General features: G+C 31.9%; 1 protein-coding gene across 4 annotated transcripts; it reads right to left on the reverse strand.

Moving 5' to 3' along the window:
* Positions 1–3,459: 3,459 nt before the first annotated feature.
* LOC126735847 (malonate--CoA ligase ACSF3, mitochondrial-like) lies at positions 3,460–110,156 on the reverse strand. 4 transcript variants are annotated; one of them, XM_050439933.1, is made up of 13 exons: positions 110,032–110,156; positions 109,595–109,963; positions 109,306–109,464; positions 69,271–69,452; positions 68,013–68,115; positions 67,761–67,956; positions 67,547–67,706; positions 67,405–67,493; positions 67,215–67,349; positions 67,051–67,148; positions 66,854–66,992; positions 3,967–4,230; positions 3,460–3,771 (listed from the first exon to the last, which is right to left on the reverse strand). In XM_050439933.1, exons 2-13 carry the CDS (start codon positions 109,785–109,787, stop codon positions 3,687–3,689), a joined length of 1,803 nt encoding a protein of 600 aa, XP_050295890.1. In that variant the 5' UTR covers positions 109,788–109,963; positions 110,032–110,156; the 3' UTR covers positions 3,460–3,686. The 4 variants fall into 4 exon arrangements, with proteins under 4 accessions (XP_050295890.1, XP_050295891.1, XP_050295889.1 ...); XM_050439934.1 differs by having other exon boundaries at positions 109,595–109,945; positions 110,032–110,114; XM_050439932.1 differs by lacking the exon at positions 110,032–110,156 and having other exon boundaries at positions 109,595–110,025.
* Between the last annotated feature and the right edge of the window lie 11,688 nt (positions 110,157–121,844).

Genomic DNA, 121,844 nt, shown 5'->3' on the forward strand with positions numbered 1-121,844 from the left:
TTACATGAGGGATATGACGAACCATTCTAGCATCATTTCAAATTTTCTCACAAATCACCTTCACAAAACTTGCACTAAGTTCCACAAACTTGCACAACTTTCACAACTTTTTTTCTACCAAGTCAGCCTACTGGTTGCAGGAAAATTACTTGAAATCTTAGGGTTCAACGACCTACTTCTTAGATTGAATGACTGCCAGAGTTTCACCCCAGGGAGTTTCTTTCTTTTTCCTGTGCTTCTTACTCAGTTGATCTCAATGCTGAACAATAGAGAGACCAAACGGCAGGGAGCTTGAGTTTGAGTTCTTGAAGTTTACTAAAACTTCAATTGTGCTTAAGGTATTAAAATACACCAAATCTCAACGTTACACGATAGAGAGACTTGTAGCGCAATCCTGTTCGCAGCGCCAATTATAAACTCAAACCAGCAGTATGCTTTTTAAAAAAAGTTTTATTTAACTAAACTTAATAATTATAACATTATCGTTCAAATTCTATGCTAGAACTAATCTTATAAAATCTAAAAAACCACCTAGAAACGATGTAAAATAATAAATGCCTATTCTGCTTATTCTACGAATAAATGCTTATATGCACACTTATTGGAATCGGTTCATGGACATAACTCGGGATCCTTTATCCTTACGCTAAATCTATGATTAGATTTGGTGGTGGTAAAATTCTGCAGTAAGCTATGTTCAAATTCACGATGAAGTGTCTTGATCCTGTATCCACTACCATTTTGCGGTCACGGCCGCATGTTTTTCCTGGTACTATCAAGCTCTCTCCATAATGTAGCAGCCAGTTTATTCTTATACGTGGGGCTTAGTAACACCCAGTCAGCTTACCCCCATAAAGCTGACTAGTGGAAGTTTTCCTGATACCTGGAGTTTGTTAAAGGCTTGAAGCATTGGCGTTTAAGGTGCCCTTTCTCATTAAAATTCCAATAGCGGTCCTTTAGGTTTTATAGCCAAAAATGACTGAAGCTTGTTCAGGCGGTATTCAAGGTCACTCTTCGAAATTCTGATTAACCCTATGGTTCCTTGAAAAGCTGTCTTATGTTTCAGTCCACGGTCCTTCAAAGCTTTCCAAATACTTTTATGGGAGCCATCCTTAAAGCAGGGTTAGTATATAAATCTCAAACCCCATCAATAAAACAAATTTGTTCTTGAAATTCCGTTTGGGCGGAATGCTGAGCAAGAATTACTATTCGAGCAACAGCAGTCTTAAACTTTCCTCGGGTGGTTTCCTCCAAGATTTCAATTGAGACTGGTGCGCTTGTTGTAGATGGGCTTCACCGATTTTCATTTCCAAGATACGCAGCAGTAGGTCCAAGTTAATTTGATCGTCAGGTGGCAGCTTTCTTAGTATTTTTGTAGCTTGTCCTCTTAGAGATAGCTTAAGATTGATTGCCTCTTCTCTGTTATCTCAGTGGTATCCCCTGTTAGCGTTTTCAAACTTATTCAGGTAGGTACTCCATGGGCAAGCTTTACTTTTATTTACTATTTCTTGTATTTTTTATGTACGTCTCCTAATTCTTCTTCAACTGTTGACCCAATCTATATAAGAGTAAAGCCGTACAAAAACCAAAAAATTAATTATTTTACTTATTTACATCTTCATAATAACGTAAGTTGTTAATATTTCTATAATACTAATAATTGTCGAAATTATGATACAAATTGACTCGGACGGGCCCGATCTGCTAGCACCACTTCCGTTGCAATTAAGCCATGCTCAACCCGAAATAAAACACGTAAGTAACTGGTAAAAATCACGGTATAGTCTGGTAGCTTAGACTCGGGATAGAAAGAACTAATCTTTTTCGGACCAAAATTGTTGGTAAAATTATTAAACAAAAGATATATCTAGTCTTCTATTGAATTATATTTTTACATTTTGAATAATTTACGGATAATTTTATCGTAGGCTTGGTCCATAATACTTGTAAAAAGTAAATATAAATATTTAAAAATAGGCCTAGGTTCATGAATTGACAAATAACATGTTATTATTAGATACAATATCATTTCGTATTGAAATATATAAAAAGAAACCAGATATCCCACTTAAAATTAAAAAATTAAATTAATTTCCCGTTAAATCGGCAGCGATAAGAAACAATTAAATAGTCCCTTCGAAAAAATAACATACTAACTAAAATATTCCATTAACACAGCATTTTGTTCATGGAATATTTTAGCTAGTGGGTAGTCAAACATGCTTTGTCAAATCAAAAAGCCTGCACTGGTAAATTAATAAATTTGATGTACCTTGCATGCATGCATTTATACCAAGGAAGAAACTAGATGAAAGACGTGTTTTATGTAAATGCTAAAAATCAAAAGTATAGCGAGGGTAAAGCTAAAATCAAAGTTTTGGTTTAGTTTCAGTTCAGTTTTATTAAAACTTGGTTTTCTTGGAATAGCCCGTGTAATATGCAATTTACCAGTACACGGAGTCCACCATGGTTATTTAAATCTTTTATTTAAATTTAGAAATAAATCTTGCAAAAGATTTGCAGAATTCAGTAGTGTTTTAGTAGTTCAGTGTAAAAATAAGGGTTGTTTAGCTTTTACTGTACTAAATTTGTAGGCTCTCGCTTTAATTAATACCTAAACAAATCAGAAACACGCTACAATACCTAAAAGTTTTTGCTATTTGCACTGTTTCATTAAAATTGGTATTCGAAGTTTAATATACAATTAATTAAATTTAACGAGATTTTGATATATTTTATACAATGCCTTAAGGACATCTGACTAATAAATCAAATTTAATATTTAAGTACTTATATACCACGATAATAAATCTTTCTAAAAATATTTACACTCGGGAGAAGGTTGTATAATAGATCATCTACATTTTAGTAACAATGTAATAGTTATAATAATAGTAATAATGTAAAAGAAGCTATATTTTTAATTAAAGAAAAATAATTCATCGCTTTTTTAATAAAGATTAAATATTAAAGGTAATAAAGATAAAAAAAAGTTTTTCACCTCTGCGTTTTATACCATACGACCGGAGAATAAACCAAATTACTTTCAATTCAATACTCCTTCAAATCATCGTATAATGCAGAGGTTAAGCAGACCACTACCTATGGAAAAAAATTAAATGCAGATTTAAAGTATAAGCCTGCGGAAAACAATGTTGTTGTTATTGTTTGCATTAAAAATAATTAAATTTTGGCTTTTTTGCTTATATTTCTACTTAAATTAGGAGTTTAATTCTCATTTAACAATCTTTTTTAAGTTTTTTTTTAGTTTGATTTTTAGACATCTTTTTACTGTTTCTGTGACTGAAACACAATGGCCACCCATAGTAACATATAAGAGTTTTATAGTCCGAATAATAGCGTGCTTTACTGGTTTTAAGTGTTTATAAAAAAAGCATCATGCATCTGTTCATGTCGGTCATAAAAAAATACAATACTACCAACTAAAATAAACTTAAAGATATATGAATCGCATCCTATATTAAACATAATTAAAAATAACAATATTAAAAGACACATCTGCCAAAGAAAATTTATCCACACTTCCTTTTTCGTTTATGAAAATATTTAATCTCGTTTTCTAAAATATCGGTATTAGGTAAGAATTTTCATCATCGATAATGAAACGTGTTGATGTCGCATACAATCTCTTCAATAGGGAATCTTTTCTCCAGGTTGCTTAGTTTTCAGTATTGAGGGCCAAATGCTTTCTGAAACAACTCTTTCTTATTTACCTTCCCCATGGAGTTTTTGGGTATCGAATCCACAAATCTAAAAAAATAGTAAATTACATACTAAGAGGGCAAAGGCAAGAATTTCTTTGCAAATTCAAGTCAGACTATTTAGCCATTTATAACTCAATTTATAAAAATCACATCGGAAATTAGTGTATATTATAGTGTTATAATATATATTATATATATATAATATAAGAAAAGTATACAAAACTTTTACAAAAAATCTCACCTAATTTCCCTAGGAACGGCATATTTCGGTACCCGATCTTCCATCCATCTAAGCATGCTGGTCACACTGACTTCTAGTGGAACCTTTTTTCCTTTAAACTCAGTTTCCTTAAGGGTGACTATTGCAAATATTTTTTGACCCAATTTGGGGTCTTCTAGGCCAAATACGACGCAATCTCTAATAGATGGGTGACCTAGTAGAGCAGATTCTATTTCGAGAGCACTGACCTTAAAGCCTCCAGATTTTATGATATCTATATTTTTCCTATAAAAACAATAATATATAAAAACCACTATAAATTCCTAATAAAATAATAAATAAATTCAAAAAAATAAAGATTTTCTCGAAAAAAGGCTTAGACACGTCGATAGGTATTCTTACTTATTTTTTCAACAAAAAAAAATTTACACAGGGTGTGTCATGTAGCAATATATCAACGTCGGCAGGTCAATATATTAACTTTCTTATTTTAAATGCGACATCCTATATATTACTTATAAACTTGCGCAAATTTAAGGTGATGTAAAACTTTTGACTCTAGGCGGTACCAACGATAAATTAGAACTTTGTGCTGCAAATGAGATGAAGTTTGGTTTAGAGTTCAAGACGTGACCAATTATGAACGCATGTGAATGCATACAAATGGTAAAATTAGCTGTTGGCACGTCTCTTCCGACGAATTTGACTATGGCCACACCAATGACGAGAATTACAGTGAAGTGTTATTACTGGAAAAAAAACCAAAGGGATTTTCCAGTAAACATTATTCATCTTAATAACAAGTAGAACTACGAGAAGTTCAACGAAGAAGCTCCTCAATTGCATTGTCACACTGATCATTTACTATCAACACTAGAAGCTTTCAAGGAATCCTTACGTTGATCAAATTTAACACGGCGGAGAAATAAAAATACCTTCCTAGATAATAACTTTTTTGGGAACCAAAATGATTGCTACTGGAAGAAGATCTAGAAAAATAAAAGTTTAGCCAACGGCGATTTCTCCTTGTAAACAGCGAGGGTGGTCATCCTCACTGTTCATCTGGTTGATTTCACGCTTGACGACCCTCTAATGAAAAAAGTGTCAAACGAAGGCACGACCTTTAATTAAATATTATGGTGTAGGTAAAAATATTTCTTTTATAATAACGATCCAAATAAGGTTTTATGGTTTGTAATATTGTTGGGTATAGGGATCATAAAATAAAAGTGCAAACGTTTAAATTGGCCGAAGCTTTACAAAATATATTTGCATCCTCAGGTCTCTAAGATACAGTAATAATTAAGAAAATAGAAAAAACAAAAAGAAGTGTTTTGTACAATTATAATTACATTAAATTTGAAATTAAAATAGATAAAATTGATTTTATATATGTTTCGTTCTCTCTCCTTTTGTTATTTTTTGCTAATTTTACTTATTTTTAGTCAGCATAAGTTTTCTTTAAAGTTTAAGATATTTAATAATTAGTTCGGTAATACTTTGTTTATTTTGGTTTATTTACATTGATTTTGCATATAAAAGTTTACCCGGAATAACACACGCGTTTCTTGGTAAATTGTTAATATTTAAACTCAACCTATCTTACATTTCCTTACACTCTTACTCCAACGTCCCTTCCATAAATCCTTGCTCTTTTATCCTACTTTACCTTATGGATCCCCCGGGGCGAGAGGAGTAAGCTATTTGACCGAGATCATCCGCCAAAAACTTAAAATTCGGAACATGTGTGCGATACCGGAAAGCAGTAGTACTACAGCAATGATTGGATCGGTACCTAAATCTCATGCGAGATAATACCGAAGTGCATCACGTCTTTGTCGATTTAATGAAAGCTGATTGGGGTGTTCCTTATAACAACATCCTTTACTTTATTTATTACTAGGGTAACTCGAGTCATATTTTCCTTTCACGTTAAATTGTCTTCTCATTTTGTTTCTATTTTATTTCGCTTATTACATATATTACATTATATGTCAAAAAGGGTATGCGTCGAAAACAGAAGGATTACCTTATTTCAGTGTGACTGGAGCAGCGTCCCTATTTTTTTAAAGTCTGGCCTTGATAACTAATTAAAATTGAAATAACCTTGATTTAATTAATTAAACATATATTATAAACAGGCCCGAAACAATATATGTACTAAAACCAATGTTAGAGACACTTATAATACAAGAGAGAAAAAAAAACAGGTGTTACAAGAATAAAAGAAACAAATACTTACAATTTAAAACTTTGGATCTAAGTCGAAAAACAATTTTAAAATAAACAGACAACGGGACCTTAGACAATACGACAATATACATGATTGGAACTTATTTTGGTCATTTTTATGTTCTCTAATTGAGTTTTAAGTATCGTGAGGTTTGTCCTAACAAATTAAAAACAAACCCGACTGCTTCAGTACAAACACAGAAAGAAACAGGACATTTTTAGAATGGACGGAAACCAGAAAAGAAAACAGGAAAGAATTATTTCAGAAATGATTTTTTTCAAAAAGCCATTCTGTCAATAAAAGAACTGATATAATTACATTAATAAGGTTAAGGGGTTATGGAGATCGTGTTAGACCATACAAAGAGGTCGCTAATTTATTTAATAATTTATTTCCAAACCGAAATCCAATTACAGAAAATAGTAAAGAAGTTCGACGAAACCAGCAGAATTAAAGAAAGGACTACATCTGGTCGGCCAAAATCCTCAACAAATAATGAAAGAGAAGTAATTTTAAAACCTTAGAACATTGAAAGGCTAGAAGTAGCATGCCGTGGAACTATGGGCAGGTTTGTTTGCTTGCAACATCTCTGATACAATGATGCCAAATGCTTATAGAGAAATGGCAAAAATCACTTTATAATATCATAAAAATGTTCAGTTTTTTCCGAAAACTTAAAACAATAATACTGCTCCCCTTTAATAAAATATCAAATTTATTCATCATTTTTTAAAAATAAATTTGATAAGATACTCTATATTGAAGTCAATATACGTGAAATATGAAAATAAAGTACGAAGAAACGAGAAAACGTTAATGGCATCGCAACGCCGCTCGAACGCATTGTTGACGCCACCGATACAAGCACTCTCTACCAGTGACGTCGTCAACAAATATTTACCTGATAAATTTTTATTAATTATTATAGAGTTTAAGTATAAGTAATATTACCATTTATGAGCTATTTATGTGTTTTTTTAAAGGACTTCGTTAAAGGAAGATCCTAATAAAAGGCAGCATTTTTGTCAAAGCATTTTTATGGAAATAAAATATTTTATTAATATAATATTATAGATTTCTTAATAAACCATGTTTTAAGACACAAATTTTTAACATTTTGCAAAATTTTATTATTGTTATATTGAACAAAACTCAGTTTTACATCACTTACTTTAAATCACATAATATATACTTCTATGGTGCTGACTTTTTCAAAGGGACAGTATTGCTTCAGCGGAAAGAGTTAAAACTACAAGGATGTTCAAATTGTGAAGGAGTTTCAGGTTTCTTATAGGTTATAAGATTTTTATTATAAGTATTATTTAGCCTGTACAATGGTTTTGAGACATTTAACGGTGACCTATATAATACCTAATACCAATTATTATATCATATTAATTTATACTAAAAAACAAAGCTTACCTAAGAATAAAGACTATGTACAATAGATTAGATTAGATAGTTTATTAGTAGTAATATACAAACAAGTACTTTTACAAGTCAAATAAAATATGTAATATGTTGGGCTTTTTCGAAAATCATGTTATTATTTCTTAAGTATTTTAATAATAACTTGAGACATCTAATTCAATTTCTTTGGCGCAAATTTGTTTGTTGCAATCTTCGAATTTTAATTGTTTGTTCTTTTTTTTCCATAATTTGGTGACAAGTGATTTAGCTTTTAAAAAGTCCTCAGGATATCATTTTCATTTTACCCTAGAGTAATATACATAAAAATATAGTATTACCAATATTAAAAAGAAAAAATTAAAAAAATATATTATGATAATCCAATTGACAATAAAATGTATGTTATTATAAAGAATCTTTGAAATATCATACATTTGATTAATTGCATTTAATTACAAATATAACACAATAAAATACTATATCACTTTTAAATAAGATATATAGAATAAGATCATACATGGCATAAAAGTCTTATTTGCACTTAGAGAAAGAATTGAACAATAATTTTTAAATGTGCTATAATGATGTCTATTTTGAGTGTATTTTTACCTTTTCCTTGGCAGAGTCAGGGAATGTGTAGCAGTTAAACAAAAACGGATTGGATGGGAAATAGTAATTGTTGACCTAGACCCCACAGTAACTATTAATCTCAGATGCAGTTATTGTTGATGATGAATGATCAGATCTGTAATTATACAAAATTTGGTGTATCAAGAATATTAATTTATTTTAATTATCCATACTTGTTTATATTAGCTTCACTGTTTGTACTATATACCATTTTGGAGGCTAAAGAAGTTTTTGCACTCTTTAGGAAAACTACCCTTGCAGCTTTGAAGGGTAAGTCACTTGGTAAATTAACTGAATTATCGGCTGCTGTGTTTTTAACCAGTGCATCAGAAATCCTAGTAAAAACATAGTTTTACACACATACCTAATTTAATAAGTATTAGGCATAAATAAAGCTTATATGAGTAACACTAATACTTTTTGTGACGATTTTTTTATACTAGATAAATATATTTAAAAAAAATTACCTTTAAGGTAGAGCTGATTTTTTTAATAAAGTCTGGCTACTGATAATATTATCTTCCTTATATAATAAATCACTTCTAAGGATGTGATCTGAACAAATATATTCTTTTTATTTGTGTTGATTTCGATTAATGAAATCCATTGTTCCCTTTGGGCATATATTAGGCAATTTATAATAAGTATTTGATATTTAATCAAAAAGCAAAAAAAAATACAGTAATAAATTAATATATGGTGCCAATTACTATATATATTATTGTAAGTTGCAATATGGTAAAACAAAAAAAAATTATCGACCAAATTTTAGGGAAAGACAAAATTAACTATACATAGATATCAATATCTAAATAAATTTCAAAATTCTTTAAAGGCAATAAAAACATAGTAATTTCATCTATCTACCTAATGTCTATATTAAAAAACATAACTATATATAGATAGGTATATGGGTATTATGCCATCTTTCTGCCAAAACAAAAAAAAACATAAAATCCTGCAATAAAATCAGGGACAAAATTCTAGTTTTATATTTTTTATAGCCTATTGATAGATGGATATGTTCAAAAATATATTTAGATTTAAAAATATAAATATTTTGGTATTTTACACACACTTTCACATTCAAGTTTTTATTAGGTTTATATCTATAAGATCCCCTATTCTACGTTTATGATGATGGTTACCCCATGATGTGATGTTATGAAAGTATCGGTACTGACTTGTGAAAAGATCGGCTTGAATCACCTTTTTATCATGATGCGGCACAAACGACACAAGTTTATGCCATCCTAGCAATTTAAAAAAACACTAAAATGTGGCCTTTTTCCTTTTGAAACCAAAAAATTAAAGAAAATACACGAATCCCGAACATAAACAAAAAGTCGTTTGACAGATGACACTATGCGTATGGCTCAGGTGCTTAAGTTCCGATGTTGTCGCTTCAAATTTTTTGAAACGGTTTTAGGGATAAGAATGTTAATTATTTTGTTTTTTTTTGCTTAAGGATATTATATTTATTCTTAAAATAGGTTAATTGTAGTATTTATATTTTTTAATTTAAATTTTCCTATAAAATACAACACAAGTAAGTTAAATTAACGTTATAATGGTTGTTAAAATATAGCAAAAAATTTCCTCCGTTGGAAATTCGCGTCGATTTGACAACAGAGAATCGGCAAATATGTTTGTAAACAACACACCCCTCTTGCCCCTGTGCACATGTTGGACTCAAACAAAGTTGTTGTTTACTAATTCTAGCCTTTCAATGTTCTAAGTTTAAAACAAAATAAATTCCGTCTTTATAAAATTCACTTGGTGCAAGAACTTTTGGAAGATGATTTTGACAGGAGCGTCGAATTTTGTGAAACAATGATGAAAAAACTACAGCAAAATCGAACATAAATAACATTGTGTTTTCGGATGAAGCTACGTTTATACTTCATGGCATTTTTAACCCTCAAAATTGCAGGAACTGGACCGATGGATGGAAAATCCACATTGGATGCGGGAAGTGCGTACCCAGTATCCCCAAAAAGTTAATGTGTGGGCTGCGATATTCAACTTCAATTTTAGTTTTATTAATGATAATAATTTGAATGTCAAATTTTAAAATTCTAAGTGATGGCTCAAAATGCTAATTGACATACTAACAAATTTCATTAACATTTCTTTTCCAAAAAAATCTAAATTATTTAATAAAAATATTCCTAAAGCAAGTAAGCTGATTTAATGATGACTTAAAAGATATGCGTCATAGACTTCATTTTTTGATAAATCTAAATAAAAGTGATTCTAGTGCTATACCAAAGAGTACCGTAACAAAATATAGAAACTCTATTACGAGTAGATTTGCAAAAATCAAAGCAAATGACGAATTAAAAAAAAAATCTAGTAACCCTCAACAAGCTACATGGAAGCTTATCAATAAAAAAACAAAAAATGATACCTTTAACCTAAATTCAAAACTTGATGCAAATAGTTTTAATAACCACTTTGGTTGCACCTCTAAAAATGTAATAAATAAGCTTTAAAATTCTTAACAGACATTTACAGACTACCTAAATTCTATTTCAATGAAAAACATACCATCGTTTAAGTTTCATTCTGTTAGGTTTAGTATAGATATAGCTATTTTAGATATAGCTAGTATAGATATAGCTATTTTAGAGCTAAAAAATAGCAGCAGCAAAGATCCAGATATTATTAACATAAAGATCATTAAAGCAAATAAAAAATATAATAGTTCAATCTCGTATATTATACTGTATTAATAAACCAATCTATAGCTTGCAATACATTTTCTAAAGTTTTCAAAACTGCAAAGGTGGTACCTCTGTTCAAGAATAAAGGTTCAATTAATTACTGCAACAATTATCGTCCCATATCTCTGTTGCCAATATTGTCCAAAGTTTATGAACGTATTATAACGAAATTTAGGAACACATTTTTATTATCAGCGTCAAAAACTTTAAACTAACTCTCGTTGACTGTCCTTTAATTGTTTCCAAGGTAAAAACTGACTAAATTAAAACTGAATAATATTTCACGAAGCGCGTGCTTTTCCGAGAGCTCGATGGAACAATTTAGAAATATTTAGAATTTTCTTCATTGTTTTTGCTGAGATCAATAATTTTAGACATAGACTAACAATCAGCCTACGGTTAGATAAGTATCTTTTCAGCTATATATTATGAAAATGTAAATACGTTAATTATTCTCCTAGTTTTTGTACTACTTTTATTAGTATTCTGTAGTTAAAGTTGATTCGTAGGGTTTCTTTAGGCTTCTACTTACGTTTGGTTTATTATTTTTATCTATAGTGTTTAGTTTTTAAGTAGTTCATCTTGTTCGAGAGCTCCATTTTGATCCCAATTTAGGTTATTTAGGTTGTATTATTGTAAATCCCTGTAGTTCTAATTTTCTAGAATTTGCATACTTGCTTGCTTTGACTGTCAGTATTCTCCTAAAATTATTGGTCTCTTTCGGCAAAAACAATGAAGATAATTCTAAATATTTCGAAACTATTCCATCGGGTTTTAAATAGGACGCGCTTTATGACAATTCATTCAGTTTTTAATTGTTTAGTCAGTTTTTACCTTGGAAACAATTAAACGACAGTCAAGGCGAGTTAGGTTAGTGTTTGTGAAAAACACTAACCTAATGACTATAAAAGTGTGTTCCCGAATTTCGTTACAATTGGTGTTAGAAGTAAAGGATATTTGGAAGCTCATTTTAGTGGATGCCTTTAACAAGAAGTCAGGCCAAGATGGAGACCGAGAAATTGATGGAGCTGCTATTAAGACAGTTTGACGAGCAAAAAGTACAACAAGAAGAACGAGAGCGTAAACAGAGGAAAGAACAAGAAGAACGAGACCGTAAACAAGAAGAAAGTGACCGTAAACAGAAGGAAGAACAAGAAGAGCGAGACAAGAAACAGGAAGATTTACTAAAGACAATTAAATCTGACCTGAAGAAGGAAAATGAAGACCTGATAAGGACCATGAAAGATGACCGAAAGAAAGAAAATGAAGACCTGATTCGAACCATGAAAGATGGCTCATCATAAACGTCAATGTGAGATGGTAGTGGATACAGGATCAAGTCATACTATCGTGAAGCCGAACATCGTAGCACACTGTAGGCTTTCAGCACCACCCAATTTAATTCTGGAGTCTGCAAATGGAAAAAAGATCCCGATTCTTGGATTGCATGAAGCTACAGTCACCATTGGCTTAACAACATTCCAACAGCCAGTACTAGTGGCAGAAGTCATGGATGCTTAGGATTAGATGTTATGAATGCTCAGCAGTTTAAAATGGATGTATACAGTCAGTCAAAATGAAACTCGTACCCCCCTTACATTTTATTTATTTGTTTACAAAAATATATTTTTTACTTACATAAAAAAAATAATATATAGACTTTTAGAAATAATATACTATATAGACTCTTTGAAAGACAAAATAAAAGTAAAAATATATTTTTCACAAAAAAAAGTTTTAAGAAAAATGAGAAAATTAAATTTACATTCGATTTTACAACTCAAAATGAAACTCATACACCATTAAAAATATACAGGAAAAAAAACATAAAAAAGAGATTAATATTTTGTTGCTAGTCCTTTATTTTTTATAACATCTGCCAAACGATTAGGCATTGATCGCACCAATTTTTCACAATATTCGGGTGATATTTTAGACCATTCTTCTTGAATCACTACTTTTAATTGCTCTTTGTTTGGAATTTCATAGTTTCTTACAGCAACTTTCAAATGTGACCATAAGTTTTCAATGACATTAATATCTGGACTTGCGGTGGAGTTTCAAGTCAAGGACAGTTATGGAGCAACCAATTCTTTACTTTCTGTGCCTTATGCTTTGGATCATTGTCCTGGTAGAATTTAATTTTTTTTTCAATTCGGAATTTTCGGGCGCTTGCCTTTAAATTCTGCTTAAGTAGATCCAAATACATGTTCTGATCCATTATACCCTCTACAAAATCTAAATTTCCAGGACCTGCAACTGACATACACCCCCAGACCATGACTGAACCACCTCCGTGCTTTACTGTGGCTTGTAGATTACTGATCAATATCGATATACTGATCCAAAGTGTTCTTCGAGCCACTCTACTATGAATATTTTTTTTTAGAAAATTTCTGACTGTTTGAGGATTAACTGTTTTTCGTAAATATTTGTCAATTTCTTTTGCCAACTTCGGTGCAGATATTTTCGGGTTTTCCGCAACTTTCCCGAGGATCCAACGTTCGTCGTACGAATTAAACATTTTTTGAGTGCTTTTCCTTACTTTATTTGATCTTCTATTTTCACTTCTATAACGATCCACAACTCCTTGCACGGTAGAGTGCAGCCTACAAACCATTTTGGAAATTTGTCGCAATGATTTTCCATCTTTCCAATGTTGTATAATTAATTTGCGTTCTACAACGCTTGCTTGTCCGCGCTGACGCCCCATATGGTAAAAGAAGGACAAAAAATTAATTAAACTCAATTAAAAATTACACAGGAGTGTTAAAAGTAACAGATGCTCTTAATACCAAGTGCTAACTATAAATAATATTAATGTTATTGTAAAGTAAATATGATGTACGGGTTTCATTTTGACCATAACATTTTCTTATCTCTTATACTTTTTTATGCTCAGCATGTATTCTTTGCATATTTTTGCTCAACAACTCTAACATTTTATGCTGATTGCAGATATATATAGTTGGAAATATTTTGCACGTTATTTGTACAGAATGTAAAAGAAACCTTAGGTATACGAGTTTCATTTTCACTGACTGTATAACCGAATATTGACGACGAGAAATGAAGAGATTTTTATGCACCACCTATATGAAGATAAAGTAAATACCAGAGTCGTTAAGTTATTCAAGGATATTAGCATACCAGCAAATTCAGAGGTGGTGGTTAATGCTACAACTGGAGGAAAAGAGGGAGAAACTGTTTTGATTGAGCCCATGGAAAACTGCAAATTATATGGTTAAGGAATTTTTCCAGCCAAGACGTTATCTACCCAGAAGAAATCTACTATTTTGGTTCGAATGGTCAATTTAAAAGGATATGATCAACACCTTGTAGCGTTTTATTTTTCTATTTTTTATGTTCACTAACGCACTATTGACATTTCATTCATTTCAATAATTACATTAATAATTTCGGTCAACTTCTTTTATTCATATTTCTTTAAATTCACACTGTCGATGACACATTACTACTGTAACGGATCACTCTCCTGGTTTAATTATTCATGCTTTCTGTTGACGGTCCGTCACTTCTCTGATTAGTCGTAATTAATATTTTATCTGATTGGCTGATATTGACAGCTCAGGCGAGAGGTGGGGTCGTTACTGATTTAGTCGGTACTGCATCCATTTTTCGAGGACTTGTTCCCGTGTCCCAGGTAGAAGCACACGTAAAAGGCCAGTTTTTTATTTCCGAAGTTTGTGAAGCAGGAAGTGGCCAATATGGTTTATAATTTATAGTCCTTAATCTTGTTCCTTTAGGGAACCGTTTATTTCATAATTCTGGTGCAGGATGCCCAAGATTTTGATTGATAGATAATGAAACTTAGCAAGGTGAGTGTGTCACATTTTGAACGCCATTCATATTTTAATCATATCAACATTATTCATATTTTAATTCATAGCAAATTATTAACATTTATCAGATTAGAACATGAGGTGTATACATATCTTTGATGTAAATATAATTTGGTTGTATTGTTAAGATATTTTTTTTGCCTCTTTAAATCTACTTTATCCAGGGTCATTTAATTTTTAATTAAAACCTATATACCAAGTCTTTTTCTTAGTTTTCTTTTGTTTATAAAAAAAAACTAAGTGGCGCCCTCTTATTTAATAGTTATAATCAAGTTTATATTCTTTAATAGCCAGTCATAAGTGAACCTTCGAACAATCCCAAGCTTCCAATAATTCTGAGCTACCGCCACAACCTGAAACAAGGAGAGAACATTGGCGTATGCTCTGAAGTAGTGGCAGTCATGAAAAATGCTGATAGAAGTCGTTATTCAAACAGACCTTTTCCTGTATGTTTACAAAACCTATTTGAAGAATCTTCTGCCAATTTAACCATGGACCAGTGTAGTAAATTGCGACGTCTTCTTGAAGAAAATCAAGATTTGTTTTATTTGCACGATAATGACCTGGGAAGAACTGATTTGGTTCAACATCGAATTAACACTGGAGACAATGCTCTGATTAAACAAGCACCTCGAAGAATTCCGATAGCTAAACAAGGAGAAGTTTCCTTAATGCTTCAAGAAATGAGGACACAAGGAGTGATAGAACCTTCTCAGAGTCCTTGGACATCTCCAGTTGTGCTAGTGAAGAAAAAGGATGGATCCACTAGATCTTGTGAAGACTATCGGCGACTGAATGACATTACCAAGAAAGACAGTTATCCCCTACCAAGAATTGACGACACCCTGGACACGCTATCAGGTTCACAATGGTTCTCAACACTCGATCTAAAGAATGGATACTGGCAGGTAAAGATGCACCCAGAAGATAAGGAAAAGACCGCATTCTCGACTGGAACAGGACTTTGACAGTTTACAGTCATGCCCTTTAGACTCTGCAATGCTCCAGCTTCCTTTGAGAGACTTATGGAAACAGTTTGACGTGGAATGATTTGGGAATCATGTTTAGTTTATCTGAATGACGTCATCATACTGGGAAAAACATTTGAAGATCATTTGAAGAATATTCAAAAGGTATTTGTTAAACTAAAGTCCTAAAAAATGTTGCTTATTTCAAAAAGGAAGCTCGATACCTTGGCCATGTAATATCAAAAGGTGTCAAGACTGATCCAGATAAAATAGAAGCAATCGAAAATTGGCCACGACCCACTGACAAACACCAGTTAAGAAGCTTTCTGGGCCTTTGTACCTATTACAGAAGATTTGTAAGAAACTTCGATAATCTTGCAAAGCCTATACATAAGCTCACGGTTAAAAAGAGCACTATGCACATCTCCAATTTTAACATATCCGATTCCTGGACAAACTTTTATTTTGGATACCGATGCAAGTAATGTTGGAATTGGGACCGTTCTATCACAAAAATATGAAGATGGCGAGCAAGTGATAGCTTATTTTAGTAAAACGTTATTAAAACCAGAAAGAAACTATTGTGTCACCAGACGAGAGCTATTGGCAGCAGTAAAAGCTATTGAACATTTCCATAAATATTTGTATGGTCAACGAGTTATCCTTAGAACTGACCATGCTTCGTTGAAATGGCTGTTTCAGTTTAAAAATCCCGAAGGACAAATAGCAAGATGGCTTCAACGATTACAAGAGTATGACTTTACAATAGAATATAGGAAAGGCGAATATCACCAAAATGCCGATGCTTTATCGAGAAGACCCTGTATTGAAACATGTCAACATTGTTTTAAAAAGGAATCAAAACAGCATTCAGAGATATTTACTTGCAATCGTATTGGCCTTCACAGTTCTAAAGAGTGGGGTGTAGCTAGTTTAATCCAAGATCAGTGTGATGACCCAGTATTTGGTCTTATTTACGATCTGAAATCTCGAGAAATTTCAAAACCAGAATGGAAAGATATTTCTGACAAATCTCCAGAACTAAAATATATAAGATGGATTGTTAAAAAGAGTCTAGGAGAGCGTAGATGGAGAAGAAAAGACATATCTGACAGTCCTTCCTCGAAAACTGATTCCAAAAGTTCTTAAAGCTGTTCATGGCGGTGTCGGCGGAGGACATTTTGGAGTTAGTAAGACCTTGGCAAAAGTTAGAGAACGGTTTTACTGGCTGAACAGTCATCGAGATGTTGAACGCTGGTGCCGACAGTGTGAGAAGTGTTCGTCAAGCAAGGACCCAAGAACCCGGACAAGAGGAAAGATAATGCAGTATCTTGTTGGTGCACCCTTTGAACGAATTGCCATAGACGTAGCAGGACCCTTTCCTACTAGTAGCTCCAGAAACGGATACAAATATTCCAACAAGTATGCCAGTTGCTGGGAATCAATAAGACCCGTACAACCCCACTACACCCTCAGCCTGATGGAATGATTGAAAGATTTAACCGCACATTTGACACCTATTTGAGGATGGTGGTAAACTCTAAGCAAACCGACTGGGATACCTATATACAACCATTCCTATTGCCATATCGTTCTTCTATCCACAAGTCGACTGGAAAAAGCCCGGCAAAAGTTGTCTACGTTGATGAACTTCGTTTACCTTTGGACATTATTACTGGAAGAGACCCCATAAGTCTGAAACCCTTGAGGAGTACGTCGACCATTTACAAGAGCGTTTACAAATTGTTCACGAACAAGCACGGGATAAACTTCATCTAGAAAGGAACAGAATGAAATCACGTTATGACATAAAGGCAAATTCTACCGGTTTTAATCCTGGGGATAAAGTCTGGTTATACAATCCACGGAGAACGAAGGGCAAGTCATCAAAGCTCCAGAAAGATTGGGAAGGTCCATTCAATGTGGTCACCAGAATCAACGACGTGGTGTACCGGATCCAGCGACATCCGACAACGAAGATGAAAATTGTAAACAGCGTCCGGCTAGCGCCCTATCATGACTCAGGTGGCCCAATGTTTGATCAGGACGATCAAACTTGAGAGGGGAGCAGTATTAAGAAAATGTAAATACGTTAATTATTATTCTCCTAGTTTTTGTACTACTTTTATTAGTATTCTGTAGTTAAAGTTGATTCGTAGGGTTTCTTTAGGGTTCTACTTACGTCTGGTTTATTATTTTTATTTATAGCGTTTAGTTTTTAAGTAGTTCATCTTGTTCGAGAGCCCCATTTTGGCCCCAATTTAAGTTATTTAGGTTATAATATTGTAAATCCCTGTAGTTCTAATTTTCTAGAATTTGTATACTTGCTTGCTTTGACTGTCAGTATTCTCCGGTTCTAGTCGACTTTAGGTATCTCCGAATTTTAACATTTTTGAATATGAAATAGTAAGCTAATCTTCTTTGGACTATTTTAAGCAAAAAAATTGGAGCATGAATAACATTTTCTTTAATAAAATAATAAAAACAAAACAATCATGACAATGTGTACCTACCTATGTACGATATAAACTCGTTTTCGAACAATCGCCACAAGCGTTTTATGAGAGTAAACTATGAGCCGTTCGGCCTGGGTTCAGATTTCAACTGTGCCAGTTTTACTTTTTTTATTTTTTGCGACTAAGAATTATGTAGTTTTGGAAAAACGATTTAATTTAAATGAAATTATACGTAAAACATGACCAAAAAGACGAAATTGTTTATATAACATAAAAAAAATTATTTTACCTTTTCTTGTAATTAAGTCCCTTTATTTTCGTGTAAAAAAACATACCGAAGACACCCATAATGTATTATTTATTGTTTTGGTACTTTTTAGATTTTGATCCTAATTAAAAATAATATGAAATATAGGCATATTCTATTTAAAATTAAGTCTAAAGAATATTTATTTTTCATATAAATAAAAAAAACAAAATTCCCTTCCACCTTCCTTCATTATTCTTTTTTATTGACATTTGACATAACGCCGCGAGGTGACAGCGTTGCCATACATGTTCTTTGATTAAAGAATTGTTTATTTCTTCTATATGAATGTTTTTAGGGTTTGGGGCTCGGTTGAATTGGGTTGAACCTCTGTGTTGGGTTGGGATGGGATAAATTGTTTTAAGTTAGGATGACGACATCTACGAGCCCTCTCTATATTTTTTCATATGAATAGAATCTCAAAATGTTAGAAAATATGGAGGCTACGAACCTTTGCATAAGGGAATGAATTTTTTGCTTGTGTACAAATGTGTGTAAAAGTAAAACCCATTCACTATTATGGTGTAAAAACACTGCTATCATTTTGGCAGATAGATTTAGATGTCTTTCATGTTTTCTCTTATATAAGATATGCTTTTTAGATGTGCTTGTTGCTTATTACATATATACACAATTTGGCAACTGCGAGATCATATGTCAAAAGTTTGACAATGTAATTATCAATACAAACGAGTTTCGATCATCAAATAGAGTAGAGTAGACATCTTTTTTGACATAATTTAATATAATTTTTTAGCGTCCTATGTGAATGATCCGCAAATTTTTTTCTCTTAATCTATTCTTTTCAAAGTACTCTTTATGCTCAAATTTTATAATATTGCAAAATCGGAGATACTTAGTCGACAAGACCCGTATTCTCCTAAAATTATTGGTCTCTTTCGGCAAAAACAATGAAGATAATTCTAAATATTTCGAAACTGTTCCATCGGGTTTTAAATAGGACGCGCTTCGTGACAATTCATTCAATTTTTAATTGTTTAGTCAGTTTTTACCTTGGAAACAATTAAACGACAGTCAAGGCGAGTTAGGTTAGTGGTTTTGACGTTGACAATAAAAGTGTGTTCCCGAATTTCGTTACAATATATATATACAGTACCGAGCAAAAGTAAAGAAACTTTTTTTCTTTATTTATTTTATTAAAGTTAACTAAATTTTTTTAATCCTATAATACTACACCAAACTAGATAATAAAAATAAAACATAAACAATATAATTCTACTTATTATAAAGCCATATGTAAATTAATTTAAAAAAACAGGGACCAAAATAGAGAAACACATATTTCAAGAAAATATATAATAGCAACAAATTAATATTTAGTTGCATATCCCTTATTTTTAATAACTGCAAGGTATCTCCTTTTCATAGATCCAATCAGATTCCCTAAGGTCTCCTTGGGTACAGAATGCCATGCAGCTTCAACTGCTTCAAACAACTCGTCTCCATTTGTAAATTTTTCGGGATGTTCCTTATGAATTTTTTTGTCTACTAAATTCCATAGATTCTCTATGGGATTAAGGCAAAATTTACTGAATAAAATACAAGTTGCTTCACTCGGCGAAAAACCTTTTATATTTCGATCTCAAAGGCAGGCGGCCGAGCTCCTCGCCGACTGGGAACTAGCAAAAAATGTAAAGGGGAATTCTGGTAAAAAATAGCTATTATTTTACGAGTTTTATCTAATTCGAACTGTAGGGGAAGACGGAGCACGATTTTATAATAACTTTATTATCTGGCATAATAACATAATCTGGCAAAACTACTTGGGAAAAATATGTAGATTGATAATACTATAAATTGTTTGTTTTTATAGCCACCAAACTAAATAAATTTTACACTATCAAAGTTTACGTAATTCAAGAACTAAATGGTTACATTTTTTTTGTTAATAACTAGGTACTTAGGTGTCTTATTAAAGGTTGTTTTGGTACGACTGGTTTCATTAGGATTTATTTTTAAATCAAAGTCAAAAGTTTGTGTGAAAAAAATGCATATATTACTGTTACTAAACTTAACAACTAAAGAGAAAACTTCTAAGTAATGACATGTTTGAATTTTAAATGATTGATTACTACAATTTTTGACGTTTTTGTTAATTTGCCAGACTAATAATAGCATTACCAAAGACATTATAAGTAATAAACGTAATATTTCATTCAAAACCAGCCCAAAAATGTGGAATTTTACTGTTTTAAAATTAGTAGTGAGGAAAAAGGATGGAGAAAGTGTTGTTAGTACCCCTTGACAACAATGCATATTTTCAATTAATTTTTGTTTGGTTTGCTGCCAGTGGAGCTTATGCACTAATGCAAATAATATTATAATAATCGACAAATTTGTAATTTTCATTTTCCCTCCCTTACAAATCGGGTTAGGATTGTGTACTGTACAGGGTGGCCAAATAAGAATGCGAGGTACTGTATCTGGGAAACTATTCATCGTAGAAGCTTGCGATAAAAAAATTTATTACTAAAATGGCCGCTAGGGGGCGCAACTGCAATCTTGAATCTAAAAAACTGATGTTCCTCCAAATTTTGCTGAATTAACCTAACAAAAAAATAGCTGATTATTAAAGTAGAGACTAATCCGAACCTTTTTTATTTGAATAGTTTTGCTGTATCTCTAAAAATAAAGTGGTGGGGGGTGTTCAAAAGTTGGCTTAAAACACACCCTGTATACTAAAAACGCCTTAGCCGATTTTATCAAACTTGGGCTAGTTGAAAAGAGCTATTATTAAGCTACGAATATTATTATATTTCATGTTTTTTTAGTTTTACATCTCGCCGCTAGAGGGCTTTTTTCGGCTTTCTGACACAAATGACTAATTTTCTCAAAAAACTTAAACGCAATGGTATAAATTTTTTTATACAAAAAAATAGCTTAATGACGCCTAAATATGCTTGCGAAAACCGCATCTTAATATCTTCATCCTAACCTAAAATTTAGGCCAAAGAAAATCCCTTAATATTTATAAAAACTACAAAATAATTTATTTCGAATTTCTTTTATAATGTAAGTTGTGGCCCTATAAAGGACCGATTTAAAAAAAAAAGGGTTTTAATGCCCCCGTAAATGCTCGAAATGCTGACCATCACGCTCTATGCATTGCTGAAGCCTCTCATGGGTAGATAGAACTGCAGCTTCAATTTCGGCTCTCGGTATGGTATGTATTGCATTACGAATGCGGTTTTTCATATCTTCTCTAGTCGTAGGCTGAGTCTGAAATACAATGTCCTTTAACCGCCCCCATAAATAGAAATCAAGACAGGTTAAGTCTGGGGATCGCGGAGGCCATGGAAACAGGCTTCCTCTTCCAATCCACCGCTGTTGAAAAATGTTATTAATATGCTCTCGCACATTCCTAGCAAAATGTGCTGGACAACCATCCAACTGCAAAAATAAATTTTGCCGGGCTTCCAGTTGCACATCTTCCAGCAACAACGGTAATTGATTTACCAAAAAGTCGAAAAAAACATTGCCATTTAGAGATTGCTCAAAAAAATATGGTCCAATAATGTTGCCTCCAAGTATACCACACCACACATTTAAACTCCAGCGCCCTTGGTACTGAACTTCACGCAACCAATGCGGATTTTCTGCAGACCAATAATGCATGTTATGCAGGTTGACTCTACCGTCACTATTAAATGTGGCTTTATCGGTCCAAAGAATTTTAAATAAAAAATCTCTGTCCTCGCGTATCATGCCTAATATCCAATGGCAATAGTCCAACCTACGGTCAAAGTCTGCTTCTTCCAATGCCTGATGTAAATTAACATGACATGGGTGCATTCTATAAATATATTTAAAAAAAAGCTGAACTTGAAATAAATCCATAGATGGCGATGGCTATTAGAATTTACCTATTGTCCTTCAAAATATTTTGAATCGTTGTTCTTGATATGCCTAATTCAAGGGATAATGCTCTTGTGCTAACATGAGGATTTCCTTCAATATATCCCAGTACGCTGTTAATATTGTCCACATTTCTTCTAATTCTTGGCCGTTGAAACCTAGGCCGAAAACTACCATTTGCTCGTAAGTTCGCCACTAATCGGGGAAAAAATCTTACATCGCAAGGACTTCGATTTGGATATCGAGCAGCATAAACTCTTTTTGCTACTGCAGCATTTTGAAGACATTCAAAATAAACCGCAAGCATATCAACAGCTTCATCGTTCGTAAAACGCATTTTGCAAAAACAAAAAATGCTCAAGTAACGTAAAACTTTTGACAACTTACTATTGACAATTTGAGGAATGTTTATAATTTGAGTAGACATTTGTTTTGTTGCATTCCATGGCCTGCTTTCTAATATATTTTTTTTCGTATTATATCCATAGTGAATATATAACATAAAATAGGTCTGATTTTTGATATAAGCATTATTAATACTTACCTTTTAGTGATATTAGGTAATATTTTCAAAAATGGTAAATTTTGTTTTCAAAAGTAGTGAATTTTAAAAAATTCCAAAATAATTAGTATAAAAAAAATAAAATTTAAGGGTATAAAATATTCTTTGGCCTATATTTTAGGTTAGGAACAAGATATCGAGTTGCGGTTTTCGCAAGATTATTTAGACATCATTTAGCTATTTTTCTATGAAAAAAAAATCATATCAACGCATTTAAGTTTTTTGAGAAAATTAGTCATTTGTGTCAGAAAGCCGAAAAAAGCCCTCTAGCGGCGAGATGTAAAAATAAAAAAACATGAAATATAATAATATTCGTAGCTTAATAATAGCTCTTTTCAACTAGCCCAAGTTTGATAAAATCGGCTAAGGCGTTTTTAGTATACAGAGTGTGTTTTAAGCCAACTTTTGAACACCCCCCACCACTTTATTTTTACAGATACAGCAAAACTATTCAAATAAAAAAGGTTCGGATTAGTCTCTACTTTAATAATCAGCTATTTTTTTGTTAGGTTAATTCAGCAAAATTTACAGAAGCATGAGTTTTCTAGATTCAAGATTGCAGTTGCGCCCCCTAGCGGCCATTTTAGAAACTTAAAAATATTTTCCAGGTCATTCTCTTGGCCATTTTAGTAATACATTTTTTTATCGCAAGCTTCTACGATGAATAGTTTCCCAGATACAGTACCTCGCATTCTTATTTGGCCACCCTGTACAAATAATTTTCGATATCTATACGTGTTGTTTTCGTCGCTCTTGTGGAATTTTAAATAGAGGCGAAAAATGTCATTACATAATTAATTAACCTTAATATTTTTTATGTAACGACGCTGGTGGTAAAAATACAAAAGTCTTTTGCTGTTTAAACGTAAACAAATAAACTTACCGATAAAACGTTAAATTTGGATTTTAATGCTCTACTCTCTTTACTACACAAGAATGCACCATGATCATTTATTTTGGCATTAATTTTCTCCAACAAAGTACGAAAACAACAAAAAACTGATAAAACACAATCTAAACACAAAATACGCCCTTAGACTCAATAATTTAAATCGTTTATTTTGTTTTAATTCCTTGGCAACATCGCTCGGGATTCATTCATTCATAATTTTTGACAGAACTCGAAAAATAGTAAAACGTGCGCAAGACTGTAGCGCAACGTTGCCGAAGTGACTAAATTTTTTAATGCTCCAAGATATTTTTGTTTTGACTGCTGCTTTTATTAATATTTTTGCTTTTAAATCAAGTCGATTTTTCTATGAATTTTATTAATTTTCGATTAGTTTTTTTCCATTATAAGCTCAGTTATGTTTCCGACTCAAATAACCTTTAAAAGGTATTACATTTTTTAATACTTAAAAAGCGGATAAATAGCTCTGGCAAAAGTGCAATATTGTAAAAGAAGGACAAAAGATTGAGAGGAAAATATATTTTGCCATTTTAAAATGTAAAGAATGTAGTCTCTTAAGCTGGATTTATACAGACAAATAAAGTAAAATAAGAAATAAAATAAAAATAAAATAAGAGTTAAATGTACAAAAGTTCCATAACGCATTTATATAAGTTATATATTATATCCTTATTTAACTTATAAGAAACTGTACAATACCAACCAGCTTGCCAAATCATCATTTTGCCTTTTCCTATTTTCAGCATTTTATAAACTTCAGCTTTTATTGTACGTAAATTTATTATTTAGTCTAGAATTAACTCTGTACTGTATAAGACATATCTAATTTGAATAAAGTTTTTTTAAAAACAGAGTTCCGTAGTATCGTTACATAATTGGCGCAGTCGGGCTTTTAGGACTCTCTCACGTTCTTAGCATAAAGTACGGTTCGTTTTAACGATTTATTGGGAGGTGAACCTTTTGTTTTCGGGAGTGCGGTTTTGGACTTTTACGTCGTTTTCGCGCTTCTAACCAGTCGGGTGAATTGAGTAGCTCAACGAGAAGATCCGGAACAGTACTACGTCGTTGACGGAATATCAACGTCGGAAGCAGCCAGATCCAGAGACGAGACTTCAAAGGGACATTGAAGGGCTACGTATGGACAAGATACTGGTTTTGCTGTAAGTACATTTAATGTCATTTAGAGTGTCTAATACTGATAGTGATAGCTCATACGAAAGTTCATCATCTTCAGATACAGAGAATATTAATTCTGGCTCACCAAGTTCTTTTAATTTTAAGTATCGTTCAAGATCTCCTTTAAAAGTAAAAGCGAAGGCACATCGCAAAAACTTTAATAAGGAAAAAAGAATTCAAGAGAGTAACTTTAACAATTTTAATATGCCTAACGAAGGTGCAGGAGCTTCGACTCCAACCTTTCCTTCTTTAAAAAAGGAATACTTAGACATGGTTCCCGAGTTTCATGGCGAAACGGAACTACTTCCTAGATTTTTAAATATTTCGGAAAAACTTGTAAATAAATTTTACAATACTTTAGATTTAACTGATTTTCAAAATGAATATTTAATGTCAAGTTTAATTTCTAAAATAAAAGGTGAAGCCGCAATAAATATTTCATCTAGTTTAATAACAAATTGGCAAGAATTAAAAGATGCATTACTAAATGCTTATGCTGATAAACGTGATATTTATACGTTAAATATCGAAATGGCAGAAATAAAACAAAAAAATGAGACACCATTCGAGTTTTATAATAAAATACAAAATTTATTAAATTTGCAAATATCATTTATTTCAACACATTCAAGTGTGATAGAATTTCCAGTGCTGTCTCAGTACTGCCGAAATTTAGCTTTAAGGGTTTTATTAAGAGGGTTAAAAGATCCAATTGGTTCATTAATGAGAACCAAAAATCCACAGGATTTAAATACAGCTTTAAATATGTTAGTTAACGATTTTCAAATTCAGTCAGCGGAACAAAATTTTAAAAACGTTTAATAAATCTAATAATAATAGGCCTAAATATCCAAATATGCTAAGGAATTTTAATTTACCGATAACAAACTATAGCCATAATAATTATACACATTTACAAAATCAAAATCAAGCCAGTAATTTTAGGCAACATTTTCAAACTCAGAATTTACAAAGTCCAAGCAATATTGGTCAGAATTTTAAAAACACTCAAAACCCAACACAAACAAATTTAAATACACAAAACACCACAAACGTTTTTAGACTTAACCAAAATAGATCTTTCCCAGCACCCACACCAATGTCAATTTCAACGAGGAATACTTTTAAGCCACCCCTTAGCAATAATAATTTTAAAAATCAGCGAAATAACCCAAATATTATTGTTGAGGTATTACATAACATTGACGAACAAAGTAATGATAATATATTTTACGAGATTGATGACGAAAACGATCAATCTGATTGTATTATTGAACAGCCCTGTGAAAGTGACGAGTTTTTTCGGTCACAAGCCTCGGTAGCACTGACACCATTACAAGATTGCCAAAATTCCAACTGATGAATTTTACTTATAACGAAAGCAAATTACCATATATCATATTTCCTGAATTTAATTTAAAAGTCCTTATTGATACAGGTAGCACAAGATCTTTCGTCAAACCTGATATCGCTATGAAATATTTTAAAAATTGTAGAAAACATGATCCGTTTCAAATTTCCACTGCCCATGGTACATCAGTTGAAAATTTTAGCACTTTAATTCCCTGCTCTAAAATATTTAAAACAAAAAAGTCTCTTGATTTAAAATATTATATTTTTGATTTTCATAATTACTTTGATTGTTTACTTGGAATTGATAATTTAAAAAAATTAAAGGCTATGATCGATTTAAATAAAAATATTCTTTGTACTCCAGAAACTGAAATAAAACTCTCATATTATAATGTGATGACCCATAATACAAATTTCATAGTACTGCAACCAAGGTCAGAGCAAGTTATTAAACTCAAAGTAAAAAATATAAAAGACGGTAACGCGATAATACCCCACTTGAAATCGGATAATCTTGAAATTCCCGAGTGCATTGTGAAGGTTGAAAATAATCACGCCATTTGCTCTATATTAAATTCGTCAGAACAGCAGAAAACCGTTGATTTTTCCAACCCAATAGAGGTCATAGACTTTTGTAATTATGAAATATCAAGTAACTTCAATAAAAATGAAAATTTAAATAACGTTAATTTAAAAAAAATTAAATTCGATTTTTCGAGAATTCGGCATGAACATATGAATTCTGAAGAACGTGACGCAATTTTTAAACTTTTAAGGGAATATTCAGATATTTTTTATCAAGAAGGCGATAAACTAACATTTACCAATAAAATTAAGCACCATATCAGGACAAAAGATAATATTCCCGTACACACCAGAACATACAGGTACCCAGAAATACACAAAAAGGAGGTACAACGTCAAATTAAGGACATGCTGGACCAAAATATAATTAGGCCATCCCATTCGGCTTGGTCTTCACCAATTTGGATTGTCCCCAAGAAAGCTGACTCATCTGGACGCCAAAAATGGAGAATTGTCGTCGATTTTAGAAACATTAATTCAAAAAGCATAGGCGACTCCTATCCACTACCAAATATAACCGACCTGCTGGATAAATTAGGGCGCTGTCAATATTTTACTACATTAGATTTAGATTCTGGATTTCACCAGATCGAAATCGCAGAAGAAGATATCCAGAAAACGGCATTTAATACAGAAAACGGACACTACGAATTTCTTCGAATGCCGTTTGGGCTAAAAAATGCTCCGGCGACATTCCAGAGGGTCATGGACAATGTACTCCGAGGATATCAAAATGAAATATGCGCCGTATATTTAGATGACATTATCATTTTTAGCACCAGCATCCAGGAGCATATAACCACACTAAAGAAAGTATTCGATCGACTTAGAGAAGCCAATTTAAAAGTCCAACTAGACAAATCGGAATTTTTGCAAAAAAAAATGTCATATTTGGGCCATATAGTCACACCCGATGGTCTAAAGCCCAATCCTGATAAGATCCGAGCGATAAAAGAATTCCCAATACCAAAAAATCAAAAAGAGATCAAAGGATTTCTTGGGTTACTAGGGTACTACCGTAAATTTATTAGAGATTTTGCGAAACTAACTAAACCTCTAACAAAAAGACTAAAAAAAGACGCCATTGTAAACATTTCGGATCCAGACTATATCAACTGCTTTGAATTTTGTAAAAACCTTCTAACAAACGAACCCCTTTTACAGTATCCAAATTTTGCCGAACCGTTTATTTTAACCTGTGATGCATCGAACTTTGCTCTAGGAGCGGTACTTTCACAAGGAAAAATTGGATCTGACTTGCCAATAGCATACGCTAGCCGTACCTTAAGTGAATCAGAAATCAACTACTCAACAATAGAAAAAGAACTCTTGGCAATAATCTGGGCAACCAAATATTTTAGGCCATATTTGTTTGGGCGTAAATTTAAAATCGTCACCGATCATAAGCCCCTCGAATGGCTATTTTCATTAAAGGAACCAAACTCAAAGTTAATAAGATGGCGCCTCAAATTAGAGGAACTTGACTATGAAATCGTTTACAAAAAGGGCATTTTAAATAAAAATGCCGACGCCCTTTCTCGTATGGAACTAAACGCTAATGAAACATCAGAACAACAGCAAAATTTTTCTTTACATGACTACATAGATCAATTTAACCAAGAACTTGAACAAAACAATAGAGAAAATGAATCTGTAATAGTTGAAACGGGAGATCTGGATAACACAGAAAACGTAGCTGAAGACGATAGTAACGAAACCGTACACTCAAATCACGAGAATCCAGTGATAGGAATACCAATCGTAGATTGCCCCGTAAATTATGGAAAAAATCAAATAATTATCTCAGAAGTCAATTTCTCTCCTGCAGATACTAATAGGGTCAATCTTTTGTATCGAACAAAGAAAAGAATCCATGTACAATTTTCAAAAAATAACTATGAACAAGAAATGGTTAAATTCATTAAAGAAAATATTGCCCCAAAAATTAAATATTATTTATATTTTGAGGATCCCTTATATGAAAAATTTAGCAGTGTTTTACAAAAATATTTTAATAAAAACTCCCAAATATCCATGATAAAATGCACTAAAAAATTAATAGATGTTACCACCGAAGACGAAATTAAGAATATAATCCAAAATCACCATGAAGGAAAGACAAACCACAGAGGCATAGAAGAAACGGAAAAACGTATAAAAAATATTTATTATTGGCCAAATCAACAAAAATCAATTCAAACATATATAAATGAATGTGAACTCTGCCAAATTACTAAATATGACAGACGACCTCTTAAATTAAATTTTAACATTACCCCAACAGCCACAAAACCATTCCAAATTTTACATATAGACAGCATCACTTTGGAAAAATGTAAATTCCTTACTATCATAGACTCTTTTTCTAAGTATGCACAAGCATACAAATTAAGGTCATCACAAGGAATTGAAGTAGCAAATAATTTAATAAAATATTTCAGTCACCATTGTATACCAGATCAAATCATTTCTGATAATGGCTCAGAATTTAAAAACTCTATTATTTCTGAACTTTTGACAACGCATAAAATTAAAGTCCATTTTGTTAGCTCGCAACACCCTGAGTCAAACGGGCTTATAGAACGTTTTCACTCTACCCTTATTGAACACATTAGACTATTAAATAATCAAAATGAATATAAAAATGAACCTATAGAAATAAAAATTAATTACGCTATTCTTGCCTATAATAATACAATTCATTCTGTAACCAACTTAAAACCCTATGAAATTATTACTGGACATTTAGACACAAATTCTCCACTTGATATAAATGTTGATAGTCAACTGTTAAATAATTATATTTCTAACCACCGAGATAAAATTAAAATTTTATACAAAAAAATTAATAATGATATTTAGAAGAAAAAACAAGTGGATATAAATAAAGCTAATGAACACCGTGAAGAATTGCCGATAATACCCGATACCGTGTACGTCAAAAATAAACAAAAACAAAGCAAAACTCTAAATAAATATAAAAACGAACAACTTAAAACAATCGACCCCACTTTAAAAACTGCAAAATTAAAAACAACACACGGTAATACGGCTGAAAAAATACATCTTTCCAATGTAAAAAGGCCTAAAAAGAAACCCTACAAGTTTCAAAATATTTCAGGTTCCTTTCGCTTGGACAAGGAACAGAAATAAGGGACATCACCAGCAACCTAGGCATCCTGCCTATAAATCTAGGACCTGCAAAACTACAACGTACAGATCACACTTTTGTACACTATTTTAGTCTAGAGCCCCTTTATAATGAATTTATTAATTTAAATGATCAATACAGTAGACTTAAGTCGTCCCTCTCGAACGGCACGTATAATTTCGATTTAGACAATTATTACAAAATTGTAAATTTTTCCCAATATTGCATTTTTGAAAAAATTGAAAATATACAATTTTATAAACATAACCGCACAAGAAGAGGTATAATTAATGGCTTGGGTTCTATTGTTAAAAGCATAACTGGAAATTTAGATGCTCGAGACGGTGAAAAAATTTACACAATTTTACAACATCTTCAAAAAAATGACCAAAATCTAGAAAATCAAATTAAAATGCAATACTCCGTTAATAAACAAATTATCGAAAATTTTAATAATACTGTCCAGAGTATTATGCACAATGAAAATCTTTTAAAATCAAGAATATTGCAGCTTAACCAATTAATTAAAGAAAATGCTAGTTTCAAAGATATGCTTTTTGCCAAGGACTTGTTTAATCAACTAATAGCATTATATAACTCCATACTTAATACTTTGCAAGATATCGAAAATTCAATTACCTTTTGCAAACTGGGCGTAATGCACCCTAGCATAATTAAATCTAAAGATTTGTTTTATGAATTGCAAAAAATTGCCACACACTATAAGAACCAACTTCCTTTCGATGTGAAACTCGAGAACATAATAAATTTCGAAAACATTATAAAAATCTCTTGCAAAATCGATTCTAACAAAATATCGTATTTTTTATCACTTCCCATAGAATATAAAGACAATTTTAATTTATATTATTTACTTCCAACCCCAACAAAAATTAATTCAGAATATTTTGCAATTATTCCAAAAATAAAATATTGTCTGAAATCAGAAAACGATGAACTTATTAGGCCTCTTAGTGACAAATGTACCGGAGGTAAACCGTATCACTGCCCAAGCACGTTGCAGTCAAAAATAATTAACGCAACTTGCGAAAGTAAAATTTTGTTTGAGCAAAAAACTAGTACTTGCCGCTTCCTCAAACTTCATGTTTTGGAAAACCACATAGAAATTATTTCTGAATTAAACCAATATTTGGCAGTATTTCCCAAAGCCGAAAAACTAGAAATTCACTGCCAGTCGCAAATAGATGTAAAAGAACTTAAAGGCATTTACCTAATTAAAGAAGGAGCTTGCAAAATCTTTTACAGGAAACAAATACTAATTTTTCAAGAGACGAGCTATGGAAGCCCTTTGGTCATTGATGCCCCTAAGCTTGAGTTCACACCTAAAAGTTTCCCGAAGTTTCACATACAGTTGGAAAATCTGCGCCTAGATACTCCAACGCTAAACCCAATTATCCCATTAGAAAACAGCACATCAGCCGACCAATATTATATACCAAGCCTGTGGACAACCACTCTGTATATTGGTCTAATAGCCGCAGTGCTCTTTTACCTTGTTTACAAGAGAAATATCTGTTGGAAACGGACCAGAATTAATGTCGAAGATCCTACCCTGCAAGATATTCCCCTACAGCCAAGATGCCCAAGAGTAAATCTTCCAGGGGATGCTTCGTTCTAAGAGGGGAGGAGTTATATATTATATCCTTATTTAACTTATAAGAAACTGTACAATACCAACCAGCTTGCCGAATCATCATTTTGCCTTTTCCTATTTTCAGCATTTTATAAACTTCAGCTTTTATTGTACGTAAATTTATTATTTAGTCTAGAATTAACTCTGTACTGTATAAGACATATCTAATTTGAATAAAGTTTTTTTAAAAACAGAGTTCCGTAGTATCGTTACATAATTTATAGCAAAATAATATAAGAATAAAATAAGAAGTTAACCAAAATCCAACTTTTATATTTTATTTTATGTGAAAACGAAACTGCGCACGTTATTTTGGTCACAACACACCCTCTCAAGACAGAGAAGTACTATAACCTGGCATGTAATTGGTTACCCTTATTTCTTATTTGTTATTTTATTATATATATAAATATATATTTTATTATATATTTTATATATATATATATATATATATATATATATATATATATATATATATATATATATATATATATATATATATATATATATATATATATATATATATATATATATATATATATATATATATATATATATTCATTTTTCGGATATCTAAAAAACATCAAACCACTTCCACGCTTTGTAAAACAACTGTCTACCGAACAATCGGCATTTTAATATAATAGATTATAATAATTTGCCAGTCCACTGAGTCCACCCGGTACAACTAGTAATAAAACGCTCGCACATCAAAACGATTTAAACTCTACTCACTGTGTTGTAACCCAACAGATTCGATTGTTGGAGCGTCGCCCGGCAAATGAAGTGAGGGGCGGTGAATAGGTAATTCGGCGCGTGGAGCTCAGTGAAGCAACTTGTATTTTATTCAGTAAACTTTGATTAAGGTCAGGACTCTGAGCTGGCCACTTAACAACACTTTTTTTTATAATTTTAGCTGTATCATTGTCGTCTTGAAACCTCCATTGCAATGGCATGTTTTCCTCTGCATATGGCAACATATTATAAGTTAATATTTCTAAATATTTAAACCGATCCATAATCCCATCAATTTTGACAATGGAGCCCATTTCCATACCAGAGAAACAACCTTGTACATTTCCCCCTCCATGCTTAATAGTGCCCAAAGCATACTTTGGATCAACTCTTTTATGTTTAGGACGCCTGACCCATAAAATACCATCAGAATAAAATAAATTAAACTTACTTTCATCCGAAAATAATACTGTATTCCATCTTGCTTCTGACCAGTTTAAATGGTCATGTGCAAATTGAAGTCGGGCGGTTCGATTCTTCTTCGAAATGAAGGGTTTCTTGGACAGTTTTCTTCCCGGAAAGCCACTGTCCCTTAAACGTCTTCGAACTGTATGGACCAGTTGAGATTTTATATCCACTGCTGTGTTAAATGGATTTTTAAGAGCTAAGGATTTAATCTTCTCGTCAACTCTAGGCGTCGTTTTTCTAGGCCTACTAGTTTTAGATGGACTTATTAATGAGTTCCTAATGCTGTGTAACTTTATGGTTTTGGAAACGACTGAGCGGTTTAATCTTAACTGCTTAGTAATGATTGCTTGCTTAACACCCGATTGATATTTTGATATTATCAACTGTTTTATACATAACGCCAAAGTAATACCTCGAGGCATATTTACAGGTTATTCTTTATTAATTAACAAAATATTATTGTGTATTGCTTTCCATAAGCAATCATAAACTAAGAACTTTAAAAATGTTTCTCTACTTTTGCTCCTTATAAAATAAAGATAAGCAAATAGATTTAGCAATAGTTTTTGTTGCAAGAATGTTTTTGCATTTCTTTGAACCTAAAGAAATAATGTGAGTATTTGTTTATTGGCAATAGTCGATTACTCTGGCTTTATATTTATTAAATAAAATTTTTCTCCACTTTTGCTCGGTACTGTATATATAGAGACCGGAGATTATACTGATGCATTTTCTTTGTTGCCCAAATGCCTTCTCAATATGACATGAATGACCCAAGGTAAGAATAGCATAGTTAAAATAGAATGATATATGTATATATATATACAGGGTGTCCCAGCGAAAACGAAACAGAGGTATTTTTGGTATGAAAAAAATTTTTTTTTACAAAAATCTCGAACACGTCGATTTTATTTTCGAGGGGGACAACTTTTCCTTACCAAGGCACCCTCATACCAGTAACCCTCTTCGAGGGGGTGGGATCACCCCTAAAATCTTAAATAGAAAGAGGGGTCGTGTGATACCTTATTTTAAAGGTCTTTTAATTCTGAATATAACTGCCAAATTTGAAGTGGCTAAAATTTTTTATCCGGATATGACAGCTTGTCAAAATTGTAGAAACAGCGAAAATGAAAAAGGTATTTTGAACTCTGTTTTGGATAATATTTTTAAAAGAATAAGGAAGTCCTAATTTCAAAGGGGTCACTTATTAATTAAGAGGCCACCCTAATACCTGGAACCCTTTACGAAGGGTTGAAAGCACCCCTTAAATCTGAAATAGAAAAAGGGGTCGTGTCATTCCTTATTTTGAAGGCCTTTTTACTCTGAATTTAAATGGTGACTTCTGAGTGACTGATGGATATCTTGTGGATATAAAAATAGCAAGAAATATCAGTCAAATTGTGCCCCGCCTACTTCCATGCAGGAATACAGGTTTTGCTCAAAACAATGCCTGACGTTTTGTAGAACTTCAGGTGTTATCATCTGACACTCATTTATAATTCTCTGGCGTAAGTCTTCTAGGGTGTCTGGTTGAGTAGCGTAAACTTTTGTTTTTAAATGCCCCCATAAAAAAAAATCTAATGGGGTTAAATCGGGTGACCTAGCTGGCCATTCCATAAAAGGTCCAAGGTCCAGGTTTCCTTCCAATCCAACGATCAGGAAATATCTCATCAAGATATTGCCTCACACCAGCAGCATAATGTGGAGGCGCTCCGTCTTGTTGGAAAACGACTTGATCATCATCAGAATGATTTTCGCCTTCCATTATTTCTACTATTCTTGGATATACGGCATTTTCCAAGAGATCTCGGTACATTTCTCTATTCAAATTTCCGGGCAGAAAAAAGGGACGAACAATGGAGTCGCCCAAGATTCCCGCCCAAACATTTAACTTCTCAGGGAACTGGGTATGAACTTCACGAAACTGGCCCGGATTTGCATTTGACCAGTAGCGGCAGTTATGACGATTTACGTTGCCATTAAGAAAAAAAGTACATTCATCTGAAAAGCAAATGTTGTAAATAAGACGCGGATTAACAGTTATCATATCACTAAGCAATTCACAAAATTGCATTCGTCTGTCAAAATCGTCCTCATTCAGTTCTTGCACCAGATGAATTTTGTAAGCATGGAATTTATTATGCTTAAGTATCCTATGAACACTACTTTTGCTTACTCCTGTACTCGTCGCCAATTTTCTGACACTTATTCCTGGCTCGGCATAAAGTTGACCTAGGACAGTTATTTGCATTGCTTCATTGACAACAACAGCATTTTGAACCTCACGCTTTTTATTTAAGACACTGCCAGATTCCCTAAATTTAGCAACTATTTCTAGAACGTATTTTCTGTTGACTCGTTTTTCTGGATGAAGGTCATTAAATTCTTGTACCGTTCTATTGGCACAATTGTTATGCCGAAAGAAAAACTCTCATCATCATCTCAACCCTCTCTGCAGTAGAATAAACCATTGCTAACAGTGTTTCAACACGTTAAAGACTGGTAATTAAAATATAATATAATAAATATATAAAATATAAAATATAATAATAATTTAAAACTATTTAAATAAATGCTGCTTTATGAAAAAAGTACCAATGATATTTAGCAAGCTAAATAAATTCTTCAGATACTTGTGTTTGCATTTTATTTGGTATTTTGTTTTTATTTATGATATGCTGATAAGGTGTAATAACAATAATATTAACAATACTAATAAATTTTTAATCATGTTTTAATGATCCAATAAAAAAAATTGTAAGAAAGGGTTTCAGGCATAAAGGTTTATTTAAAGCATTTTTTACAGAATTTTATTTGGCTTTCATATCCAGAAGAAATCCATCAGTCACTCAGAAGTCACCATTTAAATTTAAAGTGAAAACGCTTTCAACATGAGGTATAACACGATCCCTCTTTCTGTTTAAGATTTAAGGGGTGCTTTCAACCCCTCGTAAAGGATTCCAGGTATTAGGTGGCCTCTTAATTAATAAGTGACCCCTTCGAAAATAGGATTTCCTTGTTCTTTTAAAAATATTATCCAAAAAAGAGTCCATAATACCTTTTTAATTTTCGCTGTTTCCGCAATTTTGACAAGCTGTTTTATCCAGAGAAATAATTTTAGCCACTTCAAATTTGGCAGTTATATTCAGAATTAAAAGACCTTTAAAATAAGGTATCATACGACCCCTCTTTCCATTTAGGATTTTAGGGGTGATTCCAGGTTTTTAGGGTGAGTCGATTTGCTGGTATGAGGGTGCCTTGGGTAAGGAAAAGTTGTCCCCCTCAAAAATAAAATCGACGTGTCCGAGATTTTTGAAAAAAAAATTTTTTTTCATACCGAAAATAGCTCTGTTTCGTTTTCGCTGGGACACCCTGTAGATAATATTCATTATTTCTAGACATTTTCGCTAACTATTTGCTTACACATTTACCGATTTCATTTTTTTTTGTACCGTTGAATAGAGAATTCTACGCTCCTTACTATGATGTATCACACGATGGGGGTTCTCATTTGACATATTAAAGTGAGGTTAGCTGGAGGTGAGGAGGTGATTGACAGAACTTCGGTAAATGCATAATTAAACGTCCCCCTGTATATATAATTTGACGTGTTTTTTTTTTAGGAAAGTTATTAAGGGTGGATCGTTTTCAAATGAAAACACTGTATATATGAATGACCCAAGGCAAGAATAGCATAGTTAAAATAGACTGATATATGTGTATACAGTGAGAGCCAAAAGTCCGGAATAAATTCATTTAAAATTCAGGGGTATGTTCAAGAAAAAAACGCTCGGACACGTCGATATTTATTTTTAACTGCGGGTTTCCTAGCTATAATTTTATATATACATGGTGGTCCAAAAATAAGTTACGACCATCAACTTCAATTTTTGAAATGGAAATACCTATTTTTTATTCTGTATTCTTAAAGAACAGAAAATTCTAGACATATTTCATGTATAATGTCCTATACCTATCTTCATTTGTTTTTGAGTTATTGACAGTTGAAGATCGGCATATTTGCACTTTTGACATGTTATAAAATCCAAACGGTTAGACATAGACAAATGCGGTTTGTACTTATTATCGAAGCTTTTTTAAAACCATCTGTTGACACTAGCTAGTTAGTGTCAACAGGTACTGAGAAATTTACGGTTGAATTTCTGAACATACAATAATTGATGCAACTATGTAACACCCTTACTAAGGTAACCTTGTTTTTTGTGTTTTTTCATCCATTTTTGCAATGATGTTGTCATCATTTTTTGAAGTGACAGGTATCAATCCTTGTTTATTGTAAAATTTAATATTGCCTGAAAAGGTGAATAAGTTAAGTGAAACTGAGAGAATAGAAATACCAATTATGATAGGATGTGGTGATCGCATTAGGACCCAACACCAGGTTTATGAAATGTTTAATACCAAGTATCTTGATAAGACAATATCTCAGTCTACCGTTAGCAAACTAGAAAGAAAATTTAGGGAATTAGGTCACGTCAGAGATCGACCCAGATCGGGTCATCCCTCAATTTCCGAGGAAAAGAAGTTAAATGTTGTTTTGTCCATTGAAGAAAATCCTCGAAAAACGAACTTAACGAAGATGATACAGATCGTCGATTAGAGTTTTGCGAAACTATAATGAATGCCATACCGATGCCATAACGACCGTCTTTTTACTCGTAGAATAATTTTTTCTGACGAGTCGACCTTCTGCCTCAATGGTACAGTGAACAGACAGAACTGCCGTTACTGGTCTTCCTCCAATCCAAATTGGGTGATTGAAGCTCATACCTAATATCCTCAATCTGTGAATGTTTGGGCCGGCAATATCAATGATAGAGTCATAGGTCCATTTTTCTTCGAAGGTACCTTAACAGGTCAACGTTATTTGGAATTCTTAAGGAACGAACTGATTCCCGCTTTATGTTTCATGTTTCCAAATTCAAATAATCCCAATATTCCAGAAGCTTCAATTTGGTTCCAGCAAGATGCGCCAATATTTAAGGTATTTCCGGGTCGATGGATTGGGCGAAGGGGTCAATTGGAGTGGCCTGCTAGGTCCCTCGACTTGACTCCTTTGGACTTCTTTTTGTGGGGTTATTTAAAGCATAGAGTGTATGTAAATAAACTCAACAATTTAGAAGAATTGAGAAATAATATAAGAAATGAGATTCAACGAATACCTCAAGAAATGTTACGCAACGTTCTGAGAGAATTCGAATCAAGTCGCTTACTGTCGAATCAATCTCGCTTACTGTCAAGAAGTTAATGGGACTCAATTTGAACATTTAATTCGGTCTAGATTAGAATAGTTTCTTTTTGTTCAACGTTTATACAATACTTTTGATTAAATACATTAATATTTTGTATTTTTTTTTAGAAATTCAACCGTAAATTTCTCAGTACCTGTTGACACTTACTAGCTAGTGTCAACATATGGTTTTAAAAAAGCTTCGATTAAAAGTGCAAACCGCATTTGTCTAACCGTTTGGATTTTATAACATGTCAAAAGTGCAATTATGCCGATCTTCAACTGTCAATAACTCAAAAACAAATGAAGATAGGTATAGGACAATGTACATGAAATATGTCTAAAATTTTCTGTTCTTTAAGAATACAGAATAAAAAATAGGTATTTCCATTTCAAAAATTGAAGTTGATGGTCGTAACTTATTTTTGGACCACCCTGTATACATAAAATTATAGTAAGAAAACCCGCAGTTAAAAATAAAAATCGACGGGTCCAAGCGTTTTTTTTGAACATATCCCTGAACTTTAAATGAATTTATTCCGGACTTTTGCATATATATATATATATATATTTTCTCAAAAATCTGAAATGGCAATAGGGGTTGAGTGATACCTCATTTGAAAGAACTTTTTATTCTCTACATTTTGGCACCTTATTTTTTAAATTTGAGTGCTGCGTTGCCAAGTTAGGGTTATTTAAACATTGTTAAATTACTTATTAATAAACATTATTCCTGTAAGTGTTTTAAATACGTTGAAGCTATGATTTCTATTGGAACGTGTTTGACCATAAAGCGAACCGGTGCATTTCTCACTGAAAGTGTTTATCAATCCGACAAATTCTTTTGGTCATGAAAGATAAACATTTAATTTTTTTTCTTTTTTGTTTATTTTCGTTTGCAATGGAATTCGTCTCAATACAGTTCGATGATATGATTCGAAATTTAAAATAGTATTTAGTGAACTTTCCTACCAGTCAATGTCACTAGGTATTTAAATCAGTTAAAATTTATTTCGATAATTTGTGTGTTATTGTTAGTTACTATGGTATACACGCTTAGGCAAAGAATTGAAATGATTTTTATTTATGGCGAGCAAGGAAGATACGCAAGAAGAACGGCAGAAGTTTTTATTAATAGAAATCCTAATTGTAATGTAAGTCACAGATACATTTTGACGTAGTAGCTAAATTTAATGAAACGGGTTCAGTTGGAAACAAAAAAAGGGCAAGTCGGCGTGTTTTAAACGATATATGAATGATATACATACATGTATATATAAGTATATCATTCATGTCATATTAAGAAGGGATTTGGGCAAAAAAGAAAATGCATCAATATAATCTCCGGTCTTGGCTATAGAGAGGACTGTCGTAATTTCTCTATAAGTCTTAAAATTTTAACCTTACCCTCTGAGTATATTATGCAGTGCTTGTTGCACGTTAAACAAAATCTTAATCTATATAACTCTTATAAAGATTTTCACACCTAGAAACAATAGTAATCTACTGACTACTGTACCTGACTTTGGTCGTCTGAAAAGATTCAGAAATAGTTCGATATTTAGAATGAAAATTCTTTAATTGCGTATCAGCTATAATTAAAGCTCTTAACTTTAATTAGTTCAAAGAGCAAATCAATAGGTATTTTTTGCCTGATGCCTTCTTTTCAGTTGAGGAGTACCTCGAATCCAGTTTAAATTCCGAGTGCCATTTCATTACCTGCTTTTTTTGTAGTTTTCAAATTTTATTTTAAATATTCATCAATATTGCAGAATTTTATTTGTGTCATTTAATATGTTTAATTGAATTTGACTTGTATAAGTACTAAATTTGTATATATTATACCAATAAATTATCTATCTATCTTCCGCAATTTCCGTTCCTGAAATTAGACCTTTGGCCGGTCCAAACTGCAGACAAGTATGGTTGCAACAAGATGGAGCTTCTCTGCACTAAGGTCGAGAGGTGCCTTATTATTGACATTTGTTTTTTTTTGTGTTTGAAAAATAAAGAAAAATTTAAATAACCAGACAAAGGCTCACTGTTGAGAAAAGTGGACTGTAATTTTTTGTTTAAAAATAATTATTAAAAAAAAGGAAATGGTTGTGAGACCTTACCTGGTTTTCTTTCGAAAATTGTTCACCTCGGATTACCTTTTCACTCACGTTAGCTGACCAGCTTTTAATTGATTATAAAAGTTTAATTTAGGTTTTTAATCCCATAAACGCGGGATTGTGGCGGGCGGTGCTTGACACTTTAGCGACTCGGTTAGCGATCTACCTGTTTTGCGACTTGAAGGCGAGCTGTGTCTGCTGCTTGGTTACAACGAGCAGATTCTGGTAGATTCTTGCTGGACGCGTACTTTTTATAAGGCCTCAAAACATTCTTTTGGATACATTTTAATATGAATATTTTACAAAACTGTTTCCACACAGTGAGCCAAGTGCAAATGAGTTAAAAGAGTATAAAAGTTAAAGTTTAATGACAATTTGGAACTGAATGAAAAAGTGAGTTATTTATTAAAAAATTATTATGTAATTTAAGAAAACTGAACAATTGAAATGTTACTTTTCCAAATAGATGCAGGGGGGGTAACCATAGAACGGCTAGCTAGGTCCCCAGATTACAGATGTATATAGCTCCGCACCAAATAAATACTCCTTTATTTGATCCGGACCTTAAAAGGATGCTGGCCTGAGTGAGCTCTATCACAAGCCAAATTGAGAATCCCGGTTCGTTGCGTGCCTCTGCGGCGGGTAATAAAAGATTTTGGATCTTTGGTATTAAGTTAAATTTATAAATTTAGTGTGTCCTGTTTGAGGTATTGACCAAGAGATTTTTTTTTACATTTAACGAAGTTTACATTGATACTTGATGAAAAAAAACGCAAAATAGATGATTGATGGAAGGAACTATAGATACATACTTAATGTATATGTATGTCAATTAAATTAGTATTTTAATTAAAAGCAGTACTATAATAAGTCCTTTAGTTATAATAACAGAATAAATTTAAAGCATCCTTAATTATATTTTTGTTCCATAAAATGTATATCATTGTAGAAATTGTAAATGTGAATTTTACAATAGTAATTATACAGTAAGCATGATCAGGGAAATACTCAAAACCCGAAATGAGATATTGGGTTTTTCCCACAATCACATGACCTGCTCTCGACGAATGAGAGCATTCCAAATATCCAAAAACCCAATTGGTCTACGCAACCCGAATGGTCTATTTTTTTCCTAGTGTGTTATAAAAAATATTTTCGCAGTTGTGTCTTGTTCGGCTACACTTTAAAGTCTTAAATTAAAAATGGATAAAATAAGTGCTAAAAAAACGTCCATATGGAAATATATGTGAATATTTTCATTGTGGCAATTCCCGCAGAAATTCTACCCTTAGGATGTTTAGGTTTCCAGTGAAACTTAAGGACATTTGCAATCAATTCGGGTATTATATTATGGATATTAAATTTGGGTAAGTAAAATTATATATATATAATTAAATATATAATAAAATTATATTATTTCTTTTCTAAAATAAATATCAAAAAATATCCTTAAATAAAAGTTTTATAAAATATCTATTATTGTGCACTTTTTAAAAAATTATAAACTTTAAAGGAAAAATGTACCTATTTGTTGCTATATTTATGACCAATACTAAAATCAATTTGCAGTTTACCTTATATAATTTGTAAAAAAGCAGACGCCCGAATTAAGGCTGAAAACTTTTAGAATTATTTAGATTGTTTCTAAATTTCTGTTACAAATAAACTCATTATAAAAACGTATTTGAATAGTTTTCGCTTTATTAATTATTAAGATTTTTTTAAAAATATATTAGGAACCGCTAAGTTGGCTGGAGTTCCAGTTAAAAGCTTATGTGGTATTTACCACGAGAACTTTGTACAAATGTATTTACATTTGTAGAAACCATTTCAACAACGAGGACTTCTGGACAGGAAAACAAAAATATCTGAAGAGTAATACAGTTCCTCAAAACTATTCTGCTTTCTTTTTCAGTCCTTTTGCTTCAGATAGCGAGAAAACTTTAAAGGTGCAGACTCCAAAAAGAAAATATACTGCAGGTGAAAACAATTCAGCTTTTAAGACTAGCCCACTTATCTCTTCTAAGAAACGCCTCAAATTTGAACGTGAAAATATACCCGGAATAACCGGATACTGTTACTGTTACTGACACCAAGAAAATTAAAACTAAAATAAAATAAAATTGTTAACAAATAATATTAAACTTTAAAAAAAATTACTAAATTGCACAGAAAAATTCAAAAATCTAAACTAGCTATAGTCAAAATCGCTCTTATCGTGCGGGTGTATCGGATTATCAACGACAAACTTTTGTAGTTACGTTTCATTTCAATTTGCTCAACAACGTTTTTTAACTACAACGCGTCAGATAAACGAAACAGATATATGCAGCGTTAATGTGTTAAAAGAAGATAAAATGATAAATGTCAGTGGTTCTAAAACAATTACTTTTATAACAAACATGACTGTCTCGTTTCGATTGACGGATGACACTATTTGTCACAAGATAATTTAAATTTCAAATTATGGAAAAGAAAAAGCCTTTTTGTGGATTTCTAAATCCTCAAGCCACAAAAATGGTACTTAATGTTATTAATTACTTCGAGAACGAAAAAGAAAATAAAGGGTTGCCTAAGAATGTACAAGAAGAAGAAGTGCTTGGAATTAGTTTAAGAATGGTGAAAAAGGTTGTATATGAAAACAAGAACAATCCTATTCTCAAGAAGGAAAAAAAAGTGTAAAAGGAAGATGCCGAAGACTGAAGATTTAAGTGAATCTGTAAAAATGGAAGTAAGGGATAGGATTTATGAACTATATAGGCTAAAAACAAATATAACGCTGCCATTTCTGAGGGATGTTTTAAAGCAACGCGGCACTTTGGAAATTGGACTTTCTGCTTTATCAAAATTAATTAAAAGCATAGGTTTTCGCTATAAAAAAGACTGCAATAGAAGATATTTGTGTGAACTACCAAATATTGTGAGCCAACGAATAGGATTTTTAAGACAGTATACACAAAATGAAAAATCAAAGTTAAGGAAAGTGATATTCTTAGATGAAACTTGGATATTTTCAAACGGGAGTGGAATAAAATCTTGGCAAGATGAATCTGTGAAAAGCGTGAAAAGGAAAAAAGGATGTGGTCAGGGAAAACGATTTATTATTTTACATGCCGAATCTTCAACGGGATTCGTTCCAGGTGCAAGTTTAATTTTTTCTTCTAAGTCTAAAAGTATGGATTATCATGACAATATGAATTGCGAAATGTTTGAAAAATGGTTAAAGGAACAGTTAATACCGAACTTGCAAGAACCTTCCTTAATAGTATTAGACAATGCGTCAAGAGTTTTGAATAAATAACCAAATGGAAGTTGGAGAAAAAGCGAAATTGATGAATGGTTAGTGAAAGAAAATCAGAATCCCTTGCCATATATGCTAAAATCCGAACTTCTTTCAATTGCAAAATCGCTGAAAAGTCCAAAAATATATGCTGTTGACGAAATATTACGTGAATATGGCCATGAAGTTTTAAGATTGCCACCATACCATTGTCAGTTTAATGCCATTGAGCTTATATGGGCAGGGTCAAAATCTTATTATGAGAAGCATGTGGGTGCTGGGCTTAGATCTGACCCGGTTGAAGCTGTTTGGAATGAGGCATTGAATCACATCACAAAGTAGTATTGGCGGAAATCAGTGGATCACACAGAAAACATTATTAGAACCTGGTGGAAGAGAGAAAAAGTACTCGATATCCAAGTTAAACCATTGATTATTGCTCCATTTGAAGAAGATTCGGAAAATGACGAAGAGTTTTCCGACTCTGTTAGTGATAATGATAGTTATAATTAGTTTCTTTTTTTAGTCAAATTTGTTACTTCATTTCTACACATTCACTTAAATCTTCAGTCTTCGGCATTTTCCTTTTACACTTTGTTTTCTGCTTGGAAATAAGATTGTTCTTGTTTTCATATACAACCTTTTGCACAATTCTTAAACTAATTCCAAGCGCTTTAGCTACTTCTTCTTGTACATTCTAAGCAATCCCTTATTTTCTTTTTCGTTATTAAAATAATTAGTTTTCTTTTTGCATTTCGTTTACTATTTAGGTATGATTAAAAAGTACAATTTTTTTTTTAAACAAAGCTAAGTAAATAAATTGGTGAATGCGCTGGGAGATAGATATGCCCGGCGCATTCTCCATTTTTTAATAGTTAGTTTCAATATTTTTTTGCCTTGTAATGTGTAAATAAATAAATATTCATCAGAAAACGACATTTTAAAGAACTGTCGTAGCTCCCCTTGTATTTATCTTTTTAAAAAAGCTAAATAAATAAATTGGTGAATGCCCTGGGAGATAGAAATGCCCGCCGCATTCACCAGTTTTTTTTTAGTTATTTTTTATATTTTTTTGACTTTTAACTGATATAAAAGAAAAGATAACACAACTTTTTTAATTTTCTGTGCATCAACGTATAGATTGGGTCGAACGACAAATAATAAATCATAAAATTAATATTTCATTTTAAAAGTGAGATTGTAACATGAACTTGCCTTTAAACAAAGAAAGTAGTTTTCTGGTCTCTGACTGCACTGCATCACACACAATACAAATTAATTATTTGTCATTATACCAAAATGTATAGTTTCCCAATAATTATTACAAAAAAACACAATCACACATAAACAAAGAAGAAGACAAGATCAAATAATCGTTAAAAATTAGACGCTGTGCCCTAAAATCGACAAATTAGTATGTTATGCACATACATAGGGTCATGCTAAATCGTATACTAATTTCTCAGAAATTTAGGTAACAACCATTTTTAAATGAAATATGTACAATTTTAATGAAAGGCTAGGGAGGCATTTTTGCTCTCATAAAAAAATATAAAATGCTTAGATTTAGATATTATTGCGTAAAGAAAAATTGTTATTGAGAATTCCGTCTATTTCGGACAATTTTTCAAAAAAGAAAAGTAAATATTATGTCTGGCAACTTAGCAGAATATCGGGGATTCTAGGCATATACCGATGAGGCGTATACCCAACGGGCTTTATACTTATGGGCTTTTTCACGTCATGAAGGGAAATAACCAACGTATGTTTTACATGTCGAATCTTGGATACGTAGTATTCCGCAGACATTTTTACGGTGTTAAAGGCATCACGTCAGTTAATAATTATGATCTAAGGTGTATACGCGGCTTTAATATGTCACATGACGGCGTTCAATGTATTGTCAAACTCTTAAGGAAATAACATTTTGGCAGCCACTGATTTTTCAATTTGATTCATATTACGTGGTGACCTTTGAACCCGCACGATAAGAGCGAAGATTATACCTTTACACCTTTGCGTTTTTGTCTTTTACCTAGCAAAAATATTAGTTAATATGCTGCAATTAAAGGGTAAAAGACCTGTAGTTGGAGTCAAAAGGAAAAAGAATTCTCCATTTCTTTTTACTATAAGTCTCCATCAGCTTATTATGTTTTAAGGAAAAAAGGCGTTGTTTCCGGCTGTATCTACAATTCGTAAATGGATTACACAAAATAACTTTAAAACTGAAATTGACGATAAAAATTTAATTTTTTTAAAGCATAAATCTGCTACAATGACAAAAAATTTTAAAAAAATGTTTAGTCGCGTTCGATGAAATATGCCTTAAAGAAAACTTGGAATTTAATAATAATTGGAAAACTCGACCGGAAAAACTGACCTCTCGGTCGAACTGGGAAAAAAGCCAATACTTCTGCCTTCTCCATTAAGGGTATAATATATTCTTCTTGGAAATTCCCATTGGCCTACTTTTTTTACATAATTACGTTTCAAAAGAAGATTTAAAAATTATAATACATTTTAAACACCCTTTATTCAGTTGAGTTTTCACCTCTTGCAATTGTTTGCAATCAGGGCATCAATAATAGGGGCGCTATGAAATTATTAGGCGTTACGAAAGATACACCCTACTTTTATTGTGAAGGCAGAAAAATATTTTCAATTTGCGATGTACCTCATCTTTTTAAAAGTATTAGAAATAATATGCTATCAGGAACATTTGAATTATTTAATAAAAAAATTAGTTTTCATATAATTAAGAAAACTGTGACAACCATATTAATCCAAATATATTTGAAAAGATGTCCTGCAAACACAATGGCTGCAGCTGTTAAAACGTGTGTGGAAAAAGGTTTCGTTGATCGGCAAGTAGGCACTAATACTGCAGAATTACTAGAAAATATGAATAATTTGTTTGATGCATTAAATAGCAAACAATTATATTCTAAAAATCCTTTTAACTGCGGAATTAGTTCTGAAAACGGATCAGTGATAAATGCCTTAGAGAAAGGGAAAAATATTTTTCGGTTTTTAATAAAAGTAAGTTTTTAATGAGAAAAAAGTATCAGCAAAGTAGTTAGAAAAAGGCTACCTTGTTTTAATGGAATGTTTCAATCTATTAGTGCAATTAAATCTTTATATGAGAATCAAAAGAAAGAAAATAATCAATTTTTACTGACTAATAGAATAAATAAAGATTTTTTAGAAAACTTTTTTTCTATGGCGCGACAGCGTGGTTGTTGGATTGATATTGATTGTTAGATCTTTTCAGCTGTTTTTTAGAATAAAAAGTACAACAGACTTACTCATGCCGTCGAACATTTCAAATTCCACGATAAATACAGATAAGCAGTTTATATTGCCCGATCCGGCTAAACAAACCATAATTACAATATCGACTAATAGTCTAGATGACAACAATGAAAATTCCGAAAAGGACGTCGAAATTAGAATATCGCCATAATCCAAAAGACTCTTTGGAAGATTGTGCAAAGATGCCGAATATTTAGTTAAAAAAGTTTTACCAAATTTTATTTGTCCCGATTGTACCACTTTACTGAAGTCAAACGAATGTCTAACCGAATCCTCTCAGATATTTTTATTAAATAAGAATTACGGTGGACTCGAAATAACATATTTAGTTTGCCCAAGCAAAGATGTCACTCTTGTTGTCGAAAAATCTATGCGGATTTTTCGAAATGAATTTAATAACACCACGAGTTTGTAGGTACTAAAATAAAGAACAAAATTATATCGAAAAATTTAAGATGGTTAGGACCTAATCAGCATAAATGCTACGCGCACAAAATTTTTTTGTTAACAAAACTGTTCACACCAACTTGTATAAATTTTGTAAGTGCTCTCGGAAAAACGTAAATTATTTTTATAGTTTTTATATCGTTTTGATTGTTATTTTCTAGTTAAGATTCACCATGTTTATGGTTTTGTTTATTATTTAGAATCAAAAATTATACCTAATAAGTCTTTGATTAATGTTGTAGTGAAAGTTATAAACTCGCATTTTTTTATAGATATTGAGACATTATCTATATAAAGATATTGTTTTGCTTTTAAGTTATTTAAGATCATAATATAGACTGTACCTACAATAAAAGCATGTTTGTATTTTTGTCTGTTTTAACGACCAGAAAATTGAAAAATATATTATACTTATCTATATACCCCTGTGTATTATTTAAATAAAAGAATCTAGACAGTTTTTACTTTTTTATATTCATTATACTATGGTGAGTAAATCTACATAAGCCCGATAATTATATTAAGGTGATGTACCTAACTAAATCACTTTTTTCTGTGGAAAAGCCGCGATAAGACTACTTTTTTTCCTAGAAATAGTAATTCTATTGGAAATTAAAAGGTGCACATGTTAAAAGTTTAGCATATTATAAAAATATTTTATTGTTTCTTCTACTTACACAATATAACTTGCATGCCCATTAAACTTATTCCCTTTAATTAGGAAATTGTGTTAATTTTTTGAGCATTTGAAACTACTTCAAAAAAACTTACTATATATCATTAGAATGTAGATTTTTAAAACGTTAATTTCTATACTTCGATTTTAAATTAATTCACTATAAAGACACCAGCCACCAGCAAGCAATTTGTTATAATGCTTTGTCAAATCTGACGTACAGCCGAATACAAGAAATGTTTTTTTTTTGGCTTGTTGGGAAATAAACCGAAAACATTTCAGATACTGCTCTAAAACTGTTTCCCGCATAATGCCACTTAATTATGGCTATTTTTACGTCGATTGAATAATTCATACTTGTTTTTAAATATCGACTGTCACTGATTTATTGACACTTTTCCTCACGTCAGTGACAATATTCATTTTACTGGTGCCCGTTTGGTTTTACCTGAACCGAAAATTTTCTAATTTTCCAATTACATTTAATTGAATAATTCAAGATTCGCTTATTAAAATTTTTTGAAACTTTGCACAAGGGTTTGTCAGATTGGTCTCTTCAAAAAGTTATCTTAGATTTTTTCTATAAAATGTGCAGGGAAGTCAATAATTGACCTCCTTAAAATTTACATGGGTTTTCCTATGTTCCGCTCGGCGACGCACCACCCGGTATATATTAAAGATTTAGTTTTAAGTTTGGTAACACAGCGACGTCTATACAGTAAATAGTAAGCGTTTCGACTGCTTCGCCCCCTGTCGCAGGAATTGATGAAGTGCCGAATTCGGCTATGAGAGTATTTATTTGGTGCGGAGCTATATACATCTGTGCCCCAGACCTATTTCTTTTTACTTTTACTTATTTTGGGGCTATTTGAAAAATAGAGTATCATTGTATATTATATTTGTCATTAAACCTGAAACTATAGAGAACTTGAAACAAATGAAGCTGGCCAAATTACACAAGAAATGATTCGAAATATTATCCACCAATTTTAGTTTGACCTCGCGTATTGTCAGGAAGTGCAAAGAAACATTTTAAACATTTAATTACGTTTTGCTTTGTACCAAAATTTCTATACCTTTATTAAAAAAGGGCGTTATTTGCTTGACATTTTGAATCTGGAATTTTATTTTTTTTTTAATTTAAGCTTCAGTTAAATCTAAGTTATTGTTAAACGATGGCTTATGAAAAACTAAGATAAGAAAGTGCAACCCGTATTTCTACAAGTTAAATCATTTAGATTTTACAGCCTGGTAGAGTTTTTAAAAATTTAGATTTTCAATTGTTGATATTTCGAAAACAGCTCAAGATTGATATAGGGTGTTATACATGAAATGAGTTTGGAATTTATCATAGAATCCAAAAATGCATTAATGGGGTGTACTATTTAAAATAATAATGTTGACAGCTACCCAGTCTTCTTGACACACCCTGAAAATTATTCAGAAATCTGAAAAGATGCAAAAAAATAAAAGAGAATTGACGTGCCCGAACATTTTTTAAGCAGGTAATTCGTGACACAAGAGGGCACACCGCATGACATCTCTGGAGACGCGTGGAAGGTTAGCGAATCTTCCGGAACCATGGTCTGCCGGGTATATAAAGACCCTGCGACGCGACGCCGCGATACCAGTTCAATTTAAAATATTGGTTTTTGAAGGTGGTAGACAATGGTACAGTGAAAACATCTTGTCGAACTTGCATTGTCTTTTTTATTTAATGTAACACGACGTTTCGGTTGGTAAGTATCTCCAACCGTTATCAAGTGTAAACTGACAGCAAACTACTATTCTATAGGCTTATACAGTGCTTTTCTTTGAAGCCCCCCCCCCATTTATTTTTTGAACGGGTCAAAAAAAAATTTTGAAACTTGGCATAAGTAAATTGGCCTATAGATACTATTTTTCACTGTAAACTAGGTAGTTGTAAATTCCAAGATGGCGGCTGGGCGACATCTTGAGAAAAAATTTTATATTTACATAAATACTTTAATATTTATTACAGTCCATGTAATAAATATTAAAAGTACTCAATAAAACCTTTTAAATGAGGTAACACAAGATTTTTATTTAATGCATTTATTCAAGATGGCGCTTATGTGTTATTTTGACATTTAGAACTGTCGTTTTTATGTCAAAATAAAATAGTGACGCATTTATTTTCGTACACTGATTTTTACCTATTCAAAAATCATAAAAATGTAAAACGTTAAAATAAAAAAAAATACTTTTTTATTAGGCCGCCATTTTGAAACGAGTTAAAATATGGGTCTAATATTTCAGGGTTATAAAGTACTCATTGAGACCTTTAAAATGAGGTACCACACGACCCCCCTTTCTATTTAAAATTTTTTCTCAAGATGTCGCCCAGCCGCCATCTTGGAATTTACAACTACCTAGTTTACAGTAAAAAATAGTATCTATAGACCAATTTACTTATGCCAAGTTTCAAAAATTTTTTTTGACCCGTTCAAAAAATAAATGGGGGGGGGACTTTAAAGAAAAGCACTGTATACTAGACGTGTGCAGCGATGTGGAAAGGAAAGTCATCCGTGAAAAGAGTTGGGGGGGGGGGGGCGCCTCTCTCTAGATCCTACACTGTCCTGAGAGTAGAGGCTTCCAGATGTTGGGTACATCGACGCTTGGCTGGCTGAAGATCCCCTGATTCTGTGAAATGAAAACTGCCTCTACGAACTTCCTCTTCCGCCAGTGCTGTTCCTTGTGCAGAATCTTGGCTTCTGACCAATGGATATTTTACAGTGTCCATTATGCCACGCGTGCTCTGCTATTCCGGATTTGGAAACCTCTCCTCTTTGGGTCCAGCTGCGATGTTCCTTCGCTCTGACTTCTAGGGGGCGCTTCGTTTTCACCTATGTATGAGTCACCGCACTCACATGGGAACTGGTAGACGCAATTTTTGGTATCCAACAGGTCATCTGGTTTGGTCTTTGATACCACGCTTCTGATAGTGGTGCTAGATCTAAAGGCAGTTCTAATATTGTACTTGCTGGCAATGCGTCGGATTTGTTCCGTTGTTAAATAAATTAGTTGACTATTTCTGTGCTTCGAGTATTTTAATTCACACCTTAACAGTAAAAACGCTACAAACGCCTACTTAAGTTGGCACTATTGGTATCTTTGTTATTGGTTAAGATACAGGGTCAGGATCAGGTTATGAATGCTCCCTTTTAACGGATTTCGTTATTAAGTTAGGTTTAGATGTTTTAAACCTAAAAAATCAGTAATATTAACAGTATTCGGAGGGTCAGAAATTGAAATTGACTCAAAAGTTTTATGTGAACTTTCCATTGACTCTGTATACTTATCAATTGAGTTGCTTGTGGTTAATAAGTGCATTCCGGGTGTAGATATTATTATTGGTCAAAATTTCACAGAAGAATATAATGTTAAATATCCACGGGTAGGTCCGCAATTACTATTTGCATCTGCGTCTCTTGATATTATTGTTATACAACAGTCTCAAGAATATAGTACGGTAAGGATTGGTAGTAATGACCCTGAAGTTCAGAAATTTTCGGCATGTTTCGGCATGCTCAGAAATATTTCACTAGCTTATATTGCCGTTCAGGGTACCATCAGATTTGTCTTTCTGAAGATTCGATTCCGATAATTGCCTATATATCTCCAGAAGGAAAATTTGAATATCTTAAAGTATGTACCCTTTGGTTTGAATAACGCATCGTATGTTTATCGGAAAGTCATTAATCAAATATTAGGCGACCTCAGGTTTAATAAAATCCTTATATATATAGATGATATTTTGATCCCCTCCTTGACTATAGAAGGATTCAAAAGTCCTTAGCTTGTGCTGACTAGTTTACAGGATCATGCAGTCAGTCAGAACATGGAGAAGCGTCAATTTCTTTCTACAGAAATGTAATGGGATATACAGTGAGGAAGGGACAAGTAAGATCTAGCCTTACAAAAATAGCAGTGATTAGTAACTTTCCGTCCCCAAAATATTCACCAAATTCGATAATTTTTAGGTCTCGTTGGACATTTTCGAAAATTTATACCTTGCTTTACACAAAAATGTAACCCTCTTACCATTTTGTTGAGAAAGGGGCAACCATGGTTATGGACAGAAAAGCAGCAAAACTTCTTTGAGTATTTAAGGCACCACATGATTTCCACCCCTATATTAACTTTGTTTAATAACTCCAAACCAATTATTCTTTACACTGATGCCAGTCGAGTTGGTTTAGTCGGGATGCTTGTACAACTGGAATATGGAATTGAGAAAGTTATTGGCTACTACAGCAGGATGACCTCACCCACCGAGCAACGATACGATGAAGTTGATATCAACTATGATATGAAATGTACAATGGTTGATGGCCAAGTATGTAACACCTTGACAGAAAATTCGGCGTCACCAAAATGCTATATTTGTGGTGCATCTCCAAAAGAGATAAATCAAGAAAACGTGCCAAGAAAACCGGAAAATCAAGATAACTTTCGTTTTGGACTTTCCACTCTCCATCTCTTGATTAAAAGTTTTGAATGTCTGCTCCACTTATCCTACAAATTACCATTTAAGACAATACACCAGACAGGACAATAAACCCATTTTGGAACAATGAAAAAAACAAATTGAATCCGAATTTGAAACTTAAATGGGCTTGATTGTGGACAAGCCCAAACAAGAATATGGATAATTAAATGACTGCAATACAGCTAGAAGATTTTTTCAAAATCCTAAACTAAGCGCTGAAATTACTGGCATAGATATTAGTCTTATTGAATTGTTTTCAGTTATTTTCAGTCATATTATCTTCTGGCAGAAAAATTAATGTGAAAAATTTTGATGTTTGGGAGATACAAAAAAAAATATCTGAACTTATATGGTTAGTATTACATGCCTCCCACTATCCACGATTCATGGTGTTGGCCTTATTTCTTAGCGATAAATTATTTCGTAGCAATTAAGCGAAGAAGCCTTGGAGGCAAGGCATAAAGAAGCCCGTAAATATCGACTAGGTCACTCTCGAAAAAATTCAAGAGTTAACAGTAATCAGAATCTAATTACTGCTTTGCTTTTAACCTCAGATCTTCACATATCCAGCAATAGAAAAATCACTAGTAAAAAACATGAACATATTTTCAAACATTCAAACATGAACATCCTTTAATTCTGCGTCTATGCAGAATTAAAGGACTTTTTTATACCCGAGGAAATTAATCCAGAAGAATTATTTATGGAGGATGATCATTCTTATTCAACCAATGACAAATAAGATTTTACGTATTGATTTAAATACAATTGTTTCATTTATTTTTAATGCATAAATGAGGATTTACATATAGTTGCGCCCTTCCACATGACTAAGGAGTAATGGACTAATGAGTCGTTCGTGTCCCACGACTCTTATTGGTGTGACAAAAACAAGTTACGCTGGCAAGGCAAGGCGGCTTGATTTTGTCTTGGTCGTTTACTTTCGACACGGTTAATGTATGGACTCAAGATTTTACGAAAACCAAATTATAGGGCCCTTTTTTTATTGATGGCAATCTAAATGCAGAAAAATACCTTAACCTACCATAGACCATAAGGGACGAAATTATTCCTACACTTTGGAAGTTCGAACGAATATTAATCTCAATAGAATTTGGTATCAAGAGGATGGTTGCCCAGCCCATAATGTAAGAGCGGTTTGCGACTTTTTGCAAGAAACTTTTCCAGATAAAGTCATTAGCAGGTGAGGGTTTATTCAATGGCCTCCTAAATTATCCCTTAATGACTTTTTCCTTTGGGGATATCTCAAAGAGACCATCTATCGGCATAAACATGAACGTGCTAATACTATGGAAGAGTATCCCAGTCGAAATGTTGGAAAACTCTAGAACAGAGTTTTATAATAGACTAGGATATTGTTTGCCTCAATTAGAGGGCCTTTTTGACTACCTGTTAATATAGAAAACTTTTGCCGACATTTTTATTTTATTTTTTCATTAATAAATTCCAAAATAAAAAATACTTTTGCAGATTATTTTATGTAACAGAATGCCAGTTTTATGTCGCTTTGGGACAAAAAAAATTGGCAAATAAATCGACTATTTGACATAGGCTAGCATATCGTAATTTTTCTCCGGTTAAGAATGTAACCTTTTAAAACCTCACGGTCGTTTTAAAGCATCTTACCTTAGTCCAAAATTGCTCCGATTCCGACCTACAGGATGGTGAAGTTACATAATGAAAATATATTTTTTTAAATTTGTGAACATTTTTTTACGTATTACTTTAAAAATTTGTATCCAGGGGTTTTTGTAGGATGCAAAACCCGACTATACACAACCTTTCACCCGAATATGAAGCCTTTCACACACAGTCGCATCAGAAAGCGCTTCACACTGATTTAAAATGTCCATAACTTTTTCTTAGTGTAGTTTCTTACTCTTTGTTAAAAAAAAAACAATTTCCTCGTCCATTTTAAACAAAAAAGGGTTTTTTTGTTAAGACTCGCTAAAGTTGGCCGTTTTCCAGTTTTTATATTTTATAAAAATTGTTCAAAATGTTTCCCATTTTCATGAATACAAAGACATACACTCCGAAGAAAATTAAAATGAACTCTCTGCATAACTTCTGCATTTATTCGAAGAATCAAAAAATGCCCTAATACCTATATAGGCTCAATTTAAAATAAAGAAGTTGACGCCTACTTCCGGTATAACCGGATCTTAAAAATATTTTAACAGAGTTATTTTGCATATTGGGCAAAAAAGGTCGCTGGTACTTCCTAGGAATCATACCCATTAATTAGGAGTGCTCCTATTTCATACATGTATTTTATTTAAATTTGGGATGGCGCCCACCCAATAGGACCTTTGGGTGAGGGTGTGACCTTCCTCCTTCTTGGAATTCATATATCACGTATATTCATCGCTATCGTGAGGTTTATCGGAGGTCCGATTATTGCTGGTAAAGGCTAAGTATTAATTTTTATAACATTGGCATTTATTGTGGTTATAGGTGTGTTCCTCCGTCCTCGTAGGCTACTAGCTAACAATGAACAGTAGGCCCTTACAACATAGAAAGGCTAGAATTAGTATACAACAACATTGTTTGAGTCTAACATGTGCACAGGGGCAAGAGGGGTGTTTTGTTTACATACTTATTTGCCGATTCTCTGTTGTCAAGTCGACACAAATTTCCAACGGAGGAAATTTTTAGCCATATTTTAACAACCATTATAACGCTAATTTAACTTATTTGTGTTGTATTTTATAGGAAAATTTAAATTAAAAAGTATAAATACTACAATTAACCTATTTTAAGAATAAATATAAAATCATTAAGCAAAAAAAAAACAAAATTATTAATATTCTTATCCCTAAAACTGCTTCTAAAAAATTTGAAGCGACAACACCGGAGCTTTAAGTGCCTGAGCCATACGCGTAGTGTCATCTATAAAACGGCTTTTTGTTTATATTCGGGATTCGTGTATTTTCTTTCATTTTTGGTTTAAAAAGGAAAAAGGCTGGTAAAGGTTTAGTGTTTTTTTACATCGCTAGGATGGCAAAAACTTGTGTCGTTCGAGCCGCATCATGATGAAAAGGTGATTCAAGCCGATCTTTGCACAAGTAAGTACATAACATCACATCATGCGGTAACCATCATCATAATCGTATAATAGGGGATCTTATAGATATAAACCTAATAAAAACTTAAATGTGAAAGTGTGCGTAAAATACCAAAATATTTAAATTTTTAAATCTAAATATTTTTTTAAACATATTCATCTATTAATAGGCTATAAAAAATATAAAACTAGAATTTTGTCCGTGGTTTTATTACAGGATTTTATATTTTCCTTGTTGTTTTGGCAGAAAAAAGGCATAATACCTATGTAACTATTTATATATAGTTGTCTTTTTAGATATAGTCATTAGGTAGATAGATGAAATTACTAATTTTTTATTGCCTTTAAAGAATTTAAAAATTTTTTTAGATATTGATATCTATAATGTAAAAAGTTAATTTTGTCTTTCCCTAAAATTTGGTCGATTATTTTTGTTTGTTTTACTTTATTGCAACTTACAATAATATAATATAGTAATTGGCACCACATATTAATTTATTACTGTAATTTTGTTTTGCTTTTTGATTAAATATCAAATACTAATTATAGATTGCCTAATGACCATGCCCAAAGGGGATAATGGATAATGGAGGAATAATGGATTTCATTAATGGAAATCAACACAATTAAAAAAATAGATCACATCCTTAAAAGTGATTTCTTATATAAGGCCAGCCTTTATTAAAAAAATCAGCTCTACCTCAAAGGTAATTTCTATTAAATATATTTTTCTAGTACATTTATAGAGTATGACTATATTTTACCTTAGAATTATTGATAAAGGTTTGAATGTTTTTATTTACTACACTATGTAAGCTAAAAAAACAACCTTATAAGACTTGTGTTTGGGCTGTGTTGTAAAACATACAGCTTCGTCACAAAAAGTATTAGTGTTAATCATATAAGCTTTATTTATACCTAATACTTATGAAATTAGGTATGTGTGTAAAAGTATTTTTTACTAGGATTTCTGATGCACTGGTTAAAAACACAGCAGCCCATAATTCAGTTATTTTCCAAGTAATTTACCCTTCAAAGCTACAGGGGTAGCTTTCCTGAAGAGTGCAAAAACTTCTTTAGCTTCCAAAACGGTATATAGTACAAACAGTGAAGGTAATATAGACAAGTATGGATAAGTAATTTAGATTAATATTCTTGATACACCAAATTTTGTATAATAGACATCATTATAGGACATTTAAAAATTATTGTTCAATTCTTTCTCTAAGTACAAATAAGAGTTTTATGCCATGTATCATCTTATTCTATATATCTTATTTAAAAGTGATATAGTATTTTATTGTGTTATATTTGTTTAATTAAATGCAATTAATCAAATGTATGATATTACATTGTTATACATTTTGCAAAATGTTAAAAATTTGTGTCTTAAAACATGATTTATTAATAAATCTATAATATTATATTAATAAAATATTTAATTTCCATAAAAATGCTTTGAAAAAAATGCTGCCTTTTATTAGGACCTTCCTCTAATGAAGTCCGTTAAAAAAAACACATAAATAGCTCATAAATGGTAATATTACTTATACTCAAACTCTATAATAATTAATAAATATTTATCATGTAAATATTTGTTGACGACGTCACTGGTAGAGAGTGCTTGTATCGGTGGCAACAACAATGCGATTGAGCGGCGTTGCAAGGCCATTACCATTTTCTCTAATATACTTTATTTACATTTATTTAACGTTGTATATTGACTTCGATATAGAGTATCTTATATATTTTATTTAAAAAATGCTTGATATTTTATTAAAGGGGAGCAGTAGTTTGCAGTAGTATTGTTTTATGCCTTCGGAAACAACTGAAAATGTTTATGATATTATAAAGTGATTTGTGCCATTTCTATATAAGCATTTGGCATCATTGCATCAGAGATGTTGCAAGCAAACAAACTTGCCCATAGTTCCACGGCATGCTACGTCTAGCCTTTCAATATTCTAAGAGTAAGCCATAAGTAGGCGATTGCCGTGATCACCCAAGATCACCCGTGATCACCCCTAAGATCCTACTTACGGCTAAGAGGAACTAGGAGAGCCCTCTTGTGGGTGTGGGTAGCATTGCGGCACCGACCAGGTTCTTAAAGGAGAGTATCTTGGATGTTGCTGTTAATTATAAAAGTTTTTCTTATCATTATTGCGGGATATAAATACATTTAAGAGTATAATATTATTAATATTAGCGGTGAACTGCTGATGATACTCAGTCGTTCGCCTTTTTTTCCACTTGCTTTTGAGTGCTGTTAGCGAACAAAATCGTAGAATCGGAATCCATGGAGATTCAAGTTGGTACGTCGGGCAGAAAAAGCATGAAGAATTTGTTCGCCCAGAAATATTGAATTATTATACAACAATATTCTAGAAATATTGTTGCCTATAATTATCACCTTTAAACCGGTTAGTCTTAAAAGTTAGTCTATAAAGATGTTTAAAGCTTATAGAAATACAATTTAAATAGATATTTTATATTAAATTATTATTTATTTATTTATTTTTAGCAATATAGCCCAACAGTATAAACCATTTAGAGAGCCAAAGGTTACAATAATGTTTTAATAATTTTTAAGATATAATAAAAACATACATAAACCAAAATATTCTCCATAATATAAACTATATTTTAATAATTTATAGCAACAATCCTAAGCTTCCTATATAAAAATAAGCAACCACGAATTATTAACCCTAAAAAAAATATGTACCTGTAAATTAATTAGTTAATAATTAGTTAATTGGATAATCCCAAAAACGCTCTTACAACTTCAGCACCAGAGAATACAAATAAATCACAAGATTGTGAGATTATTATATTAGCGTTATTACACATTACATTAGGGGCGAATATAAGAATATATTCGTGTTTGCCTTGGTATAGTAAAAGTTTTAATATTCCTAGAATTTAATCGTCAAACACTTAATTTATACAACATAACAATTCAGAACAGTCAATATCCCCACGCAGAATTCTATGCAACAACATAACTGAAGCTTTGTTTCTCCTGAATTCAAGAGACTCCACGGAGAATCCAGTTAAAAGCGGATTATATGAAATGTCCTGTGGAGGGTAAAAACCATCAACTTGAAAAGAGAGATACTTAAGCAAATTTCGTTGAATTTTTTCCATCGAATACTTATGAATTTCATAGTAAGGGCTCCATATAACAGAAGCGTATTCAAATTTAGAACGCACAAAGCTAAAAAATAATATTTTTATTGCTTCTGTGTTATTAAAACCCCAACAGTTCCGCACTATAAAGCCCAGTGCCCTACTAGCGCGATCAGAGACAGACTCCACCTGATCCACAAAGGTTTATTTAGGGTCAAAAAGTACAGCCAAATCCGAAATGGATTCACACCGATTTAGATTTGTTGATAAACCATATTTAAATTCAATCATCCTTGGATTCAAAAATACAAGTAAATTATATCTACTTGGCTTTGTTTGTCCAATGCTTCCGCTATATACTGAGTTACAAGGGTCAAATTTGTAACCGTCGATCTCCCTTCTAAAAAACCATGTTGATATTCTGATAAATCTTTTGAGATAAATGGTTGAATTCGCAAGTAAAGAATTTTTTCTAGTACCTTAGCAAAGTTACAAAGAATGGAAATTGGTCTGTAGTTTTCAATAGACTCACGGCACCCACCCTTGAAAACAGGACATACGCGTGCCTCTTTCCATAGATCAGAAAAGTTTTTACCAGTCACCCTCAAGTCAAGATGGAATAGCGTCCGAGGCAGCGGTAGGTTTATTTTTAAGTGACCGTATTGCGATCAAGATTTCATGGTCTGTTACCGGCGAAATTTGAACTCGTACGAAAGAGCATCTGACTCGGATGGGATAACCACTGAATGAAAGAATTCGGCACAACTATCAATGATTATCTGCAGATCAGTAAGGGATCCGTCCCTATAACGCATATTTCCTGGGATATTTGATGTTTTGTTTTTAGTGTTTTAAGTTTTTACGAAATTCCAAAACCGGCTGGAATCTGTTAAAATATTGGCTTCTATATTTTGAATATATGCATTATAAGCTTCTTTCAATTGCTTTTTTACTACAGACCTAATATTGCAGAATTCAACTCGATATTGATGATTATTCGTATTTTTAATTTTTTTATGCAACCTAGCTTTGTGTTTTACATTTTTAATTATATTGGTTTTGTATACCAGTATTTGTATTTGGTATACCAGCATGGATATTGGTGTTTATGTATTACGCATGTGTGGTACATGTTTAGCAAATATTTTATGCAATTTATCGTTACAACTTTCTACAGCTAAGTTTATATCACCGATATCACAGAGAAATTGCCAATCACTTCTTAGTATCTCATCGTAGAGACGAGATATTTGGAATGATATAAGGAATTGGACAACACAAGATCCAATGGATAAGTCAGTAATCTTTATTACGCGAAGGCGAAACTTTTTTCGAAATATACGTGAACCTATCCGAGGAAATGTAACTTCGCATTATATGCCGAAATTTGCTCCTCTCATTGCAAAATTAACTTTCACTTCACAATTTCACCAAAATCGCAGAGCTGGAATTTGCAACGCAAGAGATTAACAACATCAAATTGCGAACTCAACGCATGCAATCTCCTCCAGTAAACTCAAATCATGCCGCCGAACCTAAGCTGATGTATCAGCGGCCAAGAAACCCTAGCGTACACACAATGAATTCTTTACCGCATTTTCAGAATTCTGGTGGTCCAGTGCTTCAGTGCTTGCCAATTGTCGTTGTTCTGGCCATCTGAGTAGTACGATATATCTACGTAAGGTTTACAGTGTTAAATAGATAACCAATAGAAAACAGGCACAAATTAATAAATGATAAACTATTGATGAAATGAAGACTGAACTAATAAATGCGTTAATACTTATTGCGCTGAAGTTAGTCTTTAACACATTTGTTAAAAATTTTAATAAAATCCGTTTTAAAGTTGCATAAACGTGCTGAAAAGTTTATAAATGCTGGGGGCATGCATTTTGAAAATTTACTATGAAATTTTTTTTTTTTTTTTTACTAATATTATATCCGTATTCCTTATTTTACTATCATCATTGTCCTGAAGTTTTTCAAAGCAATTGATAATGAATTGTCTCAAATTTATTTCTCAAGTAGCTTTCTTATTTATCATAACATAATAAATGATTATATATGTTAAATGAATATATATATATTCATAAATTCTGATTATATGGCTCCTTCTTAGAAAAAAATGCATAATGGCGGGGATCATCATAAATCGCCGAAGAATATTCTAAAATATAATACACGGATATTACAAAGTTAAATAGCTTTTTTTAAGATGAACCTTCATTGAAACACCCTGTAAGTTAAAACAAACCTATTCATCTTGCATCGGGATTTTATTTAAAAAAACCTATTAAATAAATCGCCGTTATTTTTATTTAGAAAATACGTTCGAGTGAACATATTATTTAATATTGTCTAATCGACATTTTTAATTTTAAATTTATTAATTTAAAAATTCTATTTTTTACTTAAGTATATAAAACTGTTCATGTTAGTCCGTCAAGGTGCGTAGTATAGTTTATAAAAACATAGGTCTGTCACCCGAATCACGAACTGTTTAGTTTTTTTAAAACAATTTGCAAGGTTTCATCATTGGGAATATAGAAAGTATTGTAAAGAGAAAACATCTTAGTTTTGAAAATTACCACGAATTGTTAGTTTAAGACTGATATAAATAGTTGTAGTTTTGGGTGAATAAATCAGTATTGAATTCTACAATTCAGTGGTTCTTTACTCAACCTATTACGGCCAAGCCACCCTTGCCTGTAAACCTATAGTGAGGCTGCTATAGGGTAATAAGGAATAAAAAAGGTTTAAGGGAACCCTTCCTAAATCTTTTCAATATACCTTAAGTGTTATAGCTTCTATAATTGCTATCGTTTATATGAATGTATAACGTTTTAAGAAAAAAATCACTTCCCTACCCAAGATGTTAACCTAACCAAAAAATCAAAATTGTGAATCCAATGATAATCGATGCCGTGCGAAAGCTTTTTATCTTTGCAATATCTTTTAACATTTTTTTTACAATTATATTTGGAGTTACTGATTCTGCTCTTGATCTATTGTGTATGTTTTCCAGTATCAAATTTACAACAGACAATCTGTAAATTACATTAGAAAGTAGCTCTTTAGGAATAAGATTCCTTAAGAACCTGCTATTTTTGTGTTATAAAATGCAAATAATAATAATAATAATAATAATAATAATAATGATAATAATAATAATAATAATAATAATAATAATAATAATAATAATAATAATAATAATAATAATAATAATAATAATAATAATAATAATAATAATAATAATAATAATAATAATAATAATAATAATAATAATAATAATATTAATAATAAAACATTATTAAGGGTAAACTACAACCAGGTGACTTTCAAACAAAAAACGGTCGGATAATTAATGCTATGGACGAAGAAGAATCCTACAAATATCTAGGAATAAAGCATTCTTGTACATAGAAATTTCTCTGTTCTTTAAATAACTAGCGTACTTACCTCATTTAAAAAAAAAAAAAAAAACATTGGCTCGTTTATTATTTTTTTTCTCCAAAACGGTTCATTTTATCGATAATGAACAAGAGTACCTTTTTTTAGCCTAGGGTTCAAGGTATCCAAATTTATTTTTTTTAGACTTTAACATACAGGGTGTTAAAAATTATACGCATTAAAGTGTACAACCTAGTCCGCCCCTGGTAAAGTAAACAAAGTAAATGTATTTTAAGGATGTCATTTTAAGAGGTCTCTAATAGTGTTCATCATCTAAAATTTTTAATAAATTCTAGCGGGTAGTTTAAAAGTAATTTATGAAAAACCAATTTCCAGCAGCGTCCTAAAGGAGGCTGTATCTTCGTAAAGAAGGCCTGTAGGAATTTTTTTTATAGGAACGTTCGGTATTATTTTTCGATGTTCTATCTGAATCCGAGAGAGTTCCCACATGAACCGGGACACCCTGTATATGAAGTCAGTTTTTGAAAGCCAATAAGCATCATCCGTGGAGTGCTGTAGAACGAAATACGATACCTCGACATGTGGTAGGAAGAGGAATGACCGACATAGAGAAGCAGGTAACTCAACATATTAGTGACTTGCGTTCCTTTTTCTTAAGAAAGGCTATTCATCACATATTCATCGTGCCGTATATGAAGCAGACGACTCAACATCTCAACACCACTTAAACTACAGGAGCTTGAGCTGCCCATACACGATCGCACCGAGCAAGAAAAAATGTAAGCTTAAAAATGTAAAATTCAACAAGAGTATGTCGACATAGCGGCGTCGAACTACTGGTTGACTTCGAAACAGCATTTCCGCGAAACTGAAGGGTTTTTTATGGCTATCCAAGATCAAGTAATACCAACAAGAAATTATTTAAAGTTTGTCGTAGGTGACCCAAACGGTACAAAGTGACAGATGTAGGTATGGATGTGAGATAACGGAGTCTATTCAGCATCTCACTGGTGGATGTCAAAGTTTTGCACCAACGGAATATAAAGAACGACATGATCTAGTTGCAAAGATACTGCATCAAGAACTCGCAGAAAAATTAAACCTCTTATCAGCAGCCAAGGTACCATATTATATACATAATATAAGTTAGAACCAGTTCTTGAAAATAACTAACACAAATTGTATTGGGATCGCACCCACAAACCAACGAGTAAGTAATAATCGATAAAATTTCTAAGACAACCCTTATGGAAGTCGCTATTCCCAATAATAACAACCTAAGAGCAAAACATAATGAAAAGATTGTTAAGTATAGGGATCTAGAACACCAGATACGAAGACAATGGGAAATAAGAGAAGTGCGGACAGTTCCAATTATTTTGTCAACAACAGAAGTAATACCAAAGAGCTTGATCGAAAACATGAAACTGCTCAACCTTAAGGAAAGCATCTATAGACTGATGCAGAAGTCGACGCTATTATCCACATCTCGAATCGTCAGAAAGTTCATTGGAAACGCAGATAACATCAACTAGATTAAAAAACACATCATGTACTTTAAGTCTTAAGTTTATTTTTGTAAATACAGTCCGATAACATGAAAAGGACTCCACGAGAGCTTCATCCTTCTGATATCTGGGATAAGTGAACGATCCCCCCGTACGTTCGTACGTTCGTAGGGGGAAGTACGATTGCCGTTTGGCATGAAATCTATAATTAATAATAATAATAATAATAATAATAATAATAATAATAATAATAATAATAATAATAATAATAATAATAATAATAATTCAAAAAATTTTAATAGGGGAATCTTGAATTGTTCAATTAAATGTAATTGCAAAATTAGCAAATTTTCGGTTCAGGTAAAACCAAACGGGCACCAGTAAAGTGAATATTGTCACTGATGTGAGGAAAAGTGTCAATAAATCAGTGACAGTCGATATTTGAAAACAAGTATGAATTATTCAATCGACGAAAAAAATAGCCATAATTAAGTGGCATTATGCGGGAAACAGTTTTAGAGCAGTATCTTAAATGTTTTCAGTTCATTTCCCCACCAAGTCCATTCCGTCCATTTCAACTATTAAACGTATTGTCAATAAGTTCAAGTCCAAAGGTACCGTAATAAATAATTGTAAATGTTCAACTGAATATATCGAAAATAGAGCCGAAGAAAGAGAGAACAGAGATCTTAATATTCCACTGAGTGTGGATGAAAACAAGATGGTTATTACGAGGGTTCTTGGGTAAGAGGTAAATAAACATCATACAACGGTATTGCGCACAAAAAAAACACAAATATTATTCGTATAAATTCGAAAAGAGCTGCAGGAAGGAGATGAAGAGCGAAGAATGGCATTTTGTTTTGAAATGATGGAAAGAGCAAATAATAATAGACATTTTTTAGACATGTTATTATTTGTTTTACCGATGAATGTACTATCGTGCCGAAAAAAAACTGGGACAGCAAAATCTCCTAAATCTCTTGGTCTATTAGAATGATATATTTTGATGTTGTCAAAGTTAATTTAATTTTGTGACAGCCGCGTCAACAAAATCGTTCTTTCAAAATGCCCGCATTATCTCCTTAACAAAAAACGATAATATACACTCGTCATAGAGAGTTAGTTGGCTTTCTAAGAACAATCCGTTTGAAACAGCAATAAAGGCGAAAAAAGACACGCATTTTCCTGGTTATGCTAATACAGCTCGCAGTAGGATAAGAAATTCAAATGCTATGCAACCAATAAAATATTCTGCCTGAAGCAAACAAACAGAGAAGATCAGAATTTGCACACCAAAACAACATATGGGAAACGGTAATATTTTCGAATGAAAAAATCTTTCAATCGTACAATAGTGGCAAAATCCGCGTTTACAGGCCTTCTAATAAAAGATATGATGAGAGAGATATACACATAAGACTAATCAAAGTGGACGTTTAGGCCGGGTTTTCGAGGACCACCCGTTTGTCAAATAGTGCAGGGAAGGCTTAATGCCTTAGGATATTGCAATATCTTTGGTGTTGCAATATCGTTGGTGTAATGTATGGGCAAGATTTTATCTTCCAACATGATAATGCTCCTATACATACAAGCCCGTATAGTTCAAAACTATCTAGACGAAAGAGGAATTCAAGTTTTACCGTGGCCTCCGAAAAGCCTTAATATCAACCCAATTGGAAACGTTTGGGGTAAAATGGCAAAATATATGTATACTTAAAGATAACTTTAGGCCTAGAAATTAGAATGAATTACGCCTAAAGATAGATGACGCATGGGACCAAATAACCAAAGAATATGCCAGAAACTTAATTTTAAGCATCCCACGACGTTTGCAAACTTTAATTGAAACGATAGTGCGCTTACTAAGTATTACTAATTTTTTATTCCATATTATCAAAAAAGATATTAGTTAGTTTTGGTTTATTTATAAAATGTATTCCAAATAAAAATAAATATCGAAAAATAAAAATATTTTGTACCAATATTATTATATAAATATGTAATTATTAAGAGTCCAAAAATTCATAATGCGTAAATATGCATACCATACCCAAGGAATGCAATTTACTATAATAGACTTGGAGACAATTTCCTACCTAAATTTAATGTCCCAGTTTTTTTTCGGCACGATGGTACATTTACCCTCAACAATATGTTGAGGGTAATCAACCAAATGTTCAGAATTGCCGGTATTGGAGCCAAGAAAATGAACATCGCTTTATTCATACTCGGACACAATATCCCCAAAAAACAAAAGTATTCGTGGGAATTATCGAACACCATATCATTGGACTCTTTTTTATGGACTATAACCTAACAGCTGAAACCTATTTGGACTTATTTCAAAATCAAATTGGACCCGCCTTGGAAGAAGTTGTTCAGGAAGATCAAATGATCTGGTACCAAATGGATGGTTGCCCGGAAAATGCTTTTAACCGCAATATTAATGGTCCACGGTACCGTATACTACTGGCCAGCCAGGTCACCTGATCTTTCACCGAATGACTTCTTTTTGTGGGGTCATTTAAAAAGTGTCATTTATAAAATTGTAAAATTTGAGAATCTAAACCAGTTCCAAAACGCTATTTCGTTAGAATGTAATAAAATTTCCCAATATCAACTTAGTAACGTTAGAAATGAATTTTATGATCAGTTAAGATATTGTTTAGCTGTTAATGGGGGGTTGTTTGAACATTTGATTAATTGATGTTTTTATGTAATTCTCTATTATTTAAAAAAAAAGTTATTGTATTTTATTTTATTTTTCCACACTTATTACGTAAAATATTAAGAGGTACAGTATTGGGGTACAGTATTTTAATCATTTTCGAATCAAAAAATTTCATGCAGTCAACAAATAATTTTAGATGGGAAATTTCTTTATTTTACTTTTTCTATTTTTCTTGTCCCCTCTCCTCCTGCCACGCAGAGTACCGCGCGATGAGCGAAGCTCCCCTCGTTTCTTAGTAATTATAGCAGCACTACCAAATTAATAAAATGTTGGCCAGATTGATTATGGCAAATATACATCCATCAGAAATGTAATAACGAAAATGTTTAATTAACCTATTTCCTATAATATATTATAGGAAATGAAATATGCTTAAAACACTCACCTTCCTAATATTTTAAACACTTTTTTTTCAACCGAAAACTGACTAATATCCCCAGTTTTGAACCATCCGTCTTGTGTAAAAACTTCTTTGGTAGTGTCAGGTCTTTGATGATATCTCATAAAGACTCCTTCACCTTTAACTAATAATGGAATAAGCTAATAAATGGAAGAGTCACAATTCACTTAAATAAAATGTACCAAAAAGTTCACCAGTCGGGTTCTGCCCATCAGCCATTTTTTGTCCATTTTTTTGGTAAACAACTGTTCCGTCCACGTTAGTACATTCCACGAGGGTTCTGAAAAATATATAAAGGGCATCTAAAAAATATCCTATATAAATACCAATAAAATTGCTGCCATACTTTCCAAAATTAGGTCCGTCTTTAACTTCTATAATTTTCGTAGAAACCCCTGGCAAAGGAACTCCTACAAATCCTGGTGCTCTGTCTGAGTCATATACATTTGACAGTGTCATACCAGTTTCAGTCATGCCATATCTAAAATGAACAATAAATCCATAAAAAAGTAAAAAGAAGTATGTGTTTTTCTAACCTTTCTAACAATCTATGGCCTGTGATTTCTTCCCATTCTTTAAACAAAGGCTCTGACAAAGGAGCAGATCCAGTAACAGTTAATCTAACCTGTAATATAATTTCCGTAAATTTTACCAAAACCTATTTGACCAGGCATAAACCTTAGTTTTTAATGTATTTTTAATATATTCTGCCATTTTTGGATCTTTTTTAAATACTCTTTCATATTCCTGTATTAATTTTGAGTACATTGTGGGCACGCCCATAAAAACAGTTATTCTCCTGTCATCTGGACGTGCATTTACACCTAACAAATAAGACCTACAACTCAGATTGCAACAAAAGCCATAAATAATATTGAAGTGAAAGATTTACCAAACTGTATTTGCATGAAACCTATTTAGCATCATTATTTTAGCCCCTGCATAAAGAGGACACAACAGAGCATTAACAATGCCATGTATATGGTGTAAAGGTAATGTATGCAATATTACGTCATCCGAAGACCATTTCCAGGCATCGAGTAGCGCCGACGCTTGTGTCGAGAGATTTTTGTATGAAAGTACTACTCCTAAAAGTATTCTGAAATTAAAGGCTTTTATTGGTAAGAAATTTTTATCTTCATACCTTTGGGATTGGCAGTTGTTCCACTAGTATACAAAATCATAGCATCCGATTTGTTGTAAAAAATATCATCTCGACCACCTTCCAAGTCACTTGGTTGACTAGCCTATAATAAATCTACATCACAAATTCTTCGATAAACATTTTCTCCTTATACGGGGTGTTCGATTTCGAATTACTTATAGTGCAACGCAAATGGCAACAGCGCGCTGAACACCGACCGATAATAGCACATGCCTGCTATGCAGCACTACCGAAACTAAAAGCGTTATTTTAATTCGCCATGATTGTTTTTTTCTCCTCCCGAAAAGGTTCAAATAATTAAATAGTAACAATTTAGCCACAGAGGGCTTATTTGGATAGCAATTTATTTGGAGTCACCTTTGACGATAGGACTCTTGTACAAAAAACACTATAATGTTAATACAAATTTTGAGAAATGTTTCTATATCAATGTCTGCAATAAATACCACAATAAACAAGAAAGGTTAGTCAAAAGGGTTCAGAAGTGGGATGAAATGGTTTGAAGTGCCCTAGAATTGTACCAAACCCTATACAGCACTGTGAACAAAAGTTGAGTATTTCAAATTCAACCATTTCTAAAATTTAGGAAACATTTTAATACTCCAAAACTCAGAAAAGAGTTTCTGATGATCAATGGCGACGAATACATGTTATATTATTAAACTAATATTTTTTATTAATATACTAATATTAATAGACTAATACCGATAAACTTTTTAAAAAACATTCTCTTTACAGATGAATCGACACTTTACATCTGTCCCATTTTTGCCCTACCAGTATCCTCAAAAACGAAGAGTTGCGGCAGGTATTCTAGAAAGCCATATTATGGAACTATTTTTTATCGCTGGTTCTTTGAATGCCTAAAAATACCTAGACCTACTACGAAACAAGAGTTTTCCTGTCGTTCAAATTCTTTTCAATTGCGAGTTCGTTTTCAAGTTCAAATTGCGACGCTTTAATTACGCTTTAACTTACATTTTTATAATGCATTACACAGCATAAAAGATTTTAAGAAACTCGGCCATGCGGGTTTTACGATCATGCATGTAAAACCTGCATGGAAAATGTTTTAAAAATATTATTTCTATTTTGCGTAATATTTTTTTTTTAATTTGGTGACAAACCATACATAAGTTCGCGAATGCCAGAGGTCTACTAAATAAAAATAAAAATTGATGGTTGCCAAGCATATAAATAATTCGGAAACGAACTATCTGTATATAAGGTAACTTACTTGCATCAAGGTACAGTTCAATTTAAGTTTATCATCTAACACATGAAGCCGGGTGCCGCAATTTTTGGAGATTATTCGCATAAGATCAGAGAATTCTGGCACTGTGATGATTAGTTTTGCAGAGCAGTCATTTGTGTAGTACAGAAGTAGGCCTTTTGGGTGTAGAGGACTAACAGGCACCGCTAACAAATTATTTAAACAAATATTGTATGTCAATGAATAGATGCAGTTAGTATTGCAAAAAACTTAATATTATTATGAAAATGTAAATACGGTAATCTCTAGTTTTTCTATTATTTTATTGGTATTCTGTAGTTAAAGTTAATTCGTAGGATTTGTTTGGGGTTCTACTCACGTTAAGTTTAATATATTCATCTAGTATGTCTTTTTTAAGTATTTCATGTTGTTTGAGGGCCCCATTTTGGCCCCAATTTAGGTTATTCAGGTTATATTAATATAAATCCCTAAATTTTCTAGAATTTGTATACTTGCTTGCTTTGACTATCAGCATTCTCTTGAAATTATTAGTTTCTTTCGGCTAAAACAATGAAGAAAATTCTAATAATTTCTAAGTTGTTTCTAAGACATTTTATTCAGTTTTAATACAATATTAACCGCTTAACGTGTTAACCCGAGGTATCTCGGGTAAGCTCGCCTGTCACATTTTCGCTAACCCGAGTTAACTCGGGCAAAAATAAATTATTGTGTATCTTGTGTGCTGACCCGAGATAATACGTTTTACTCGTTTATATGCAGTTTTTGGCTGCCGCAGACAAACTTGAAGTGCGAACCGGGGTGGTTCTTCACTGGATGCGCGTTTATAGGGCGCATCAGCGCGTTATTAGGCAATCGATCGGCGCTGCTACTGCATGAGTTATTGTGATTTGATTTCGCAATACTTAGTCAGTACGTATTTGGTTGTAATAGGGGATTGATTATCATATTTTGTGTTTTGTTTTGCAATTTTACGTTGAACAATGGAGAGCGACAGTGATGAAAGTTTCGATGGTGTCGATATCGAAGGTGACGTCGATGAGAGCGGGTCGGGCACAAGTTTGGATGTTTCAACGTCGAGTTCTGATTCTAGTAACTCGGAAAATTTATTGCTGGCACGTAGTTGGTACGAATTACAGCCTAATTCCCCGGAACCACCAGCTTTTCCATTTTCTGCAAGACCGGTTGTTCATTTCCGCTCGAATGGTGAGAACAATTTACTTCAATTTTTTGATGCTGAGATAACTGACCACATTGTTACTGAAACCAATCGTGCGATTCAAAAGAAATTTAAAAAATGGTCCCCAGTAACTGCTAATGAAATGAGAGTATTTTTGGGGCTTATATTTCTTCAAAGTATTATAAAAAAGCCTGAAATGAGGCAATATTGGTCTAAAAATCCTTTATTACTAACACCTTTTTTTGAAAAATGCCTTAGCAATAAAAGATTTGAAGCAATCATGTCAAATCTACATTTTGCTAATAACGAAACCTTTGATGCTGAGAACCATCCAAACCCAAAGCCAAATAAAATATGGCCAATCTACGACAAGCTAGTAAATAAATTTCGAGATACAGTTACTCCAGAAAAACATGTAGCAATTGGTGAAAGCCTTTTATTATACAAAGGTAGACTTGGTTGGATCCAATATATTCCTCTGAAGAGAGCACGTTTTGGCATCAAAACATATATGTTATGTGAGTCAAAAAGTGGTTATGTATGGAATTTTATTATTTATACAAGGAAACATACAAATCTGGATCAAGAGTATGCTGATATGCCAGTTTCATCGCAGGTAGTTATGATGCTGTCCAGGGATCTGCTAAATCAAGGCTATTGCATTACAATGGATAATTTTTATAATTCTCCACAATTAGCGGATCTATTGTTGGCCAAGCAAACGGATGTTTATGGAACAGTAAAATTAACGCGAAAGGAGATTCCTAGGGAGCTGAGAAGAAATTGAAGAAGGGCGAAATATTCGGATTCCAAAGGGGTAAAGTGTCTCTGATCAAGTGGAAAGATACAAAGGACATTTCTCTAATTTCCACTGTTCATTCAAACAAATGTATAGAAGTTGAAACACGAAGGGGAAAAAAATAAAACCAAAAGTAGTTGTGGACTATAATGATACTATGGGTGGAGTAGACCGAGTGGACCAGCACTTGGCCGATTATACCTTACTAAGGAAAAGAGGTAAGAAATACTATAAGAAAATATTTTTCCACTTTTCCTTTTGGATTTAGCCCTATGGAACTCTTTTCTAATATATGTAAAAACGGGCGGAACAACATCAGCACTTGTATACCGATTGGAGCTTATAAAGCAAATAATGGAAAAATATCATCAAACTGAGTTTACTCCAAGAACAGGACGACCTTCAATACAGCGCACTCCTCTTCGTCTTACTGGACGACATTTTCCAGATCTTATCCCAGCTGCTGAGAAAAAGACAAATCCAACCAGACAATGTGGAGTTTGCAGCAGGGCTTGAGATAAACGCGGAAAAAAAAATTCGAAAACAGACCAGATATTACTGTGCAGATTGTGACACCCCCTTGTGTATAGCTCCCTGCTTTAGGGTTTACCACACAGTTCTAAATATTTAAAAAAGTGTTTTTTCTACCCACTTACATATTATTTTTAAGATTCAGATATGTCAAATTAGGTTTATGTTATGTACTTCAAATATAGAATAATGTTTTTTGTTGTTTTGTTGTTGCACGAGTTAACTCCGGGTATGCACATGTATGAAAATAAATGTGTGTTTTTTCAAAAAAAAAAATAGGGTTTTTTAAATTTTTAACTCTAAAAAGTAAAACATTTTTCGATTTAGTTTAATATAACAGAATAAAAAAATGCGATTTTTTTAAATCAATTTTTAAAAATAAACTAGATCGTTAAGCGGTTAAGCTCAATATCGTTCTGGTAACATAAAGAAAATAAACACAAAATAATGACGAGGGTTGTCCCTTGATATGATGTTATGACAGTATCGATATTTACTTGTAAAAAGATCGGCTTAATTTGCTTTTTTTCCATGGTGCGACACAAACTACACAAGTTTACTATCGTAACAATTTTACAAAAAGACTGAAATGACTTTGGCTTCTGCCACCGCATTGCCATTTCAAATTTTTAAGAAGCGGCTTTAGGAATAAGAACTTCAATGTTTTTTTTTTGCTTTGATGATATTTTTACGCTTAGAATAACATATATTTATTTCTACTTTTTATTTTTAACATTATATGTGTTGATATATAGCTGAAAATTTCCTCTTTTGAAAATGCGTGTAAACTTGACAACAGAGAATCGATGAATATGTTCGTAAACAAAACACCCCTCTTACCCCTGTGCACATGTTGAACTCGCACAAAGTTGAGAGAATTTGTTGATTTTCAAATCTGCTGCAAAAACTTCCCATTCCTACAAGAAAGATATATATTTTTTAATGAACTAAAAAGAGACAAAAGCAATAGTAAGACGAAATAATCTCTTTCTATATTTCTAATCCGAAGGCTGCCGACGCTGACCGCAATCCGAACTCTACCCGATCGGAACCAGTTGAGATCGAGAGTAGGGTTTAGACAATTTTTCTATAACAGAAAGAATTTTTTTTCCTATCGAGTTGGAGAGTTCGCTCGCAGATCTCACTGGAAATGAAAAAAGAAACCCCACAATATAATTTATGTTATTATTAATTTCAGTAAACTTTCGTGGAATAATTAAGTCTTGTTTCCAGTTACGGCTGAAAAAAATTGCCTTGCATCTCTGTTGGTAGAAATGCAAAAATTTTTAAAAAAAGCAACTAAGTGGATTATAATCGTATGCAGATAGTATTCTTAAAAAATATATACTTATGAATAAAATAAAATTGTAGGAAACTATCATTCAATTCTATAAATAAATCTAGGAAATAGTTTTATAATCTTCAAAATTCTCAGTTATATGTACCACGATCATTTTTTTTTAAAGATATGAGGAAACTTTATTTACAAGGTATATCAGAGGAGATGTCGATTGTAAAATAACTTTAACTTCAGTTTTAATTTACCAGAGCTTGTTTTGTTGTTTAATTCAACTATTATTTCTTTAATTTATCTGTTAACAGGAGTTAAAAATATTGAACTTGTAACTTTATTTTGATAAGAATTTTTTTTACAATATGTTTAACATACAGGGTGTTCATTTGAAAACTTCCCACTACGGATTTATCGAAAACCACTGTTTAAAAAAAAAAACGCCGAAATATGTCAAAAGGTTTGTCAAGGGGAACAACTTTCTAACCTAAAATTACTTCACCCTCTGCCCCCCAGGATCATCCCCTTAAAAATTATAAATGGCAAGAGGTATCGAGTAATAGCTTGTTTAAAAGATCTTTCAAAGTCTTTTATTTTGACGTTTGATTTTTTTAAATAGGTCGATTCGTTTTCGCGAAAATTAGAAAAATCTTTGTTTATATTAATTTGTTCAGATAGAAAACAAAAACATAAAAATATCAGTTTTTATTTCAATAAGTGTTCAAAATGTTGCCCGTTTTTGGCCAAACAATGATATAGGCGATGTTCAAATTCCTGACGGACATTTTCAAAAACATGTTGTGGGATATCATGGCAGCTGTCGATGCTGCGTTGACGAAGTTTATCCAAACTTTCAGGTTGGGGAGTAAACACAATAGATTTCAAATGACCCCATAGAAAAAAGTCTAACGGCTTTATATCAGGAGATCTAGCGGGCCATTCTATAGGCCCCCTTCGGCCTATCCATTTATCTGGAAACTCGTCGTCTAGCCATTGCCGAACGGGAAGAACATAGTAAGGAGGAGCGCCGTCTTGCTGGAAATATATATTTCAGCCTCATCAAGTGGGTTTCCATCACCGTTATGCCATTTTTTAACTGAGCGCTCGGTATTCAATATACAGGGCGTCAAAATGAGAAATATAAAATCATTTTTTTGAAGTCGGGTGTTTCATTTAATATTAAATTAAAATTTGGTGTGAGGGGGTTTTTTGAAATGAGAAATTTAAATACGTTCACGGATTCGCTATACCTTACAGAGGGCGCCACCTGCAGTATGTTGCTAAAAATGCTAAAGCCTTTTTGTACCCCTGTATAATAAAGTTCTAGTAAAAAATTCTAATTATCCAATGTTTTTTCTTGTATAAAGAGTATTCTTAGTATAATTCTTATATTCTTATACTTATTATAATTCTTAGTATTCTTAGTAAGATACTTCTTTCTGAACAATTTGGCTGACCTCGGGCACCAGTAACTTTTTACGTACTGTCAAAGTAACAAAATTTAAATGCTTCTGACGCTCTTAACAAGTTTCTCAATTACTACTAAAATAAATCTACATTTTTTAATTACGTGTATTTGGTGTGTTTTCTTACAACTTATAAAACCATAATGGCTTATAGACCAAGAAATATATCCTTTTCCGAAATGGCGGATATGGTTTTGATGTTTAGTAAGTTTTAAATATTATAGTAAACAGTAAATACCTGTCAATTCTCAACCAGGAAAATGTGACTCCAATGCTAGTTTAGCCGCTAGATGCTATGCCCAGAAATTCCCAAAATGATTTCATCCCAAAAGAAAATATTTTCTAAATTTGATTAAGCGCCTAAGGGAGACTGGAAGTTTCAGCGAAAGACGGAAGGGTAATTGCGGTCGACCTCGTGCGGTTCAACCAGGGCAAAAGGAAGAAATTTTAAGAATTGTCGAAGAATCACTAAACATTAGTATATTATCCTAAAGTTTTGGCAGAGCGGGTGAGAAATGTTGGGAAAACCGAGACACATAATATTTTACGGAGTCAACAACTTTACCCATTTTATCTTCAAAAAGTACAGGGTCTTTTAGTTGACGATCCCGAGGCAAGACTAGCTTTTTATGGATGGTTATATAAAAAGAATAATAGAAATGTGGATTGTATAAAGGCGATTCTGTTTACTGACGAAGCCACGTTCACGAGAAACGGCATGACAAATATCCATAATGCACGCATATGGGCTGAAGAGAATCCTAGGGCCATAGTTGAGACACATCATCAAGTAAATGTTAAAGTCAATGTGTGGGCAGGTATTGTGGATAACTTTCTTTTAGGACTTCTCATTTTACCACGTAATTTGACTGGCAATTCATTTCTGTTGTTTCTACAAGAAATACTGCCCGATTTGCTTCATGATTTGCCTCTAAATTTATAATCTTTGGTTTCAACTCGACGGTGGTCCGGCTCATTTTGCTATAAATGTTAGGAACTATTTACATCAAGTATTTCCTAATCGGTAAATTGGTCAGGGTCGAGATGCTCCTGTTCCGTGGCCACCCCATTCGCCCGACCTTACAACCTTTGGATTTTTCAGTCTGGGGATGTATGCAAGACGTGTTCCGATTTTAAACGAGGGTCATTTAAGGGAAAGAATAAGTAATTTAGCATTAATTTAGAAAAAATAATTTACGTTTAGTTTGTTAACATGTTAAAATGAATCTAGATTTTAAAATTCAAATATCTAATAAACCGATTCTCAGGCCGACATTTACTAAGAATACTTTTTTTACAAAAAAAAAATTGGATAATTATAATTTTTTACTAGAACTTAATTATACAGGGGTACAAAAAAGTTTTGATATTTTAAACACATGCAATATACCACAGGTCGCGCCCTCTGTAAGGTATAGGGCATCCGTGAACGGATTTCAATTTCTCGTTTACTTTACTTAAATTACTCGTTTGTTCGACTTACTTTAAAAAAATATTATATAAAATAAATAAATAAATATTATATTTCTCATTTTGACGCACTGTATATTGAATACCAAGCGCCTTAATTGCATAACGAAAGTCGCATTATTTTGGTCCACACTATACGTGGCCGGTGGATTGGCCTCCTTTTTCCGGACTCCCTGCATATAATCGTATTTTTTTCTTAATTCAATCGTTTGTTCTTCCTCTTTCATTTCTAAGGCAAAATCTAAATTAATAATATTATCATATATTAAAACTATATTTTAATACTAATATTAAAATATAAATGTAATAGTAAATATATTTAAATTAAAAAAAAGGAAAGATATTAAGCTCTAATATACAAATAAATGCACACTAGGAAAATTAGAAGGATCTGTCATAAAATTCGCCGTCTTATTGATACCCCTTGTAAGAAAATCTACTTCACAAACCAATAATAAAACTATCTTTTACCTTCGTAAAACGTGGACATCGCACGAAAACAGAAACAATAACAAAGCATACTTAATTATGTCGAATGACATTTCCGTAATTGACATTGTTGGCTGTAAAAATTTCCATTAGCCATAAAAATAGACTAATGTTTGTAAATTGGATAGTATAAGACTGTCTAAAGCCGAACAATGGGAATGACATAGAGAAAAGGTTAGCGAGTGCTAATCGCGCTCAGATAGAAATTTTCACCGGTGTGAAGTTAGCAGCCAATTTTTGGCAGCCAAAAGTTTCAGCAGCCAACTTGATTTTGCCTGAAGTTAGCAGCTATTTTTTGGCAGCCAAAATTTTATGTACAAACCTACTGCCTGAGGTAAAATACAATATCTTTTTATCTTTTAAGGATTTGCGGTATTTTAACCCTAACCACTTCGCACCCGTTTGGCGGGTATCTTATGCATAAATGCATTTTAATTAATAACGCATCTACTAAATTATCAGGAATAGATCGAGTTGTACAATAATATTAAGCACACATACTCCCTAATTAATACCAATATTTCATATACCATCCATTACCCCTTACCACCCGTCAAAGAGGTGGTTCACCCTTATGAATTTATAAATAATATTTTTTTTTTATCAGAAGGAAATCGAGTTGCAAAATAAGATTTAGCACACATACTCCCTAATAAATAACAATATTTTATATACAATCCATTACCCCTTACCGCCCGTCAAAGGGGTGGTTCACCCTTATGAATTTATAAATATTTTTTTTCTATCAGAAGGAAATTGAGTTGCAAAATAAGATTCCGCACACATACTCCCTAATAAATAACAATATTTCATATACAATCCATTACCCCTTACCTCCCGTCAAAGGGGTGGTTCACCCTTATGAATTTATAAATAATATTTTTTTTCTATCAGAAGGAAATCGAGTTGCAAAATAAGATCCCGCACACATACTCCCTAATTAATACCAATATTTCATATACCATCCATTACCCCTTACCGCCCGTCAGAGGGGTGGTTCAACTTTATGACTTTGTAAATGATAATTTTTTTCCTATAAATTTTTTTTTCTGTGATGTTTTTAATTTACAGGATTTAGAAAGTAAGATAAACGTAGATAGGTTTTTTGAAATTTTTATATTGGTTACACTTCAACGTTTTCTAATTTACGAAATTATTAGACAAACAATTGTTATGTACGTGTATAATATATTTTCAATCTATTACATATTTAGCATATAATTTAAGAGCTACTGCAATCAATAACAGGTATAAAAATAGTGTTTACATTATTACTAAAATATTTGGCAAAAGGTGACAAGATCACAGCAAAAAAGAAATAAACTATATACATTAACTCTATAAAAAATTAATTAGGAAATAACATATATTTAATATAAATATCTTTGCACTAATGAAAAAAAACGGTTTATTATAAGATGTAAGTGGAAATATCAAATATCCATTTTTTTAACAAATATAATATACACGAACCAACAAAATCACAAAAGTAGACTGGTATATTAAATGTTGTAACATAAAGAAAATCGGCTATCACAGTGTACAGTGTCATCGGGACTATATAGAAATATACACATATTATCTTTGTCATGAAATACACTCAAAAATATTAACATTAGCCAAAATTTCTTAGTAGTTAATATTTTGGACTAAACCATTGTCAAAGAATGTTAAATGTTTTTCAGTACGCCATTTTCTTTGATAGGTTAAATTGATTCTAGGATTGACTAAAACCGGAAGTAAATGAAAATAATAAAAAGATTCTAATCTACTTAGCATTGTTTTCCAAAATTCCTCAGACCGATAGATTTTAAAAATGAGCATGTCCTTGTCGTTATATGAAACCAAATCACACCAATTACGGTTGGTCACCTCTATTATTCCTTGAATTTTAAAAAAATAGTCATGTTTATTACTTCGACATTTTTTAAAAAAAAATCTAAATTCTTGTTTTCAAGATATTTGTCTCTTATTTTGTATCAATTTTGAGTGGATTAATAGTTTCTAGGATGTTAAAATACCTCTTGTAAAATGGACTCGCCTTGTATATACCTTGATCTTCCGCTGTTTCTGAGTTTTCCGAAAACCCAAGTGACTCGGAAATAGATTCTTCCAAACAGTTATTGTTGTTGCTAGAAGGCCAAAATTTATGATACAAAAATATCTAAAATCGTGTAGTAATTTAAATATCGCATTTGAATCATGTGCTGAGGACACCATAGAAAATATGTGAAAAATTCTTTTAGAAGAGGTTATGTGTGTATCGTCCGATTTTATTTTTTGAAGATTTTTCCCATGCTCTAGAACAGTTTTGTTTGCCTTTAAGAGTATCTTTTTCTTAAACTCAAAGGCTTTTTGCCTTCATAAATCTTTCTTAAAAATAACCCTATCTACCCCTCGTACTTGCGCAGTTAGAAAATCATTGTGGCTATAATTTCAATTGGAGCTATATATATCAACATTTTGACTGAATAAATTTATTACTATTTTGAATTTTTTGCATTGAGATTTATTTTATTTGCAAAGTCCAAAAATATTAATTTTGACTGATTAGATGTTAATTAGATTTTTTTAAATATTTTGTATTTAAAAACTATTGTGCAAACATTGTTAACATGTTTAATTAAACGATTTTTCAAATAGTAGGGATAGAATTTAGAAACAAGTTTTCCTCCTTTATAAATAATTTTAAAAATATTTTTTTCTATGGAAAATGTGCCTTCTAAAAAAATGCAGTCATTGATTGTGTGTTTAAATGTGGATGGAAAAATGTTTTTTGAATTCGGTGGTAATAAAGGGTTAGAGACATGGGGGCTTGAATGATTTAATATTTCCTTCGGTATGTCAAAATTACTGGGTGTTATGTCAAATTTATTGGTCTTTTCTTTCATAGATAAATCAGGTGCTATGTCATGGTAATGGGTAGTACTTACATATTCTTGTGTGTTACAATTATTTTCACTGCTAGAGCATGGTGTACTATTGGGTAGATTTTGCAAAAAATAATTATCATCCTCTCTAATTGTCTTAGCCCCAACCTCTAATAATGAGTTAATATTTAAACGAGTATTTGAAACTTCTAAATCAAAAGATGTTTAGATAGTTTCACCTATATTTGTTAATTTTCCAGTCTTTTTTAGTCTCTTCCACATAGAACAAATTTTATTATGGTTTTTATTGTTTTGTTTCATTTGAAATTGATCACATGTGTGTTTCAATTCTTCTAAACTTGCTTTCATGACTAATAAATTTTTCTCTTTTAAATAATGTTTAAATAAGTTTCTCGACAAAATTTTTTAATGCATACATTATGTTCTATGCCCGTTAATAATGACAAATTTTCAAAATAAAATTTTTTGAACATTTTATTTTTAAAGATTATTTTAAGTATAATTGACTTATAACCATATTTAGTGCTCATGGATGTGCAGAATATGGTGATTAAAAATTCGTTATGTTAAAGAAAGTCTATGATTTAATATAATTATACAACTCGACTTCTGCCTATTAGAAAAAAATATTATTTATAAATTTATAAGGGTGAACCACCCCTTTGACGGGCGTTAAGGGATAATGGATGGGATATGAAAATTTGTTATTAATTAGGGAGTATGTGTGCGGAATATTATTTTGCAACTCGATTTCTTTCTGATAGAAAAAATATTTATAAATGCATAAGGGTGAACCACCCCTCTGACGGGCGGTAAGGGGTAATGGATGGTATATGAAATATTGTTATTAATTAGGGAGTATGTGTGCTTAATATTATTATACAACTCGATCTATTCCTGATAATTTAGTAGATGCATTATTAATTAAAATGCGTTTATGCATAAGATACCCGCCAAACGGGTGCGAAGTGGTTGGGGTTAAAATACCGCAAATCCTTAAAAGATAAAAAGACGAAAACCTCAGGCAGTAGGTTTGTACATAAAATTTTGGCTGCCAAAAAATAGCTGCTAACTTTACGCAAAATCAAATTGGCTGCTGAAACTTTTGGCTGCCAAAAATTGGCTGCTAACTTCACACCGGTGAAATTTTCTTCCTATCTTTTTTCTTGTCTATGAAATTATAGTTCCGCTTCTGAATTAATATAATAATTATTCAATGAATAATATAAATCATAACAAACTTGTAATATTTGCTTCTCTAAAAAAGTAAGAAATGGTATATGAAAGAAGAGAATGGTAAGAAAAGATAAGATAAGAATAAGAAGAAAGAGAAAAGATAAGAATGGTATAAAAAACTAAGTTATTAGTTTATAACACTATTTTTTTTAATAATAAATTTCAATTTACACAATTTTATGAGACCAATTATTTATTACAGAAATGTCAGCCACAATATGACAAACGCTTCTCCTTCCGTGACTCTATACATGAAGGATCTGTAAAATTCTGCAAAAAAAATTATCAATTCTTTAATAAAACCTTTTGTGACCTGTGAAACGCATGTTTTTTTTTAACATACTTGTTGAAGCGCGATTGCAGATATGGCATTGCTGTATTGCAGATTTTCGATTCTCGAAGTTTTAGGTGAATCATTCTAATTTCCTCATATTAAAGCCTCTATAACTCGAAAATCCCTATAATTCCAAAGTCTAGTCGAGTCTTAAGTAAGTGACCGCATGAAAAGTTTATTGGCGATAATTCACCAGTATTATAACGCCTAATTATTGGCACCAGTATTTGTGTCCACATTTAGCCGCAAAAACTTTTACTGGCGTAGTTTTAAAAATGACACCAACTTAAGATATCTTGCTAGCTTGCTGGTGACCTTTGCATCTTTACAATATATTTATCGCCTTCCTAAGTGCAGTATTTCAAATTTTTTTAGGGAAGTCTTGAAAGCTAAGAATCTATGAATTCTTAAAGGACTACAAGTCTTAAGTCTTGTTATATTCTTTGTCTTAGTCTATGATACATTCTATAAAACATTTATTTAAGATAGTTTATTACAAAAATAAAAAATATTATAGTTACTATGTCCTATTGACATATTCCCAAGCTCTGGGTAATAGATTTGCCAGTTGTCGATTTATACGTACTGTTACTATACTATTTTGGAGACTTATCGGTGTCTAAAAAGTCATGTCCATACGAAAAGGTGGAGCATACATTTATTTATACATTTTATTTGGAGGGAAACGCGGATTTTTCTTTTGAATAGTAATGTGATCGTGAAAAAAGTAGAAAATGAGGGTGTGTGGTTTGAAAAAAACTTGTTTTTAGCATGTCAAGTTTAGAACCCGAAGTGGAAATTAAAAATACCGGACATCCTACAAAAAATACTTAGGTAGTAGTAGTAGTACCTAAAAATGTACATCCTAAAAATGTACATAAAAAAAATTTGTGCTTTATAAAATTATATTCAAATTGGCTAAATTCCTAGCCTAAAATCGTTAAAAATAAAATAGAAAAAAACATGGATATAATATGTACATTTTAAATTTCAAGATTTATGGCGTATATCAAATATTATATTTGTTATATATTTATTGCGCCCCCTCCCTCCCCTCTAAAAGCAAACTTACGAGCCGCCACTGCTATATTTTTTTTTTTTCGCTCAAGTAAAACTATCCGCTTTTCTCTGATATGTCTTTCAAAGTATTACCAGCTGCACTAACTCATACAACATATACTGCTATATTTGTTTTTTTTTCCTTTAGGCTCTTTCGCCTTAGCAGTGGATTTAAACATTCTTCCTAACTTAAGGTGTTTTGATTGCTTGAGTTTCAGATTGTGATCGGAGTGAGTGCTCAAAGCCATTATCAACCACAGTTTCCTCAACTACAAGTTCTTGAAAATACTCCGCAATATCAGCTTCATTTTCCTGCTCAGCCAGTATTCATTTGTTGATCGTCTGCGTTCCACATTTATAATTTTATAATTATCCTCCACATTTATAATTATCAACGAACTCTTAGCATATTCCTACTAGGGTTAGTAGACAGTAATTACTGTTTCACTTATGTAGAAGTAGGTCCCACTGGAAGAGAATCCGATTGCGGTTTATTTTATCGTTCTAGTTTAAAGAAAGCAATAGAAGACATTATTATTTATATGCCTATAAAGATGCAGTCATTGTACGAGACGACGCTTTTGCCTTGATAACGTATCTTTTAAAACCTTATTCACTAAGTTTTGGACTTAACAATCAGCAAAAAACTTTTAATTACCATCTCAATGCATTCGAGATTTTGGCTGCAAAATTTCGAATATTGGAAAAACCTATTTCTCTGTGGACTTGTTCTACTTGAAAAAGTGGATAAAGTTATTCTAGCATGTTGCACTTACATGACTGGTTACGCAAAACCTCTTTTACAAAGTACTTTATAAAGTAGATAATAAAAAGTTGGAAACTGGAGAAATATTGCCGGGTACCTGGCGTCAAATTGCAACACATGGATTACGCAATATAGGCAGTAATAATCATGCGAGAGGGGCCAGATTAATTGGAGATAAATATACTCAATATTTTATAAGTTCCGGAAAAGTACCATGGTAGAATGAAATGATTAAGTGTATCATAGTCTTTATAATAAACTTACATGTTTAAATGCTTACCAAATTGTTCTTTGTTCCCTTGTCTCCACATTTCTTTCAAAAACGGTATGCAATGTAATACCAACTCACTGTTGGTATATATAATTCGTCTGTAGACATTCCACTCTTATATAATCTCAATACTTTATGATGTTCCAACAGGGAAGCATTACGAATGCTACGTATTTTGACTTTTGCAATAATTACATCAAACCACCAACAACTTCGGTCAATTTTTCTTAATGTTTATCTCGTTTATTCCTGTCGCTGTACGACAGAAATTTGTGATTCCAAAGACATGGATATTGTTCAGAAGACTCCAAAAACATTTTTATGGGATGTACGAGTATTGTATTGTACCATATAATCAATAATAACTTGTTTAAGTTTAACTGGCACGTCTACGGGCGCCAATGAATTTAAGCAGTTTCTACACAGTCGACAGTGGACTGACATCAATAAACTATGCATGTGGATACCTAGCTTTAGAAGCATACTAATCTCCAGAAGTTGAAATTTCAAGGGCAAATCAACAAAACGAAACAACATTAATATTAAGACGATGGAGCGAACATGTTTTTCTAGATCGACTTTTTGCAAATCCCCAAACTACAGCGCTGATTTTATATATTCGTTTTACACGTATAAGAAATTTTGTGTGTGATGTTTTGTAAAGTTCTGTGTGTAAATTCCCTTTAAAATGTCTCCTCCGCAAAAACTTTAAAAACTTATATGGGGGCAATTCTGAAGAAAATAATTGCTTATGGATATGACATACCTCGGAGTATTTTATCTACCATTACGGAGAAAATGAGTGATAGTAACTTCAAAACCAGTTCAGTGTAGCTCGAAAAATTTTAAGAGTGGGCTAAAAAAATTGTATAAAATCGTTCTTGTGTTTAGCATGGGTCAATTTTTTCCAGATAGGCTATTGTTAAAAGAAAGTTTGTGGTGAAAGTGAAGCCAGTTTTTTCGTAGAAGATGAAACGAAGATAATTTTAAGGTGAAACCGGCCTATTTCTTAAATGTCTTCCTAAAGAAACAAGTTATAAGGGTGAAAAATGCCATGGAGGTAAATTAAGCAAAGAAAGAGTAACATATTTACTTGCAGCTAATACGGCGGGATCAAAGAAGCGAAAAGTACTCTTGATTGGGTAGAGAGCCAAGCCGCAATGTTTTAAGGGAGTTAAATAGTTGCCGGTTACTTATAAAAATAATAAAAGAACTTGGATGATCGGTGATCATGATATAATTTAGGTTAAAAAAGAAGTTTTATTTTTAATCGATAATTGCCTGCGCATATGACTTCCAAAAATATTATTTTAAACAATATTGAATCACATTCTTCCATCCTCAAAATCAATCTTATAAGACAATCCAGATTTGTTTTAGAAGGGCCGGTTTTGGACTAAATAACTTTTATGATAAAGAGGATGAAATTCCACCAGCTAAGTTAAGGAATAAAATCATTAATGAACGACAAAGATTCATTTAAAATATGTGTGCAACTTTAAGATTTTATACATCTCGATGAAAACCTGGTTAATAGACAAATTCCAACAGATGATAAAATTATTAGCAGTGCTGTCAACCAAGAACAACGAGAAGAAGCTATGGAAATTTTAGACGAAAGTGAAGAAAATCCAAGGGAAACACAATCACAAAAAGAAGATTTTCATAGCTTCAAGCTTTTCAATACTTTTCAAACAGCTTTTATTATGAATGAGAATACAAATTACCATATTTTAAACTCTCTTGCTCAAATTAAAAAGTTTTTTCAATACAATTGACATTCTTTAACTCGATTAAAAGTTCCTTGAAATTCGAGTTATAGAGAGTGGTTTAACTGTATTAGTATTAGAAATCTTTATGCCATTTTGTTCCTAAACACTAATGTCTTGTTCAAAAAAATATTTGGATTTAAAAACAAGATTCTTATACACATACAATAATAACGTAATCATTTTTTTGGTTTAGAGATGTAATATTTATTCTTAGAATAAGTTATATAGGTTATAACTATTTGTACTTTAATTTTTTCCTGAAAAATCCAGCACAAATAAGTTCAATTAACATTATTATAGGTGTTAATATACAGGGTGTCTCACGACGAATAGACGCGATCGATATCTCGGAAACAAATTTTTAAAAACATTTGAAAATTTGGCAACATGGCACAGTCGATGGGGGCCACACAATAAAATATTTTAACAGTTGTGATGTTTCCGGTTATACCGGAAGTAGGTGTTAAATTCGTCATTTTAAATGGTACACCCTGCATATTTTTACATTTGTGGCTTTCACGTGAATTTCTAGGTATATTTTGTGTATAATGTCCTATACCTAAGTGTAACCGTTTTTGACATATTTTTAATTTCATTTGAAAAATTATGTTTATAAGCCCTAACAAAATTACCGATTACTCCCTTTTAGTAGCCTTTATTTATTGGTTAGTTTTGGTTTTATTTTTAAGGAAGGACCACTTTAAAAGATTATTTTAATATTTGGTTAAAAAAAAAAGATACAGAGGGGTCAAATACTAGCATTAAAAAATTAAGTGAAAAAATCATTAAAAGTATCTAGTCCAAAAATTGTTAGTTTCCGAAATATTGACAGTTTAAATTTGGCCTAATATTAAAAGCCGCATAGTAACATGGCTCAAGGATTGTTGATTAGTTGGCCATGACGGTTGTCATAGTAACCGCTAGAAGCGGCAAACAATGGATTATAACAGATATGTCAGTATTGCTTGTAATTTCGTAATTTTTTAAAAACTAAAATGCCAGGGCGATTAAATTATACACACGAAGATTATTTAAATTTGTTTATTATCTATGGAGAATTTCTTATCGAGAACATGCCAAATATTTGCCAATAGATTCTCAGAAAAACAGAAACCATTATGTTGCGCTGTTATGCGAATAATAGAAAGTTTTACAAATTTTGACAGAGTAGCAAGTTGTTTTAACAAAATTTAAAAATTTCCTCCTTAAACTTCTAAACATTTTTCACATCTGCGAATTAGCTCGTCATGGGTTGCCGCTCTAATTGACTCTGGAGATAAACTTTCAAATGCTTGTCTAACCAATCCTGTTTTTATACAATCCTGCTGCGTTGTTAATGGATTGAAATAAACAATATTCTCTATTGTTCCCCAAATAAAATAATCTAGAGCAGTTATCCGGAGAACGAAGAGGCCACAAAATAGGTCCGTTATTGGCAATTAAATGAAGCGCCTAAGAATCTCATTACAGGAAGGGTTCTGTGTGGTGGTGCACCATCATGTTGGTAATAAATGTTTCAGTGTTCTGCCAATGGTAAATTCATTAAATATTCTGTATCCAAGCCCTCTAGAATATTTAAATATCCTCGTATAAAAATTGAAACAGAATTAAGAATTTAAAAGTAATATCCATTAAATTTATAAGTGACTTGTTTTTAAGTTTTCTTCGTAAAAGTAATTTAATTAATTAATTTAATGATTCGATCATTTCTGATAGCACAAAAAACATTAAACTGCCAGACTTCTTGATAATTTTATGATCTCACAGCATGAGGATTTGAATCACTCCAAACATGGGAATTACGTATGTTAAAAATAAAATTTTTTGAAAATTTTGTTTCATCAGTCCAAATTACGTCATCCAAAAACTGAGGATTTTCCTGTACCATTATTAAGATAAATTCACAAAACTGAATTCTTTTGGGTAAATCTGTTTCTCTAAGATGCTGAATCAAAGATACTAAATAAGGGTGGAAGTTATGTTTCAATAAAATCTTATGTACAGTCAACAAAATTGAAAATGTCCCTCGCTCCGTGGCTCTTTACCCATTTACACGTAATTTAAGCACAATTTGGCTACACTGTATAAATGAAGAAAGTATAGCGGCATTTTTCGAAAATAAGTAACGGGGGCTGATGCGAAGGCAGCTTATGCGATCGATCCCATTATAACATTGTGTGTAAGGTACCATTGTAAATTTTAAGATCTATTTTTAAGGAGGGTTTTTCCATATGAATTGGCGGCACGGGGATGCAGGTAAAATGTATAAGGTGGTAATTATAAATAAATTTGATGGTAAGTAGTATTGTACTGTCTTTTGTGTTTATAAGTGCCTCGAGTCTATTTACGTGTTTAATTTTTTTATTTTTTAAAGTGTTTTATGTAATATTTTTTCATAATGCCAAGATTGCCTGGACAGAGGGCGAGTATCATGGAAATTCGTACTAGAATTATTGTTATGCATGAGATGGGTGCCACCTTACGAGAAATAGCAATGGCTACGGATCTTTCAGTAAGTTTTTTTTTGTATGCATTTCGTTTAAATTTTTTGTTAGGTAAAATCTATTTAAACTAAACTATGAAATTTGTCAAAAATCTTCAAAAATTCTCTTTAACTTTCATTTAAAAAAAAAGGTTTGTTTTTATACGGAACCAACTTTTTGTGATATCCCGAAATAAGCTAATAAATTTAATAGATCAAAAACGAAAATTATTATCTCATCGTCCCGGGAATCTATTCAAATAGGAGTGATTTCGAGGGTAATTTATAATTTTTTCATTAAATTTTTTATTTAGAAAAATAGCTTAAAATTACATATCGTAAGTTTAATTTATCGATAGATATCTAAAAAAGTTATAAAACTTACCTATATTTTTTAACAAAGAAAAATATACATGTTATTGGGTCTATCGAAATAAAAAATGTTTTTGTTTTATTTTTAAAGTAAAATCATTTTACATATGATTGATTGTTTTTTTTTGAGGTAGTATTTTTTAAATTCAAGCAACCCTTATACAGGGTGAGTTTTTTAAAGTGTTGCAACGCGATATCTTGAAAACATTCAAGTTTTTTCTAAATATTTAAAAAACGAAGATATAGTTTTTTTTAGATAATAAATAAATTTAATGCAGTACCATACCCTAAAAAAAGTATTAATGGGTTTAAAGGTTTCTCAAAAACGGTAGTCGAATGTAGTATAGATTGGCGATATTTTGAATTTTAAATTTAATATCTGACTCACTACTGCACCAGTTGAGGGTTAAGAGGAGTGGCCCTATTAAAAAATGTTTATTAAAATAATATTTAGTCCAAAACGCACCGTGAGCCAATGCACTACCTATTTACCGCATTATTTGTATCCATCTAGTATATTTTTATATCTGTATTATTATTGTATTTATTATTATACCTGTGAATGGGTTTTTTTATGCCAAATTTAAGCTTTACCTCGTTAATTATATTTATTCGATTTAGTAATATGATACATATGTATATGCATTTTACGATATTGGACTGAGCATTGACATAAGTGAGCTTTGACATAGGTAATTTACGAAAAAGAAGAGAAGAATTCTATCGCCTGCTTTTATTATAATTTAAAATAATTTTGTCTCTTCGCGCCGGTTGTTATTTTTAAATATGAAGGTTTTATAAAACTCATAGCAAACATTTTAATCTGAAATATTTTCACTTTGAAAACTGTGTTATATATATATTATTATATATTATCTATTATATATTATATATATATATTATTTTCGCTTTATTTGCTTTTCACCATATATTAAAAAAAGTTGTCATAGAAATATATTTTGACGTAACGCTCTGAATGTTTTAAAAAAACACCAACAAATAATATAAAATTTTATTATTGTTAAGAGACGCTGTTATTGCTTTTTTAGTACCTACTTTATTAACTTATTCTTAATAATAAAATATTTACTGCTATTTTTTATCTATACCTATACATATAGGCCACCCCTTTGCTAAACTGTTGTCACTAACCTAATAGTATAATAGATATCTATTTAATTAATTAATACTAATTACTGCATTTGCTTTTAAACAGGTCAAACAAGTTAGACGCTGGATCCAACGTCAAGAAGCAGAAGGGCATGTAGAAACCAGACAACATCCTGGAAGGAAACCTGTATTGACCGAAAATATGAGAGAAGCTATTGTTACCCAAGTAAGAAATAACCCTTTCACAAATAGCCGGGTGGTCAAAGAAACCATGAACTTGGATGTTAGTATGCAAACAATTAGGAATACTCTTGGTTCAGCTCGAATAAATTGTAGACGACCAGCCAAAAAGGCCAAATTAACGGTCGACAACGCAGAGCGAAGGCTTAGGTTTGCTCAAGAAAATATTGACCGAGACTGGTCAAATGTGGTATTTACCGAAAAAATGTTTTCTTCGGACATAAGGTCCCATCAATTAGTGTGGAGACCTACAAGTACCAGATATGATTCCCATTATGTCCAAGAAACTGAAAAGCGGGAGAATAACATTGTCATTATCGGGTTGGATGACCCAAAATGGACCCGGAATGCTGGTAACCACGCCACCCCAAATGAATTCCGCGGACTACGTGGACATTTTGGAAAATTCTTTTCTGCCTTCATACAGAATATTATATCCGGCTGGACCAATATCCTTTATGCACGATAATTGTCCAATTCATACCTCCCGTATGGCGAGAACATGGTTTGAGGAACATCCGGAATTTAATTTAATTCCATGGCCACCCAGAAGCCCCGACTTAAACCCCATCGAAAATTTGTGGGCTGAAATGGTGAATTCTTGGGATACTTTTAATCAAGGCCAAATTAGATCGAAGGAAACGTTACTAGCCCACGCTCAAAGAGTTTGGGAATCTTTCAGAGGGAGAGCCGATTTTAGTAATTACGCGGGATTAATGCGGAAAAGGCTGCAACAATGCATTGACGCAAATGGTTTTTATACCAAATATTAATTAAGAAGCCATACCAATACCAAATGCACCCTGTGATATTAAATAATTATTATTTAAAAAAAAGGTGTAAGTTTCAAAAAAAACGCAATACGTAGGCTATTTAAAAGTTTAAATAAAAAAGTATTTTTATTGTAGATTTAAATTGTAATTATACTTACTAAAGCTTGTTAGGAGTAGTGTTGAATGTTATTAAGATGTTATACTTAAAGAACTGTAATTTGTCATTAAATAAGAAATAAAATTTTCGCTTTGAAACTGACCTTTGATCCATTACTTATACGTTTTATAAGGTTTAAAAAAAAGTAAATAAAAAAAGATACGGGACTACTACAAATAAAGTTTAGTAATTAAAGTTAACTTCGCTTCAATAAAAAAATATAAAAAATAGTTTTTTATTCAAGAAGAAATCACGAGAGTGCCTTATTTACAAACGGAAATATTACTTTATTCATCACTTTAGTAAAAAAGTGTGCTTCACTCATGAGAACCACATAAATTTTTTTCTACCTCTTATCAAAATATAGACATAAACAATTTAAAATATGGATTTGCCGAACAACATTTTGGGTTAATCGAACAAGTGGGGACCAGTTTGAACAGTTTTTGTAAAAACAATGTCCACTTAACTTGATAAAGAGTAAAAAAAAAATTCAATAACGCACTAACTTTCTTAATATGCAACTTTTACTATACGAGTATAGGCAATTTTTGGTATATCAACCAACTTCTTTTGACGAGTTCTACACCCTGTATTTTTATATAGGTATTTTTATATAGGTAATTTTTTTTCCATATTATGGTAGTACTTAGTACAAGTACTTAGTTTTACAGCGCTGGACAGGGTATTCCAAAATAAGTAGTTTTGGTAGTATCTCAGCTCGTATTACGTTATTAATGCTAGGAGGCGGTGCTAACCATAGCGCGCTATTTTTTATGAAACCTTTAAGGCCTTAAACAGGTTTGAGTTCGCGTTTTTCATTTCCTAGACACAGGATGAAAGAGAAAAATCTCAACATATACAACATATACCTATCGTTTCTGCTGTAGCACTTAAAGTTTCTATTATTATAATGTTTCCTTTTTTTATGATTACCTATATTTTGGTTTACACTTACTGGTTGCTGCCAGAATTAAAAACACTATTATTTTATCATAGAATTACATCTGTTTGATTACTTATTTTTAAATACACACCATATATTTAAAAATAAAAAAAACAAATAGGTATTTTTTTAAATTATATTATTTTATACAATAACGCACACTTTAAAAGTAAAAAACAATTTAAAATTTGGATTGGTATTTTTTTTTAAGTTGCATTTTATTTTTCAAATGTTGGTTGAGTAATATAAAGTAATATTTTGATTAAAAAAAATTCAAAGAAAACATCGATTAGGATTTTTATGTAATGCATAAAAAAGTAAAAACGATTTTTTTTTCTATTTATTTTGACAACAAGCAGCATTTGACAACAAAAATATAGGTTGTGAAAGATCAACCAAAAAAATATTAATTTGGAGTTAAGAAATATAATGTCCCAATAAAAAAATAACTGAAGGTAATTTCTCAAAAGTGATGAACCAAACAGAATTTTGAAGAGCGCATTTAGCCAACGTATATAACACTATAGCGCATTGTCCTAAAAACTTTACATAAGGAAGAAAAACAAACTGATTGATTTTTTTAATATCAGCTTGCACAGCCACAAAAATATTCGAAATGTCCCATTGCAAAAACCCCATCTACTGAAAAATGAGTTCCGTCACCCCTGCCTATCTATACACGACTAAACTCGATCGATACTCTACACCCTACCGCCCGCCGTACGCTACCCCTTTCAGTCAAAAGCCATGTTGCCAAATTGTAAGGCAACGAAGTCCGAGAGCAGATGTGAGGGACATTTTCAAATTTGCCGACTGTACCTATTATGTCTTTGGAAAACTTAGTTTGTGAAGCTACGGATGGTATTGCATATGCTGCAAAATATCCCAAAATTGCAATTTCAATATTTTCATTGTCAACAAGTGGTTTCCTTTTTTGCGCTTTCGCCTTAACAGTGTCAAAATTTTTAAAATTTTCTATTATTCGCCTTAACAGCGCAACATGATGGTTTCTGTTTTTCTGGGAATCTACCTGCTACTAACTATTTGGCATGTCATCAATAAAACTTTTTTGCTTTTTGTTATTATATATTCCATAGATAATAAACATGTAAAATAATAAAAATGTAGATAAAGTTCGTGTGTATAATTTAATCGCCCCGGCATATAAGTTTTTACAAAACTACGAAATTACAAGCAATACTGACATTTCTGTTATAATGCATTGTCTTACTGCCGCTTCTAGCGGTTACTATGACAACCGTCATGGCCAACTAATCAACAATCCTTGAGCCGTGTTACTATGCGGCTTTTAATAATAGGCCAAAGTTAAACTGCGAAAATTTCGGAAACTTTTGGACAATTCAAATCAATTTTTGGACTAGATAACCTTATGCAAAGTTAACCTTATTTTTAATTATCTTTATGAAAAAATAATAGAAATAGGTCAAAAATGTAAAAATATACAGGGTGTTCCATTTAAAATAACGAAGTTGAAAAAACTTCCGGTATAACCGAAAACGTCACAACTGTCAAAATATTTTAGTTGTGTGGACTGCATCGATTGTGCCATGTTGTCAAAATTTAAAAAAAATGGTTTTCGAGATAGCGATCGCGTCTATTCGTCGTGAGGATGTATCACTATAGTAAAAGTATAGCTAAAGATTTATTTTTAAATATGTAACTAATCAGTTATCACTTTATGAAAACTTGAAAATTATTAAAATTACTCTGGCAAAAAACAGTATACGGGTCGATATTTTGGCAACTTATAAGGGCTTCTCAACAGCAAATGAAGATAAGTATGATAAACATACTTTTGCAGGAGGTGCCTTTCTCTGACAGGACTCATATCCAAATTGTTACTGATGACATAAATATTGACTTTTTAACAATTGACAAAGAAACCATTATTTGAGTATGATGCTTAGTGGCGGTTATGTAAGTATGGTTAATACGGTTACTAGGCATTTGGGAAATTCAAAATCCTATCTGGATCATCGTTTTGTGAAATGTAAAGAAAATCGTTTCCAAAAATTAAAAGCATCAATCTTAGAACATGCCTTACTGATCATAATCCTATTCTTAAAATTCCATCTTCTATGGGTAGTGGCACACCAAGGCAGAATAATTCTTTTAAAGCCATTGATCATAAAACTCTTAAAAACTTATTGACAGGGAAACGTGGGATAAATATGGTGATGCTTAGATGTAAGATTAACTTTTGTTAAGTCTCGTTATTTTCACTATTATTTTTTTAATAAAGACGTTATTTATTTATTTATTTTATACACTGAATTCTTAGGAGGCTAATCTGTACACTTTCGGGTGAAAAGCATGATTTTCAGTTCCATAACAAAGTCATTTACATACAAGAAACAAAGTATAACATCTTGGAGTACTGTAGGACCATAGACTTATGACCAAGTATAGACCAAACTACTCATTCATAAATAGAACCTTAAGCCGATTATAGTTATTGAAATTTAGAAAATCTGATTTCGCGAAGATGAATGCTGATGTTGCCACTACGGCAACATCGTACACATGTTTAAATTTGTGAACCTTTATATTTCGTTTATAGACATAGACGCAGGTGACTTTTTTATTTACTTTTTTGAAATATATTTATTTTGGAAATCAAGAATTTAAAATTTTTACATTTATGGCTTATAGTAACTCTAATTAAACATAGACCAGCTTGGATAATTAAGAAATCAATATTGTTCAGATAAGAGATAAGACTCCTATCCGTTTGATAGTCATCAGAATTGAAAGAGAAAAATTTTTGAGATTCGAAGGTGAATATTTATAAATTAAGGTAACAAAATTGTATATATCTACGTTTTTGTTACAAATTAAATATTATCGATATATATTTCTAACATTGGTTATGTAGTTGACAGAACAATAAAGATAAAGTCCAGTTCAGAGATCTATTAGAATCTTTGATATGTCGCAGATGCCGCACTAACTAGTCCATGCGCCTATGTCGTATTTACTGTCGCATGATATACATGTTTAAATGAAAAAATTTTATATAGTTTATCTATGAAATAATTTTAAATATACGTAAAACCCCATGTTTTACACTATTTTTTATTTTTCTTCCGAAAATGTCCATTTTTAGAAAGAAAATAATATCACAAGAAAATAATATCAAAAAATTGACCGCGGACTAAAATCCAAGCATCTTACAAAATATTTTAAACACTTCCAGCACTCACAGACTTCTCACCTCTTTTTAGCCAGTCTATTAAACAAAGATAAAACACCTACGTTCTGGCGATTCCTACTTTAGGCTGTGCAAGTGATTATGTATTTCTCTCCATCCCACTGATTTTGAGAATTACGGGGCCGTACTCATTTTTTGGCTGTTTTTGTATTACTTTCGTCGTGTTTTTAAAGAGATCTTTAAAGGATGGGTCTATCGCCTTTAAAATAGTTGTTGGATGGGTCTATCACCTTTAATAGTTGGGAGGGGAGCCATGTGAGGTTATTATTATTTGATGGGTTTTGCCGGTTTGGCTTTTTACACGTTTATGGAAGTGGAGAATTTCGCCTGTATTCGTCTACATTTTTTGCAATTTTTACTGTGAGGAAGTGTGCTTTTTTTATTTGTGTGGATTTGTTTTGGTATTATACCTAAGACTCTAAAATTTTTCGACCCTGGGAAAATAGGCGGGAAAATTTGGCAAATGAAGAGGAAAGTGTTTGTGCGGGCTTATGGAGACCGTGGGTGCACAAGATAGACAATACCATTTGTGATGAAAACAATACTGGGCAGTGATTTAGACTTATATAGTTCTGATAGTTCATTTTCTAGTGTTGAGGAAGCAAAAAGAAGCAAGGGAAGTAGAAGCCACAGGAAAAAGTCAAGCAGTTTTAAAACGTAATTGTTTAAATACAGACGCCGAACAATTATCTCAATTTAACTAATTGTCTATAACAATCTAAGGAATGATACTCAGTTCACAAATGATTGTAGTGCTTTGCAAAAAACAGCGTTTTTAACAGGGTTTTCCTACGTATAGTACGATATGCTATTTTGTAAAAAAGGGATTAAAGATAGAAAAAAAGGAAAGATGCAGGACAATCAAACGGACGTGAAACAGATATTGCCAAATGACTAAAGGAAGTTGTGTATTCTAAATACAAAAACAATGAGGTTCTGACCATAGAGATGGTTAAGGACACCTTATCGGCAAGGGACAAACATTTCTCAGTCTCCACCTTGCAGAGATATAAGGAGATATATAAAATATAAGGAGAAAATTTTAAAAATTTAGGACGAAGAAAGATCCATATATTATTTAGGTGAAACATGGTATGATACATTTATGATTGATGTATGATTTCCATTCTCTGGAAAAAAGTCCCTTTTTGCCATAGTAAGAAAAACATATTTTTATTAATTAATTAAACAAGTTTAAAGTTTTGTTTTTTTCAGCTTACTGCCCTGTTGTCCTTCAGTGACACAATAAAGACTGCTTCTTCTTCCATTCTCTGGGAAAAAGTACTGTTTTTGCCATAGTAGGAAAACCATATTTTTATTAATTAAACAAGTTTAAAATTTTGTTTTTTACAGCGTACTGCCCCTGTTATTCAGCGACACAATAAAGTCTGCTTCTTCCTCCATTCTCTGGGAAAAAGGCCTGGTTTTTGCCATAGTAAGAAAACCATATTTTTATTAAGAAAACAAGTTTAAAGTTTTGTTTTTTTCAGCTTACTGCCCCTGTTTGTCCTTCGGCGTCACAATAAAGTCTGCCCCTTCCTTCATTCTCTGAAAAAAAAACCTTTTTTGCTATGGTAAGAAAAACAGTGTTTTTATTAAGGAAACAAGTTTAAAATTTTGGTTTTTACAGTTTTTGGTCCATGATTTGTGTTACAGAGACACTATAAAACCAGTTTAATTATTTTTTTTTACAGTTATTGCCACACTTGTCCTGTCCCAGAAAGGCAAGACTACTTTTTTTATAATTTAACTGAAAGAAAAAAGGGTATTTTACATCTGAGTTGTAATTATTTAAAAAAAAAATTATTGTAAATTTATTATTAATTAAATTTAAAAATTATTTCTGCTTCTCGTGTAGAGTTTAGAAAATTGTATTAACTCTTTGGTCAGATTCAAATCAGTAGTTAAATTCAAAAAAGTATTTAGTATCCTTGCTGTAGTTTTAGGATCCAGTATGCTTAAAATGTAGTGTTTTGTATAAGATTTTTAGTTTTTAGTATAAGCATTTATGTTTGTTAATTTTAATTTTTTTTTATATATTGTGCACAATGAGTAAATATGAGGCAAACAAATTAATAAATATTACATTCAGGATGTAGAGTGTGTTTTTTTTATACGTAAAACTTGTGTCTTTTGCACGCATAAGATATAGACAGCTAGATGATTTTTAATGTAAGTTTATTTTTTTAAATATATTTCCACTTTTCTGACTACATAATTACTTTTTATCAAAAGATGTTGGTACTAAATATAGAGAAATTAAAAAAAACAATAATAAAGGGCATTGAATGTGGCAGCCAGAATCCCCATTAATAATAACCACCAAATAAAAATAAATCTCAATACCCAAAAAAAGAAAATATATAATATATACATTTTACCCTTTTGTGTCAAAAAGTAAATCTTTAATGCCTTAATCCACAGAATAAATGGGCCTAAGTAATTTGTACCACCTATTCTCTCATACTCATACATTAAATTAAATTAAAATTATTCTCAACTTAATAAATTAAAATTTTTGATTAAACTGATTTTACGTACTTAAATCTTATCTTTAAATTAAATATTACCTTGCTATGAACTATCCTGCATTTCTAGCTTTATAAAACTAAACCCAAAAATCCAGAATAATAAGATTTTAAATACAAATAAATTTTAAGGCCGAACCTGTGCAACTTTTCACGCTTGAGTGGCTGTGACTGAGGTCAGAAGTCTAAAGGTGTGATTTCCTAGCGATGTCCAGCGTTCGCGGTCCGCCGCCACGTCTGGCAGTTAATAACACGTACAATGTATTTTGTATGGAATCGTTTTCCTTGAAGCGTCGTGACTCGAAGTCGCAACGTCCGGCCGTCAACGGCTGCGTCTCGACTGCTCAAAAACATGTCGAGACGCGAACGTAGACCCTAGCCGTCTATACATCAGTTTGATATAAGCAGAGTTTAGCTGAAGATATTAACACAAAATGTCGAAAAAATTCACAGATGCTGAAGATAATATATAAAGAAAGAAATATTGATTTATCAAGTACGTGAATATCCTTGTATTTATGACCATGAAAATAAAGACTTTAAAGATTACCGAATTCGGGAAAATGTATGGAAAGAAATTGCTGCAATTTTATCCAAGAATCGTAAGTATTTAAGAATAAATTCATTGTTTTCCGCTCCATATAGATGAATCAAGTTTTGTGAATAGTAGGGTTGCATTAGGTCAAGTAGGTCGATTAATTTTTCCCAATGTTTCAGTTGGTATTTTATACAGTGTCCACCATAATGTTCGCTACATATGGGAATTTTTTTTTACTTGTAATATTTTTTATTTTTTTTTAAATATTAAATATTTTTTACTTGTAATAAAACACAAAACTGTTTTTATCTATAAACATCTTTCATTATATGTATGTATATTTTTCAAAACATTGGCTCAATAATTACCAAATTGTGTGTAAGTTTAAAATACAAAAATATGGACACACCTATTAACTAGAAATTCTAAAGACTCTGTCGTTTTGCCACTCTGTTGCTCCTTCTTCCCTAAAGAAATTTGCGAACATTTCTCTGATTTCCAAATCAGTTGCATCAGCAAATCCTCCACCTCCTGTTAATGGAGTAATGTTCTTTGGCAATGGAATATTTGAATCATATCCGTAATAAGATTTATTGTTTTTTTCCAAAAATCCATCTCTTAATAGATTATGAAGACAACAAGTCACCATAATCAACTTATCGCATACTTCTGCTTTAACAGCTATTGGTGTATAATAGATGCGAAAGACTTGGCACAACAGACCAAATGCATTTTCAGTGACACGTCTGGCCCTACACAGTCGGTAGTTGTAAATAGTTTTTCTTTTATCGCCTCTAGCCGATAACTTGCTGTATGGTTTCATTAAATGTCGATGGAACCTAAACGCTTCATCTCCGATTACTACATAAGGTAGCTTCCTGTTTGTATTAGGTAGAAATTCATAATTTCGAAATAAATTTCCTGAATACACCTGATTGCCCATCGGTGAATTAAAAAAAATGGAACTGCCTCCCTCTTTACCGTAAGCACCAACATCAACAAACAGAAATTTGCAGTTTGCATCGACCATTGCTAACAGAACTATTGAAAAATAATCTTTGTAATTGTAAAATAGGGAGCCACTATTGTTGGGGCAAAAAATTCGAATGTGTTTTCCATCGATTCCTGCAACACACAGGGGAAATGCCATTTTTTCCAAAATTCCAACGCTTTTTTCTTTAAGTGTTCACTACTACATGGTCGCAAGAAAATCGGTACCAATGTTGAACATAAAACTTCCAGTGTTTCTCTAATAATAACTGAGATGTAGCTGAATGAAATGCGGAAGGCAAATGACAGGGATCTAAATGTCTCTCCAGTAGCCAAGAATCTAAAAAATAAAAAATATCTCATAAACTCTAGGTTTCTAGTTCCTACTTATACGAGGGTCAAGTAAAAAGTAAGGTTCCCACATTTTTTTCAGGTGTAAGACATTTTTTATTGAAATTGCGAATTACACTATCTGAAAGCTTGGTCTCTTAGCTACTTTTCTACGTAGTCGCCAAATTTTTCTACACATTTTTGCTGTCAAGAAATCCACTTTTGAAAACCTGCCTCTAAAACCTCCGCCGCCAACCCGTTGAGGTACGTGGTGACTGCATTCTGGACCTCTTCGTCCGTAGCGAAGTGTTGTCCACCCAGGTGTTGCTTCAATTTCGGGAACAAGTGGAAATCGCTCGGTGCAAGATCAGGGCTATAGGCAGCTTGCTCCACGATTTCCCAGCCAAATTGTTCGATTAAGGCTTTGGTGTTGCGAGAGACGTGTGGGCGCGCATTGTCGTGATGGAGCCTAACGCCCTTCGTGAGTCTTCCTCTCCGGCGATTTTGGATGGCTCTTCTGAGTTTCTTTAGTGTCTTGCAGTATTTTTCCGAATTTATGGTGGTCCCAGTAGGCATGAAATCCACGAGAAGGACGCCTTTACGGTCCCAAAAAACCGTAGCCATCACTTTTCCTGCGGAGAGCGTCTGCTTGAATTTCTTCGGTCTGGGCGAATCGGAATGGCGCCATTGTTTGGACTGTTGTTTGGTTTCTGGCGTGACGCAATGGCACCACGTTTCATCTCCCGTTACAATAGAGTCCAAAAATTCTTCGGTATTCTCGGCACATTGCTGAAGAAACTCCCGAGCACACTTGACGCGGTTCTCTTTGTGGGTTTCTGAGAGCATATGCGGTACCCACCGCGCACACACCTTACGATAACCAAGTTTTTCAGTCAAAATGTTGTCGATTGTTTTCTCTGAAACCTCAGGCACTTTTTCAGCCAGTTCCCGAAGCGTTACTCGCCGATCCTCTTGGAGAAGACGCTCGATTTTTGCCACGACGTCGTCGGACACCGATGGCCTTCCACTTCTTAGCTCGTCGTGAATGTCTGTTCGTCCTCCGGAAAACTCCCTACACCATTTACGGACGTGTTGCACACTGATGCAAGCTTCCCCATAAATTTCTGTTAACTGCCGATGAATTTCAACAGGCGGTAACTTCTTGGCGTTGAGAAAACGGATCACTGCCCGGATCTCGCACCTGGCAGTGACGGCGATTGCGGGCTCCATCTCGAATGGCTGTTAGGCCGGCACTGAGCTTCGTAGCGACTTCCCCGGCCGCTAGGAATGAACAGGGGGAACAGACGCACACGGCGGTGTTACCGGATTTCGCCTAGCAACACGCGCGGCGGAGCTACAGCGTTGGGAACCTTACTTTTTACTTGCCCCTCGTATAAAGATATTTGAGATTTTAAATATTTTTTTTTAGCCGAAGAATGCAAAATTCGCGGGAAAAATATTCGCGGTAATTATTTTAAAAATAAAAGAAAGCAGAAGTTAGTAACTGATTCGGCGGCATCATCCCGACCTACCAAGTGGACACTGTTGGAACATTTGAAATTTGTAGAATTGATGAAGACTGAACGAAGGTATGATACTTTTTTGTGTATGGATAATTTTTTTTTTAAACTAATTGTAGGCAACTTTAAAACTTGATGAGAGTCAAAATGACAATAATTTACAGTCACAAACTTTTGATGATAATACGACCGATTCAAAATTACAGATAGATAACGAAATTGATGATGTCGCATCACCGGAATCTATCGATTTGAATATACCTGCAAAAAGATCAAAACCAAATATGGGCACAAGTCGATCAAATACTCCCAGCAGTAAATCAAACACTCCATCACTAAAAAATCAAAACTACTGCAAAATTTTAAAAAAATGTCAAAAGAGCGCATGGAAATATATTCGAAACTCGTAGATAATCAGAATGAAGACGAAGTTGATTTGTTTATGAGGAGCATGGCTCTAATGTTAAAGAAATTGCCTCCTAATTTAATTAATGAAGCAAAATTAAAAATTTTGACCATAATAACAAATCTCCAGGCATCAATGACTAATCCAGAGCAGCCACAAAATCCCTGTTCACCAGTGCAAATGACTTCAAGTCCTCAACAAGTGGTATATTTTCAAATGCCAGGTCAACTAGAAGATATTCCAAATGAATCCGTTAACACTCCTCAACCATCAACATCTTCAGTGAACCCACAGGACAACTACTTTCTACAAAAAACGAATTTATTTTTTTTTAGATACAGAATTGTATTGTTTGAGTTTTCTTGGGAAATAGGAGTTTTCACTCTGTTTGTGGGTTTCTTCTTTAATTCATTTTGAACTAGGCTTAACAGAAAATTAAATTGATCCTTATTAAGCCTGAAGAAGCTGCGAAACTTTTCATCGTCGTCATTTAGGTGATTTTGTATAAGGATCTTGTAATAACCTTCGTTTCGAGATTCATACAATTCACTTGTTTTATCACGCAACGACAGTAATAACCTCATGTCATTATCATTCTCTTCTTCTAATAACGTTAACGCTAATAACTTATTTTTATTCATGTTGACGACCTGCAACTTTTGATTTGCAGCCAACTGTACTATTTGCTATGGCGGGTGTGCTCTCACTACTACAGAAACGCGGACGCCAGACGCTTCAAGCAAATCCCAAAATCGCCGTTACTGCTGAACGTCGCAGCGGGCCGCGAACGCTGGACGTCGCTAGGAAATCACACCTTTACAAAATAGTACGTGGGCGGATGTAGTAAAATTTTACGAATCAAATGTTTAAATTTTTTTTTAAATTTCCCAACCATTTATTTATTTAATGGAATTATTAAATATCGCTTAGAATATAACTTTATGACTCTTTCCACATAAAATTTTGCGATTTACTCAAAATATACTTTATTAAAAAAATTGTCATGAAAAAATGAAAATGAACGTTAAATATATGTTATAAAGAGTCAACATCTTTTTCAAAATACCTACAAATCTATTAGTAGAACAGTGAAAAATGTACGTTAAATAAATAATACAAAAACATGACACAAATCATAACGTTAAACACTAAAAAGTATATAGTATTTAATTCAAGATCTCAAAATATTAATCCAATGAACGAGAACGAGATTGTCTAGAAACATGAGCTCTTTAAATATCTGTTTGCTACATTGAGAAGAGGATTTACCAATGTTAACAATAGACAGTGATTTTTTTGCTAAAGCCAACGTGAATAGTGAAAGATGCGAAATTCCCAGTTCCGGCAACCGGACCAGATACAAAGCCTTAACAAATAAATGTATGTTTTAAGGTTTTCTTACTTATAAATAGATCTCTTTACATGAAAATATTAAATACATCTCAGATGTCAAACAAAATTGTATTAGAAACCAATGTGTGTGTTAATAGTTACTTAATACTATAAAACTATGTATCCTAATGGCAGGTTCAGCATTCTCCAAAATATATGCTTTTAATTTCAAATAATCCAACGGATAAAGTGGATACATATGTGATGCGAAGCCTTGGTCTCCTCAAAATCATTTGATACACACAAAACTTGAATTTTATTCTTAAAAAGATGAGTTTAAAATAAAAGGATCATAAAAGCCTTCTATGAAACGTGATTTTAAAAATATTTTTTTACATGTGAAATGTTCATAAAATATTTAAGATCTAAAGTTAAAGAATAATGAAGTTGTGCTTTAAATAAAATCCAATGATAGAATTATTATATGTAGTTTATAGATCTTTTGGCCTTTTTTTTGAAGTTCGTCATAATAATTATATTATTCAATTTTAGAAAATATGAATTTTGATTTTCCTTAATAAAAAATTTAAATTGCACTTACAGTCTGAGAAAAACAAATCTAAATTGGATCGTCGGACCACGCCACTCTGTCTTAAACACCTTGTTTTTTGACGTTTAGGATAAACATACTTTCTTACCTGTGAAAAGGCACATTTTCCCTCAAAATAATGCTTTTTTTGGCACACAAAACACTTAACAACCATATTAAAGTTATCGAAAACTACAAAAATCAAATAAAACACTGGAAAAATGGTCAAACGGGCAAAAATACTCTCACGGTACACTAAAGCCTTGCTGCAACGAATACAGAATTTCCCTTGTTGCATCATAGAATGTTATTGCGAATTTTCTGTGCTTTTTCTGGCCAAATTTTTGTATTTATAAATATTATACAGCGCTACCTTACCAACCACTCTTAAAAACTTATATAAAAAAAAACACACGTCAATTTAGATATACAGAAGAACGATTAATTTTATATTTGATAGAGCAGCAATTTTTTCACCCTATGGATATTTTTAACCATACATAAGCATGGCAGCTATTTGTCAGGTGAGCAGGGTTGTGGGTGGATGATCCCTCGCGTCCTCACACTGACTGATTTCCGGCCTGGGTGTCACTTAATTTATTTTAACAAATTTAATTCACAAAAAAATGATGTTATTTATAATTAAGAAAATCAAGAAAACTTAATTATTTCAAAAACAAATTTTCTTACAGTCTGGTGTTATCCCCAAGTAAAACAAACAGTTTTCCCAAACAGTCTTATGTATTTACTACAATTAAGTTATAATAAATAGTTCATATAATGAATAGTAAAGTTCTATTACATTACTACAGAGTTTTAATAAAAATAAACCATACAATATTCCAAACTTTTCCTGTAATAATTATAGTCCTGTGGGCACGAGATATTAACAATTAATAATAATTACTATTTTAGAATCGGGGAAAATTCATGAACTTTGCGCAGGGGATAATTCATGAACTCTGCGCAGGGGAAAACTACTAGTATTCACGTAGCATGGATTATTACAATAAAGTAAACCGTAGACAATAGGACTATTTACATAACTAAGAATATAGTATTCTTAATCCGTTTAACTTGGATGTATCTACATTTGAAAGATATCTGGGTTGAAGTATTGGTAGCAGCCTTCTATCTCAGGTTATTTATATTCCAGCCTTGGCAACCAACTAAGGAGGATAGGAAGTAACCAGAGAAACTTAGGGAAATCCGCTGAACTTAGTAGATGTTTAGAGGGCATCTAGAGATCTTGAAGAAATTTTAAAGAGAACACAAAGAGATCATAAAGAGATGATAAAAAAGAGAGCCCCAAATGAGAAACAATGTGGTAAGGATTATTGTGACAAAATATCAGCATGGGCAATGCAGAACATAATAGGCAGCAATAAATAAATGGATAATCTTTAAATAAAGAGGAATTGAGCTTTAAATTAGATTGTATAAAAGTGAACCATGCTACTGACATGACGTCAAAATTCCAGAGTCACCAAAACACACCATCTTTGTGTGTTCCAAAACACACAAAGAATTCACGTCCTCATAAGACAATTTCAGTAAATAGAACAGACTTAACTGCAATTAAGTTTAATTATTCACAGATCCCGAAAGGAAAACTTTGTTACTTGTTTTGCCCGTCTTTTACTCTACTACTCTTTTACTTTTCCCTTTTTTAAGGGAAAGTAAGCAGGAACAATTATCAGATCCTCCAGTCGAGGCGCAAAAAGAAAGACCTTTGAAATAATTACGACGAGGAAGACCTTGGTAACCAATGTTGTCAATGCAAATATTGAATATAGCATAAATTCGCAAGAAGGGTCGAATCAAATAGTAATCCGGAAAACACAGAAAAGTACTTTGATGAAAAACACAGAACCAAATACTAGTACCATAAAAGGGGCTCGTAGTGGAACCCTAAGCGAATTATATTTTAATAATCAGTAGGTAATATTAATATTTTATCAATAATTTAAAATAATATCAAGGTATTAATTAGTAATTTGCAGCAGTACCCCAGTACCTAAGCATAGACCAAGATTGACCTCCCTAGCGCAAAATTTGCGACTGCCTGCCATCTATTAAGTGGCTATTACCAAAACTATATCGGTTTTAATCGTGTTTATTTTTTTAAATTAGGTTAAGAAGACTTAATACAATAGGAATACGATAATTGTAAATAAAAGATAGTTCAATAGAGATAGTAGACAGATTGAATCAATTAATTTATAGTATTAAAATTTATTGAATTTCTGCAACCCACTACACATGAGTTTGACAATAAATATTTTAAGGTCATACTGTGCGGATGCCCTGTTGCCACTAGTTTTGACGTACCAACGAATAGTGACCAAAAATGTCTGGGAATAATGGATTGGCCTCAACTTTTTTTAAAGGGCATACAATCTTCTATCTAACCAAATTGAAAAAAACCAAAATCGGTTGACGTATAAGCAAATAAAGAGTAAGTTGTTAATGAAGCATGCCAATACCTCATTAGGTAAGCATACCTCAATTAGGTACTGGGAAAATTCGCAATCCATTATCTATCCCCAAAGTCGCAGAGATAACTAATATTTCAAGTTCTTAACATAAAATTTTGAAGAAAAAAAATAAGCTTGTTGTCAACTAGGAGAAGACAATTTTGATAGGAAAATTGAATTTTGCGAACTGACATACCAGCGAGTTGACGAGGACCTCCATTTAGGAAAGAACATTTGCTTCAATGACGAATCAACTTTTTTTCTAAATGGACTGGTAAACCGGCGTAACTGTAGATAGACCTTTTTCGATTTTTTTTAAAGAAAATTTAACTGGACAAATTTATTTAGACCTCTTCAAAAATTCAAAAATATATCCTTCAATCGTTTTTGTTTCAATAGTCCAATCTTTGGAAAACCAAGTGGATGAAAATGGTGTTGGGATACTAATTTGTATTTCCAACAAGATAGAGCTCTCCCGCACTACGCTTTGACAGTTCGATAGTGGCTTAATGAACAGTTTCCAGGTATGTGGATTGGCAGACGTGGTGCAATTGAACTTCCCGCACGATCGCCTGACTTAACATCACTAGATGTTTTCCTTTGCGAGTATTTAAAAAGCAAGTTTAGACAACCTCACCTGAAAATATTAAGGATTTAAAGGATCGAATTTCTCGCGAATGTAGAGATATTAGCGGACACTTGCCAATGTTCGTGAGGAATTTCAAAATAGAGTGTATTCTGTCTCACGAATAGCGGAGCACTTTTTGAGTACTCCAAATCGAAGTGAAATTGAATAGCCAGCAAAAAGCCCTGGTCTTACACCCCTATACTACTTTCTCTGGGGGCATTTAAAAAATAAAGTTTATGCGACAAAGCTGCAAAAACACACGGTATATATGTGTATGAATTCGTTTTATGTAAATATGTTGAGTATACTTTAAAGTCTATGTTTAGGACTCCTAGTTTCAATCAGGAAGAGAGAAAAGAGTTTAAAAAAAATGTGCAAGGAATAATTGTAACATTGCAAACAGATACAAAGACTATCACAAAATGATAAACGTCCAGTTAAAAAACCATGAAATATGAAGTCTCCAATAAAAATTAGGGCGCGAAAAGAATTTCGTAAATATAAAACAGAACACATTGAAAAAAAAAGGTTCGGTTGTGTTGGATTTACAATATGTCTTCTTCTTACTTATGATGCTCCTTTAGATTTAGTTTAGCTTAAAATGTCGAGCGTTAAGAATGGCCTTCGTATTTATCATAGTGAGGTATGAGTATTACATACACTTACGGGCATTTACACCCAACATTTCTAAGATACGATTTTGCTGCTTTTTATCTATAAAAAACACTTTTTATGAAATTGGTCTAAAATACCCCCCTCCACACACTCCCTATCAAATGTTTATTTTTTTGTTAATTTCCTTGCCTTTTTTAAGTGAAGCCATGTATGTATATAATTAACTTTAAAAGCCAAATATACTAAATATATTGTAACGATTTAAATTCAGGAACACACTTTTATTGGCAACGTCAAAAACTAACCTGACTGACTGTCGTTTAATTGTTTCCAAGGTAAAAACTGATTAAACAATTAAAACTGAATGAAATGTCACGAAGCGCGTCCTTTTTAAAGCCCGATGGAACAGTTTCGAAATATTTAGAAATCTTTTCATTGGTTTTGCCGAAAGAGACCAATAATTTTAGCAGAATACTGACAGTCAAAGCAAGCAAGTATACAAATATCTAGAAAGTTAAAAATACAGGGATTTACAATAATAACCTAAATTGGGGCCAAACAAGATAAACTACTTAAAAACTAGACACTATAGATAAGCATCTTTTGACATATTCTATTGTTTTCCATCACTTCCGGTTTAACAGGAAGAGACATTAACTTACTTATTTCAAATGGGACACTCGGTAAATTATTACATATTTCTTAGTAATTAGTAATTCTTTGTAAATTTAGTATTCCTTGTAATTATTTATGTGATCTAGTTTTTTTTTTTTTTTTTTTCTTATGGACTTATTTATCGACCGACCAATTTAAAAAAAAATCATATCAAATTATTGGGAAAAAGAGACTGCATTTCAAAAGTGGTTGTTCCCGATAATGTGCTATATAAAAAAATAAAGTCAATGCCAAAATTAATAATTTGAACATTTTATGACTTAACTCATTTAAGAGTGTAAATGAGTTAAGTCATAAAATGCAATGAAAAGTATTTTTCTGTGATTACTTGATTAAAAACTAAAACCTTCAATGCATTCATGGCACCCTATTTTAAATTTTTTTTTTTCCGAGTATAAAATAAAAGGTAGCAAATAGAGTATCATGGTTTTCAAAATATTATTTTCTATCACAATATCTAATAATATACCAAGTGTCCCATTTAAAATAAGAACGTTAGTGTCTCTTCCTGAACCGGAAGTGATGGTAAGCAATAGAATATGTCAAAAGATGCTCTTATAACTATTCTATTGATATACCAAATTTCATTTGTTTATGTTGAAAAATAAAAAAGTTATTAAGTGTTCCCTTTTTCCTGTGTCACCCGGTATAGTATATACACATCATTTTAAGTACTATAGTGTACTAAACTTATATCAGCCATAAGTAATAATAAATGAATGCATGTATTAAAGTGGACCCTATAAGAATAAAGTTACCTACCTAGATAAAAATAAACAACCTATAGAAAATTTAATATGTCTTATTAAGTAAATGCCCGACCTATTACATCAAAATGTTACAGCGTTACTCGTACGCCACCATTCGCCCCCGTCGCGCTGTTTCTCGTGCGCGTGCGTCGACGCGTACTTCGAAGAAAATCGAAAAAAAAAAACATAAAACAAGAACTGGTTTCACGGCTTCAAAATCACTGCCTACTAACTCAAACGGAGAAGAAATGTTTAACACGATTAACATATTTTTTAAGAAAACCAACTCAATTGGAATAATTGCATTGATATTTGTACCGTTGGAGCCAAGGCAATGACAGGTAGAACAGCAGGAGGAATATCACGAATAAAAATGAAAGCGCCAAATTGTAGTTCCAGCCACTGCATAGACAATCACTTGCGGTTAAGAAAATGCCACCAAATCTAAAATGATGGTTCTTGATGAGTCAGTGAAAATAATTAACTTTGTCAAGTCACGTCCACTACAATCCCAATTGTTCTCAATATTATGTGAAGATGATATATGGTATGGTAGTTATCATAAAACAGTATTGCTCCATACTGAAGTGAGATGATTGTCTCGGGGTAAAACTTCGACAAGGCTTTTTGAACTAAGATCAGAATTAGAAGCTTTATTACAGATGTTCCTTTTAATTTAAAAGACCGCTGGTCCAATAAAAGCTGGTTATTTAGACTAGCATTTTTAGCAGACATGTTTGGAAAACCTAACGAATTAAAGCTGTCACTACAAGGAAAACAGACAACAGTTTTCAATGCTAACAACAAAATAACTGCCTTTAAAAGAAAATTAGATTTTTGGATTAATTGTTTTGGTAAGAGAGAAATCGAAAGCTTTTCATTGCTAAATTAATTCCTTAGTCACCATAGTCTTAGTGATACAGAAATATTTAAAAACGAAATATTCGTTGAAACGGTGCAATACCATTGTTCAAAACAATTTCACTAAATGATTTTTGGTGCAGGGTTCATGATGAATATCCACAACTTACCACAGAAGCTTAGAATGTTCTTCTACCATTCCCAACAACAAAAAAAACTTTAGACTGGATGCCGAACCAGACATGAGAATTCAACTTTCTTCTATCAAGCCTGACATTACCCAGTTGATGAGGAGTAAAAAACAATTACATGCCTCGCATTAAATGAACTTAGTGTTATCATTTGCTTACTAACTTACTACTTACTGTATCTATCTTTTTTTGTATGATTATTAATAAACAATTCACATATAACTGCTTTGGCTTTTAGTTTAGAGTTTAGGGTTCTGTTAAAAATTTAGTTTTTTAAAAGAGTTCAGTCATGAAAAAAAAAGTTTGAGTAACACTGCCATAGAGAAATATTTTTATATCTCACACACTGCAGATCTATAAACCGATTCCAAGCGATCTATCGGTTTTAACCGCGGTTAAGCCCTTGGTTCACCTTGAACAGTCCCTTTATAAATGTCCAAGAGGTTATAATTATAACTGCTTGGATGTGTTTGGTTAATACCATTTAGGAACAGTAATTAAAGGTAGACCTCTTGGAATCGGTTATAGTATTGATCTATTGGTACTAATGAAGACTGCTCATAACATACATTTTATTTTTGTTTCAACAAATTGGTATGTGTATCTCCCTTTGCACTTCCTAAGACTTAATAAACTATATTCTTATTATTTCTTTAATATTCATAATCTACTGTGTAAAATACTTTTTTAAATTGGTATGTAGCATTGGTAATGACATACTGATTATACTTAATTTTATACATACCAAGTTGTCCAGACATCCAAATTGCCCAAAGTGTAATTACATACTGAACATCATTTGGACACAGAAACAAAACTTTTTCATGGGATTTACAATCTAAAAGGTTGGTGATTTCCTTTGAAAGCTGATAGGCACTCATAAATACATTTCCATAGGTGTAGGCTAAAAAGTAGAGTAAATAAATAGGTATGTATGCCTTAGAAATTTCATTTATATTATTCTTTTGAAAATTAATATAAACTAATATAGGGTATATTTTTTTAAATTTAGATGGATGCAAACTCTCTCTTACCAGCAATTTTATCTCTTACAGCAACCCTATCAGGAAAAAGTTTGGCATTTCTAAATACTGGACCTCCTGCAAGGCATCCCAAATGTTGATAAGGTTGCTTAATTTTTATTTTTGTAGCTAGTTTGGCCTGTGTCTGCTGAAACCTTCTGCTTAAGTGGTTTAATACAAAGGGTATTCTTAGAAATCGGGACATAATGAATTCATATATACCCAAAATTTTTATTTTTATTTAAAAGTTTTGTTATATAGTGAAGGATACTGTGTCTGAAGTATTTCATCAAATCTTACGTCATTATTATTTATGGGACCAATAACGAATCGAATAATTTCACTAATTTTCCTTGACACAAGCTAGTAGTAGGTTGAATCCTAAAAATAGTGAGGAACAGGGACCACACATTGGAATTTTTGTATATTTGTTGGAAAAGGTCACTTACTAGTCTCACCACTTTAATTTTTCAACTTGGGTTCTTTCCTGTCATTTGTCAATAGAGAACTACAACCACAAAACCTAAAACTATAGAGAAGTGGCGGTTGCATACAAACTGAAAGAAATTCTGGTAGCGTTTACTTGACAGTTTAACGTGCCTAAATGGACCAACCAGAATGGTAGAAAGGCGTGGCCAAATTAAGGCGGGAAAAAGAAAATTTAACTTAATAAGAAATCTCATAATTTTATTATTTAATATTACTTAAAATTATACAGGGTCTTCAATAAATAGTAGTAAATAATTTAACAGCAGATTCCTTTTAAAAAACAAATAAGGTGAATTTAAATTTTTCTAGTCCGAAAGTCAACGAGACAACCAAGATTGAATGTTGGCCATAAATTTGGAACATTTTGATTTTTTTTAAGCTCCGTAACTTTCCGCATATTTAAAGTTTCCAATACACTCAAAAAAATGACATTCATAAACTATTTAAATTGCTTTATTACACTGCGAATGAATAATAAAATACAAAAGATAAATTTAAAATAGAAATTATGAATATTTGCCAGTACATGATCGGCATGACCTTTATTAATTGTCTCAATACATTTTAAAATTCTTTTACAGAAAGGTCACCGAATATTAAAAAATAATTGGTCATTTCGCAATGACTCACCAGCATTTAATATTTTTACCATTAAATTCATGTATCCCCATATGCAAAAATCTAATGAGTTAAAGTCTGGATGGACTTCGCGTGGGCCAAGGTCTTCGACTTTCATGTCATATGCAATAAGTAACAATAACTGACAGAACTAACAATGGAAACGAAATGTATGAGTTTGAATTTTAATAACCACTCGTCAAAGCAACTGACAAATAACATAAATCTTGACAATGACAATGATATTTATAATAATTCATCTTGTCAGGCACACCATATTTTGATCTGAAGTAGGAAAATAAAATTTTATCTTAAGCGCATTGAAAACTTTAAATGTCAATATCTCGAAAATAGTAAATCGTAGAGCTTTTGAAGTGTACCTTTTTAAGCAAAACGCTTTGCGCAATGCATGCTTTAAATAAAAAATAAAATTATGCCAATCCTAAAAACGTTACGGAGTTTAAAAAAAAGTGTTGCTGGTCACGCCCTCAACGACATAATTAAAAAAAATATATATTTTAAGATTCCAAAGTTCAAAAAATTACATTAGGTTGATCACGCTGTATCTTGGTTGTCTTTGACTTTCGGACTAGAAAAATTTAACCTAACCTCGTTTTTTTTTTAAAGAATCGGCTGTTAAATTATTTATTATTACACACAGAAAAATCCCGATGGATTTTTTCACATTTTGTTGTGTAAAAAAAAATTTTAAATTTTAATACACAATTGTTAGATAATATCTCACAGTCCTGTATAAAAATTCTCAGGCATTTTGTATATGTTTTAATGTGTATATTTCATACAATTATTGCATATTAAATTAATACACCATAAGTGGATATTAATTATTAAGATAATGTGTATAAATATTCCACATTTTTTTTTTTAATCCAATGCAGTTTGGTAAAAAATCTAATAACGAAGTATATTTTTACTACAATTTTTAATTAATTTTTTATTCTGGCCTGTGTTGATTTTATTTACAATTGTGTAGAATAAAAAAGATTCTTGCTAATAGCCCTTCACAATTATAGAACTTTAAAACATGTATTGTGTAATTATAATACACAATTGTGTATAAAGGAGGACGCGCCCGACGCCCTTGCCTTTGCCGCTAGAACTTTGCCAGATTCAATATTAAACAGTTATAAAGGTCTGCATCAAAATTTGCAGTCGATTTAAAGTTGTTTATTGAAAATGATTTAATAAGATATTTAAAAATAAGCCCAATAAGTTCTAATTTTATTTATTTTAATAATATCGTGATAATAACACGCGTAAGGAAAAAGGAAACGTAACTTTTTAAACCTAACTTTTTTAATGGCGGTGTAATCTCTAAGATACATTTGATTTGGTAGCATTGCTATAATTCCCAGTGCCACAGGTGTTCAACTGTTCATTCTTCAGTCCTTCAATCAATCGGCCGGCATTAATTTGTTTTAAGGTTTTTTCGTTTCGGTTAAGTGTTAAAAGTGTTAAAATTGCATAAGAAAAAAATGGATATATTCGTTGAAGATAAACTTAAGGAGTGGGGTTTATTGGACCAACTCCAGGTCCAGTTTGTAGGTAGGTAATTAGGTAAGCACCATATTTTTTTGCATTTACTTACTGTATACTTTAGAATTTACTGGATATTTTGATGTTTAGCCAGGTAGCTGGTACCTATTTAGTTTTTCAGTGATAACTGATGACTTTACCTATAGAATAGATAAGTAGGTATACTTACTTTTTTTACATCTTTTTTATCTTTGTACCCTTCCAATTTTAATGTAGAGGTCGGTAAAATTTGTAACCTTTATTGCATTTGTATTTCAATTTGTATTACAAAATGGTATCTACTTAATCATTGCACTGTTTGACAGTCCTGTACCGTCCTTTTCAAGTCCTGTAGTAGTATTGTAAGGAAATTTGAACACCTATACCTACATATACCTACTCACTGTGGGCAGCCACTAGCTCTCACACTCTCGTCCTTTGGTTAACTTGGTTTAGAAAAACCAAATATTGTTATTGCATTGAAATGCTTTATGTATGTCTTTATAAATGTGGTTTGTTTAAACTTAAATTAAACTTTTCAGATACTATCTGTGGGCTGCGGTTCTAGCAAGTATAACTAATCTAGCAAGTATAACTTTCACAACTATAGGTAGGTAGATACATACCTACTAAAGTTCCTACTAAATTATTAAAACTTTAGAGAGAGGGAAAGATACGATATATACAGGGTGAGCTTTTTTCGATGTTTACATTACAGGGATCTCGGAAACTATAAGAGATATAAAAAAGTGAAATAGACAAAGAATTGCAGTTTTATAATATACTACTTAAAATCACTTTAAGTTTTCCAAAATTTGACAGCTGTCAAGAAATATGAAAAACTGATCTTTTTAAATGATCCTAGCTATGTATAGGTAGCTAATATGTATATATATTAGTTTTAAAAGAAAAGTGGAAATACAAAAGTTTTAGAAAATTTTATTCTAAATAAAATGGCACAAAAAGTTTTTTTTAAATACCTGTCATTTTTGACATATGACATAAAGTTATGTTTTTTTAAATGGCAACCATATTAATTTTTATTCCCTTATTAAAAAGTTATATTATTATAAATACACAATTTTATTCTGATTCTAATGATGTATCACATGATAGGGTTGTTTTTAAAAATAAAGCTTTTATAACCATTGTTCATTTTTTTTGCTGTTTATTTTGGTTTAGTCTAGTTGCTATGGAAACAACCGAAAAAAATAATAAAGAAGCGAAATAAATTTTATTTTAGTTAAGTCTCTTTAGTCTAGTTACTATGGAAACAAGGAAATAAATAATGTTTGGATTTGTTACAATGGTAACTAAACTATTATCAACAAACTAAAAAAACTTTTAAAATTAAATTTTAAAAATTTCTTAAAAATTACCTAGGCTATTACTATTAAAACAAATAATTAAGATTTTTTTTTATTGGAAACTTACATCGAGCTATAAAGGAGAGAGTGTAAAATGTCTATGGAAAAAACTTAGATTTAATAGATTGCTTTAATGTATTAATTGTGGAATTTTCGAAAATATTTCATACAATTAAATAAATTGTTAAAGTAAAAATACAGCTTTTTTTTTAAATTATTTGACAATAGTTACAATAAAAAAATTGAAAAATGGTTATAAAAACCTTATTTCTAAAAATAAACCTGTCATGTGATACATCATTAGAATCAAAATAAAATTCTCTATTTAATAAGAATAAAAAATAATATGGTTGCCATTAAAAAAATATAACTTTATGTCATATGTTAAAAATGACAGGTCTTGTGAAAAATCTTTTGATGGCATATTATTAAAAATAAAATTTCCCAAAACTTTTGTATTTAGATTTTTCTTCTAAAACCAATATTTAAGTGGCTAGGACCATTTTAAAAAAGCGCCAAAAATTAGTTTTTTAAAAATATCTTTTGACAGCTGTCAAATTTTGGAGAGTCGTTTTGAGTAGTACTTACAAAACTGCAATTTTTGCCCATTTAAACTTTTTCGTTTTTCATGCCGTTTTCGAGATTCCTGTACCTACTAAAAATCGAAAAATACTTACCCGGAATTAATTATTTAAAATAATAAAAAATATATTTTTTTTTACTTTTAGCTAGCCAAATAGACAAACAAGTATTTGAAAATCTGAATGAGTCAGATGTTAAGGAACTAATTTCAGTTTTGGGACTAAGAAAAAAATTTGTAATAAAATACCAGGAGGACCAACTTAAAGAGGTTTTACAAACTAATATAAAATTTGTGTAAATATTATTAGGTAGCTATATTAAATGGTTTTCAGGCAATCTCTCAACCAATAATTTTTGATGCTCGGTCAGATACAGCAATCATTAATACAGACATAAGCTGTAATATCTCTAACATAATCTAAGCTAAGCTAACATATCTCCTGTTAGCTCTACATTAACAAATATTTTTTAATAAAAAGTATAAAAAGTTTTTCTCTATCACTTACATTACCCCTGTTTATGGGCACGCAAATATAAAAAATGACCCTGTACATAAATGTATGTGTTTATTAGCCTTTAGGTTAAAATCCTGTTTTTACAACTAAGAATTTCCATTTTAAGTTCCTATTTGCGTTCCTAATATGTATTTGTAATACTACTACTAAAGTTTTTTTGTTTTGTTGTGCAGGTTATGTGTACGTTTTTAAAAGGTATTTAAATAAAAAAATGTTTTTTTAAAACAATTGAATTTTTTTATCCTACCTATAGAACTAAAATTTTTATAAAACATAAATGTTAGAGTGCTTGGGAAAAACAGTCAATATTGGAAAAAAGTCATAATTTGCTTAAAATTAAATAAGTAAATTAACACGATGGGAAAAAGTGGGGCCTAACGTTTGATAATACGTAATTTTTTATGAATATAAATACAAAACATTGTAATAAAAAAACTCCAGTTCTTATGGTAATTTGATATACAAACCTAAAATAAGTAACCTACACTATATTTAAATGTATAAAACAATATATAGTATTATTATACACAATTTGTAATAAAATTTTATAGTTGAAATGAAAGAAAATAAAATATATTGTAAAAACAACCTACACTAACGTTTATATTTAAAATGCACAAATTGTGTTTTTTTTCTATACATACCATGTTAAAAAAACACTAAAAGTTTGCTTATTTACTGAACAATTATATTAAATAAATATAAAATATTGTCGAATTTAAGTGCACAAATAGTGTACTATATATACAATAAAATAAATCAAATTGATACACAATTTGTTGATTATAGAACCACAGTTGTTTAAACACAATAGCATAGAGAAATTCTACACAAATTGATTCTGTACCATTTCCAGAATCAAATTGTATGTAAAATCTATACAAGTGTTGAATTTTTATTCACATATTTTTAAGAGTGTATTTATGGGACACTCTGTATACATAAAATAAAATAATTTAGTATAAAATACATTATATAAGTTAGAATTAATCTAAAAATGTTTAAAAATATTTTATTAGCACTGAACTTCCCCAACTCAAACAGATGAGAAAATGGTTATAAAGATTAGCTATTTTCTTATCATACATCTAAAGACATTATTATTCGGTTAATAATATCTATTATATCCTATTTTTCTAACACAAACATAGATTCAATAGAGGATAAATTATCTTTGTTTAGTACATACTTGTTTCTGTTTTCTAAAGAAAAATTAAACATATTTTAAACACTAATTAAAAATTCTATAACAGAGTATTATCTAAAAAACAAGGTATCTATATATATGCAAAAAAAAAACAATTTGAAAATGAAAATAACTTATAGTATTCAAATTCAAAAAATGTTTGTTTTATTGTATAAACAGTATATTTTTACACCCTCATTTACAAGGCTGAAAGAGAAAAAAATACAGAAACTAAACTCATAAAAGTGATAAAATCAATACAAAAGCAGATTGAATAAAATGAATTTAACAAGACAAACAAATATTATAAAAAGTTAGTTTTCACCAATAATATAAGTCATAGGCAATAAAATAGTTAATATAATTCATCACAGTAGTTTCTCGCCTGTATAAAATTCATCCAGGCTATAATATGCCATGCTCAACAAAAGTGTCTTAACTTATTTACTAAACCACTTATCATTAATAATATTATTATATTCTAAAGGCGAGTGGTTGTAAATATTGATCCACTAATATATGATTGAATGTTTTGTAAGAGCACTCCTAAAGATGTACAGTACAGAGCCAAGTTATTAACATTAAATCTTGTTTTATGTGCATTCAGTACTTCTTATGAACCAACTTTGAAGTTAATAAAATTAAAAATACAGATCAATGTCAGTATCCGTTCCTAAATAAGAAGAGTTATTCAGAGAATAAAAAATAATATAACTTTATTTCTCTTGACTACTCTCTAGATGTAGAAATAAAGTCGTATAAATTTGTAAACGTGTTGTTTTTAAAAACGCTCTTTTTCCATTTGATCGTAAAATTGGCACAGTCGGTAGGATTTGCTAAAACACTTCACTACAAAAATCGCGAATGGTTTTCGTTTTTACGGTTAATGCGGCAAATTGAACACACATCGCTGTGGGAAGAGCAGAGAATGCATTTGCAATTATCAGCGTTGGTGGAAGACAAACATCGCGGATCCAGCATTGCTAAGAACCAGGGACTAGAAGAATCCGAAAGAATGACACGAATCTTCATATTACTGTAAGTCACTTGATAAGAAGAATTTATTTTATTTGTTTTATTTCACATTATTTTGCTAGTTTATTTTTATCAAGTAAATTTTAAATTTTAGTATGATAATTTTTGAACTTGGCAAGGATTTTAGAATTTTTAGTCATAATATAATTTCCATTTTTCGAACAATTTATCTTAATGTCTTATACAGATGATTCTGACGTCTCAATTACAGGAATTAGTCCAAAAATATAAATAAGCAAATTTAAAAAATAAAACTAAGCCCGCGTCTAATTTAAGAAACACGGTAACAAAACAAGCTAATCTGGAACAAACTGCAAATGCCAGTACCAGTGGAAAAAGTATTAATATCAATCATACGAACGTAAACTATTCTGTTTTAAAACTTTGTGGATACCATTCCTAATTTTGATAGAAATATACATTCTTTGTTTAATTAATAATTTTTATAAAGAAGGTGATGAAATTTATAACAATTTTATATCTACAGCAATTATTGGAAAGTTAACTGGTAGAGTTCTAACTTTGATTGGTTCTAGAATTAATAAATTAGAAACATGGAAAAATATAAAAAATGTATTAGAATTAAGTTTTGGTGATTACAGAAATCCTAATTGTTTAGTTCAGGATCTAATCACATTATCTCCAAATAAGGGTCAAACCCCGTATAATTTTGCTATACATTGTCAAGATGCATGTCTTAAATATTTTCTAAATTAAACACTGTTGTTACAAACAATGTTACAGCAGCAGATAAAGAATTAAGAACGATAAACTATGACTAATTAGCTTTAAAAGTTTTCATTAGAGGTCTAATCGAAACTCTACAAAATAATATTAGAAAATTAAGAAAAAGCCATGTCTCTTATAATAGAAGAAGAAAACTCTCTTTACAATCAACAAAGAAGTAACACTCTTAATACCCATAGCTTTAGACCGACACCAAGAATTATAGCCTTTTTACATCATGGAAATAACCATGAATTTTCCAAATAACCATAACGTCATTCCCAGAATAAACCAACCACAAAATAATTTCGCTGACCAGTCTTTAGATAATCTCCTTTCTTTTAGAGAAACAACGTTCCCCGATATAATTCAATGCAAAGACCCAATTATTTTAATAGATCCAGCTCTAATCAAGCTTACAATCTAAATAGATTCAATAATAATCAAAACAACATCCAACAATTACATATACCAACATTCATCTAGCCATTCCAGACAAAAAATCCAATCAGTTGAGGTACACAGATCTTAAGGTACACAGAAGATACTTATCGAATATACAATTATACCCGAAATAAACGCTAAATTTTTCATAGATACAGGATTTACCAAAAGTTCAATCTCAACACAAATAGCACAAAAATATTTTAACAAATTTATTTTTGATGAAGAGGTTCAAATCCAAACTACACACATCATAATTTCCGTCATCAGATTTTCCGTCATAATAAAGTCATTTTTATCCCAGTTTTTTAACTTTTTAATGTTAAGGAAAATCATTAGTTTTACATTCTCGATGTAAGTAACAATTATGATAGTCTCATAGGTGTTAATTTGCTTAGTCAGCTAAAAGCAATTCCAGATGTTAATAATAAACAAATTAAAACACCCAAATTAAATAAGAAAAATAAAGAAAATACATAATTTAAATCTGATATCCAAGAAAATATAAGTAAAAAAAATACTCTATCAAAATATCCGGTAAAATAAAAAATTGTTAAAGTATCCGTCAATAAGGAAAAAGGCATATCAATTTTCGCTGGATGACGCCACGAATTCAAAGCCTAAAAGAAAAAATACAACACTCAACCTCCTTCCCTGCGCCGCCCGTCGGCCGATATAGGCCAACCGTTGTACCTCAATATTCATAACGTTTAAAGCTAATAAAAATGCCATTGGGTAAGGAATATCATCATTGATAATTCGAAAGAAATAAGGGTGGGGTGTAATCTTTCGGACGAAGCTTTCATATAATTATGATCGAACTTCACAGGTAAGTTCGTTTGATCATTTAATTATATTTCAAGCCTCGTTCTTCAAGATTACACATAACGTAGATGTTTAAAGCAAAATGCATTTTTATTCAATTATAAGTTTCTACGTAAAGACAGATAAACCAATAAACAAACAACATCAGCTAATGTAAAAATCAAACAAGTATGTATAAATAACATAATATGTAATATTACATAGAACAACTACCGAATAACTAATTTAACAAACCTCAATATCTACTATTTAACTTAAGTAACTAGGTACCTTATTTTTACTTTTATTCATTTAAAACAGAATAAGCAAAATTTTCTTCTCCCCCTGTAATAGGTTTATTATAAAATTTTGCGAAAACTGAGGAAGACTTTGTCTAGCCTGCGGTAGATCTAATAATATCTAAGGATATGCCTTTCTTAATAATGCTTTTGAGGTAGCAGCATGTCTTACACTATGAGCAATATATTGTGATGTGTCGTCTACTCCACTTGTCTGAAGAACATATTTAATCCATCTACTGATGGTTTGTGTTACCACTGCTTTATGTGGTTTTTTGAAAGAAATAAATAACCTTTTTATATTATCCCGCAAATTTTTTGTGCGTTCCAAATAATGTATGAGGGTGCTTGCTACACAAAGTTTCGGGTTTTCCCGAAAAAACGGTAATACCAGAAGTGGTTGGAATTTACCAGTGCCTGAAGTTTTAATAATGTTAGGTATCATTATTTCAATCTTTGATGGAAAATTTTTTATATTATCAATATTTATGCTTCAATAGAAAAAGGTTTAACTGTGGACTCTATCAATCTAAATTTATTTCAAATGGAAAAAAAAGATGGACTTCGATTTTAGAGAGAATAATATCTGTTTTCCAGTTTTTAGCTGGACAAAATTTAGCTTTTAAGGGTAACGGTAATTTTCTGAAATTAATTGAGACGATTGCAAATTTTGATTCTGTAATGGCCGAACATATTGATGGAGTCCAAAAAGATGGGAACAAAATGCCGCATTATTTGGGAGATAATATACAAAATGAATTGATTTTTTTAATAGGAGAAAAAGTAAAAAAGTGTATTGTTGAATGTTTAAAATTATGCAAATATTTCTCAATCATTCTTGACTGTACACCTGACGTTAGTCACCAAGAACAAATTACCATTATTGTTAGATTCGTTTTTATTGATGAGTATAGAAATTCGAGAACATTTTTTAGGATTTTGTAAAGTTACAAACACTACTGGTCAGGGGTTAACAGATTTTTTATTAAATTATTTAAAAGAACTAGATATTGATATTGCCGATATGAGAGGTCAGGGCTATGACAACGGAGCAAACATGAAAGGCAAGCACAATGGCCTACAAAAAAAATTTTTAAATATTAATCCTAGAGCCTTTTTTGTACCCTGTGCCGCCCATAGTTTAAATTTAGTAGTTAATGATGCAGCAAAAAGCTCTCTAGAAGTAACTAATTTTTTTAGCATTATTCAGGAAATATATGTCTTTTTTTCGGCCTCAACTTACAGATGGAATGCTCTCTTAAAAGAGCTGCCCAGGCTGACACTAAAGCCTTATCCTTACCCGCTGGGAAAGCCGTATTGAGGCAATAAAAACTCTTAGATTTGAGTTAGAAAAAGTGTATGATGCTCTGTTTACGCATTTTAATGATGAAAGCAGAGATAATGAAACAAAGAATATTGCATGTCCCTAATAAATAAAATAAAATCATTTAAATTTATTTGTTCGTTAGTTATTTGGTACGACATTTTGGCAAAAATTAATATAGTAAGCAAAACACTGCAAAAGTCTAATGTTAGTTTACCAGAAGCTGTACAGATGCTAAAAAAAATTAAAGTTTTTGACACAAATGAGATCGGAAAACGGGTTTTTAGACATGATAAATGAATCTAAGAAAATTGCGGAAGAAGTAGACGCCGAAATTTCCTTTCCAGCCATTCACTCAATAAGACCAAGGAAAAAAAAACGTTTTTTGATTATGAACACAAGGATGAGCCAATCCAATCTCCAGAAATAAATTTTAAAGTAAATTTTTTTTTAATATTCTCGATATTTCAACCTCAAAATTGGATGAGAGATTTCACGATTATAAAAACATATTGAATTATTTGGTTTTTTAAACAATTTGAAAGCATTTTCCAAACCCGAAATAATGACCTATTGTAAGAATTTAGAAGCTAAATTAACTGACCCTGAAACAAAAAATATGGACATAAATGAATTGGACCTCTATAATGAAATCGACATATTATCAATTTACATTAATGATAGAAATATTTTCTCGGCCAAAGAAATATTAATATATCTGGTTGCTAACGATTTGAAAGGCATATTTCCAAATTTATTCGTAGCTTTAAGAATATTTTTAACAATGCCAGTCACTGTAGCTCATGGGGAACACTCATTTTCCAAACTAAAATTAATAAAAAACTACTTAAGATCCACAATGAGCCAATCAAGACTATCAAATTTATCAATAATAAGTATTGAGGAAGACATTGTTTCTGATTTAGATGTTACCTTGATGCAAAATGTCAATTTGAGGTTCACCACATTTTTTAACAATTTTTATGAAAGCCCAATCTGCTAATTCCCATTCTGTATTTATTTCTTTATTTCTAGATTGTTCATCTGCCATATAATTTTCCTTCGATGGAATGTATGATGCATAAAGCCAAATAGTGCGGTGTTCACACCATTGCCAAATTAACCTTGATAAAGAATTTAAACGAGGAAATTGAACACCCCCCCATTCTATTTATGTATGAAATTGCGGTGGTATTATCTAATCTAAGGAGAATTTCGCAGTTTCTCAAATTTTTTGCAAAAGATTTTAACACAATTTTATGAAAGCAGCTAAAAGTTCCAAATAATTTATATGAAATTGACTTTCTTCTTTCGTCCAAAACCCCGCTGCTTTTTCC

Source organism: Anthonomus grandis, chromosome 5 (assembly GCF_022605725.1).
Source record: "Anthonomus grandis grandis chromosome 5, icAntGran1.3, whole genome shotgun sequence".
In the NCBI taxonomy this organism is placed as follows: domain Eukaryota; kingdom Metazoa; phylum Arthropoda; class Insecta; order Coleoptera; family Curculionidae; genus Anthonomus; species Anthonomus grandis.

Coding starts and splice junctions, on each gene's coding strand:
- LOC126735847 (XM_050439933.1), bottom strand. CDS start 109,787: ATGTCCCGATTTCTAAGAATACCCTTTGTATTAAACCACTTAAGCAGA. Junction 69,453..109,305: donor TTGGATGTCTGGACAACTTG/GTATGTATAAAA, acceptor ATAATTTGTTAG/CGGTGCCTGTTAGTCCTCTA. Junction 3,772..3,966: donor GCCGTTCCTAGGGAAATTAG/GTGAGATTTTTT, acceptor CTATTTTTTTAG/ATTTGTGGATTCGATACCCA.